Below are 143,634 nucleotides of genomic sequence, written 5' to 3'. Positions count from 1 at the left end.
GGCCACCCATGTTTCCTGACCTCACTTTCTTGCAACTCCTACCACCAAGGGGTCTTTTTCTCTCTGTTTTGCATAAAACATTCCAAGTAAGAATTCTGATGAAACTAGTGTGGGTCAGATGCCCACCTCTGGACCAATTAGCAGTGATCCAGAGTTACCATCAGGTAAGAACATGAGGGCTTCTCTGTAGCTATGTGGATGGGGAGCAGGAGGTCCCCAGAGAAAGAAGGGGCTAGGCAGGCAGTCATCACTCCACTTTGCTTAACCAGACACAAACAACTGGTGGCCTGAAGGCCAAATTCAGCCCACAGCATTGTCTTGAATAGGTTTAAAATTGTTTTTTGAACTATTTGTCAACATTTCCAAACCTGGATATTTCTCATAAAAGCCTGGATTTCTGTTTTCACTTGAAAATTTTGAAATGTGGGGTCACTGGGCCTTTGCATTCCCGCATGGCACCAACTGGCTGGAGCTGAATGGAGGCTGCTCACTTCAGTGGGGTCTTTGGTCAGTGCTGTCCTCCGCCCTCTTGCTACTTCCCTGTTGTAGTTCTCTACTGCTGCAGAAGCAACCACGCAGAACTGCGAGGTGGAAACAACCCAAGTCGCTGTGATTGTTACCTGTCATGTTTCTGGGGCTCTGCTGGGTTCAGCCAGCTGGGTTGCACCCAGGGTCCCAGGTGGTTTCGGTCAAAGGGGGCTGGAGTCAACTCAAAGACATCCTTTCGTGGCTGCAGCTGGCTCTTGGCTGAGCTGTTAGCTGAAACACCTCCACGTGGCCTCTCCACGGGGCCTGGGCTCCCACACAGCATGACAGAGGTCCTCTCCTCCCCTCTCCTCCCAGGGCAGACACAATCTCTGTGCTCTGTATTTATTTTTTTAAAGTTATATTCTTTCTAGGAGCTGTTTTTATTTTCAGATAAGAAAATGGAGATGTGGAGAGATGAATGGACGTGCCCAAGGTCACCCAGTGTTAAAAGCAGGATGAGAACTCAGCCTCTGCCATTTCCCTCTCAGTTTACAGAGCCTCCTATTAAGCCACTGTCTCCATCCTTTTCTTTGTGCTGAAAGCTTGCTCTCTCCTAGGCCCTTCCTGGTTCTGTGGCCAGAGCTGGTCCCCTGACTAGGTTTCAGCTCTTCCTTGGCAGAAATTCTATTTGCTGAACTTTTTCTCTCTATGCCAGCTTGAGGCCTTACATTTAGTTGGCTCTTAGAAAATGTTTATTTAATCAAATCCCTGTTTTTCAGGCATGCTCAATTTTCTCTGAAATTTGTAGATATTTATTGCTTTCAGTTGTCTGTCCAGCTCCAAAGGAATCCTAGTTTCTTGTGTGTGTGTGGGAGGGTGGGGAATGGGTGACTGAACAGGAGCAGAGAAATGTGTCTCCACCTGCTCACCATCTCTCAGGACCTCCAGAGTTGCCTGAGGACACCCTGAGCCTGAGCGTCAGGGATTTATTGTGGTTTCCCTTTGATAAAACTAAACAACAAAACCAAACAAGCAACAAATCAAATAACACAGGCATAAATAGAATAAACAGTAACAGCCTTTCTACTGCCCAACCCCTCCTGGTTCCCACACCTCCTAGGTCGTCACTCATCACTGTTTATAGTTCAGCCTATATCCTGCCAGATTCTTTCCCTACACACACACACACACACGTGCACACGCACACGCACATGCACACTCATACACAGTATGAGATCATATTATGTCCATATTGTACCCTACATTTTTTAATATCCTACAGATACCATTCCTTTCCATGGCTGCATGCAAATTTATAATATAGAGGAACCATAACTTTTGTTGGTTTGTTTGGAGAGATGATAATGTTATTTATATTTATTTTATCTATACTGAGTTTTCATATTTCACACAAGATATACAAACACATCCTTTCTGTAAAATATTTAGACCTCTGTCCTTCAATACAGCAGTCACTAGTCACATATGACTGCTGAGCTCCTGAAATGTGGCAAGTTTGAACTGAGATGTACTGTAAGTGTAAATGCGCTTTGGATTTCAAAGACATAGTATGAAAAAAATGAAGTAAAATATCATGTTAGCAATTTGTTTGTATTGATTCCATGTTGAAATGATAACATTCTGGAATATTGGGTTAAATAAAATAAATGATTAAAATTAATTTTGTTTCTTTTTTAACATGTGGCTAATAGAAAATTAAAATTACATATGTGTGTTGCATTGTATTTGTTTTGGGCAGAGCTGATTTAGAGAATACAAACATGTACAGAGCAAAAGATAAAAGTTCTACTTCATCATGTAACCTCACTTCCCTCCCTGAGTTGTCACTTTTTATTTATTTTTTATCATCGACAGATAATTGGATAAAGAAGTGGTATATAAACACAATACACACACAACACTGTATGATTCTGGTAATAGAAACCAAAACAGTAATTGTAGCAGGAATGGGTGGGTATTGAATGGAAGGGGCACACTGAATGGAAGGGGCAACTTTCTGAAGGGATGGAAATATTTTGTATCTTGTTTCGGATTTTGATACTTGGGGATTACAATTGCTGAAACTCACCAAATTGAACGCTTAAAATCTGTGTATTTTATTCTGTGTAAATTATACCCAGATTTTTAAAATGGTAATTGTTTTTAAAAAGATTAATTTAAAAAAAATTAGAAGGCCCAGAACTGAACATTAGTGAAATTATTTTGTGTCAAAATTGTGGAATACAGCAAGATTGGCCCTTAAGGGCAATTTATAGACTTAAATACTTCTATTAGAGAAGAAGAAAGCCTCAAAATGAGTGAACTACTGTCCATATTTAAGAAGTGATAATAAACAACAAGGATTTACTGTATAGCACAAGGAACTATATTCAATATCTTGTAATAACCTATAATGGAAAAGAATTTTTAAATATACATATGTATATCTGAATCACTTTGCTGTACACCTGAAACTAACACAATATTATAAATCAACTATACTTCAATTAAAAAATAGTTTAAAAAAGGAAGTGATAAAAAAATAGAATAAACTCAAAGTATAAAGACAGAGGTAAAATAAATAAGAGCAGAAATTAGCTTTGGCTATTTGCTTTGCTCTGTTTTTCGGAAATATCCTCATAATTTCATAAGTCTTTGTTTATTTCCTTAACTTTTTGCAGATGATGAGAGACTTTCTCAACTCAGTTTCCCAGCTCACTAATGAACGCTTCAGCTGTGTCCACTGCGCTCCTCACTCCACCTTTTATTGGCTTTTTAATTTTAGCCATTATATGTTTTACTTTCCAGTATCTCCCACTGACAGTTTTATGGATATACTCTAGCATTTATTGCTCTTTTAATAATGTTTCTTTAGGTGTTAGTTCTTCTGCTGTGTTTAGTACTGTTAGACCCTACCGTAGTATAGTAAGGGTCCCCTAAAACACAAATGGTAAAATATTGGGCTTGTGTAATCGTGCCACGTGTCAAGTGTTCAGCCATCTCGTACTATTTAGGGCAGGAGACCCCTCCCTCCTTCACCAGTGGGGTAATCAGGAGGTGATCAGAACACACTGATGGCACGATGTCTTGTTTTCCTGTGCTATTATGAGTTTATTAATTACTTTAAAATATTTCTTCTCTGGGATTTGGGGTGGGATGGATATTAGATGACTCAGTCTGTCTCCCCTTCATTTACTTGACTTTTCAAAAATCTAGTTTTTTTTTTTTGGTTTTTAAAAAACATAATGCTGCCACTTTCACCCTTACATGTTTGTCTTTATACACCTGTGCTGTTATTTCTGAGACGGAGTCCTAGAATTGGGATGGCCGATGAGGTGTGTACATAAACAAGTTCCAGAGAATCTGGCAAATTGCCCTTTGAAGAGGCCCTACCAATTTATGTTTCCGGAGTAGCACTTGAGACTAACAATATCCACTGCTGTGAAAGTGTGGGGAAAGGCACCCTTAAATTTTGAGAACCTAATGGTTTCCTGATTTTATTTGTAATGATGTTGTTGAAGAACAACATACACACAGTAAAGTGCACAGAGTGCACCTGAGTGAACAGTTTGATGAATTTTTACCGAGGGAATCCACCCGCATGACCACCACCCAGTTCAGGTTATAGAACATTTCCAGCTCCTCACAAGCATCCCTCATGCCCGCTCCCCGATATTACCTTTCACCAAACACTTCTTGGCATCTATCTTTATTGTCTTGCTTGCGTTTGAGCTTCATACAAATGGAACCACATCCTGTGTTCTTTTGTGCTTGACTTCTTTTGCTCAACATTATGTCTGTAAGATTCACCCCATTGTTGTATGTGTTTGCAGTTTGTTCATCTGAGTGCTGTATACTAGTCCATTGGGTGACCATACCTCCCTGTACTTCTGTTCTTCTATTGATGGACATTTAGGCTGTTTCCATGTTTTTGGCTAGTTCAAGTCTCCTTACTATCCACTAGAATGTACACCTTTGGTGTTCCTTTGTACCAATTTCTGTTAGATATTTACCTAGGAATGGGATTGCCAAATCATAGGGTTTACACATGTTTAACTTGAGTGGATTCTGCCAAACAGTTTTCCAAAATGGTTGTCCCAATTTACACCCCCAAAACAGTGTCAGAGAGTTCCATTAGCTCCATGTCTTTACCAACACTTAGTATGGTCAGTTTGTAATGTTATTTTTGTTTATACAGTTTTTGATTGCCAATAATGGCTGAATATCTTTTTAATATTTCATTGGCTATTTCAATTTCTCTATGAATTTCTTATTCTACATTTTGCCCATTAAAAAAGAATCCCAGTAGGGGAGGGATAAATTAAGAATTTGGGATTAGCAGATACAAACTACTATATATAAAATAGATAAACAACAAGGTCCTACTGTGTATAGCACAGGGAACCACATTCAGCATCTTGTAATAACCTATAATGAAAAAGAATATGTATATATGTATAACTGAATCACTACACCGTACACCAGAAACTAACACAACATTGTAAATCAACTAAACTGCAATTAAAAAAAATTCCCCACATTGTTTACTGTAAGGGTCACAGTTCTTTGTAAATGATGTAAATATTCCCCTGTTTGTTCTTAACTTCCAAATGCTCTTTACCATACATTATGTTGCCTGGTTTATTAACAGAGTGAGGCTAAAGAAAAACAATGCTCTTGCAGGATGAAGGAAGAAAGAAATGATCATGGGAGACTGGGGTGGGCGGTTGAAGCCGGGGTCTGTGCAGAGTGAGAGGCAGAGAAGGGCTGTTTCCATGGCCGCCTCCACCACACATGGCCTCACCCTCCTTGCCTCGTCCTCCTTTTTAAAAGCCACTATAGAAACTGCCTCGTTGTTTTTCCTGATTATACAAGTAATACAGGCAGCCTGTAGGAACAAAAGAAAGCCATGTTACTTCGGGGATGAGGAAGGATGAAAGACTTCTGCTCTGCTCATAAAGCCATGCTGCTTGGTGGCCACCCCAGAAGGTGGGCAGCTCTTGTTCACAGCTGTGTCCCTGGTGCCTGGAGCAGTGCCTGGCATGAATGTGGAGCCACAGGTGACTACAAGGCTCCCCCTCACTTCGAGTACCGCCTTCTGAGCCTTGTGCAAGAGGAGGAAATGTAGTTTGAGCTGAAGGAGCTCCATGAGCACGGAGCCCTTCTGGGGCCCCCTATGGGGGACAGAGAATGTCTGTGAGGGTCCAGCTGTTTAGTTCAAAATGCAGGCCACAGTCGTGCTGTAACCAGCACGCTCCTCCACGGTCTGAGCCCTGGCATCTTTGGGGTCCTTGTGGCCACTTGTTGCCCGTGGACCTCAGATGGAACTGTTCTAGTCGGTCGGGGAAGTTTTGGTGAGTAAGTGGAGAAGTTGGGGTCTGCCTTTTCCTCCCAAGAGTTTTCTTGGCCCCCTGCAGTTTTGTTTTCTCCCACCCACTAATACTCTTGAAGGCTGTGCCTCCAAAAGGGGTAATGGGGGGGCTGGAATTTTTGAATGATTGGCAACACTTGAACATAGATTATTCCAAAGGGACACTGGGGACAGCCAATTTAGAAAAAGCATCTTCTCTCAAAATGAATGAATTGAATGAATGAATGAAAGGCAGCCCCCTACAATGACCTTTATCATGACCCTTAGCATTTCCTACTGAACCTGTAAATTTTTTTGAGGACTGGCCCTTATTACTTGAGAGTCTTATTCATATTATACCTCTAGTGCCCTATGAATGAATGAATGGATGAATGGAAGAATGGGTGACTAACACAGCTCTCCTACTTGGTAATATAGATAAGTTTTAACACATGAATTCTTTTGTATTCTTAACCCTTAGCCTAGCATCTAGCACTTGGTAAATGTTTGTTGAATGAATGAATGATTGAATACACATATAAATATGTAAAAAAAATTTCTTTGACTTGCCTTTAAAGAAGTTGGGGGCAAATCCAACAGGGCCTGGTGAAGAGAGGAACCCTGTAGTGGTGGGCTGAGTCCAGCAGGCAGGTTGAGCCCCTGCCAGTGCCCAGTGCTCTGCCGGAGCCGCTACCCACCTCTCTGCCCATGGAGGCCAGCTTCTCCTGAGTGTATTTCTCACACAGCAGTAAGCCTAGTTATTTTGAAACATGAGGCTGACATAAAGAAACTCACAATTGCCTCAGAAAATTATGTTCCCTTTCAAGCCCACGTAATTGTCCTGGACGCTAATTTTCTGCAAAAATGAGGCTTGATTGTGATGGACTGAGATGTTCTAGAAAGAGCTGCAGGAGGATCACAGCTTGGTCTGTAGGTCTGGGGCCGATGCAGGGACTTAAGTGCTGGCAGCAAGCTCGTTTCTCGAGTGAGAGCAAAGCCATGTGTTATGGACATTTTTATCCCCTCGCTTCTAGTTTAAAGATCTTTGTCCCTGTTCTCTCAGTGACTGAGCCAATCTTATTTTACTCCTTTGTTCTTTTAAAAAACATATAATGAAAGAAAGGGAAGAAAATAAAGCTACAGGTAGCTCACCAATTTGAGGGGGAAATAGATTCACCAAGCCACAGCTACATTACAATACAGTCGGGAATCTCTGTGTTTAGGAAACAGAGCTGCTTTGGAAATCATTACATAATTCTAGTCAGAGTGCAGAGTTCCTAACCGAATTCACACACAGGCACTTTTCAACTGTTATGATTTATTGTTCAATAATTATTCTTTTTAAAAAAAAATTGCATCAAAATCAGTGATTCTCCTTTTTGTACAATTTCAGAGGGCGGAAAATTTAGTTAGAACTAAATACACACAAATAATTTAATGTTTTAAGATTTGATGTTTTGAATTACAGTAGAACTCTACTCTGGTGTGATTTGTTATTTGACTTAAGAGAAGTAACTGAGTTGAATCTAATTCCCTGGAAGACAATAATAGCAACCCAGCACCCCCATTCTCCACCCCCAAGACATTTTAAACAGGGAGGGATCTTGGAGCTGTGTCTGGTCTCCTGGATTTATAGCTGAAGCCAGAGGTAATGTGATTTCCCAAAGTTCAGCCAGCTAGCGAAGGCAGAGTGGGAGAGCACAGACATTCCATCCCATGTCTTCCCCACTCTGCCCCAACAGGAACACGATTCATTCATGAGTCGAGGGCTAGTCTACTGGAAAGAAGCATTCTCTTATTGTGAGATGAACATGTGGGCAGGGGGATAAGGAAGTGGCAGTGGGTACCAGTGATGATTCAGACTCAGGAAGCCAGGTCAACCCTGGATTACACTGCGGATGGGGCATGGAGGACAAGTCCCCTCTCTAGACCCAGGGACTGTGTCCTGGGGACACAACCAAAGAGGCCTTCTTCTCTTAAAGCTGCACAGAGCCTAGCTAAACTCATGGACTCTCTTCAACCGTATGCTACATCCTGTTTTTTAATAATCCGCTCACATCACTGGCTTTCTCATTTATGCTGTGAATTCTTGAGGACAAAGAGTATCTGGCTCATTTTTGAAACTCTACCTAGCACAGTAACAGACACAAAAAGAACTTAATAAATGTTTGCAAAATAAATGAACAATGGCAAGGAAAATTATATCCAAACAAACACTGAAGTTAGTTTTGAGGGAACACAAAAAGGGAGGAAATTTGCAAACTGCAGTGAAAGAGGCGAGGAAACGACTGACTGGTAGCTTGACGTTGCCCGTTGTCTGGGTGTCCCAGAGGCTCCCCCATAAATGGCACCCTTTTCTCTACCCTGGGCTTTAGAGACACTGAGAAATAACACAAAAGAGGAAAGAAAAATATCCCCTTTACTACAGATAGGGGCCAGCTTGAAGGACAAGACTTTGAGTCAGTGGTCTTGCTAATACTGAACCCCAGAATGAGGTGGACCTTGAAGGCATGTCTGGACCTGCCTTGTGGGTGTGGGGACAAAGGTACCAATTAGGTACATCTATCTCCTATGGGCGGGAGAGGAAAGGAGAAAAGAAAGGCCAGGACTATACTTAAAAAACCTTTCCTATTGGGAGTGAGGAAGAGTCCTTTCTTCTTAACAGTGATGGTGGTGGGTTTGGGGGTTCTCGTGGGGTCATTGCACTTTTAGGAACCCCAGTCTCTCATTAATAAATATTAGGCAAAGCCATCTCTTATTCCTTCCTTCTTTCTTTGTGATACATTCCTATATGATACCATGAAAACGTCCCCAAACCCCAGTGTAGTAGACTCTGTTGGTGCCCCCACTATGTTCCCTTGTCTCCTCCACCCAGCATGCCCCCCCCCCCCAATTCCAGCAGCCGGGATCTGCTCTGGTTAATGATGTATAAGTACCCAGATCCCTTGCCCCAGGGGTGGGATCATCGTGAAGCTCCCAGGGTTTCCCATCTGGATTAAACTTCAGTTGCCCCCAGAAGGAACTGGCTTGATTAAGTGGCCTAACTAGGTGATACTTTCTCCCCTGTCTCATTTCTTCCCCACTTCCCTCCTACTCCAAAATAAACCACCACCCAAATCCTTCTACCAGATCTGCTTCTGAGGGAACCCAAACCAAGGCACTCCAGATAGATGGACTTTCTCCCTTTCCAATCTATCCTTGAGTCAAGCGTGGAAAGCGTTATCCTCATCCTGTGAGTGACGTTTCCGAAGAGCTGCCTCTTTATAGGTGGACAGCCATTTGTCTTGGTTTGCCTCGGATGGTCCACTTTACAGCCATTTGTCTTGGTTTGCCTCGGATGGTCTGATTTAGCATTTCTCTTAGAAGAAAAGTGTCCTGGCTTGGATGATAAATTATACAGTCGTCCCATTTCCAGGAAAGCTATGGTTGGCAGGGGGAGTGTGATTTAATACAATCACATAGGCTGTTAGAACTGGAAGGGGTTTTGGATTCATCTAGTATAAGCTACGTGTTTACAGATGAGGCAACGGAAGCCTTGGGCACTGGGAGAACTGCTCCTGATCAGGCATTTGGCGCCAGAGCTGGCCCTTGAGGCCAGGTCACCCTTTTGTGGAACAACCCTAATCTTCCCTTCCTTGAGTGCATTGTCAGGGCGGCTGCGTGGACGCAGGCTGTAAGTTGCCTTTGCCACACTGACCTTATTGTGAAGTCAAGAGCAATCTCTGCCTTTAAAATCTGGCTATGTAGTAAATCTTTGCTATTAGGAAGCTTGACTAGGGCTTGGGGAGTTCATTCTGTAGGTTGGAAATAAGTTGCCCTACTGTCCACTAGATGGTGTCCAATACACACACACATCCTGCATACACATCACTGGAAACGCACAAGTAAGCATGGTGTTGATGAAAGAAACCCACAAGATCTAATCCATCCCAGTTTGGTTATGTTTTGTTTGCTGGCAGCTTGCTCTAGAAGAGATGTGGGAACTGACAGGAGCGGAGGAATATGTGCCTTTTAGACACTCTGGTTGTGCTGTTGGAGGCAGAGAAAAACAGGGGCTGTCGGAGTCATTCTGGTAAGAGGTGACGGTGGCCTGGACCATGGCTGTGGGCAGTGGGGATGGAGAGACATGGATGGATCTGGAGGCAGGAAAGATAGGCCTTGATGGAAGGTTGGATATAGCACTCTTTGAATTTACTAGTTTCAATCTATCCTTCTATAAGATGGCAGAGGTGTTGGCTTATCAGTGTTGACATTTCCAGTGCAGAACGGAGTAGATACCCAATATCTGTCGACATTTTGGATAATAATGAATAAAGTAGTTGACTTGCTGAGTGCTTAATGTGAGCCCTTCTAAGCACTTTCCATGTGTTAATTTCCTTTATTCCCTCCAAAATACATGTCTTGGGCCCCTGCCCAGATCAAAATCTCTGAGACTGTCTGGGCTGAGCCAGTATGTTTTGAAAAAATCTCCCCAGGTGGTCCTTAGACACTCTGGCCCTGGTGGGAGCAGCAGCTGAGGCCTAGGCAGGCTTGTCCTGTGCAGGGGACCTGGGGGTCCCGCCTGGCAGAGCTGCGGGTCGAGGTCTCCCGGTGGCCTCAGTCCATGTGCCTCGTCCACGTGGCCCTTCTTCTCACTTGGGTCTGTCGCACAACACACCTTCCGTCTGCCCTCCCTCCTTCTCCCTCTCCTTCACAGAGCACCGCCAGGCCCTGCTCAGCCTCTTTGTCCCTCACCCGAGCCCAGGAACGCTTCTGTGGGGTCGGCCCTGGTCCCCTCATTCAAGAAGCCCTGTCCACTTGGTGCCCTCCAGAGGGGCCGTCCTCAGCAGCCTGGCTCCTGCCCTCTTTGCAGGGACGGTGCCTGGGCTCCACCTTGGCCCTAGACACAAGCCTCAGGCCCACAGCCGCGGACCACAGCCCTCCTCACCCTGCCTTGCTGCTGGCCTTCTTCAGGGCCCTGGCAGCCCCAGCTCCAGTAACCTCCACTGAACACACCCTCCCAGCCTCTTCTCGGCTGCTACGCCTTCTCCTCACCCGTGCTTGGAGCACACAGAGTCGTGGGGGGCCTGGGCCAGAGCCCTAAGGATGTGGCCACGGGAAAGCCTTCGCTTTGCTGCTCCCTTCTCAGGAAAAGTAAGAAACATAACTGTATTTAGTTCAACAACCGTTCATCGGATACCTAGTGCTGAGCTAAGCCCCACGGTGACCAAAGGGAGTAAGACACCCTCCTTCCATCCAAGGGCCTCACGTCCGTTCACAGATGCAGCCGAGAAACATCTGTTACATGACACCTGGTGGAGAAAAGGTGTCGAGTGCACTGGTCACAGGGAAAGGCGGATGTTAATTAAGGGTATGAAAGTCTGAGAAAGCTTCCAGGGAACACTATTGCCCCTTAAATCTTGGCTCAAGTGTCACGTCTGCCCCAGAAAACCTCAAGCCCTGTTGGGCAGACCCCCAGGTTGATTTAGGAGCCCTGCCTCTGGGCTCCCGCAGCTGTATGGCACTGACTGCACTGCATGGAGAGCCCTGATTCCCAGGTCCCTGCGCTTGAGCAGCTTCAGGCAGGAACCATGTCTCCACTTCCCACCCCAGGAATCAGGGCCTGGGGCACAGTAGCTGTTGTGTACTTGCTAATGAAAAGGAGGTGCCACTTGAGCTGGGCCTTTGTGGACTGGGAGGAGTTAGTGCGTGAGGGGTGGGGGTGGGGGCACAGGGAGGTGAGATGCGATCAGGAAGAAAGAAAGCAGATCTACTTCTGTACCTCCTCCTCCGGTTTACTCTCTGGGGCATCTGAGCAGCAGGGACCCCTACTCTGCCTCCAGGCAAGCTTTGCCAAGCCAGCCTTCTTCCTTAAAGCCCAGGGCACTCACCCAGGGTCTATACCCCTGTCTTGTTCTCTGGCTTAAAGGGGTATATGGCTGGCCAACAGCCCTTCAGGGGGTGGGTGGCCCATCTTTTCTCTCCCTCCCCAGCAGCCGTGGCTGAACCTGATGATCTCATCTCTGGTGAACTTTAGAATCACCAGGGAAGCTTCTCAAAAATACAAATGCTTTATTTAATTGGTCTGTGGTGAGGCTTGGGGACCATCGTTTTAAAATTTCCTCCAGTGATTCTAAGGCACAGCCAGCTCGGAGGAGCACTGAGCTAGCCCCCAGCCGGGGCGGGGTGCTTTCCCCCTGCAGAGCCTCTCCCCAGCCTGCTTTGATCTGCTCCAAGCCTCCTTCCCAGCAGTTTTATCTCAAGCAGCACATCCCAGAGCCTCCTCTGCACTGAATTATACCCATCCCAGCAGACTGCTAAGGTGTGAATTACTGGGGCCAGAGCTGTAAAGACATCTCCTGGCAAATAAATTAAAGTGTTCAATCATTTGGCCAAGATCCAAGGCCAGAGAGATGCTCAGCCCCTGGAGGGAGTGACAGGGGGACGAGGGAGCATGGGTTGGGAGAGCTGGCAAGGGCTGTCTCTCTGAGAGAAGGAAGCCTCTGAGGAAGAGGGGAACAGAAGGAAGTGCATGTGTCACAGCCAGAGAAGAGGGCCCCCTCCCATGAGTCCCCTCTTTGGAAGGCTGGGACAGAAGACCCCTGTCTGGGGTGTGGAGGTCACAGGCAGCAGGGGCTACTGCTTGGGGGTTGGGAGGGCTGAGCATGGAGGTCTGTCTGGGTGGGCAGTGTGCCATTAGCCAGATAAAAATGGAGTGTTTAAAATGCCACCACACAACTGCCCTTCAGGGACTGACCAGACACAGACATTTTCTTCAACAACTGCCCTTCAGGGACTGACCAGACACAGACATTTTCTTCCTGAGAAACAAGGATCTGGCCTCCCAGCCCCCAGGCCACAGATAACTGGGGCTTCCACAGGCAGGGCTCCTGGGAGCCTGCAGTCACTATTTACACCTGTGAGTGATACCCCCAACAGCAGCTTGTGCTCAGTGCTGCTGTCTTGGCTCTTGTAGAATCACAGGCTCGTGACACAGGTGTGAGGGTCTCTGGGGCAAAGGGGGAGCAGGGAGGGTGATGCTGGCACATCTGCTCTTGCTGGGACACATCTTTAAAGATGGCTCTCTTTCTCCTTCAGCGAGTATCTGGGCTTTTGTCCAGGAACTGCCAGTGGGGACATCAGCTATGGACCACAGATCCCTCCCACATGGCCGTCCTGTCTGTGGGATCTCACAGGCGTGTGGTGAGAGAGCTGGTTAGGCACAGTGGTGGTGAGCTAGGCTGAGGATTGGTGCCCAGCCATGCTTGGTCTATTCCTTGACCACGAATGGTGTCTTGGCAGCAGTTCATCTCTGCCCTGGCCTGGAGGCCTCAGGTAGGCCTTTCCTTTCCACTTGCCAGACAGTCAGATGTCCAAACATAGGGCCAAAGGCCAGGAGCATCGTCCTAACACCCCAAGGGCAGCCCTTCTTGGGGTCCCCAGTTATGGTTCTGCACGGCCCCAAGAAGACAGTGGTAATCTCAGCACAAACCAGAGCTGAGCCTCAGTGGGGGGGGGGGGGGGGGGTTCCTGTGGCACCGATAACTGAACAACCATTTGGTTAGATAGCCCTTGCTTGGCACTCTTAAAATTCGATAGCACACATTCCAAAATTTGGATTGGCTAATTGTTCAATTGAGTCACTATTCTAATTGGACCATATTTAAGACTTTTTTTTACATAAGTGAAAGTGAAAATTATACATCCACCTATATAAATGAGGAAGTAGGCTGTTCACATCCTCTGATTAAGAATTAATGTTGCCCTGCCTGTCCTGGAATTGTACAGAGGGCAGCGGGGGCCTGGAGGTATAGTTGGGTTATTCTGCATTCAGGCACCTGACACCCTGAGGAAGGGTGCCTATCAGCGTTTTCAGCGCTGTGCCAGCAGAAGGGAGGCTGGAATGATGTCTACCGCCACGTCTACCACAGGAGGGCGCAGGGCCAGGGGAACACAGCCTAGGGTGAGGACTCGGGCTGCTGGCAGAACCTGTTTATCCCTCACCCAGAGGCCGTCATCAATTTCCAATTAGCGGGCGGCTTGGCGAGCAGCTGAGGGCTCCAGACTCCACCAGATTAATGAAGGCACCGTCCCTGCTGGAGACAGCGCTGCACAAGGATGAAAGTCAAATTAGGTTATCCCTATGGAGGGACATCCCAGGCTTTGGTTTGGGACTGTCGGCTTACCTCTGGCAGGACCAGGCATGTCCTTCGGCTCGAGGGTGAACTCTGCCCATGTTCCTCTGGGCTAGGGTGCTGGAGAGTGGGAAATTTTTACCCCTGGAGCTGAGCCTCACGGCTCAGGGTCTTCCTTCTAGAGGGGAAGCAGGAACTTAGAACAGAGCTGTGGGGTTTTCTGTCATCTTGAGCTTGTAGCACGGAGGAATGCTGGGGTCCCAGGGCTGGGAGGGATTTGGGCAGAGGGGCTGCATTGTCGTGCGTATATAGATGAGGCAGGGGGACTCAGGGATGGCTGGCCCCTCGAAGTGATGGAGGCGACTCAGACTCCATGATGGTAAGTCTGATCAAGCCTCAGGCCCCTGCTCTGTTGACAAAAGCAAGCCTATTTGCAATAACAGGAAAGAAGAGGCCAGGAACTCCCACCTCTTCAGTCAGAACACCGAATGGTGGCAACACTCTCCAGAGCAGTTGCTGGGGGTCTGTGGGGAGTGGCCCACACTCCCTTCTGCAGAGGCAGACCCCTGGGGAGTATCAGCTTCCCTTACTGACTTGCCATAGTGTACCAGATACAAACAAGTTTTCATAAAACTCAAGGAGACATCTGCTAAGAAAAGCAATTCAATGGGCAGTGAAGTGTTCCTCTGGGGAGTCTCCATGCTTGTTCTATTCTCTCCCTCTCCCCCGGCTGCTCAGAGGGGTCTAAGGTGTGGATGGGAGCCCAGTCTGAGAGTCCTGGTGGCCAAAGGCTCAGGTAGCCCAAGATTCAGGACCGGCCCTTTGTCTTCCTGCCTGGGTCCTCAGGAAGGAGGGAACAACTGGGTGCTTTGACAGATTGGGAACCTACCAGAGCAGGTGGGCATGCGGCTCATCCTGACCCACTCTCAACACCTGTGTCACTACCTTCACGACCACCATAAACTCTCCCATTCCCATTGCTCAGTGTGTCCAGCATCAGATAAGGAGACGTGAGAGGAAGGGGGAGAAATGGGTGACAGAACTGAATTAACACGTTTTCAGTGAAGCCTTGAGGCTGAAGTGCCAAGGACTTGGGCTGCGTTCACAGGCTGCGGACCCGGATCCTCGGCTTGGGCTGGAAGGTCCTGAGAGGGGCTAGGCCTGTCCGCAGACACACAGGGGGCGGTCTTCACAGGAGCCCCGCTTGATAAGCTGGTCAGACATCTTCTCCATCTATAGATGGAAGACAAAGTAGAAGGGTCCCAGGCAAGTGAAGTCCAGGCAGAACAGAGACATAGAGAGAGGGTTCCGTCATCAGACCCCATGCCTTCTGCCCTCACTGGTTCTCAATATTTAGATCCTAGAAGAACTTTGAGGAGGAGGTGTACAAGTGAAGATTTCCAGCCCCTACTCCCGTAATTCTGATTAAGGAGGTCTGGGGTGGGGCCCAGGGATCTGCATGTTAACCTGAGGGGCCAGGGGGACCACACTTGGAGAAGCATTGCCTCAGTCCAGCAAAACAAATAAGTTTCTACAAAGATTTCCAGTTGCTTTAAATTCTCCCAGAGGCTCAAATTAATTGACAAGTATTTTCTAAGAGCCTACAATCATAGTCCCAAATCAGTGCCCGACTCATGGATGAGCATGTGGGTTGTACAGGGCCCCACAGGCAGAAGGGCCGCCACATTTGAAGTTTAATGCTTTGTAGTGGCTGTTTTAAATTCTTAGTAATTTTATGAACTTGTGCTTCCATAAGTGATGGTATAATGGATCACGGCAAGGGCTTGGAGCCTAGGTTCACACTGCTGTCTCTGAAGGATGGGTTCTTAGCCTCATAGACCCTGTACTGCCCCATGACCACTGCTGCCAACTTTCCTAGGGTGGGTCTGGGCAGAGATGGGGACAGTCAGGGTCTGGCTCCTGGGCCCCTCCATATGGGGGGCCCTGCATGGTAGCAGCTTGTCCCACATCACAATGGTTTGCAGTGCCCCCTTGTGTCTGGAGGCCCCAGGATGGCAAGGGCCCAGCCTCCCATTCACCCCTACCCCCAGGTCCAGGTGCAGTGGGTGGGCTGTGGGTTGGGACAGTGGGTCCATAGAACCAGGAGATGCCTGGCTTGACTTTCCCAGACCTGGCTTCCTGACCTCCAAGAGGCTATGGCTCCCCGACTTCAATGAAAAAGAAGGAAGCCACATTTATTGAACACATTTTACCCCAAATTTCATTTCATTTTCACATTATATCCTGGTGCCTAGGACACTGGCATGTGGTCAGTGCTCAAAAAAGATGAGGGAGCAAATGAATGGCTGAGTAAACTCTTTGAGGTAGATATTATATTCTCTCCCTTTTACAGGTGAGACGTTGACATTTAAGGAGGGCAAACAATTTGCTGGAGGTGGAGAACCAGCACGTGGCAGAAATGAGATTTGAGTGCATGTTAGAACTCCAAAGCCTCTGCCCTTTCACCATCTCCCAAGTGTGAAGTCATGGTCCAATACTCACCCACTGCCATATGCCTGTGAGCTAGAGTTGCTCCTGGTATGGTCTCCTGGTTGTCCAAGAAAGGAAGGAGGGGTTGTGAGCCCAGCGTGAGATTTTGTCATTGGATTTTCACTAGTACTGCTCTCCGTAGGGAGAGCAGACGAAAGAGCTATACTCACTAAAATTATGATTCATTGGACTCAATTAGGATTCTTCCAATTGCTTAAAACAGAAACTTTAACTCAAAATGACCTAGACAGTACTATTATCTCATGAAACAGAAAAGTTTACAGCTAATTAGACCTGAGGGTTGGTTGATCCCAGGACTCTTTCCATCTCTTACTGTGCCATCCTCAGTGTTGGCAGCTCCAGATGTGACATGTGGATACAGTCACTGAGACTAGATTAGAGCATTCATCTCATCTAGGGTGGAATGAGTGTGTCGGGGCATCAGCTATAAGGTCCCCACGTCATTAATGCACAGGCAGCCCTGCTTCAGGATCTCTCTGGAAAACATTCCAGAAAGAAACCATCTTTCCTGCACTGCCAGAGACCACTGCCCAGCCTGGGGAGCCCGAGGGGTCCAGCATATCAGCTACATCAGTGGTGGCAGCTCGGGCGGTAGCAGCAGAGTTAGTGGGGCTGATGATGGTACGTGGCCCGAGAAGCAGCAGCAACACACGTCCAGTGTGCTTGGTAGTCAGCCAAGGCGCTGACAGCAGCCATCACTGGAGGGGCCTGCACCTGAAGAGCAGGAGCAGGAGGAAGACTGGCAGCTGGCACGGGACAGCCAGGACTTGTTTGTTAGCACACCTGAGATGTGCCTGGGGAACAGCAGAAACAACTGAGGTTTCTGCAGGTGGCTGACATCCAAGCCTAACAGACGGTGTTGCAGGACAATGGGGCACGAGAAGATCCCAGGTCTCGGTTGAGTCCCCGAGACATGCCCCATCAAGCGAGGGTCCTTGGCTTCATGCAGGAGAGAATTCAAGAGTAAAGTGAAAGCAGATTTATTCAGGGAGATACACGCTCCGTGGACAGAGTGCAGTCTGTCTCTCTTAGAAGGGAGAGCGGCCGTGAGGTGAGCAGGTGGTTAGTTTTTATGGGCCAGGTAATTTCATATGCTAACGAGTAAGAGGATTATTCCAACTATATTGGGGAAAGGATGGGAATTTCCAGGAATTGGGCCTCCTGTCCACTTTTTGGCCTTTTCCCGTCAGCCTGGGACCTGTCATGGCACCTGTGAGTGTGCCGTGAGGCTCAAGATCTACTGAAAGTCGAATCTTCTGCCATCTTGGTTCTAATCAGTTTTTGTCGTATCCTCAACAGCTGTCATTCTTTCAGTGGTTGTGCCCTGCCCTCTTCCTTCCTGTCTCAGTGGGTTGGGGCGAGTTAGCAGAGCTCAGCTCTTCTAGCCAAAGTGATCCTCTGGTGCCCAGACAGTGGTTACATGTGCAATGCCTGTGGGAGCCCCCACTGCGCAGGGTCTCTCCCAGCTCTGCCTGGGGAGGAGTTATCACAGCTGGGACATACAGCCAGGAGACACCTTGACCAAACTCTTGTCTTTGTGCGTGCCAGTGATCACTTAATGCTACCTCTGGCTGTGATGCAATGAGATTGGGAGATTTTCTTCTCTCCTCCCCTCCTTTTTCCTCCTCCCTGTTTTTTTTTTTTTGCACTTTTCCGTACTGCTAAATTTAAAAAATATTTCATAGGATTTTCTGAAGAGATATATCTCATGGTCCAAAACTAAAAAATACATTTACAAAGTAATTAGTAGAGTCTTCATTAATTTATTATATCTCCATCTGCCCAGGTTCCCTTCAGACCCTCTCTTTTCCATTATAATATCTTTTGGTTTATCTTATCTTATATCACCTTGTGTATACCCCTAGAGTTTCTTTATGTATATGCAAGAAAATAAAAAAAATGTTAAAATTTCTCCCTTTTTTTATACATACATACTGCTCTGTACCTTACCTTTTCATCCTACAATATGTCTCGGAGGTCTTCATCAGTACACAGAACATCCTCAGTGTTTGTAGCATAGCCCTTTGTGATAGAACATGATAATACCATGATTTTTAAAACCAGTCTCCTAGTGATAGGCCTTTGGGTTATGCCCAGACTCCTGCTATTCCAAATGATGTTGCAATAAAAAGTCTGGCACATACATTATTTTGCATATGCACAAGTATTTCCGGAGGCTACATCTCTAGACGCATAATTGCTAGGTCAAATGGTACCTGGAGTTGTAATTTTGATTAATTCAGCAAATTGCCCTCTGTAAGTGTTGTACTAATTTATGCTATCAAGAGTGATTTTTTTTCCCCACAGTTTTGCCCACAGAATTTATTACCAAATTTTTGGAATTTTGTCAATCTGACAGGTGAAATGTATCTCAGTATGGTTTTAAAATCTTCTTTATTAAACTAAGTTTTCATACAATAAAATGGACTGATTTTAATTGTACACTTCAAAGAGTTTTGACAAATGTATATACCTGTGGAACCAACACCCTCAATTAAGATATAGAACATCTTTGTCACTCCAAAAGCATTACTCATGCTTCTTTCTAATCAACACCCTCCCAATTCTGTCCTGGGAAACAATTGCTCTGATAGCTATCACTATAAATTAGTGATAATAAGTAAATTCATTAATTAGTTTTAAATAAATAGATGAATAAAGATAATCAATAAATTAGTTTTGCCTGTTGTAGAATTTCATAGAAATGAAATCATACAATGTGTGCTCTTTTATGACTGGTTTCTTTTGCTTACCATGATTTTGAGATTCATCCATGATATCGCACGTATCAATAGTTCATTCCTTTTTCTTGTGAAGTATTATTCCATTGAATGAATATGCAACATTTTTTGGATTGTTTAGTTTTTTACTCAGATATTGATGAACACTTGAGTTGTGTACAGTTTGGGACTCTTATGGACAAAGCAGCTATGAACATTCATGTACAAATGAATCTCTTTGTGTTCATATGTTTTTATTTCTTTTCAATGATTACTAAAAAGTGGAATTTCTGAGTAATATAAAACATGTATGTGTAACTTGTTAAGAAACTAGTCAACTGCTTTCCAAAGTAGTAGTATCGTTTTCTGTTCCCATCAGTGAAGTATAAGAGTTCCAGGGGGTGGGTGTAGCTCAGGGGTAGAATGCATGCCTAGAACACACAAGGTCTTGTGTTCAATTCCCAGTACTTTCATTTAGAAAATAAAAAAGTAAATAAATCTAATTACCTCCCGCCCATAAAAAAAAAGCACATTAAAAAAAAAGAGTTCTAATAGCTTCCCATTTTCATCAACATTTTGTAGTCTTTTCAATTTTAGCCATTTTTGTGGGTACATAGTGGTGTGTAATCATAGATTTAATTTGCTTTTCCCTGATGGTTAATGACGTTGAGCCTCTTTTCATGTGCTCGTTGGCCATTTCTATCTTTTGTGAAGTGTCTTTTCAAATTTCTTTCTCACTTTTTGTTGAGTTGTCTCCTTAATATTGAGTTGTGACAGTTCTTTATGCATTTCTCAGTAAGGATTTAACTTGCATTCCCTTGTTACATATGAAGTTGAGCATCCTTTCACATGCTTAGGAGCCATTTGCAGTTCCTTTTCTGTGAACTGTCTATTAATACCCTTTGCCCACCTTTCTATTGAGTCATGAGTCTTTGTCTTGGTGATTTCTATGGGGTCTGTGCGCATCAGGAGGAGTAACCTTTTATCTGAGATAGGAATGGCAATGACTTCCCCTGGTGGGTTGTTTGCCTTTACTTTAGCTCACGGTGTTCTTTGCCTTGCAGAAGATTTTGATGGATTTGAATCTGTCAATCCTTTTTCCTATGGCTGCTAGATCTTAAGTCATAGTTAGAGGGGCCTTTCTTATTCCAAGATTACCAAGGAAATTTACCCTGCTTCTTCTCTCTCATGTCTTAGCCCAAGTTATTTAGAGGACAGAGCATGAAGCAAAACTATAAAAATGCTTTATTAGGAGATGCAATCACAGGGCATCAAGAGAGAAGGTAAAAGAGGTTTGAGGAAGGGGAGGAGGGGAGGCAGGAAGGCACGTACAAGGTAGCATGTTATCAAGCTGGCCATGGCTTCACAAGAAACACAGCAGGTTTCCCCCAACCAGATCTTTGGCTGTCATGCTTCAGAAAAACCCCTTAGTGGTAGAAGGGAAAGGAATTATCCATTGACTCCTTCGTTTTGTGTCTCATTGGTCCAAGTTGGCCCCAGTGGTGCCATGGCTCTGGACTTCCAGGCTGTGGCCTCTTGGAGCAGTCAAATCTCACACTTCACAGCCCAGAGCTTCATCTAAATCTGGAAGAGGCAGGAGGTGTCAGAGGCTCCGTGGGATGGCCCTGTTCATCACGGTGCTGTATTTCCTGCCATTGTGTCCCTGTGGAGCTGTGCCAGAGCTGGACCCCTACTGTAAGCAGATAGGGTAGAGGGTCCCCAGAGAAAAAGAACCAGTCATGGCTTTATTGACAAAAGAGAAGCCATTTTTGGCCTAAGCCATTCTGTGAGCTAAACCTGACCACAAAGCTTGCCCTTGAACAGGTCTCAGTAAGTAATGACCTTCAGGGAAGTGAGGGAATGCAGGAACAAAGGAAAAGCAGTCAAGAAACTGTAGTTCAGTGAAAAAAAACAGAGTTCTGGTTCCTCCTCAAGGGATGTACATAACAATCTGAAACATACATATCTTTGAGTTCTGCAGGAACTGAGGCCCCCACCCAGGTGGAGGATGGAATGATGCTGACTTTTCCTGATCCTTGCAACTTCAGTCAACTAAAGCTTGGATTCTGTCAAGCTTTACCCTAGACTCCTTCCCCTTGGTGGTGGGAAGGCACAGGCAGGGGCTCACACCAGACTTTGCCCTGGAATCCACTTTCACTATCTGTGAATCACGGTGTGAACCGATAACTGCCTGCTGTGCACCAACCACAAAGCCAGCTTTGTCTTATCTTGCCCATTCTTCATTAGAGTATTCTAAATAATTTTTATTTATAAAAATATGTATATACTCAATTGTATTTAAAGGTATTTTGGTGACTATTCATATCCTATGATTTTGTGCTCCAAAGAAAGGTTGAAGCAATCTTGTCTGGGAAGGAATGAAGAAGATGGAGAGCTTAGGCTCTGGGTGCCTCAGGGCTGTCTCTGGTCCAGTTTTTAGGATAATGTAACTCTTGTTTCCTCTCTCCCCTCCTCTCATCCCATCCCACAGCAAGCAGCAGAGCCCCAGCCCAGGTCTGCAGAAGACCCACTACCCCATATGCTCTCTGAACCTTTCATTGATAAGCTGCTTGTGGGCAGGAATGACAGTCTGACCCAATGGCCAAGCTGTCCTTTGTAGAACTCTCAAATTCTCCCCTGCACAGTCATGTGATCTCACCTTTTCCTCTTTTTCTCTTTCTCTTGGCTTTGGAGAGGCTTTATAAATGGGAAGAAATCAAGTGTATGAGCTAACTAACTAGGGATTTGGTTGTGAGGGTCTTTGTTCCTCCGTCAATGGCTGAGTCTAATCAAGTAACTGTTCAAGGAGTTGAGTTTATTATGCTGTGCCTCAGGATACCAAACAAACTCGCTTGTCTCTCCAAATAATCCTCAAATGAAGGAATGTCTCAGCCAGGTTGCCTGTGGCTGCAGGTAATAAAAAAACATAGCTCAACTCACTTAAACAATAAGGATAGCTATTGTTCTGCATACTCCAGTCCTGGCGTGGGTAAGTGTCAGGGTGGACACCATCCAGAGCCTCTGGCGTTGTTTCTCTGTGAGCCTCTCACTCAGCCCTCCTCTGTGTGCTGGCTTTATCTTCAGGCTGCTACAAGATGGCAGCTCAAATTCAGCCTCATAGTCGAATAGGACAATGTTCACAGGAGGAAAGTGAAGCTAACTTCCCAGAAAACACCTCATTGGCTTAAATGAGGTCACATGCCCTTTCTGGAACCAATTATTTTAGGGGAGATGCGAGTACCTACTCCTAGAGCTGGTGATAATTAAACTTTCCCTGAAGCACAGGGGCTGCATGGGGTGAGCATTATACTGGAACTCAGTTGGAGTTCTGTCAGGAGGGAAGGGAAATAGGTAGGCAACCAGCAGTGTCCCCCAGAGATGGTTCTAGATCCTTCTCATTCTTGGTTAACTTCTTCTGAGTCTTTTGTGGAAATTGGCCTTGAATGATGAGAACAGCTTAAATACACAGAGAAGAATGTGGAGAAGGAAAGAGTTATGTGAATATGTAAGGACTTCCTAGGAAGTCTGTGGCTCTGTCTGTTGGAGAGGGTGCTCTGACCTGCGGAAATGACCATTTGACAACGGGACAAGCACGAGTCATCTGGTTATTCCAGCCTGAGGAACATATACAAATTGACTATTCAAGACCATTAGTTTTACTTAATTTTTACCCTGTGACCTCCTTAATTCAATTTCTCAAGTAGATTTTCTTACCAAGAAGACAGTGTTGACAGTGGACAATATAAGTTCCCTGATCTTGTCAATTAAATGTTAAATGTCATATTTCTCATTCTAAATGAAAAAATAGTCATTCTGATTCCTAATAATTAGTAATTCCTAGTAATTTCTTTGGAATTTCATTTAAATCAGCTTGCCAAGGCCTGGTCATCCCTGGTGAACTGAGGACATTTGGACCTCCTGAACTGAATGATCAGACCATGTGTTAAAATACCTAGATAAGTGTAGATGTATAATATCCTCATGAGGGTGATTGTGACTGTTGGTGTAAGGTTCTGGATGATCATAAAAGAGTGACAAGAAGATGGGTGGACCCGTCCTGAAAATAATTTGCTGTTTTTAATCTGACTACACAGACTTGGTTGGCCAAGGTGGCAAATGATAAGGTTACAGGTAATGAGACCATCCAGGAGACATTTGGACATTTTCTAGGTACATGTTTCAAAAGAGTGGGGTGGCAGCTGCTGTAACCTATAGTCCATGGAACTCTGTCCTGCCTGCCTGCCCCTATAAGAATTAGCTTAGCGCATTGTTAGGGCAACTGTGGTTGTGGAAAAACTTTAGCTACTGTATATACCCTTAATTAATCAGTCAGTGAACACTTATAAATCACTGCCTATGTGAACACAATGAGGGGGTATGAAAATCATAGCGTGAATAGATAACCATCACAGTATCCGAAAGACTGGGTTTGACAGAAAAAAAACCTGCCTTGTAGATAGAAATTCTATTTGCTTATATAACAGGGTTGCTGTCACTTTAGGCACAGCTAGATCCAGTTGCTCAAATTCCCAGGGTCTCTCTCCTTTTCCATCTGGCCATGCTTGTGTTACATCATTGCAGGCACCGTGGCTGCTGGTTGTCTTGGACTCACATCCTCCTGGCTTGGCCACTCCAGATGAAGGAGAGGCTCTCTGTGTTCATAAATTAATCTTAGGGAAGCCTATGTTTGGCTCTAATTAGGTCACATGCCCCTTTCAAAACCAATTACTATGGCTGGAGGATAAGGTACAGTGACTGGCACATTCTGGGTCAGCTCTACCAGTCCATATGGGATTCTGGTAGGGAATATGTTTTACCATTATCTATCTTTTAAATTTATATTTGATTTTTTATTGAAGTATAGTCACTTTACAATATTGTGTCAGTTTCTGGTGTGGAGCATGTTTCATTCATACAGGTACATACATACATTCTTTTTCATATTTTTTCATTATAGGTTGCTACAAGATATTGAATATAGTTCCCTGTGCTATACACTAGACTTGTTGTTTGTTTTGCCATTATCATCCAAAATCATTTTGCAGCCCTATGCAGTTGTTTGCAGAGGATGTCGCAATAGGGGTGTAGGAAGCTTGAGTGACATAGTTCCTGCACCCCAGTTGTAAAGCTTCATCTTTGACTGGGGGAAGAGGGAATTGATTAGCATCTGGTTTCATTCCCTGCTCATTGAGAAGCTTGCTAGAAAGGGGCAGTTTGAAAAGAACTAAGAGAAATGGGACTCCCTTAGAATAAGGGAGACTGAAGCACATTTGTGTGGAGTGTATGAATTATGACTCAATACCAACCCATGAGGGCTGCCAGCATCCAAATATGCAGGCCATCTTATCCTATTTACATTAATATATTTGGTTACCTAATTTGCATGTACATGAAACCTACAACCAGTTGGGAAGGGGTGACAGAGCCAGCACATACAGCTATGGAATCTAGGACCATTGTGTAACTGAGTTTGCTATTTTGCATATAATCCATAGTCTCTGATAAAAGTCTTTATATTGGATCCAATCCACCGGTTGACCCAGGCAGCTGCTGGGGGGTAGAATTTCCATTTTACAAGGTGACCATGGAACTGTTCCAGACACCCAGAAGTTAAGTATGTGTGGACTTTTACCCTGACTTCAAAGAAATGTGTGTGTTTTACATAAAAAGAGTGAGTTTAGATAACTTTACACTGGACAAGTTTTGTTAGGTTGAACAATCCAGTAACAAATATAAGTAATTTGAAAGGCTGCCTCTGGTTATTTTCTACTGGTTACAGCAAAGCCAGTGAGCGTAACAGGGTTCTTGTAGGCTGACCTGCACCAGGCTCACCTCGCTTTGCCTCAGTCAGGGCCCTGGGAGGGAGTGAAGAGGGGGACCTCAGAGCTTCATCCGCTCTCCTGCCAGAACGACGGCCCGCTCAGCTGTGGCCGGCTCGTCCCTGGCACTGCTGTGCCCACACTCCCCTCCCAGGAGGCCCAGCCACACAAGGGCCACGCTCATCTCTCCTGGTTTTCCTGGAGGCTGAGGGCAAAGCTCTGACTCCCACACCTGCTTCCACACAACTGGCTAAGTATGGCCTGTCACTCCATCAGCTTTTATTATTCTGCAGATGTTGCTCAGAAGAGGGGGAGGCATTTGGAACACAGGTCCTGTTTGTCTTCCAGGCAGGCCTTTGAGGAGGGTGGAAAGGCTGTCATTTCAGATCTGAGGCACGGTGGGTGGGGGTCCCACAGTCTGGCCTGTGGCAGTGGCTGAACTGGATCACTGAGCCACCCCAGGATCATTACCTCCCAACCACCAGAAAAACTCCACTTGCAGCAGACAGCCTTCTGCAGAAGGAGCTTAGGAGCTCAGGGACATTTCCGAGAAGCAGAAAATAGCCTCCTTGTCTCGGCCCCGCCCCCCACTCAGCATAGGGGCGCAGGCGGGGAGTCTCCTTGTGTCCATTAGCTGTACCTCCCTGCACTGGACTCCCTTAGTTGGTCCTTCCAGAGGGCACACTGCAGAAGTGAATTGCAGAGGGAAAGAAGCGTGTACATTTCAGCTCTGAGAATCCATTTCTCTGTTTTCAATAGTATTAGGACTTCAAGAAGAGGGCAGCACACTTTAGGGCTTGTTGGATCAGCTATTTTTACTTCTCTTTTGCTAGCTCTTAGGCCTGCAGAGCATTTACCTTGACAATAGTCATAATGATCCGAATGCCGGCAGCCTGCCTGTGCGAGGGGCCTTTTCTTTTCCAGCAGCCTCACGTAGATCATCTCATTTGAACAATCCTGGTAATCCTCTCTGAAGGCTCTCCAGGGCATCTGAAGCCAGCTCTTCTGGGGCACTTTGAGGCCCAGGAATCAGAGGGTGAGTTGCATGTTGCAGGGTAAGAGTGTGTAATTTGACAGGGGTAGAATCTTCCCTGGAACTCTCAACTCCAGCCCCCAGCGCAGAGCCTTCTGGCTGACTGATGGCTGCTTAATAAGCCAAGATGTATGAAATCCTTCAGGCAAAGGGTTGTGCAGTTTCTGCTTCACATTTTGTTAGATGATGTATCTATTTCCGGGGCTGGGTGCTATTAGCACGCAGGGCTGGCTGTGCAGTGCCCACTGGGACAGCGTCGGCAAGGGGCCAGGGCAGGGCTGCCCACCTGCCTGCCTACCGCCACTCTGCACTGCAGACTGGGCAACACTGGAGGCAGGTGGGCAGAGAAGCACCAGGTTGCTGACACTGGCTCTGGGCCCAACAGACTTTTTGTGTCTGTAGTGGGAGAGGGTGGTGAGGGGGAGGTAATTAGGTTTTTATTCATTTATTTATTTATTTTAATGGAGGTACTGGGGATTGAACCCAAGACCTCATGCATGCTAAGCATGCACTCTACGACTGAGCTACACCTCTCCCCCACCCCCTAATCAGACTCTTAAAGACCAGTCAAATAAACAAGTTCAATGAGAAGGACTAGAGGAAATCGATGGGGAAGTTCTTTAAATGCATTTTTAAAAGCAGGTAAGTGTAGGTGGCTAGGGAGGCAAGTGAACAGGAAACACTGACAGGTTCAAATAAGGTCTAAGTACATCTCCCCTCACCCCACCCCCGACCCCGTTGACAGTTGGAATTCATGCTCAGGAATCACAGAAGAGGCTGTCAGGCATGTGGGGACAAAGACACGCTTTTCCTGGAGAGGTGGAAGGGCGAGATTGGAGGGTGAGTGGGAAAGAAATAGAAGTGATTCTCAAAGCCTGTGCAGAAATACTTCCCTCAAATGCATCAGGTGCAAATGAACTCGAGACCTCGTTTTGCACCTGTATTGGACCCTGGGGCATGTCCTACATGTGATCAGGAGCTTCTCTGGAGAAGAGCCTGGCTGGGAGTGGGAGGGCAGTTAAAGGAATTGGGTGGGTATCCCCGTGTGTGTCCGGAGGCAGTAGCAGTTCCTGCAACCTGTCAGCATAAACCAGACAGTCAGTTGGGCTAAGTTTTCCCAGAAAATTTCTCTCCTGGGTCAGCTAGGGCCCCATCCAGGTTCTGTTCTGGTTTCCCTTCTGACAGAGCAGCCGCTGCAGGTGGAGAGGCAGACTTGACCAAAGACTCCTTTTAGTGATAGCAACATCCTGATATCTACAGCTCTGGTGCCTCGCTCACCAGCTCATCTGGCCACGCTGAATGGCGCCAGGAGCACTCACTTAGGAGTCCAGACAGGTGGGCTAAGCCCCAACGCCACCACTTCTGAGTCTGGCCCCTCCTCTCTGAGCCTTGGCGGTTCAGGTAGAGGTAGAGAGCAGTGAGTCACCCCTTCCTCTCCCTGCCAGCACCTTTAAGGGAGAGGGACTAAAAATGCCTCCCTGCCCACCTCCCTTTCCCAGAATTAGATTTGAGAAAGGTATAAAATACCTGAAGTTTCTTGGACAAGCTGTTATTAATATTTCCTTTGTCAACGTCATGTCTGCAAGGCATGTGAAATTAATGATAAAGGCAATAGTAACAACTTGCCCTTATAGAGGCTTTTTGCTTTCTGAGCCCCGCTACCTGGATTATCTCATTAGAAACAGTCACATGACTCCAGGAGAATTTATGGGGGAGGGGTCGGCAGCTCTGGAGCTGTACTTGGTTCCAGGCATTGTGCTGGCGCTGCACTTGTATTCTCATTTAATCTTCGCAGCCTCCCACCTAGTCACGTGGCCACCTGGACACTTGGCATCAGGAGCCTGATTTGTGAGATGAAGAAAATGAGATTCAGGGAGATTAAATGTACTTGTCTGCCTCACCTCTGGTCCTTTCCTTTTTTCTTTTTTCTTTTTTTGAAGAGGCAGATATAAATTAATCAATGCTAAATAAAAGCCACTTGCCCATGGCAGCCCTGTAGACTCTTCGACCCCCTAGAGTTCTGACCTGGAGCTGGGAGAGTCACTTACAAAAACAGGCAGTAAATAATTGAAGAGTAATTGCACCCTGTAATCGAATCTCTTGGAGGGCACAGAGGAGGATCCAATTTATACTTCCCAGCTGTACCTCTAGTCACTCCTTTCTCACCTCCCTGATTCCATTCCAGATTCTCCTGCGCTCCACATTTATCACCCTCTCCCAGACCGCACCTCTCACCCAGCCCAGCTGCCTTTTGCTTCCCTCCCTTCTCTTCTGTGTTTTGTATTCATCTTGTCATTTAGATTTTAAATTTCATATTTGGTGAAAGAGGTAGTTCAGACTTGGATTTACGGCATTCATAACTCTGTGCATCCATCAAAAGGAAAATATAAATTTAAAAAATTCATTACGATATGTTTCATTCAACAACTGTCATCAATGCTGCCTGCTGTCGACAATCATAAGCCATTCCAATGTCAGAGTTAAACACCTGTGACCCACCTTGCTGAAGAAACAGAACCATTTCCACCACCGTTAGAGGCCTCTGTGTCCATCTCTGTGACCACGTCTCTGCCCTTTTCACACAAGGGGCAGGCATTCTCCTGAACGTTGTGTTTATCATCCCCTTGTTTTCCCTACAGTTTTGCCAAACATGTAACCTATGTAGTACGTTGTTTGGTCTTGCTTTTGATCTGCTTCATAAATGGAATGATATCATATATATTCTTTCTTTTTAAATTTCATTCTAAGACAGCCTTATTGAGATGTAATTCACATACTGTACACAAGGCACCCATTTAAAGTAGACATGTGCATCCATCACCACAGTCGATTTTAGAGCATTTTCACCACCTCAAAAATAAACTCTAATTATCACTCTCCTTTCTTCTCAGCCCCAGCCTCAGCCCTAGGAAACCACTGATCTACTTCTTGTCTCTGGGACAGAAAAAATAGGATTTGCCTATTCTGGCCTTTTCTATGAATGGAGTCGTACAATACGTAATCTTTTGTGACCAGCTTCTTTCACTCTGAGCGATGTCTTCAAGATATACCCATGTGGTAGCTCGTATCAGTATTTCATTCCTTTTTATCATAAAACAATATTTCATAGAATGGATGTGGCACATTTTGTTTACTTGTCCATGGATGGAGACTGGATTTTTAAATTTGAACACTATGTGAGATTCAACCACACAAATGTGTGTAGCAGCTATTAATTTCCACGGTAGCTTATGGACTCTGAGCATGAGATGAACATTGAAGCTGTTTCTGGTGTTTTGCTCTGACAAATTATTTTGCTATAAAGATTCTTATAGTTTCTCCTGGAGCACATGTGTGAAGGTTTCTCTAGGTATAAACCTAGGAGTGGAATTGCTGGCTGATGGAACTTTCTATGATGGTGGAAATGTTTGATTCTGAGTTCTTCACTGTCCATCACGGTGGCTAGGAGCTACAATGTGGCTCTTAGCACTTGAAATGTGGCTCGTGTGACTGAGAGGCTGAATTTTAAATTTTATCTATTTTAATTCATCTAGATTTAAATAGCCGTTTATGGCTCGTGACTGCCGTATTGGAAGTCCAGCTGTCTAGATAGACTTTCTTATTCTATTGCCAGCAAAGGCTGCTGGTCCCTCCTTCTGCCCTGAATATTCTGAGTGAACGTGAGTTCTGTTCTTGCTTAATCTGTCCTTGCTTAATGGACTGAACTGATATCTAGGTTCAGAGACTTTCAGGGGGAGGGAAAGGAAGAGGAGGAAGAGGAAGAGGGGAGCGGTGGTGGTCCTGCAGTGGTGGTCAGACTGTGACTTTCAGCCCTAGCCCTGGGGAGCCAAAGGTGGAAAGGAGTTGAGGCTAGGGGGACACTCAAGTGGTCCTGTTGAGCAGGGGTGTGAGGTGGGCTCCACTTAACTGGACTTTGGGGTTTCAGGCATGGGTGACATCACAAAATCCACTCTGACGTCTAGGCTGCAGAGCATGGGATTTCAAACAGGAGACAGCATCCCACTCTGAGACTTCATGCTTCTCTTGTTATTTAGTTAAGCTGGGATCAAGAGAGCTGGGAGGGTTTTTAGGGACACTTGCTTAAGCCCTGGTCCCTTCTGCAGCTTCCTGCTCTGGCATCAGAGGTCACTGTGTCCTTGGTCTCAGATGTCACAGGATCTCCAGCTCTCACATCTGTCTGTGTCTCCCCGGTGGCCTTGGCCTCTGGGCTGCTCTTTCCACCCTCTTAAACATGACGTCACCTCTGTATCATGTGCTGGGGACACTGTTTGGCTTTGAAGTTCCTAAAAAAGAGCCAGCTTTGATGGATCGCTTTCTCGCAGAACTTGAGCGAGCTGTAGATGGGCTCCTCGTGACTGTGAGATGTCCCAGACGCCTCTGTGGAGGGACTGCGTGGCTGCTTTTGTGAGGGGGTGGCTGTGTTCTCTGTCTCCTGGGCTGCTCCAGCCTTTTTTCTTTTTGCACCTCGAGTGGGTCTCCAGCTGGCTAAGGACTGGAGGGAGGACGATTTAGGGGTTGACTTGTCCCTCTCCTACACCCTCTCATGTCACCCGCCCTGTCCCGGGGGTGACAGATGCTCCTCCTCCTGAGAGTTCTGTCCTTTCCACTACTTTCTCTTCTTTCTTCCCAAGCCTGTGGCTGTCACCATCCAGAGTGGCCTGTGGTCACCATCCAGACACAGCTATCCACATGTCACTGATGTGGATAAAGTCGCCCTCAAACACAGGTGTCCTTGATAATCTCCCCCATACAGTGTGGCCACAGCTTCTCCCCAGATGTGTGGGTCATGCCCCCTGCATGGCCACATTATCCTCTGTGGCCCTCAGGGACCTGCTATGATACACATCCCTTCTTCCTCCCCCTGCAGCAGCCCACCAGGCTGATGTGGACCCCCCCACACAAGGCCTCCACCGCAGGGAACAGGCTGACCCTTGGGGATCAAGTGGATATTTTTCCTTCTCTTTCTGCAGATCAACTTACCTCTCTCGCTGTCTCCCCCCATCTCCCAGGGCCTCTCAGGCCAGTCTTTCTGGCTCCTTCTCAGATTCCTTCTGCAGCCCTGAAAGCCTAGGAGTCAGTCTTGAGTCAGACCCTTCGTAGAAGATGCTGCTTTTGATTAGCAATCCCAGGGCTCTCTCGGGGGCTTGGGGAGGGGGCTCTGTGAGGACTCCTAGCAATTTTAGTGGGAATGTATTCAAACCCGTTGCCTTTGACCTAAAACGTAAGGTCTCCTCATAGTCCTCATTGCCCCTGTACTTCCTGTGGTGCTCTCAGCATGGGCCGAGGGGGAAGAAAAGGACAGGGAGCTTGAGGGAAAAAAGATTATTTTTGACCTTGAGAACTCCCCATCTAGCTGGGGACCCTAGACTAACACACAATAAAAGAATGCAAATAAGAATAACTTCCTCTGATCGTTTAGCATTTAATAGTTTGCCACGTGGTTCAGCTGGTCTCAACCATCCCCCTGGAGTGCCCCTACGGCCCAAGTGCAGGACGGCAGAGGGCGGTGAGTTGTTCTCGGGGGTCTGTGGTGTAGCCCAATGTGGCTCGTGTGCAGCTTTAAAGTCTTCCAAGTCCAGTGTCATCTTAAATCATCACGGGGATTTCTCATTCTACTCCATGCTAAGCCTGTGTTGACCTAAATATAAAAACAATGTGCCGAATTATTTTCCTTGAAGTAAAACAAAGGCACCTGTTGATCCTGCAGTTGGAGAGATGGGGGTATCCCCCACAATTAACCTCAGCCTCAGGGGATGCTTACTGTCATTGGAGATGCAGGGGAGTTAGTGCCTTGGGGCTCCCAGGACGAAGGTTGACCCCTCTCTTGTAGACTAATGCCCAGAAAACTAATGCTCAGAGGGGAGGGACCAGCCCAGGCTCACAAGTGTGGGGCTAGGTCTTCATTCCAGCTCTCTGGACTCTCCTGATCAAAGGCTCTTTGCATGTGCAACTGGCCTGACCAGCAGGGAGCCGAGTGTACAAAACAGGAACACACACTTTCTCTCTCTGCCTGGCAGTGGGAGTGGGTCAGGGGAGGTTTTTTTTTGCTGAGAGATGGGCAGTAAGTGACTTTTTCTTCCAAGGTAAGAACAAGATTGCAAAGATAAAGAACAAGCCCTCGGTCATTTCATTTTGATCATCTTGGGAGTCACCAGTGGACTTTTGGAGGACTGAGTGACAGAAGGGCACCTTGCCTCATTTCCCCCCCACTAGCTCTGATCACCTGATTTGATTTGTTCTAGTTAACCCCCAGCCCACGAAACACAGTACAGCCCCGGGAGGGCCTTCTGCGGGGCCCACAGCCTGCAAGCCCCGATGCCCCTGCTGTACTGGCTTGCTCCCATGACTGGCAGGCTTTCAAGGCAAGTGTCTGTAGAGGCTCTCACCCATCCTCCACTCCGCCCACACACCTAACTGACCTCCACTCCCCACGCCCTCTGTAAAATGTAACCACCCACAAACCACCAGCACCCTAATTGACATGCATTTTTTTTCTTTTTAATAGATTTTATTCTTTTAGAGCAGTTTCAGGGTCACAGCAGGATTGAGCAGAAAATAGAGAGTTTGCACATAGCCCTCCCCACCCACATGTATATACTCCCCTAACCTCAACATCCCTCATCAGTGTGGCATATTTGGTACAATCGATGAACCAACATGGGCACATCATTATCAACCAAAGTCCATAGTTTACATTAGGGTTTACTCTTGATTTTGTACATTCGGTGGGTTTTGACAAATGCATAATGACATGTAGCCATCATTATAGCATCATACAGAATAATTTCATTGCCCTAAAAATCCCTTGTGCTCCATCTATTCATTCCTCCCTCCCTCCCTCTCCCCAAACCCCTGGAAACCACGATCTTTATATTGTTTATGTAGCTGTACCTTTTCCAGAATGTCATTTGGTTGGAACTGTACAGTTTGTAGCCTTTTCAGACTGGCTTCTTTCACTTAGTAATATTGACATGCATTTTTGCTTCCATAGTTGACAAGTATTTTGACCCAGACTCAGTTGTTCCCAAACCTGGTTGTGATTTGTTACTGCACTCACATAATTTAATTAATATTATGTAAACTGATAAAACCTGCATGCAAAAGGTTTTCTTGGGAAATTAACCTAAATGTTTTGGAAGAATTTAATGAAGGCAAATAATACAAAAAATTTTAGATATAGGTGAGAAGTAGAGGGAGAGATATTGAAAAACCAGGATTCTGATTGCCTCACAAGCATCTTTACCACTTCCCCCCACTTTAAAGAAGTGGAGACTGGAAATCCTGTGAGAAAGAGGACTCATAACTCCAATGGCAGATCTCCAAGCAAAGCCTTGACTCCATATTAAAAGAATGGAGGAATATTTATGTGATTTACATAAAAAGAAAGTGTTTAAGGGACACTTCATTTTAAGTGATTTCATTCTTTGACTGTTTTGGTTAACATACTGACTTCCAGGTATGAACATATTGGACAAGAGGTCTCTGACTCACTGCAGTTCTAGCGGGATGAGGGGCTGCTGACTTGCCAACTCACTGGAATTCAGAGAGTGTGAGTGAGGCCCATGGGAGCCTGGGGATTCAGTGGTACTTGGACTAAGTCTTAAAAGAAGGTCAGATCTGGGGTTGTGACGTTCCACAGCCCTAGGGGCCACCATTCTCAGGACCATCATTTTCTTCCTGGTGCTCATTGTGCAGAGTCTCCTCCCACTTGGGCTTAAGCAGCCTAAAAGCAGGGACTAGGTGTGGTTTTGCTCCCCATTGTACCTTCATAGTGCCTGGCACACAGTAGGCTCTCAACTAACATTGGCCCATGAATAAATAAATAAAAGGGTCTCATGAACACCAGAGAGGTTCCTAGGTTACCTGTTTGTGTATGTGTTTAATTTTTTTTAGAGCAATTTTAGGTTCACAGCAAAATTGAGAGAAAGGTACAGAGAGTTCCTATAAACCTCCACTGTCACAGATGCACAGCCTCCCCGTTATCAACATCTCCAGTAGAGTGGTACCTTTTTGACAGCTGATGAACCTACATGGACATATCATCATCCCCTAAAGTCCGCAGTTTACACTGGGGTCCACTCTTGGTGTTGTATATTCTTTGGATTTGGACAAATGTATAACGACATGTATCTATCAGTATAGTATCATACAGAGTGTTTTCACTGCCTTAAAAATCCTCTGTGCTCTGCCTGTTTACTCCTCCCTCCCCCTAACCCCTGGCCACCACTGATCTTTTTACCAGCTCCATAGTTTTGCCTTTCCCAGAATGTTATAGAGTTGGAATCATACAGTATGCAGCCTATTCAGACTGGCTCTTTCACTTGGTAATATACAGTTAAGAGTCCTCCAGGTCCTTTCATGACTTGGTAGCTCATTTTTTTTCAAATTGAATAATATTCCATTGTCTAGATGTGCTTCAGTTTATTTATCCATTCACCTACTGTGGGGCATCTTTGTTGCTTCCCAGCTTTGACAATTATAAATAAAACTGCTATAAACAGCTTTACAGTGCTATAAACAGTGCACAGGTTTTTGTGTGGACATAAGTTTTCAACTCATTTGGGTAAATACCAAGGAGCACGATTGCTGGATCATATGGTGAGAGTATGTTTAGTTTTGTAAGAAACCGCCAAGCTGTCCTCCAAAGAGGCTGGACCACTTTGCATTCCCACCAGCGATGAATGAGAGTTCCTATTGTTTTACATTCTCACCAGCATTTGATTTTGTCGGGGTTCCAGATACTGGCCATTCTTATAGATGTGGGCTGCTCTCTCATTGTTTTAATTTACATTTCCCCGATGACGTATGGTATAGAGCATCTTTTTATATGCTCATCTGCCATCTGTATACCTTCTTTGGTGGTTTAATGAGTTCAGATTTACATCTCCCAAAGGTAGAACAAGAAGGAATGTTCTGAAAACTTTCCCTTGGAGCTACGTGGGGACTGCCTGATGAAGTGGCATGGCCACTGCTATTTACTTTACCTGTTCTGTTTCACTTACCACATCAGGCCCCCACTTTGCCCCCAATTTAGTATATAGAGCATAGAAGCTAAAGTAGATCAAAGACCTTTGGTCAATATGAAGTGTTAAACAAAAAGATAGAACAAAAATTAGGTATTAGTATATTAAAGTACCAGTGGAATTTGCAATAGCCAAGACATGGAAATCGCCTAAATGTCCACTGACAGATGGTTGGATGAAGAATTTGTGGTATATGTATACAATGGAATACTACTCAGCCATAAAAAAGAATAAAATAATGCCATTTGCAGCAACACGGATGGAACTGAGATGATCATACCATATGATATCACTCATACATGGAAACTAAAAAAACAGACATAAATTAACTTATTTAAAAAACAGAAACAGACTCACAGACATTGCAACATGTTCCCCAGGGAGAAAAATTGCCCTGGTTGAGAGCCACTGGTATAGAGCCTGGCTCATAGAAAGTGCTCAAGAGATAGTAACTATCATTATTTGCTGAATAAGTGGATTGTTTAGAAGGGAAGTAGAACATGGTGCTTAAGAGTGTGGACTCTAATGGGAGTTCGAGATTTGCAGATACTAACTACCACATATAAATAGATAAAAAAGTTTCTTCTGTATAGCACAGGGAACTATATTCAACATCTAGAAGTAACCTGTAATAGAAAAAGAACATGAAAAGGAATATATGTATGTACATGTATGACTGAAACATTATGCTGTACCCGAGAAATTGACACAACATTGTAAACTGACTATACTTCAATTGAAAAAAAAAAAAGGAGTATGGGCTCTAATCTCAGACTGCCCACTTTCTGATCTCGAATCTGCTCTGTGACCTCAGGCACATCACTTACCATCTCTGTGCCTCAATTTATCATTTGTAAAAAAGGGAAAATAGTATCTACTTCTTAGGGCTGCTGTAAGAATTAGATTAGATGATCCAGATACAGCATTTAGAATAGAGTCTGTCATACTGTAATCCTCAATAATAATAATAATTATTGCTGGGGGAGAGTATATAGCTCAGCAGTAGAGCACATGCTTAGCATGCACGAGATCCTGGGTTCAATCCCCAGGACCTCCATCTAAATAAATAAGTAAACTTAATTACCTCGCCTCATCAAAAACAAAACGAAACAAACAAACAAACAAAAAACCTAAACCTAATCTTAACTGACTTGATCCTATCCTAATCTTAACCCTAATCCTAACCCTTATCTTCCTCTAGTCTTAACCAGAATCTCAACCCTGACTATAACCCTGCCCTAACCTTAACCCTAACCCTAACCCTAAATTTAACCCCAAACTCAATTACAACTCCAACCTTGTATCAGTCAGTTTCTCCAGAGAAACAGAACCAATTGGGTGTGTGTGTATATATACATAAAGAAAGATGTATTCTCAGGAATAGAACTATATGATTGTGGAGGCTGGGAAGTCCAACATCTGCAGGGTGGGCCTGCAGGCTGGAAACTTGGGAAGAGCCAATGTTGTAGCTCAAGTCCAAGGACTGTCTGTTGGCAGAATTCCCTCATGCTCAGGGGAAGTCAGTCTTGTTCTATGCAGACTGTCATCCAATTAGATGAGGCCCACCCACTCTATGGAGGGCAATCTGCTTTATTCAAAGTCACTGATTTAAACATTAATCTCGTGCAAAAAATACCCTCACAGACACATTCAGAGCAAAGTTGGACCATATATCTGGGTACCATGGCCCAGCCAAGTTGACACATAACATTAACCATCACAAACCTCAACACAAATTCCAGCCCTAAATCTAATTTCCCAAAAGAGTCCATTGTCCCTACCAAGCTGATCACCTCTGCAGATGGGCTGGTTGACAGGACACTAGGGGCCCACTTGGTGAGTGGAGTGAGTGTGGACACCATGGATCTCTTGAAGTCGCCTGCTTTGGCACAATGGGGTTAACAGCTTGGGGGAAGGGGATGTGGGCAGAACCACAGCAGAAACAGTATCTTCTCAGACCAGGCCCACCAGGCAGCGTGAATACTGGTGGTATTTGTTCTATAAGGTAGTGTAACTTCAGAATGCAATTTTACCAATTTGGCCTGCACACTGAGTTTAAGTACAATTGTAGCAAATTGTGCTGATTTCTATTTCATAGGCTTGGATTTAGTGGCTTTTGAATTCATCTTCTCAATCTATGTAAATTATCCACTTTGGCCCCAAATCCAGTCATTTTTATAAGAGGACTGTAGTGTTTTAAAAAAATTTTTTGGAGGACTGTAATTTTTGTAGGAGGATTTTATACCAGCTTCTGCTAGCACTGGTTCACTGGGCATGGACCCAACAGAAGATTCAAGTGAAGAATGAAAGAGCACTAGTGAAATTCATAGGAACAAAGAATACTTTTTAGAGAACAGAGGAAAAGCAATAGATGGTTCTGACTCTGTACAATTCAATAAATGCTTTTTGGATACATGCAAAGAACTGGGATTGGCACTACGGGAAATCAAATATGAGAGAGAGAGATGATTACCAGGCCTGGGGATGGGGAAACTGGAGAGGGGGCAGCAGGACCAATCCATAAATCACTTCCCACTCCCTCGTCCAGTGCTTCAGTGCTACGGTATCAGAAGGGCCTTCCCTGTGCACTCTAGAGAGAAGGGCAGCCCTCCTGTATGAGTCTAGGTCCCATGGAGAACAGGAGGTATATTCCATAGGGATTTTGAAGAGCATTAAGGAAGAGTTAGGAGCAAGGAAAGAAACCTAACTAAGGAGAGTGAGGTGCCCAGGGACCAGCACCACTGAGAAGACACTCCCAGTCCCAGGCCTGAAGAGGCAGGAGGAGGGAACGGGAGTGTCAGCATCTGGTTAGAGCTGGAGCGGCCTGAGGGGCGGAGCTGCAGTCCTTGAGGGAGGCAGCCCCTGCCAGGACTGAGGATGGGAGGAAGCTAAGCAGACATTCCCAGACTTCCTTCTCCTCCTGCCAGTGGTGCATTGAAACTGGCCTACACTGGCTCAGGAGAGCCCACTGTATGTATCTCTTCCCATCAAGCTGGCAGTTTGATATCTCTCAAGGTGGATTATTTACAACACAGAAATGGGTAAATGCTACAAATCAGGATGTTTTTCCTTGGAGAACTGGCTAGTAAATATTTATTAGCACACAACTGACCCCACCCCCCACCCCCACTCTCTCATCTCTCCTTTCTGCCTAAATTAATAGGAAGGCAGAAGGCAAGGGAGCTTGGGTGAAAGAATCATTGTGCGTCTGCCCCTGTGGGCACAGAATGGGATTCAGAGGGAGGACAATGGATGAATTGTGTGGGAGGGAGGGTCAGCACCAGAGAATAACCAGCACATCCTACTGTTACTCTTTTTGGGGGGGTGGATTAGGTTTGTTTGTTTATTTAATGGAGGTACTGGGGATTGAACCCAGGACCTTGTGCATGCTAAACATGAGCTCTACCACTTGAGCTATACCCCCCACCCCCTGCACTGTCACTCTTGACCCCTTGTTTATCCTGCTCTAATTATTTTAAGGAATATATCAGGACCTTCCATACTGCAGGGTTCATTGTTTACCATCTGGCTCTCTCACTGGAAGGGAAGCTCTTTGAGAGAAGGGACTCTGTTTTCTTTTCTAAGATGTCTTTAGTACTTGGGACAGCTAGCAGATTTTCAATAACTTTTATTGAACGAAAGATTACAAGAGTAAAGTGGCTTAAGAAAAGTGCTGGGTTATGCAGAGGAGAGAGCCCATCTAGTGTGGAGTGCGGAACACCCAGAAAGAAATGTCTAGCAGACAGTCAGAAATATAGAGGTCAGAGCTGAAGATACAACCTGATCATGTCTTACCAGATTGAGGGCCTGATCGTGGATGATGCCAGTCTGCTGGATATCACTGGAAGAATGCCAGAAGAGAGGACAAATGCCGAAGACAAGCTTTGGAGGGAAGGAAGGAGGGAGGAGGGGAAAAGAACCAAGGAAGCAGACAGAGAAGTCCTGGACAGGGGAACAGGAGAATAAGCACGAAGTGTGGAATTTAACAAAGGCAAATGTCAGGGGGTAGGAGATGAGTGATGCCAGTGAAAACTGGAGTTTAGTTAACACTCAGCCCATGTATGTGTTGAATGAGGTCGAAACAAAGCTTGAGAAATGGCTACTAAACTGTATAATGAGGAAATTACTTATGACCAACATGAGGCATTTTAATAAAGTGATGGACTCAGAAGCCAGATTCTGGTGAGTCAAGGAGTGAATGGACTATGTTAAAAATTGAGTAAAATGCTACAACATGGATGAAACTTGTAAACATTCTAAGTGAAAAAAGCCAATCACGAAAGATTGTGTGATTGTGTGATTGCTCAACTCTGTGAATATACTAAGAACCATTGAACTGTACACTTTAAATGGGTGAATTTTATGTGAATTATATGTCAGTAGAGCTGTTACTAAAAATTTATTATGGAATATTTTTCTTACAAATACATACCCTGTATTTCACCTACTCTAAGGCACCATCAGTTATTAGTGCATCACTGTTTTATGTACCACAGAGAAAGATAACAGACTACCACGTAAACCATGGCACAAAGCTATTTTTTCTTGTCATATTGATTGTGAGATGCACCCCAATTTCAGAGAGATTAAATTTTTTAAAAGTGTGCCTTAGAATCCATGAAATAAGGTACATAGCATACATATGTGGTTACAGAGGAGGCGGGTGTAGCTGGATATAGGCAAGGTAGTAGACAAGTATTATAGACTGAGTACCCGGCTACTCACCCCAGCACAGTTGTAGCCCTTTTCTCTATCCCCCTCCCTTCCCTTGTTCTGGCCACCATCTTGCTTTTTGTTTTTTTAAATGTGGTACAGTATACATAACATAAAACTTACCATTCGAATCATTTTTAAGTGTGCAGTTCAGTGGCATTAAGTGCATTCACATTATTGTGCGACTATCACCAGTATCCATCTCCAGAACTTTTCCATCATCCCAAACTGAAGTTAAATAAGCTGAGTTAAACAATCCCTCCTCATGCCTCCCTTCCCCGGCCTGGTAACCACTATTTTACTTGCTGGCTCTGTGAATTTGGCTACCCTATGTACCTCACAGAAGTGGATTCATACAATATCTGTCCTTTGATGACTAGCTAATTTTACCCTCCATAGCATCTTCCAGGTTCATTCATGTTGTAGTCTGTGTCAGAATCTTCTTCTTTTAAAGACTAAATAATATTCTATGGTATGTATATATCACATTTTATGTATCCCTTCATCTGCTGGTGGACATTTAAGTTGTTTCCACCTTTTGGCTGTTGTGAATAATGCTACTATGAACTCTGGTGCACAAATGGCTGAGTCTCTGCTTTCAATTCTTTTGTGTATATACCCAGAAATGAGAATTGCTAGATCAAATGTAATTCTGTGTTTAACGTTTTGAGGAACTGCCATGTGGTTTTCCACAGTGGCTGCACCATTTTACATTTTCACCAGCAAGCATGAGGGTCCTAATTTCTCCACAGCTAACATTTGTGTGTGTGTGTGTGTGTATGTGTGTGAGTGTGTGTGTGTGTGTGTGTGTGTGTGTGTGTGTGTTTAAACAGCCACCTTAACGGCGATGACCTCCATCCTGATTTTGAGTGTGTAATCTTTTGCTTTTCTTTATAGATTTACAAAATTTACGTACCTCTAAATAATACATTGTTCAATTAGGCAAGGATTAAACCTTTATTTCGAGAAATCAGTTATTCACTGTTGGGTGCCAGCACCCTGCTAGATGGTGGAGGCCTGCCCTGTGGTGCTGCCAGCCTACTGGGCAGGATGCTTTTCCAACGTGGGGTTACAGGTAGGATGCACGCCCTCAAGGGGACTCAAGGAAGAGGATTGTTTAACCTAGTTTAACCTAGTCCCAGGGGGTGGGGAGGGCTCCTGAGGAAATAACTTTGGACATTTGGTAATAAAGAAAAAGCCACGTGAAGGGGAGGCAGAATCAAGAGAAGGATTTTGATTCGGGAAAAGGAAATCTGCCCCAAAAAAGGAGGAAGGAGAGAGGGACAGATTGAAGATGCCATTGCGCGGTGATGCCAAGTTCCAGAAGAGGCAGGTGAAGTGGGATGTAAATCACTGAACGACGGGCCTCTGCGACAGTGATTTCTGCCTTTCTGCAGGGCATGTGGGGAGGTGGTCTCCGGAGACATGAGACAGGCGCCTGCTCTCGGGATTCGCAGGTGGGGGCCTGAGGCCGGAAGGGACAAGCTCCTGGTGCTCACTGGTCCTGCAGTCCCGCTTCCAGAGGCCTTTGCGGGATCTCCGCGAACACGGGAAAGGCGGACTGTGAATGAAGCAGCTCGGCTGCAGTGGGCCGAGGGGATGGAGGGGAAGGGAAGTGCCGGTGCCTGCAGCCAGGAGTCTCTCGCCACCAGCACAACACGACACGACGAAGACGACGGAGGAGCCGCTCCACCCACCCGTGCCATCTGCCGCGTGGTCACCCTTCCGCTTCGTTCTATTGATAGGCTCGGGGAACTGTTCCACCTCAGCACAAAACAAGTTGACTTGAATTAAAAAAAAAAAAAAATCTGCAAACAGCAAGTGGGCTGTGGGACAAAAAGGGGTTCAAGCCCCTGGTGCTCCTGCCCCTTTCCTTTGACCTCCCCACTTCCATGGCCAGTGTGTGCAGAGTTTCCCGGTTAGGGGTAGGGGTGGGGCCAAGGTGGCTAGCCCTTCCATTGTGTTCCAGAGCCTGTGGGGTGGAGCTGGAAGGAAAGGTCAAAGGCATCTTGCTGCTGAGCAGCCCGGGACACCTAGGACGGCCATGAGCTCGGAGGGGAAACTGCACAGGCAGTATAGCTCAGTGGAGGGAGACAAGTTCAAATTCTGGCTCTTCCATTTACCTGCTGTGTGACCCGTGGAAAGTTACTTAACTTCTCTGAGCCTTGCTTGCGTCAACTGTAAAGTGGAGATTACTGTTCTTATTTGCAGATCAGTTTGAGGACTAAAAGAGATAATGTATGAGAACTAACTGTTAGAGTGCCTTTCCTATAGGAAGCACTTAATAGAAAGTAATTATATACTTATAAGGGAATGCCACTCAGTAACAAAAAAGAATGAACTACTGATACAAGAAGCAATGTGGATGGATCTCAAAATAATCATGCTGAGTGAAAGAAGCCAGATGGAAAAAAAATACATACTGTAATATTCCATTTATATAAAACTCCAGAGGATGCAAACTAATCTCTGAAAGAAAGATCAGTGGTTGCCTGCGGATGGGGGAGAGGAGGGGAGGGATTACAAAGGGTCCCAAGGAAACTTTTGGGGGTGATGATATGTTCACTATCTTGACTGTGTTGATGGTTTCATGGGTGTGTACATGTGTCAAAACTTATCAAATTAAATACTTTAAATATGTATATCATTTATAACTCAATAAAGCTGTTAAAAGCAACAAAAGTGTAATTATGATGATGATGAAGATGGTATTGAGTTGTTTCAAGACCCCACCCTCCCCATTCCTAGATGATCATCTTTCTCAAAAAACAGGAGAAATTCTGCAAAGAGAGGCTGACAGGATATTCCCTTACATAAAAGCTGTAATAGAACTCCTCCAGGGTCATAGCAGAGAAGAGCTGTGGAGATAAAGTGAGGTGGGAAGCCCCATAAAAAAGACAGGCAGGACCCCCAGGCAGCACCACTTCTCTCCTGCCAGCATCATCCGGTTCCCTGGCCCAGCAGCTTTATCTCACTTTTCGCCTCTGAAACGGCTTACTTCTAGGAAAGTGGAACTTACTCCTAAAATTCTATTGGTTCCCTGAGCTAACTCCTGATTGGTCCATTTGTAGTGCTTCATTTGCATGGAGCTCACTCCTGATTGGTTATTTCTCTCCCTCCTGATTGGTCCATTTCTACAAAGCTTATTCCTAATTAGCCAACTTTTGTCATACCTTATTTGCATATGATGTTGCAAAGTGTAAACTGGCAGCCTATAAAAGCCTGTGTAAACATACAGACTGGGTCCAGAGCTTGGAATGTTAACTCCTCTGGGCCTGCTGGAGTAATAAACCTGAGTTCTCCAACTCTCTGAGTGCTGGTTAGTCTCTCTCCCAGATCCAGGTTGCTGTCAAAACTGAGCTATAACATCGAGCTGTAACACGCACCCCGGGGAAGGTTCTAGAGGCTGCTGGGATGTACCCCCTCTCGTTGAGAACTATGGGCTAAGGGAGCTGAAGGGAAGGACGAGTGTTCCTCCTGGAAGCCATTCCCTCCCAGCCCACCCACGGTTCAGGGACAGGCTGCTGGCAGCTGAGGGGCTACCCTTCTAGCCCTTGGATTTGGCAGTTACAGGCAGACTACAGCTACAGGAGTCCCATGGGCCTCTTCACAGCTATGTTTCTCATCCTCTGTTTATGCTTTGACATGTCTGTTGGTTTTTTTTAAACTTTTTTTTTTTATTGAGTTATAGTTATTTTACAATGTTGTGTCAAATTCCAGTGTAGAGCACAATTTTTCAGTTATACATGAATATACATTCATTCATTTTTCATTGTGACATGTCTGTTGTGAACACAGCCACCCCCCATTCATAGTGGAAGTCACTGCAGTCACGATGCTAAGGCAGGAGGGCATCAGAGAAGGTGAGAGGCAGAAGGGATGTCATCTGACTCAATTCTAGTTTTTGCTCAGGGGAGACAGAGGCCAAGGAAGCCCAGAGACTCTCATAGTTGGTGGCCACTCCTGCTCCCTCCGCCAAGCAGAGGCTGAGCTATGCTGTGCGCTGCACATGGACCCTGGGCTTCTTCCTTGAAGACATCTGCGTGAGCCCTTCACCCTCAGCCGCCGTTCTCCCTTTGCTCTTCTCCTCGCCAGGCTGCAAGGGCAGCCAGACCTTTGTCAGTCTTAAGGGCTCAGCTGGGGATGCACCACCCCGGGAGTGTTCCAGAGTCTTTGTGTGTGTGTGTGGAGGGGTACGAGGAGGTTTGGAAGACTGACTGTCACAGCCATGCTCCTGATCCCTGGAGATCATGGGATCCCAGTCACAGAGCTTCTGCCGCGGGCCCCAGGGTAGAGCGTGTAGGCCTGAGGGTAGCCCACAGGCGGATTTCATCTGGTCCATACAGACATTGGTTTTTACTCTAATTGCATTAGTTGCCAATAGGGAAAAATTGAGAGACTGTAAATAAAAATCCAGATTCCCAGCTTCTTTGACAAATTGGGAAATCTGGCATCATCATGTCCACCTTCCTGAAGGACAATAGTTGTCTGGGGCTGAGTCACAGCTGCTCCTCTGATAATAGTAATAATAATAATGATGATGATCATACTAGTAATATTAATATCTAACACTTAGGGAGCTCTGACGGTGTGCCAGGCACACTTCACATGCAATTCACTTATCACCGCCCCCCCAGGACCAACTTCTATTATTTAGGGTCTTGCTCTGACACCTGCAGGCTTCAGTTTGTAAGTCCTGCTCCAGAGGAGGAGGAAGGGCCTGTAGGGAAGAGCCGGGGACCCCAGTACATCTTTCAGGCTGCCTTGGGCTGATAGAAGAGCACATCTCCTCAATGCTGTGCCAGCCACTTTCCAGATCCACTTTAATCTCACTTCTGCCGCTTGGCAGCAGCCATCACACTTCACCCTCTGCCACCTCCCATTGCCCACAGTCACTTCCAAACACCAACAGCCTTTTTGGTCTAGCTTTAGGAGGGTGGAAGAGCTTCCTGATCAGGGCCAGGGCCATCTGCCAGATATAACAGCACGGAAGATCCGAGGAGGGTTGGGGGAGCTTGCTGGTGTTGGTTTATTACCTTGGGGAACCTTGGGAGGCAAGTCTTGATGAAATTTCATATTGGAATGCAGCCTTAATTTCACCAAAGTGTTTAATGAAATGTCTCAAGTCCATGCAGCCGAGCTGAAGCAATGTGGGCCAGCTGATGGTGAATTAAATGGATTTCTAACTAATGGAAAACTTCACCCAGACAGTTGTGATTGTTGGATTGATGTCAATGTGGGTCATTGATGAGGCCAATGCTCACTAGAAAGAAAACAGAAAATATGTTTGCCACATGTTTAGAGGATGAAGCCCACAACGCTGAGATTAAGAGCCTGGTCCTGGGAACAAGCAGATTCACATTTAAACGCTGGCTCTGCTGCTTATTAGCTGTGTGACTGCAGGCATCTCCCAGAGGTTTGGTTCTCTCATTTATAAAGTAGGGATAATAGCAATGCCATTTTGTGGAGCTGCTGTGGTCTGACTGAGTGGTCTGATGCCCTGGGGAGTTCTCAGTAACTGTCACTCTGATGGAGACCAAGTTCATCATGACGCATTGCTGTGGGAAAGCTAAGCAGAAAACTAAGCACAAAGGCCTACTGCTTCCCCAGTTAAAGCAAGTGTGTGCCCACCTTGCTTCCACAAAGCTCAACTCTGTCATCCGCTGGGTCAAAGGGAGATGGCAGATGGAGGGTCACAGGGTGTCAGCTCCCCTTGGACTCTAAGGACAATGCCGAAGCCAAGATAATCGCTGGGTGAGAAGAAAAGGAGAAGCAGCTGTAACGAAGGAACGCAAATTGGAGTTAGAAGAGGAAGAGGGCAGAGGAAGGTGGGGGGCAGGTGAGGGAGGGAGACACAGAGGGCCTCTCTGGTCTTGTCCTTTCACGGTGGAGAGTCTCACAGTGTGACAGATGGGGACCTCGAGGGGGCTGGCAGTGTCCCAGAAGTGCCTGCGGGGGGTGCAGAGTGGGTGATTGCGATAAGGGAAGTCAGATCCGCTCAGACCCACTGGAAAGTAGAACAAATTCTCAAGCCCCAGCTCGGAGGTGGTCGCTGCTGGTTCATTTCCTGCGCTCTGGAGGTGGCTCTGGCTCCAGCTGAGGAGCTGGAAGCCCCTTTCTCTTCTGAGAGCTCAGGAGAACTGTGTTCAGGTTTGCTCTCATATATTAAGAGGGACATGTGGAATATTTTGCCTGAAGTGAGAGGTGAAATTTCCTCTGAAGCTCCAGTCTCCTAGTTCCTGGCCCATAGCGGATGCTCACTCAAAGCTGAGAAAGGAAAGGAATGAAGCTGCAGTGGGAGTGGGCGCTAGCAGCTCAGAGGGGCTTGGAAGCCTGTTCTGATGGGGGTAAGGACAGGAGGGCTTCCCGGCGTAGCCAGCCTCACTCCCTGAACAGACCACACAGCCCTTTTGCAGTTATCAAAGTAATACGTGCACATAGTTTAAAAAAATCAAGTGGTGCACGAGGCTTATAATGAAAACGCTATATCCCTGCCCTTCCCTTTCCCACTCCCCACAGGCAACATTATTAGTAAAATGATCTTCCCTTGGAGATATTTATTGCAGCATTGGAAATGTCTAATTTTGCAATAAAAAAGGCTTGAAAATGACCTATCAAATGGTCAATGAATGCTATACAACAGCAGAAAAACAAGGAAGAACTCTTCATGTACCAATATAAAATGATCTCAGTATTAAGTGCAACAAGTGAGACGTAGATGAATTTGCATAAATTGCTGCCAGTTATGCAAAAAAAGGAGAAATGTAGGAATGATCTATTGATGTCCTGGTATCACAGAGAAGGATTTCTCCTCTTCTCATCCCCCCCCCTCCCCAGGATAATAGCTTCACTACTTTTAGTTAATATCAGTAGTCAGTGTATAATTAGTATAACTGTGTAAATATTGTTTATGGCAGAGCAAGTAATATGCACTGATTCTATTTCCTTCTTTCCTTTGTTTATCCTGGGATTAATTATTAACTCATTTAAAAATTTACCCAGTTATCTATGTACCTTGTCTTATTTCTCCCCCATTTGCTCCTTCAGTTCTGGCAAATGCCTAACGGTATGATTTCTGAGTGGTGAGACCTATCACTTGATGTATTGATCCCATTTCTGCCCTGGCGATCTCCCTCCTGGAGCAGCTCTCCCTCCTTCTCCAAACCCTCGGCTTGCTCTCCTCTCCAGGCCCACTGTACAGCTGTCATCCAGGGACTTGCACTCACTGCTCTGCTCAATCCTAGCTCTGCTATTTCCTCCAGCCCGTATCTTCTTTCTTGGTTTACAGCCTAGTTTTGGTGGAGCACATCCTGCAGCAGCTTCTTAAGACAGGGTACATGGGAAGTCAATTTGAGTCTGTTTACACCTGAAAAATATCTTTTTTCTACCATCACACTTACTGATAACAGCTGAATATAGAATCCTGGTTGAAAGTATCCTTTCCGCCCTGAGAGTGCTGAAAGCATTGTTCCCCCATCTCCTGGCTTCTAGTGTGCTGCTGAGAAATTGGTGCCATTTTGATTCCTGCTTCTCTTATTGTGTCCTGTTTCAGTTCTCTGCAAGCTTTATGGATCTTCTCTTTATCTTTGGTGTTCTGACATTTCAAAATTGGTGTAGGTCTTTTTTCATGTATAATGATAAGCTCTCAACTGGCTCTTTCAATATAGAAATACATGCCCTTCTGTTCCAGGAATATTTGTATAAATATTTTAAAATTATTTCCTTCCACTTTAAAATTAAGCTTTAACTCTCTAAATTAAGAAAAAAAATCTCATCTATCCTGCTTTTCCTCTTTAAGGTCTTTTTTTCTGGCAGGTTTCCTTTTATTGAATTTTTTAACTTAAATTCAACTAAATTTTAAACTATTATATATATTTTTAATCTCCAAGAATTATTTCTTATTTTCTTTTTTCCCCCTCTTTTTTAATGGGGGTACTGGGGATTGAACCCAGGACCTCATTCATGCTAAGCATCTGCTCTACCACTGAGCTATTACCTTCCCCCTCTTTCTTATTTCCTAATTATTTCCTTTTCCAAAAAGGGCACAGTCTGCCCTTGCTTCTCAGAGTTTTCACTAGAATTCTCTTTGAAATTGTCTTCTGCTCCTTGTACCGTCTCTGGGATGCTCTTGACACCCACCCTAACCCTGCCTTTGTTTGATCTCTTTTTCATGTTGAAGACCTTTCTCAAATATCTTTTAATCCTTGACTATCTCTTTGTGTTTCCAAGAGGCTCTGTAAAGCAGATGAGAAGTTCTGAATGCTTTGGTGAAGTGTGAGGACAGATGGGGCTGCTTACATTGGAAATTGCCAAAAGTCAGTATTTAGAGATCTTTTTCTCTGGAGTAGTCAGCTCCTCAAGAGGAGAATCCTCTAATCTCTTGCGTGGGGGCGGGATGAGTGAAGCAGGACCAGAAAATGGGACCCAGAAACCCACTGTGCAGTGTTAGGACTGCAGTCCTGAACCTCATTCCCACCCCTCACTTTGCCTGGTACTCCCAGATTTGGAGCTCTCTCTCTCTCTGCTTCGCCAGAGGACAAGCCTTGGGCTTCTTGCCTGGGTGGGGGTGAAGGGGCTGCTCAGTTGTGCAGGGCAAAGGAGGGAATCTGGAGTAGGGGTTCTCAATCAGCATAGATGTCCACACAAACCTCCTCTTCCCAGCCCCACTCTTGCTCACAACTTTCTGTACCTGTTGCCTCCATGTCTGGGGCATCCCAGGTTTTCTGCAGGGTAAACTGTTTGGCCTCTCATCTGGACCGGCCTTTGCAGACTTTTCTGCTTCTCTTCATCTGCTAATTTTCCTCCTCCACCTGCTTTCTATCTTCTAAACTTTGCCAAAATTTCCTATCTATAATTGCCTCCTCTCATATTCTCCTAGTCTTTAGGTTTATACTTTCAAAAACCACATTTGTTTTCATTTCAGTGGGGTTTTTGGAGAAAGACAGGATTAACACCTGGAGTCATGTTTGGGAGGATGCACATTTCTTGTTCTGGATTCCAGCCTGGATTCCAGGGCTTCTCCCCGCTCTCCTGATGGTTCTGAGCAGTGGCCAAGCTCTCGGGGGTTAGGAGAGCTTCTGGCCCAGTACCAGAGCCCCTCTTGCACTCTGGATGGTCTCCTGTGTTTGGAGTCTTATGTTGGAAAGTTAGAACCAGTAAGAAATAAAATGCCACCTCTGCTCCCACTCTGGGGACATCGTGACTTTGGTTAGCAGAAGCCAGAAGCTTTTCCCTTTCAGGGCCACTTCTAGGCAATCTTTTACCCACAGGCATGACGAAGTTGATCAGGAATGTCTCAGACTGGGCTTGGGCTGGCTGGGTGGAGCTGGACGACAGAAGCTAGCCCCAGTGCAGGTGATGTGAGGGAGCCTGGCAGCGAGTGATAGCGAGGCTGGGGAGGCAGGGAGCTGGCGGCCCTCAAACTCCCAGCTGTCACGGGGAGGTGGAGGTCCCAGACAGCAGGCGCTTGGCAATCAGAGGCAGGGACATATGGCAGCAGGCGGAGCCAGCAGGCTAGGCTGACAGGCGCTTGTCTCTGGGGAGGTCCAGCCTCTGGGAGCCGGAATATTCTGGTTAGACTTCAGGGGAAGGTGGGATAACTATTCACAGGGGCATGGTGACTGAGGCAGATTGTGGTTATATAGGGGACAGTTCTTGAGACTGAAGTATAGGAGTCGGGAGGGACAAGGGGACAAGGCAAAGGTCCTGGAATCTGAACTGAAATAACAGAAAGTCAGACAATCAGGCCTCCTGTAACAGGCTTGGGACAGATGATTCTCAAGCATAAGTCAGCCATGGCCCTGGGGGTGGCGTCAGGTGGACCCAAGACCATGGATGCTAGAAATTAGAGAAGCAGGACCTGGACTCAACTTGCTCCACACAGAGGACCTTTCCCCAGGTGGGAACTGACTTTGACCTCTCAATGGCTCCGCAGCAGAGTGAGCAGGAGGGAGACACACCATCCTCTGCTGGGAACTCATACATTGGCTGGCACCTCTCCCAGGCTTGATGATCTGGACAGGGGGAGAGAATGAGCTTCTGTTGAACAGACACTTTACAGGCATTATCTCATTTAATCTTCCCATTGGCCCTCAGAGACCGTCTCGTCACCTCATTAAGCAGACAAGGAACCAAGGCTCAGAGAGGTTGAGCTGGTTGACCAGGATCACACAGCTAGTAAGTGGCAGACCCAGGATTCAACCCAGGTCTGCATGAAGCCAAACACAACCTCTCCCTACTCCACTTTGCTGCCTCCCAAGAGGAATTCCTTCAAGGCTTGAGCAGGGTCACAAGCCTCGACTACAGGACCTCCTGTGGACAGACCCAAGGCTGCTGTTGAAGTTGATCAAGGCCTGGAATCAGCCGGTGGGGCTACTTCTCTTGTAATACAGCAGCCCTGAAACCCTGGGGTGCCCAAGGCAGCTAAGCAGAAGCCCGAGTCTGCGTCTCCCCAGCACACAGGGGAGTGTGTGGAGGGGCAGTGCCCTTTGTAGCCAGTAACAGGATTTAATTTGCAAGCCTATCCTGATCCCTCCTAAGTCTGCCAAGTTAATTGGGTCTGGGGCATCTGTGGGCTGTGATGAAGCATCTATACAAACCAGGAAGAGTTGGTCCTGCTGGTTTTGTTGATATGTGTCCAAAGTCCCAACCCCCAAACCACCTCCAGCTGCTGCTGGAGTGTCACAGCTCAGAGCTCGGTCCCTGAGGGAGATTTCAAGAGGAGGAAACAATATGGAGATAGACAGATTAGGATATAGAGGTAGAAATAGGAATAGAGGCATACCTTTAGTAGAAAAAAGCTACCACTTACTCAGGTTCATTTAATCCTCATAGCAACCTGTGAAGTAGGAACTTTTATCCCCATTTTACAGAGGAGAAACCAGGGCTCCCAGAGGTTGAGTGACTGCCCAGGTGTCAGTGATGGAGATCCAGACCACGTCTTGTTCCTGGGGCCTGATTCCCACTACAGTGAGCAGCCCAGGCTGGGCGTGGTCCCTGAATTTAGTCCTTCCTTGCTCCTGGCAGACTCCACACCCGTGGGACTGGAGATCTGCTGCCCCCTGGAAGCCCTCCCGGCCCCAGCCTCTGTCCCTTATCTGCTCTGCCTTTTATTGGAACCTTCCCAACACCGATAATAAAGGTCTGACTCAATTCCTTTAATTTTTAATGTTGTTGAGCCATTTCCATAGGCCAGACACTTCAGTAGGCACTGGGAGAAAGTGGAAAATAAAATGAGATGAACATGGACCTCCTGTAGAGCACAGGGAACTGTATTCAGTATCTTGTAATAACCTATAATGGAAAAGAATCTGAAAAAGAATATGTAAACATATAACTTAATCACTTTGCTGCACATCTGAAGCTAACACAACATTGGGTCAGGGAAGGCTTCCCTGAGGCAGCGATGTCGCCACTGAGGCCTGAGGAGGCCTGTTAGCCAGGTGGAAGAGGAGAGTGTTCTCAGCAGAGGACGTGGCACGTGTGAGGCAGGAGGATGCATGGGAAACCTATGATTTTTTTTTTTTTTTTTGGTGGGATGGGGTGTGGTAATTAGGTGTATTTGTTTATTTAATGGAGGTACTGGGAATCGAACCCAGGATCTTGTGCATGCTAGGCATGCACTCTACCACTGAGCTATACCACCCAAGCCGCCCTCCTCACTGGGAACCTATGAGTTTTCAGCACAGTGGATGATGGGGGAAGGTGCACAGAGAGACCAGCAATGCGGGCAGGGGCTTTCTAAACCTGCGGCTGTCTGTCAGCCAGAACATGCTCGATTGAGCCTCCCCTGGGGTGGGCCTGAGCCTTGCCCCTCCCCACTGCATCCCCAGGGAGGTCAGGTCCAGGTCCTCCCACCCGCCACAGTTACAGGGCCATGCCCAGCCAGGTTCCAAAGTCTCACACTTGGTCTCCCCCTCCTCATAAACCCTTTCCTCTTGCCACAGGAGTCCTGGCAACATCCAAGACCACAGGACCCCAAGCCATATTTTATAATCCTTTCTAGCAGGGTTTGCTGCCCTTAGCAGCTTGGGGCAAGAGAAAAAGAAAAGGACAATCTCCTTCAGTGATTTTTGCTGGTACAGATGATGGAGACCCTGGGCTGGATTTTCCTGAGCTCAGGGGTGGCCCTGAGAGCCTGGCTCCGGCCCACTGCCTCTCCTACCTGTTGGGGGTGAGTCACCCCTGTGCCCCCTCAGGGGCACAAGCTGGGGGAGTGCCCAGAGTCTCCCTCAAAGGGACAGTACGAGAGGGACGTCATCACAGGCTTTGCTGGGCGCTTCAGTACATCCTGCAATTCTAGAACCAGACTGACTCTCTCATTTCCTTTGATTAAACTTTTGTTTTCCCTCAGCCTACTGGATCCATCTTTCTGTTATTTAATTCCAACTGTAATAAAAAAATCTATTGAACTGCACACTAACACAATATGAGGCTGTGAAGCAAACAGCAGGCCTGGGAGGGTGGAATTGAGTAGAGAGGAATCCGCAGGGCTTTGCCATTTTCATGTTCTCCAGGACTTACAGTTTGATCACATTTTGATTCAGCATGTGGGGATGGGAGACGGGAGACGGAAGACGCACTCAGTACAAGCTGGGGGCTGGATGGGGGGCAGGAGGCAGGCCCTGTGCTGTCCTTGTGGATAACAATGTGTTGTCCTTTCCCTCAGCCACAGCTCCCTTCCTTATAGCTTCCCATGCGTCCAGGTCCTGGGCCTCCACCCACCCACTCTTAGGGAACCCTATGAAACAAGCCTCAGGCCCCCTTATTATAGTCATATCTTTAGACTGAAATCAAATGCTCTGACCCACCTCCTAAGCCTCTAACCAAATTATCCTTACTCTTTCAGCTTCTGTCTTTCTGTTTCTGGCCTTGCCCCACCCCCACAGACTATACTCGGAGCTGAATCTCTAGCTTTGACTCCCTGAGCTTTTGGTCCCTTCTGGGCCACCGTCAACCTCTTCCCTGGACCATTCTTCCAGCCCTCCTGGTTAACCTGGATCCCACAGTTGGTTCAGGCAGGCTTGGGTGTTGCCCATCCTGGTTATTGGGGTCTCTGAAAGAGAGATGGCTGCTCTGGCTAACTTCCTGCCTTGGGGACCACCCCTCTGTGCTGGCAGAGACTGACCCCTCCATATGCAGCTTCCCTGTGGGGTCTGGGGAAGGAGGACTGGTTCATCCCAGGGGCCCAGGAGCTGCTGGAGATGCCCTTTCAGACCAGCAGTTCCTATGAGAGGGGGGAACCCAGAAGAGAATTTCAAAATAATGAAAAAGGTGGTATGCACAAGAATGGGCCCAGCACTGCCCAGGTCCCAGCCCTCCCCTGGAATGGGGTCCCCAAGGCCCACACAGGGCCAGGCGTTAACCCTCAAGCTGTGGGACCAAGGGAAGCTCCTGGGTTCCTTTGGGGGCTCCTGAGAGAAGATATCAAGGCAGCAGCTATTTGCCAACGTGTGTGAGTGTATTTCAACGTTTTATCAACAGGTACAGCTGTACCGGTGCACACCAGCTGGCTTGCAGTCTTGCTTGGTTCTGCTGAATGACAGTTGGGTAGAAAAACAGACTTCAATTATAGTGCTCCTTTATGAAGGCAGCTGCTTTGTCTGAAGGCCCCAATGGAGCCACATTCCCTCAGGCTTCCCCAGAGAGTGGTCAGGTTGCTGACCTCAGGTTTCTTGTCCTGCCCTTGTCTGCTGTTTCTGAGAGGAGGGGAGGGGACTGAAGGAAAGTACATAGAGGTCAAGAACTCAGGCTCTGGGATCAGACTTTCCTGGAAACCCAGTCATAAGCTGTGTGACCTTACGAAAGTTGCTTAACCCCTCTGAGCCTTGGTTTCCTCATCTGAAACATGAGGCTAATAACACCTCTCTCCCTGGGGGCCTGTAAATGCTCATTATGTTAAAAGTCAGTAAAGTACCTGGCGTAGAATAAGTGCTTAATTAATGGTAACTAATATTATTATAATTAATTTGACTCTGATGTATCAAGTGCTATGTGGCGCTTAAATAAATGAACGAGGTACCTCCCTCCTCCATCTTGTGTGGAGACAACCCTGCCTATAATGGTCTATGGTCCTATATTCCCATAGAAAGGCCAAGAGGGTGGAGGACCCCTGCCACATAGGGCCAGTTCCCATACAAAGACAAGGGGCTGTTGGCAGAGGGGTCTTTGACCCTCCTCAAAGGTGGTCTGTCCTTGGGGATGGGGCTCTTCATGACTGAGGCAGAAGGTGGAACAGGAGGGTTCCTGAGCACAGGCCAAGGATAGGCCTCTAGTGCTCAGGGCAGGGTAGAGGCCAGCCTGGGGACAGGGCAGGCTCTCTCTGCCCTGAAGGCAGGATGCTTGCTTGTGTTTCTTTCTGGAGGAGAGCCAGACATTTACTGCACAGAACACTGCCTGTTTCAAATGGGCACTTACATTAGAGTTGATATGTTTCTTTAAGAGGTTTTCCAATGTATGCACCTAAATAGACTATGGAATCTGTCTCTCCATCTACCTACCTATCTAGGGTTCAATTAGAGATCACGGCTCAAATCTGGTCTCTCTGCTACAACTGGCAGTATAAAATCTGCCACACCTAGACGAATAGAAACTGTATTCCTGGCAGCATTGTTTGCATGTATAAACCCAGTGCTGCTGGTAATAGCAAAAAAAAAGGGTTCTCACACCTTTGCAATGGAGATAATTGCTTGACTTTCTAATACTGATAATTTGTAAAACAATATTTATACCCATTGCCTGAGGCTAATGCCACAAGACTACCACATCCTTTCAGAGACACCTGTGACCTATGTATACGCTGTGTCCTTGGTGTGAAGCACCTGCAGGAAGGCCAGTGAGATGGCCCAGATGAACAGGAGCCCATGCGATTCTCACATTAGCAATGGAAAGAGGTGAGGCTGCATTTTCTACTCATCAGGCACTAAAGCTTAATTGGGCCAGAAATACTCCCTGGTTCCTGCTTCTGGAAGACAGATCTCAGCTGTCACTAAGCATCTGTGGTACCCGGAAGGGACAAGTGGAGTTCTGTGGGCTGGAGGCTTTGAGAAGGAGATATTTTTCCTCAGTGCCAATTATGTGCATGGCATTTGGTTTTCTTTGTCTGAACATTCACGTCCAAATCTCTAGCCCTGGGGCTCACGTTCTGAGCATGCCTGAGTCCCCAGCACTGCTAATGCCGTGACCCTCAGGGGAGCCTCTTGGTTGAACCCCGGAACTACAGGCATTGTAGCAAAGGGGGACTCTGAGCAGGGGAGGCTTCCAGAGGCAGGTGAGGGGAGACTTGAAGAAGTGATGGTCTTGGATCTTGGAGGGGGAAGGGAGGGCAGTGGGGGAGCTGTGGGCTCTAAAGTACGGTGATCCTGCTCTCTGGGAGGGGGAGACAGGCAACTAGCAAACTCATAGATTTGATTATATCTGGTGGTGAAGTGGGCTTTGAAGAAAAATAAAACAAGATAAGGGGAGATAGGGAGTAGGTTTGGAGGGAGCAGTTGGAGCAGCGTAGGGCAGAAAGCAGCACGGCAGAAGGGTGCTGCTGGACCAGCAAGGCATTCGGAGAACAGAGGTGGGTATGGCTAGGGAGATGCAGTGCTGGGGACGTGATGTAGCTGGAGAGTTTTGGGATCAGCGGGGGTCATTACTGATGTAACTAACAGGGTCTGCGAGGGGGACTGCCAGATGTTTGTGCTGAGCCCTCCGCTCTGTGAAAGAACCGTCGCCTTATTCCACCCTAACCCTCCCAGCCAGCCCAGAGGTGAGCAACAAGTGAGCCCACCACCTATCAAGGGAGGAGGCAACTGAGCCCAGAGAAGGGAAGTGACTCATCCAAGGCCACTCGCCCCGAGAGCTGTCTCTGCCCAGGGAGTGGGAGGAAAGGCAGTGCTGGGCTGGCTCACCTTCTGAAGAAAGGGAAGGGTGAGGGGAACAGCTCCGTGGAGGCGAGGCTTGGCTTTGCCGGGTGAGCCTCCCCCATCTGACACGAGGACCTTCCCCTGTTCCCTGCCCTCTTCCCTTTGCCTTCCTCAGTTCCTGCCCTTTCCTCTTCTCTCTAAAGCCCCTTCCTACATTTCCCACCCAGGGCCTATGGGTGTGGTGTGGTGGGTCCAAAAATGGGACTGGATTCTCCTAGCACCTCCTTGTGGAAACTCCCAGATTCTGTGACTTCCCTGATGGAGAGCTGCCAGGAAACCCCAGCCACACCCCGGGCCAAAGAGGAGCCTTTCCCTGGCGAGTCTGCAGACCCTGCACGCGTAGTGCAGAGTTCCAGGGGTGCGCGTATTCCAGGCAGGTCAGGATCTGACTTCTCTGCTTATTAACTCCCATGGGGGCTGTTGAGCAAAGGATCGGCTCTGGTAGAAATTGCCTGTGTTTTGAAGAGCCTATTAATGCAGTCACAGGCCAAAGGCAGGCCATCACTGGCATTTTAGCTGCCCACTGTAATGATCCTTCAATCGACTTGAAAGTCTGAAAGCCGCTCCTTTGAGACATTAATTAGCCTCCAATTAATGTAAGACAGAAGCTCACCCTGGAGAGCAGGATGAGCTCCAGCTCTGGAGTCTGTCCCTTACTTGTCTGCAAATGGGCCAGCACAGCACGATGAGGCTTTCATCCTTTCTTAGCAAAACAGCAAAATAGCTAAATGTAAAAACTGAAGGGTCTTTGGAGGTTCATTTATTTCCTGGGCCTGTCGTGGAAGAGACCCCCCCGGACAGGCCCAGCCGCACCTCCAGCTTTATCTCCAGCTTTATCTCCAGCTCCTCACCGTGGTCTAATCCCAGTACACCAAGAACCTGCGTGTGCGGCAGCTTGGGTCTTTAATTAGCAGCTTTGGAACTAATTAAAGTGTCTCCATGAAGGGAGATGCCAAGGTTTCTCCAAGAATTATCTTTAGCAGGTTGAACACGGGTTTCTGAGGGGAGTGGTGCTGTCATGGTGACCCCTCTGTCCCCAAGAGGAGGATCTCACTGGTCAGGGCAGGCAGCGGGGGCGTGAGTGGGGATGAGAAACCAGGTTCCTAAGTGGGCTTCCGTTTACACCTCAGGCAGTTCTCAGACATCTGCACTATTGCCTGAGAGCTTACGGGACAAAACGAATAAACCCCCAGCTGAGGAGGGCACTCAGCCCTGCACACAGGTGACAGAAGAGGCAGCAGAGGCCAATGGCAGCACCTCACACCACGTCCACTCCAGGAGGGAAGTTTGAAGTTGGCCAGCTCACTCAGTCCTTCTTTTTCTTTATCTCATCCCCAGGAGTGTATTCTCAGGACCCCAGCTCCCCAGGATGCGAGGAAGAGGGAGCAGGAGCCCAAAAGGATGTCTCCACCATGGGCAGGAATGCAGCTGATGCTCTATTTTCCTAACCACTCCTGCCCTAAGCAACCCCAGGCAGGAAGAGTCTTGGAGGCAGGGACAGGGGCAGGGTCACAGAAGTGGGGATGGGAAAAAAGAAAAGATCAGGACAATGAAAGGAAAAGGTGTGTGTGAGACAGATGCATTTCCTCTCCTGTCACCGGCATTCCACCACGCACACGCATGTGCGCGCCTGGGCACGCACCTGCACACATGCGTGTGCACACACGCAAATACTTCGAAGCAGAGGTGGGTAAGGAAGGAGTGAGAAAAAACAGAGGGAGAAAGGAGGAGGATGGAAGGCTGTATGATGGGATAAACATTCATTCCTTAACTATCGCTTGAACTCTAAGGACAAAGCAAATTGTGGCTTTATCACTGCTTTTGAAATACGGCTGTAATTAGCAAATATCAAGAGTCTTCCACGCTGGCTGTTCTGCTAAGTGCTGGGCAAGAGAGAGCTGCCCTGAGGACATTTGCAGTCTCTTTTCGGGGAGGACTGTCCTTGGAGAACTATAGTTAAGCTAGCCCATGGTGGGTGCTGAACAAATGATGAGGTATCCGGCTAAGAACATGACTTGGAGAAACAGCTTGTCTATTTGTATTTTCATATTTTGGCACTTATTTGTGAAATAGAGGCTTAATTTCCAATTGAATTCTGAAGAAAGGTTTAGGTTTAGGTAGCTTCCTTGGGCTGGACAGGCCTGGGTCATTTCCCTAGTCATCATGACAATACGGGTGCCCCAAGCCAGAGACCTGAGGGGGCTGGGCTGGTGGTTCCCTGCTACCACCTTTAGGGTTTAAGTCATTGGTGGCCCCAGGATTTGAATCGGGAAGGGGAGCCACTTCACTTAGAATAAGCTACACTTTAATTTTGCAGCTGGGCAATCTAAGTCCCCCAATTTGTTCATCCTTAGAATATTGTCAGCACGGGAGGCAAGCCCCAAATAGCTTTTCATCTTACAGATCCAGGTCCTCCAAAACTTAGGTGACCAGCCTTGTTGCTCGGATGAGGGGTGCTAAGCCTCTTTTTGTGGCTGGCTGGAGGGCATTTCTACTCAAAAAAACTGGGAGTATATAATGATGCTACCTGTGTAAGGAGTTATGCGAACAAATTCTAAGAGAGTGTAGACTGTTACTGTAATAAAAACTGCGGAATTAAACCTCAGCTAAAATTGAAGTCTGGACAGGCCTATAGGGGAAGCTCTCAGGCCCCACCATGCATCCTTAATTACTTCAAACCGGAAGAGATGTACACCCACATCTCAGACACTAAGGTGTTGCCTACTTACTTAGCAGAAACAAGAAAACTCTTCACTGGAGGATAGCCCAGCCAATCAAAGACGGTAGCAGCCCAACCAATAGGAAGCCTCCATACTTTGGACTCCCAGTTCCTCCAATGGACTCTTTGGTTATTACAGCCCTTTTTAAACCGCTCTCCCTTTTCCGTATAAAAGCAAGTTCCTCTTCCTTGTTTGAATTTGTCTATGGTCCGCTATGGTTCGTGTATCCCGAATTGCAGTTCTGGCTCTTCCTGAATAAGCTCGCTTTTGCTGGTAAGATAACTGGCTATTTTATTATTAAAGTGGATGAAAGCAATACGACAAAGTTATTCTGATACATATTCAATGATATAAGAAATCTGTGTGTGTGCGTGTGTGTCTGTCTGTCTGTCTGTCTAAGTGTGTAATAGAAAAGTTCATGTAAGTGACTAGTTCAGTTCTTTAACCCTCACCCTAGGGGTCACTTAAGCCCTGCTCTCAGGAGTTGGTCCCTTTTGTCCCGGGTTGGGGCAAGTCCAGAGGATAGCCCCACCCTTGGACACCAGTGCAGGGAACACCTCCAACCTCCCTCATAACTTGAGTTAGTGATGAATTTCTTTATGGCCTGTTGTGTAGCAGTCCTAGGGAGCTAGCCTTTTCTCACTGTTGCCAGCCCCTTGTTTTGTCCCTAACCACCCCTCCCACCCACCTCCTCAGGCCTGGAGACCCTGTGGCCAGTGGAGGACAGATTCCCTTCACTAAGGATGTCTGAATCTTACCTTCTGGAGCCAACTCCATGCCTGAATATTTGCAGTGACATTGCCATCAGCTTCTTGGGATCTACCTGCTTGACTTGGGATCTACCAGCTGAGCTGGGTCTCCTTTCTCTGCCTGTGCTCTGACCACTGGACCTAGCCGATCCTCTTGGCCAGCACATGACTTGACTTTTGCCAATCCCTCCTTCCCAGAGAATTAGATGCCACCTGCCTCATGCCTGAGTCCCCACCTGGAGTCTGATGATGGTGGTGGTGGTGGTGGGGATGATGACAATGGTAGCTACCACTGTGCATAAACGTTGCCTCTTTTTAAAATTTTTCTTATGAAGAAATTTTAAAAAGAGAGAGAGAATAGTAAGGAACCTCCATGTATCCATCTCCCAACTTCAACAATTATCAACTTGTGGCCAATCTTGTTTTCTCTATTCTACCCACTTTGGTTACCTGTTCATTTGTTTACTGGCATCTTTGAAAACAAATCCTAGATTTTATGACATTTCAATCATAAATAATTTCAGTCATTTTGAACAGACTTCATTTATACATATATAAAATATATCCATCATGTCATTATCACACCTAGCTTAATTAATTACCTTTCTATAATTACCTTTAACCAGTTGGTTTGTCCAAATCAGGAGTCACACAAGGTATGAATATTGATTCATTTAGTTGAGTCTCTTTAGATTCCTCCACTTCTTTGTCTGTAACAGCCCTCTTCCTTCCCTTTCATGCCTTTGATTTGCTAGAGAAACTCGGTGATTTGTCGAGTAGAATGTTCCGTATTCTGGACTGGGATGAATGCTTCCATGTGATGTCATATAACTTGTTCTCCTATGTTTTTTATATTTTCAGTAATCTGTTATTTATGTTTAGAAACTTGATTAAATTCAGGCAGTGGTGTGTTAAGGCTGAGAACCATTAGGAACAGACATCCTGGAGGGTACTTTACCACTGACATTGTTTAGAATTGCTAGTGCCTGGTGATGACAAAAAAACAGTTGGTTTTATATTGGTTTAAAATTCTTTACAAAGTAACCTGTTGTGTACAGGCTGTCCCTTGCCTCTCCCAATCCCCTCTTTTGCAGGCAACTAGATTCCATTTTTTAGGCAAGAATATTTCAAAGGTGGTGCTGTACACTGATAATTGCATCACAACATGAGGCAAAGGGGTCTAGTTTGTCTCTTTCTGTCATCAGGTGGTTCAAGTTGTGTCAGCCTGATGGTTTTAACAGCTCAGATTCATTTATTTAATAGGGATTGTGAAATAGTGATTTTTCAATACTGTCATTTCATCTGATTTATTATATGATTATACTTTCTATAAAGAAGAATTTCTCTCCTTTTGTCAGGTATATGAGTAAGGAGTTGGTGCCCTAGTAACCTTGAATATTGACTGATGAGTTTTATTGTTTTTTTAGTATCATTTGGGCACATAGGTTTTTATATGTGTGATGCCTCCAATCAACTGCAGTTATTATTCTTTTGTGTTGCTCAGATTGTCTTGTCTTAGACCTGTGGATACACCTTGTGATTGGCTTTTTTGTCCTTTGACATGACCTCAGTGTTTCAGTGGGACGGTTTGTTATGCAGTGGTAGATAACCCAAACATCTTTTTTGTACAGAAGGAAGCATTCTGGATATGTCACGCTGCACCTTGATTTAATCACTCAGTGAATGCTGGAGATCCCTGTGCATCACATACATTGATTCTTATCTTTGTGATGACCCAGATTGTAGATGGAGATCTGAGGTTCAGAAAGGTTTAGTGACTTGCCCAGAGCTGCACAGCTATTGTATTCATTTGCTAGGGCTGCCATAACAAGGTACCACAGATTGGGTAGCTTAAATAACAGCAGTTAATTTTCTCACAGTTCCAGAGGCTAGAAGTCCAAGGCCAAGGTGTGAGCAGGTTTGCTTTCTCCTGAGGACTCTCCCCTTGCCTTGAAAGTGGCTGCCTTCCCACATGGTCTTTCCTCTGTGTGGGCACATCCTTGGTGTCTCTGTGTGTGTCCAAATCTCCTCTTCATACAAGTTCACCAGTCATACTAGATTAGGGCTGACCTAATGACCTCACTTTAACATAATCACCTCTTTAAAGGCCCTATTTCCAGAGTAGTTACCTTCTGAGGTACTGGGGGTTAAGACTTCAACCTATGAATTTTGGGAGACATAAAAATGTGTCCAAGAGTTTGTAACCATCTTTGATCTGCCACATTGGGTTTAGACTTGTACATATACATAAGATCTTCTCTTTGTGAGGCTGTGGGAGATACTGGAGAATAAATTTGTACTCTCTCAAAGTAATAGGAATGTGATGGGTAAGAATTCAAGTAAAAATAAAGAACTGGTTTGGAAAACATGAGAGGAGAGGGTAAGAGACTCCCATCCCCACCCCCACCCCCACCACATTGTAAGTCTAGTTCAAGAGAATGATTTTTAGGGAAAGCTTGGCTAGGAGGTTAAGGAGCACAGCTCTTTTGCAGAGAGTGCCTCTGTGTTGTGATTATTGCCACTTGCTTAACACCTAATTACCTCTATCTTATTACACTGGAAAAATGTAAAAGGTGTTAAGTGGGGCATAAGTGTTCCCCAAAATATTAATGTCAGGTGTCTCTGAGTCGTGGCACTATTGGTAAATTCTTTCTTTTTAAAACTTTGCTATACTTTTTCCTGCTTTCTCTGAGAATTTCTTTCTTTTATAATGGAAAAAATAAATAGTACAGACATGTTTTGAGACAGACTGGGCCATTCTCTTTCCCACTCTTTTGTCCTGATGAAGGATGGTTAGATACTAGCAAATAGCACCTGGAAGGAAACAGAAGCCCATGGGGCATAATAAAACCCCAGGGCATGGGGTGGCTGGGGCTCTGGGGAAGTACCAGTCAGAGCCTAGTTGGGAAACCAGGGCGCGTGGCAGATACTTTCCTGGAGGAGCCAGTCCAGCTCCTCAAGCACAAAACAGCCCTGAGGCTGTGCAGTTGGCCATTCCAGGAAAGGTGTATAGGGCCTGTCGCTTTGCAGCAGCCGGTGTGGCCCTCGGGTCTGGGCCTGGAGCGCCCACGGAGCTGCCGGAGACTATTGGCTTCAACCCACAAGGCCAGCCTGTCCTCCGCCCCTCGGAGCTGCCTCAGTTTCCCCACAATACCCTGACCAACTGCTGAATCTACTTCTTGTTTTCATAGAAATGTGAAGATGTGGGGGGTTATTTGCTTGAAGTTCTTTCTCTCTCTCTCTCTCTCCCTCCCTTCTTCCCTCCCTCTGTTCCTACTTTCCTTCCAGTGGGGAAGAGGGGAAAGGGGAAGAGAAAATGAGCAAGAAGACAAAGCACAAACCCTTTCTCTTTAGGCCACCAGCTGCTTCATCTTATGATCCCTCTGACCCAGCGCTCAGGAGGCCCTCCGGCCTTGGAGAGAGAGAGTCATGTGTTTAGTCCAGAGTGGAGCCTGGCTTGGCTTGGCCAGCAGAAGGGGCCGGAGTGGCTTTCCCCAAGGAAGCCGGGAGGGGCCCCGTGTGGTGATGAGGCAGCCTGTCTGGCTCAGGCATGTGCAGCCAGAACATGAAAGGAGCAAAGGCAGGGATGCTGTGCTGGGAGGCACCGGGTGCAGGTGTTTTCATGTTTTTGAACTTCATAGCTAGACCTAGCTCTGCCCTGAGGGGTTCCTGGAGCCCACCTGCTTGCCAGGGGAGGGCTGGGCTGGGAGGATGAGCAGAGCATACTGAGGGAGGCAAGGCCCTGCTGAAGCGGAAAGCTGGCCACAAGGCGCGCCTGCCAGCCAGGACAGTGATGTCTTGCTCCTGAGTCGCACTGCCTGGCCACAAAGTGCTCTCATTTTGGGCTGCCGGTTTGGAAGCAAATCTGGAAAATTCTGTTTGAAGGATAACAATAGTGCACTTGTCAGGAGTCCACAACTTACGATGGCTTGGATATAAAATGACTTTCTTCTAAGAAACTTGGGAGCCTCCTCTGCTGTGCACAAAGCACAGGTCACACACTGGCTGGCTCTTGGGTTTCTCAGAAGCCACGGCCAGGTTGTGAGGTGCTGTCAGGGGCGCACAGGTGTGCTGGAGGCACCATTGTAGGTCAACTCTGAGGAATTACTGCAAATAGAAAAGGTGCTGGAGGATTGGAGCCAGGCAAACTTAGGCAGGTTTTTTAAAAGGGTATAAGACAGGTTTTAACATCTACATTTTGGTGAATACAATGTCAATCCATAAGAAAATGCTACAAAAATTGTAGTTAGTTGATTTTTTTAGGTACCTAGGGAAAAAAGCAGTCCTCATTAGATACCATTGATTATTTAAAATGAGCTTTCAAGGATTAAAGCTGGATTACAGCATCTTCCTCTCCCAATACTGATACCAAAACCAGAGATTTTATCAGGAAGGAAAATCATGGGCCCATGTCACTCATGAATATCAATACAAAAACACTAAATGAAATATTAGCAAATATTTCCAACATGGCATTAAAAAAATACATCACATTGAATTGAGTGTATCCTGAGTGCTTGGGATGGCTTAATACTAGAAAACTGCAAATATAGCTTGCCATATTAACAGATTAAAAGAGAAAAACCATCTAATCATCTCAATAGGTGCAATAGATTTACTTCCTTGAACTTGAACCCTGCATGCTAAAAACTTTTTCTAAATTAATTTTTTGAAAACAAGTATCCATTAAAAAAACTAAACAAATAAAATCTTTTTTTTTTTTTTTTTTTTAGCAAATAAAATCTTACTAGAGAAAGTGAAAGAAGGATTTCCTTTAAAATTAAGAATGAGACCAGGAGACACCCTATCATACGTTCTATTGTATTGGAGGGTTTGGACAGTTCATTAAGATTAAAAAAAGAGATTAGAGAGCTGAAGATGGGAAGGCTGGTAATAAAACTCAGTATTTCCTATGATTGCTACATAGGAGAAAGCCCAAAAAACTGACATGAAATTATTGACATGTTTCATACCAGAGTTTAGCAAAATTGCTGGATATAAGATTAATGTATATTTCTGCATTCCAGCAGCAAACAATTAGAAATGTAATTACTATTGAAGATGGTAGGGAATATCAAATGTCTACTAAGAGCATCAGAGAATGTCAAGAACCTACCAGAATGTGTGCAGGACCTCTATGGGGAATATTATACAATTTTGTTAGATATGATATTAAAGACCCAAATAAGTGGATATGCCAAACTCATGGATAAAAAAACTCATGGATCATGAAGATGCCAATTCTCCCCAACTTGATCTATAGACTCAGTGCAGTTCCTATCAAAATCTGAACAATGTTTTTCATGGAACTTGATAAAATCATTTAAAAATGTATATGGCAGAAATAAAAGGGCAAGAATAGCAGGGTACCTCTGAACAGGAAGAGCGGGAAGGTGGGGTATGCCTCCACCCATCAGGACTTAACATGAACCACAGTAATTAAGACAATGTGGTATTAGCGTAAAAGACGATATGTCTATGTCATAGTCAGCTCGAGCTGCCTAACAAAGTACCTTTTGACTACGTGGCTTAAACACAGACATTTATTTCTCACAATCCTGCAGGCTGGGAAGCCCTAGGTCAAGGTGCAGTGTCAGTTCCTGACCTGTAGGCAGCTTTCTTCTGGCCGTGTCCTTACATGGCTTGGTAAGCCGTGTTCTTCTCCCCACACCATGCTGCCTCCCGCAATCATCTGTCACCTTCTACTCAGCCCACTTCTTAAATATCTCTCAGGGCTGTCCTCCCCAGCTTCTCCCCATCGCCCCCTCCTATTCAGGGCCTTATCATCTTTTGCCTGAGTTATTGTGTAATCCCTTACCAGGCTTCCTGGCTTCTAGTTTCTGCCTTTACAATCTCTTCCTTACATTGCCACCAGAGCTTCTTTTAAAAAACAAACAACTGCTTTAAGACTAGCTGGGTCGATGGAGTGGGGAAGCAGTTTCCCAAAGGGGACAGGAAAACATGCTGGGAAGCACTAAGCTCACAACAAGGGAAGGGTCCTATGTGTGGGGGAGAGGCGCCATATACGTGAGTGTGTAATACGTATGAGTGTAATACATCTAAGTGTATTCAGGTAGTTGTCACTGGGATCACGATTCCAAAAGTACATACATTAATAAATTTTTAAAACCCTGCCATTTATTGATCACATACTTTGTACCTGGCACTTTGCCTACACTGTTCTGTTGCAGTCTCCCAATAATTCTTTGAGGCAGGCAGTTCTGGTTCCTTTTTAGGGATGAGCACATTAAGGCTCAGAGAGGTTAGGGAGGTTCCTGAGGTCACACAGTGGTTGAACAGTGGAATTAGGGTTCCCCACTCCCGCCTCGCCATTGATCTTTCTGGCTCCAAAGCCTCCTACCCACAAATGAGTGCATCATGTTCATGACACATGAGAATACATTGGAGGAAATAGGCCTGCTGGACCTGAAAAAGAAAGACAGGCAGAGACCTTCAGTAGCAAGCTACTGGACACTGGGACACCCACGTGGAGGCGGGAAAGCCAAGGAGAAGGCTCCTGCCTTGCGTAAGAAGTTTGGTGAGTGACCTATGATTTTATAGCCCTTTCTTTCCCACCTCCCTCTTTGCTGTGTATTTCTGAGCTCCTCAATTCTAGTTAGGCTTTCCACTGAGTGGAGGGAAGGTGGGAAAAGGGTCGAAGATTAAAAAAACTTAATTAAGACCAGTTAACTAGCATATCTGTCATTAGAAGGGCAGATCACTGAAGTGGCTGTGGCTGGGACTGGGGAGTTGGAGGGCTCCGTCCCTGCTTTGCTGTGGACTCTGTGGTCTCAGGATGGCGCTCATCCACTCCCAAGTCACCTGTGGGATGTGGGGTCCAAGTCAGATACTTGTCCTTCCCTGCATCATCATTTATGAGAGATGAGCATGGATGGTTGTTACAGTTTTTCTATATGAATGTCCTCGAAGCTTTCTTTTCAAGAGCAAAGTGATTGGGGAAAAAACAGTTTGATTCTTATATTTTTCAGTAAAAATGACTTTAAAGCTCCTAGGGCTAGGAATAGGAATAGAGAGTGACTGCAAATGTGCACCAGGATCTTTTCTGGGTGATGGAAATGTTCTAAAATTTGATTGGGATGATGTAAATTTACTTAAATTTACCATTGAATGGTATGTAAATTATACTCTAATAAAGGAGTTAAAAATGATGACAAAATTCTGGAAAACTCTAGACCAAATAACCACGGTTGCCTCCCAGAGAAGTCGCTTTGTGGCAGGCAGCGGTGAACGGGCTGTGCTGGAGCGGGAGAGCTGTCAGATTGGCCCAGGGAGGAGGGGGGCATGAATACAAATTGCTCTATCACACAAAAGTATGTGGTTAAATGGTACCAAAGAGGCAAAAAAACAGAAGCAGGAGGAGGGCCTTTAGGAGGTTTTGATGGGATTCAAATGCAGATGAGAATCCCAGGCAGACTCTGTGAGGGGCTGGAGACCAAGAAAGGAAGACCACGCAGGTCACACACGGTCCCATGGAGAATTAGGAGAGGCAGGGCTGGGGGACAGAGGCCTGGGTGAGACACTCCCTCTTCCTAAGCACCAGGTGACCTAGCTGGACCAGACAGGCCCAGAGTGGCCATGGTGGGGCTCGGGAGAGCATGCAGTCATTTGCCTGCAAGGCTTTAAAACTGGGGACAATGATGTCACCAGCTAGTAAGTGGCAAAGCCAGGATTTGGACTCTAGAAGTAGGATTCTGGTCCTTGGCCCTCAACCATAACCCCATGTTGTCTGTCTTATTAGAAAGGAAACCAAAGCTCAGAGAGGCTGACTGAGCTACCCAAGGTCACACAGCAGAAAGTGATAGGGTTGGGACTCAAATCCAAGTCTTCTGCTGCCAAGGCTGAGGCCGACGCCACTAGTCTCATCTTTCTGATGCAAAGGAAGGCATGAGGACCTAGCTAGTCCTACTTTTTTCTTTGCAGGACACCGGCTGCTTGAAGGAGGCCGTGGCACTGAGGGAGAGTTGGAGGAGTGGCATCTTTCCAGGTGCAGTCAGAGGTTGGGGAAGGGATGGCTCTCTATAAGGGGAAACCTTGAATCTCCTTTAAATACTCTTTTTAGGGTTCTTGTCATTTATCCCAGCAGGAAATGACTTGACAGGTGCCTGCTCAGCATCTAAAAAGGCTGCCAGCCCCTCATGACCAAAGAAATCACTAGGCTGTTCCCCCCACCCCCACCCCGGGAAAAGCCTTCAACTCACCTCCTTCAGGCTGTGCTTTTCTCTCTTATTATTCACTTTAAGAGTTCTCATTCTTTTATTCAATGTGATAACACACATTGAATACATACTAGAACCAACGTTCATTCATAGCTCAATGTGCACACTTGGCCCGGAGCTGGCGAGGGTTCCGAGGCCAGTGTATCCACTCTCCTGAGTGATCTGGGGAGTAAACAGGGCAGTGTGGGAGAAAGGAAGGGCACACTACGTCCCCTGCCCTGGATGCCCCAACAGGGACCCTGAGAGCAGTGTTATCACCCCTGCTTTGTATGAGGGAACCTGGGAGAGAGAGGGATCCAATTCCCTGTGAGTCCACCCAGCCGCCTCCGTTCCCCTAGAGGTTGGGATGTGGCATGCCATCTTCCCCATCCCACTCCCTCCCTAATCCCTGTGGCAGTGTCTGTGGACACAACCTGTTGACAACAGGACGAAATGCCTGTACCTCTGTACTCCCGTGACTATTGCCTCCTGGGAGCCCCCACCGCTAGGGCCCACCCTGGACCTTGCTTTATTCCCAGAGCTGCTCCTCTGCCTCAATCTTTACTTCCAACCAGCGCTTCACCCTCTGACTGCAGCCTCCACAACACACCTTCTTAGCTAAGCCCTGCGGGAGAAAATCACATTGCCTACGCATTGGCCTGTAATCCAACCATCCATCGTCACTTGACTTGGTCCCCTGATTCCCCTAATGACCGTGCAAATCTTCATCACTTTCTTCCAGTCCTCCATCCTCCCATTGACACCCCCCACAACTTTATTGAGCAAATCGCTCTGGGTTGGGTGCCCAGAGCATGTTCCTGATGGGTTTATAATGATTAGTTTGTGTATTTGTTTCCCCAACTCAGCTGTGCCCTTCCTGGGGTCAAGATTTGTCCCTTACTCATCTTTGTGTCCCTGGTACCTGACACAACACCTGGAACCTCTGTGAGTAAAGCAGGGTGACCAATGGCAGAGGCTGGCTCAGCACATCACCCACACAGCACATCACCAGAGCAGCTCAAAGGTTGCATCCTGGTACATGCTGCTTAGCTGGCATTGAAACAAGAGAAAACCTGTCCCTGCTCTCTGCTTTTCTGCATTCTAAAATCCTATGTCGGGAGATGAAACTCAAACTGCAGCCATTCGGTCCTTTACAGGGAGGTTTCCATGGTGACTGTGGCCCATGCCCGGTGAGGGGCAGCCTGCCTCACTGGAGCAGGCTGAGTCCCACCTGTGTGTCCTTCCCTCTCCACTGGGCAGGTCGATGTGTTTCCAAGTCTCTTCTCTCCTACTTCCCACACTGAATAGGAGTTTAGACCATGAGCTTCCCTGCAGAGGTGAGAGCGGGAGAAAGGGCAGCAGCAGAGCACTGACCCTGAAGGGCAGGGCTGCGCCCAGACACCCGGGACTCCTGGGACCTCCACCAAGTGCCACCATCCAAAGTCACCTGATCCAGGTGGAGCCAGGGATCTTTCAGCCTCTCTCTCAGAGGGTGGGGAGGGATCTCAGGGAGATGTGTCAACATAATTTTCGCATATTTCTCACCTCTGTCCTACCCGTCTGGGGTACAACTCAGCTTTGTGGACAAGAACTGGCCCTTTGGGGTCTCAGTTTTCTCATCTGAACAATGAAAGTGTCAGGTGCAATGTTAGTAAGTTCTAATTATACTGCGTTTCTGGGTCTGTTGGCCCCCACTCCCACACACTCCACCACCTTCTCTCTCCCCTCCTTTCCCACCTCACCCTCCTCACTCCTCTCTGCTCTCCTCCCTGCCCCTTCCGCAACGTCCCTTCCCATCCCCCTTCCCTGTTCCACTGGCTCTACTGGCCAAGACCTTCCAGGTCTGCCCACTGACCTCCTGGTCTCTCAGGAGTGAGGTCCTGGGAGTCCCTTTGTCTTTCTCTTGGGTGTTTGGACCTCTGTCCATCCTTGAACAAAAAAGAGGGTAAAGGATGAAAGTGCATAGACCAGGCTGGTACATGGCCAGGTTGCCCACCAAATTATGAAGACATCTCTCAAGGCGCCCAACCCCAACTCAACTATGCCTCTTTCTCTTGCCTTTCCCCATTATTTCCTGTCCCCATCTGCCCTGCCTGCAGCCTCTCATGCTGGTCATTAACTCTGTAGGAGCTAGCCCAGCGCCCCTCTCTCAAGAACATTTGGTCTGTGAGTCTGGTTGCTTTCAGTCCCTGCCTCATGGATGAGCTGAGAAGATCAAATGAGATGATGCTTATTGGCTGCCAGCCCAGGGCTAAGAAATTGAGCCCGGCACTCAGCAGACAATCTGGTATCCTCTACTCGGGTAGGTTTAAAGCTTCAGTAGAAGAGCAGGCCTTGGGTCACCCTACCACCTATCAAGGGGCCAGGAAGCCCGCCTTGCAAAGGCCATTTTGGAGATGGAGGCTGATGAAGGAGTGATGGGCTGTGGATGTGGGGGCTAAGGCAGGCGCTGCCAGGACCACTGTGTTCTTGCTGTTTCTCTGTGTGACCTCTGACCACTTTATTTTCTTAATCTGTGAAAAAGTTGATCATATCTACTTCATTTTGTTGTCTAGACAGGGACTTAACCAGGTGACAGTGAGAAAGCACCTGGCATAAGACCTACATCTGTAGTGCAGCTTTTTTTTTTTTTTTAAGTGGAGGTACTGGGAATTGAACCCAGGACCTCGTGCACGCTAAGCACATGCTCTACCACTGAGCTGTGCCCTCCCCACTTAAAGCCCAGCTTTTAAGCTTATTCTCTGGAGAAGATTTCAGAGCAAGAGGACACCTTCAGGCACTCAGCAATTCCTCCAGCCCCAGAGGGCCCCCAGCCCCCCGGGAGACCCCGCAGAGGAGAGTGTGGCAAAGCAAAGGCCTGTGGCCTGGAGTGAGGACAAGAGGAGCTACCAACTTGGAAATTTAGGGCCTCACTCTCATGTCACGGCTCTTCAGCAGTCCTCTTGTTCATGGCGTGTTCACTCCATAATGCTTGGCTGCTCCAGCCTCTCCCATGCTTATAGCCCCTTTTACAGCCAAGGAAACTAAGGCACAGAGAAATTAAGTAACTCGCCCAAGGTAATGCAGCTAGGGATTGGCAGAGGTGAGATTCAGCCAAAGCTGTCTGATTCCAGAAATGATGATCTTACCCACCACAGTATTTTGCCTCTGTTTTTTTTTTTTAAAAAAAAAAAAAAAGTCTAAAAGGAGCTCCCTTGTCTCTGCTTCATCCTCAGGTCAACTTTCCTTCTGTCTTTCTCTCCCACTGGGCCTCTCAGCAGCGGCTGGCTGGCCTTTCCTTCCTCAAGGCTCTGCAGTTTGGGGACAACCCATGGGTTTCCTGAATCAACTCCCTCAAAGGATATTCAAAGTCTGCAAACTGCCAACCTCGATGGCTTTGCTCAGTTCTTGTCCTTCCCATGAGGACATGTCTTCTTTATATCATCCATCATTGTGTAAAAGAGCTTGTTGGACTCTGGGAAAATGCCCACACGCTTTCAGGGATATTCATGCTGCTATCCCATCCCAAGTGCACCCCACTCCTTTTGGTGGGACGTTTTCTCTGGAGGGCCATATCCCAGTAAGGCCTGCCTGCTCCAGCCCACTGAGACCCCCTGCTGACCAGCAGGGCCCAGAGCAAGTTCTGTTCCCCAGGGCCCCAGAGAAAAGCTGCTGCTTTTCCTGTTTCCATGACTTCAGCATCATTGTAGGCTGAACTCCTCCTCCTCTTTAACATCTTGGGATATATTTACTCAGAACAGAATGGTATCTTTCTATCCTTGTCTCTTGCTTGAGTTTTTCCTATTATTTGTCAGTTTTAAAGTAATGAATTTGGTTACTAGCATCCTCAACTGATAACCAATTTGTTTTTTTTTTTTTAACTCATTCAGACTGAAATAGATTGACCTGTTTCTTTGATCTATTGGAGTTACTGTCCTCACTGATACATAGTGTCACATCTGGCCAGGGAGATCCTCTTCAGCCAGGCTCCTGAGTCCTTCCACCCTGGTTCTAGTTGTCTGATCACTTCCTCCTCGCTGCCTGGTGTGTTGAGTTGCTCAAGGTGACGTCATTTTCAGGGACCTCTTCTGTCACTAATGGTGGGAGAGGCCTAATTGAGTTTTCAAAGGAGTTCCTTACAACATCCATTTCCCCAGGGCAGGGAGAAGGGATAGGAAGGTGGGAGGTAAATCTCTTTTTGTTTCAGGCTCATTCAGGAGGTTTGAGCCAAATTCCTTTGGGTTGGGGGAGAGACCAGGGCTGGTCCTGGGAGGGGCCCATCCAGAAGGAGTGAGGAAGTTTCCCCAAGAAAGGTGAAGGGCTATGTTTGGGGATTTCTGAGGGTGGCAGGGGGCAAGCCCTGCTCCCTTTGGAGCCGGGGGATCTGTCAGATCTCTGCAGGGGTGGTCCGTGGATGCAGGAGGCAGTTTACGATGAGCTGTGGACTTGGATTCCTCTAAGGGGATCCCTGCTCCCAGGCTTAGCTGGGTAGAAACAAAGCTGCCCATGGACCATGCCAGCCTGGCAGTCGGCAGCTTAGATACAATCTTGGGAAGGAAGGCTGGAGTCCTTTCCTGGTTTGCAGCAAGTTCTGCTCTCTAATCTCACACAGCTCTTTGGAGGAGGAGGCAGAATTTGACACCACTCTGGAAAGGGGCTCAGAGCCACATTTAATTTAGTATAAGAGAAGTCATCTGTGACCAGGTCTCCAACTTTGAGACACATTCTTTGACTTAGGACATTGTTTTCCCTAGTCCTAAGTCTCTGAGGGAACAGGAGGTTGTCCTTTCTCCAGATGTGAAGGAGAGGAAGGGGAGAACCAGTTCTTTAAAATCCTTCATCAAGGCCAGCAATTAAGCTTCCTCTTTGTGCCCCATCATCCCAAGAACTCCAGTCTCACCCAGTGAGGCCCTCCCACCACCCTCTCCTCTATCACGCAACTTTATTGAACTCCAGCTGCTTGAAATCACTTGCAATGAGGAATATGCCAAGTGCTCGGTCACCTCTGGACCTTGGTGCAGCACATGCAGTTGTATCTGTTAGGACTACGTACAGCTGCAACAACAACAAAACCAATACGTAGTTTGAATATGGCCTTTGAATATGGCGTGTGAAAGAAGCTAGGCGGGAGGCTCTCCGGGGCTGGTACAGCTGCTCCTTAGTTGTCAGGGACCCAGGCTCCTTTTAACTTTCTACTCCACCATTCTCAGCTGTTGGTTTTCATCCTCAAGTTTACTGTATGATACAACGTAGCTGCTGGAATTCCAGCCATCAGGTCCCTGTTCTAGGCAGGAAAATGGAGGAACGAGGCTGCATCTCCTGGGTGAGACAGAATTCCTTTCAGGAAACCCTATAAACTTCTATTAAATTTCACTATTCGTAACTAGCAACAAGGGAGTCTTTTAGCTGGGCACCTTGCCCACCAGGATAAGATGATATTCTTCTCATAAGAAAGAGATTGTCAGATATTGGGCAGGAACTAGTAGTCTCTGCCACTCAATGTCCTTTCTCTTTGTTCAGCTGCTCAGCTTTGCTACAGCTTCTTTAGGAGTGAGCCTTCTTCTAGGTGCTTCTCTAACCCCAGACTCACCCGTTATCACACCATATTGCACCTGCTAGTTCACCTTCAGTCTTTCCTCTTGAACAGTGAGCTCCAGGAAGGCATTATTTGAAGCTGCTCAAATAATGCTCCTGGCTCATTGACGCTCAGATTGGCCATGTGACTTGCTTTGGCTATTAAGATATTTGCAGCCTGAGGCTTGATAAGCAACTGCAAATTGGGGCTTGCCTTCTTACAAAGTTCCCTCTTAGAAGCCACCTACCATGGAGGCCAGGACAGCATTCATTCTAGAACATTTCACACTAATTCTCCCTGTTCAGGATGCTGTTATAATCCCCAGCTGATCTTGCTGTTTTTTCCACTTCTAAGTCATTACCACAACATGTACCCAAATTGCTTTTTTTTTTTTTTTTGAAAGAAAAGGCATCTCTTCCCAAACCACTGGGGATGGCATGTGACTTGCACCTTCACAGCTTTGGAAAGCAACTGGCATATCCAATACAGCATTCAAGCCTGTCTGGATGGCAGTTTGTAGGGTAATAAAATGAAAAGTAATTTATAAGTGGCAAAGAATTTGAACCGAAGCATAACTCCATTTTGTGCAGAAAGCCAAGCTGTTCTGCATAGTTTGTCATCCAGCCAGGGCTCTCCAACTTGCTCAAGCCAAAGGCTTCTACCTCCTCTCCATCTCTGACTGGCTCCTTCTAATTGAATTCTAAGTGGCAGGGCTCCCAGTATCCCCAGTTAAGATGTTTGCAATCTCTCAGCTGAGCCAGCTGGTCTATGCTCTTTGCAAATGGCTGACCTGGGATGAAAAATTTTGGCTACACTGTTCCAGAAGCTTGCTCCCAGAAAAAGCGTATCGTAACAACCACTCCAAACTGTAGTGGCATTTTAAATGACAGTTGATTATTTCTCACGATCCTGTGGGCTGCCTGAGCTCAGCTGGGCAGTTCTGCTCTCCACGTATATCATTTAGGTCACTGATGTCACACTCAGCTGGGAGCCCACCTGTTGTTGGAACATCCGAGATGGCCTCTCCATCTTCAGACCTTCTCCCACCCGGCCTTGCATCATTCAGTAGCCTGACTTGTGCTCCCTTCAGCATGGTAGCTGGCTTCTCAGAGGGAACTTTGTAAGAGGGCTAGCCCCAGTTTGCAGGTGCTTATCAAGCCTCAGGCTGCTGATATCGCAGTCGGCCAAAGTGAGTCGCATGGCCAATCCGAGTGTCAATGAGACAGGAAGATATTCAGCCACACATACGGGAGGCATGGTTCCTTGGGCCACTGATGTACCAGTCTACAGAGGAGGCCTCTGAGGAGAGTGACACAGGGGAGGGGCAGACTAGCCTGGAGTGAGCTGAGTTCATTTTAGTATACTTTAGTTATATAACTTACTCTTTGAGCCCTAGAAACAGAGCCAGTGGGTGAATGTTACAGGTGGACAGATTAGAGTTTTAATAGGAGCTCCCCAACAGGGAGACACCTGCTTTGTGAGATAATGTGTTCCCCATCATGGGAGGTGTCCAAAGAGAGCCTAGTGGGGTTGTATAGGGAATTCTTGCCTGAGTTGGGAGCTGGATTAAGTCATCGTAAGCTTCCTTTCAATCCTGTCTATTTATTTATTTATTTTTAATTTAAAAACATTTTTATTTTGTTTTTTTGGGGGGGGTAATTAGGTTTATTAATTATTATTATTATTAATTTAATGAAGGTACTGGGGATTAAACCCATGACCATGTGCATGCTAAGCATGCACTCTACCATGGAGCTATATCCCACCCCCAGTCCTGAGTCTAAAGCTCTCCTTGACAGGCCAGGAACAACATTTGTCTCACAGGTAGCAAGTTCACATGTCAGGCCACGTGTTGGGGGCGGGGCAGGGATCATAATCTTCCAGGTGGAAAATATCTTAGTGGCTGTCTGTATGTTTAGGAACTCAGTCTCTGGGGACTGGGAACATTCTTTGTGCTCTCGTTGATTGACAGCTGTGTTGGGGATGAGCGGGTGGAACTTCCTGTGCTGGCCAGCCCTGAGGAAGACAAACAGGAAGTCCTGACTAAACCTTCCAAGAAGCACTTCAACTGAAGTCAGGGAGAGGGCAGGCAGGGCTCTGCAGGGTAGAGGCCACTGTCCTCCCTCCACTCAATCACTCCACTTTTGTGTCCTCATTTCCTTGTATGATTTTTGTATGAAGAAAGTGTTCTCAGGTTAAGGAAGTAAAAGCTTAAAAATCATTCAGAGAGATTCATTTGTAAGAAACATGAGGTCAGCTCAAGGGCCCTCCTGCATGTGGGGGCATGGGGTGGGGGCGTCACACACAGGGTCAGGGAAGGGAAGGGTTCCCCGAAGGCCTTTGCCATGGAGGAGGGAGGCAGCTGAGGGGAGCAGGGGCAGCTGCCCCTCCTGGGGTTGTGGGCAGGGTCTAAAGTCAGCTCCAGGACCATGGCTGAAGGTATAGTCTCTGTGTGCTTGGCCTATTTACCCAGGGGTGGCCCCGTGTCTACTTGAAGATGGTGTGAGGTCTCAGATGACAGAGCCAGGGCCAGGGATGCTAAGGTGACCACCCTCTGGGAGCACTGAGGGAGAGACTGGTCTGACTGGAAAATCTGTAGCTTCCCCTCAGCTCCAGCAGCCCCGCCCCTGGGTGAGCCTGGGAGCCCGGGAGCTTTGGCTACAGAGCACGTGGCTTTCCCTTAGGGGGAGGCATCTTGGCTCTGTGACTTAGGGAGGCCCCTCTCCTCACAGCAGCTTCAGGCAAGGGGTCTTAGGGGAGCAGGCCCCTCAGACATGGCCCCTTTCCACCCCAGACAAAAACAGAGAGGCGGACCAGCAAGGCGTTCAGAGTTGAGTATTTTGGCCCCAGCTGGTCCTTCTGAAGGGAGAAGCAGGCTAGTGCGTCGCAGCTGGCGCTCTCTTCAACGCCTCCCACCTCCTGCTCCAGGACGTTTCCCTCTGTGGTACTAGTTTTCTCTTGCTGCCACAGGTCACACAAGTTTAGCCACGTGAAACCACACACATTATTCCATCACAGTGTTTGTGGGTCAGGACTCTGGATGTGGACTAACCGGGTTCTTTGCTCAGGGGGGCACGGGGCTGCAATCCCGGGGTTAGCTGGCCTGATTCTCCTATGGTGGCTCAGCTGGGAAAGAACTCACTTCCAGGTTCGCTTGAGTGGTTGGCAGGGTGTATTTCCTTGCACTAATATGGCTGAGGCTTCCTGCTTTTTTCTGGCTTTGGACTGGAAGCTGCCTTCACGTGCTAGGCTGCCAGCTCCTGCCTAGGTTGTGGGCCTCCCCAACATGGCCTGACTTCATCAAGGCTGCAAGGAGGGCTTCTCACCTTAGTGGGGGGCCCAGTCCCACTTTAAGGGCTTTTCACCTGATTGAGTCAGGCCCACCCAGGACAATCTCCCTTTAAATTAACTGACTATCAACTGAGCTGAAACCTTAGTTATATCTGCAAAATCCCTTCACCTTTGCCATATGTCATTGGTTAGAATAAATCACAGTTCCCACTCAGGCTCAAAGGGTGTGAGCAGCAGGGAGTGGGAATCATAGAGCTGGGGTGTGTCCAGGTTCCAGGACGCTAAGCCCGCCCCTTGCTTGCTGGGACCCATACCCTCCCCACCCCCGCTCCCCTCCACGCCCATCTCCAGACCTGCTCTTCTCAGCTAGTCATCAAAGAGTCAGCTTTCCATCTTACCTCAAGATGAGTTTTTGCCCAGCTGTCTGACAAGGTAGTTATGATCAGATCAAAGAAGCAAGTCCCCCAAAGAGAATTCAATGCATTTTCTTTGTCTGGGGCCTCTGCCTTATCCCCAGAAAGTGACCAGTGGTGGAGATTTTAAGGATCCATGATTAGGGAGTGGTAAAGATGATTTATTGAAATGCTGGGAAGGTCACTCTTAAATACACTGCTTAGATGACCACGTAGTTTGCTACTTTGTAGGATCATGCCATACAGGGTTCTAGGGTCCTGCCTGCCTCCTCCCATCTCCCCAGTGGACAACTGGCCTGATAAATCACCTGAATTTTGTGTGCTGTATTTTGCAAGTAGGATGACTAGAGCTACCTAGCAGTAAGGGAATTGTCCCAGTCTCTATAAAGTGTCAATAATGATAATGGTAATACATACCACTTTTATTGAGCACTTCCTGTGTGCCAGGCTTGTGCTAAGCACTCTCTATGCAGCCCTCAGGGCAACTTTATGAGGTGGGTACTATTATTAGCTCCATTTTACAAATGGGGAAACAGAGTCTCTGAGAATCTGTCTCCTGTCCCAGGCTATGAGGTTGTTGAGTGGCAGAAACAGGATTGTCCCTCCCTGGAATGTCTGAGTCCGGAGCCTATGTGACAGCCTTTCGTGGGCACATCCTGTCCTCAGTATCGAGTGTGCATGTGCACACATCCCCGGACGTGGTCACACCAGGGGTCTCCGAGTTTCCCCTGGGACCCTGGGAGAGTGGGGGTGGGGATGGGGCGCAGGCCTGAGAGCCTCCTGGGGGGCCCTTTGCAGCACGGATGCTCCAGGAACCCCCTGAGAGCCTTGGAAGTAGTGACATACGTGCTGGGTGGTTCAGGGAGAAACAAACCAACCTACGCCCAGGAACTAAGTGCCGAGAGAGACCAGCCTGCGGTGCCTGCCAGAACAACAGAGCTCCGTGTCCCCATGTGTCATCACAGGAAGCGTGAGACCAGGCAACTGTGTAAAAGCAGCCTGGGGCCTGGTGGGCGGTGCCAAGAAGTGGGAAGAAGGGGCTGGGGAGCAGGGAGCCAGCTGGCCAGGTTACTCGTGAGGGGCCGCCCGGCGAGGCCTTCCAGTTTTAGGGCCGGAGGGAGTTCAGTAGACAGGCTTGGAACCAGGTGGGTAAGAAGACACTGAGTCTATGCTGTGACCCATCTTTGGTGATCTGAGGGTGCCCAGGACTGACAGCGCCTGCCTTCTAGGTTGTCTGGGCTTTGTGGTTGCTGTCTTCTGTTTTGTTTTCTAGCATGTTAATTTCTTAGTTAGATGCCAGGGCTGTGAGTATGATGGTGCATGGTCCACCCTTGTGCCCGGGTTCACATTATCTTTAAGGTAAAAGGCAAGCTCTCTGTCTGTGTCTTGCCTTTCCTCTCCCAAACCCTCCTCTCTCTTTCCCTCTCTCTCTTCCCTGTTTCTTTTTTGATTCCTCCAGGCTTCTCTCATCCTCTAGCAAGTTATCAAGCTCTAGGACTCCCACTGCTTCCGAAAAGACATCAGTGAATTGGGGGATGTCTGGGACAGCCGAATAATAAAAGTTGCATGTGGAGATACATGAATTGATTGGTGCCTGAATGAGTAGGCGAATTCAATTCACATTGATCGAACACCCAGGATATGCCAGCCTCTGTGCTCAGCCTGGTGTGGGAGGGGATTGCAGGGAAGAGGGGCTGGGGGTGGGGGGTGAAGACTACAGATGGTAGGAGCCTCATAGGAGGGCGGGAGGGAAGGTTGGCCTCTTTGCCTCAACCAAGTCTCCTTGCTCCAACTCCACTTGGGTCCCTAGAGAGAAAGGACAGGGAGATTGATTTCCAGTTTCCACAGCATCTATGCCATCTGTCCTTCTTAGCGCCCCTCCCCACCTTGGTCCCCACTGTCATGCCCACTGCTGACTGCAGTCCCCTTCTGTTTGTGTCAGAAACAGCCAAAATCTAATGCAGAGTTTCCAGGCTAGTTAGGGGACTGATACCCATCAGAAAGTCCCGCTCCTTTCCACTTCTGTACCCAAGTGGAGGAAGAGAAACCCCAGGAAACCAGAAGAGGGAGAATTATTACCCAAGAACCAGAAGAGGAAGGGTTTTCGTGAGTGAGAGGATGAGAACTCTGAAAGATTCCTGCCTATCTTGGAGACCCCCTTTTTCTGTGACCCCCAGGATCCTAACCTCCAGACCCAGGTCAGAGGTCTGGTCCGGCCCCCACACCCTCAGCCTTGAGGACAGGCTGGGAGAAGCACAGCAGTGAGCCAGATCATCTGTGGTCAGTGCCTGGCTCGACGGACCACAGGAGAGGAGAGGTAAGGTCTTCTGAGGTAACCCCATTTTTTCTGTCCATTGGTTTGATTTATTGTTCAGGTCTTCAGCTGTAATTACAGGGAAACGCAAACCTAATCCCCACCATGTTTAATCAGGAGAGCTGATTTATAGATAGATTACAACTTAATCAATTTATTAGGAACTGAGTGGAACCTGTGAGTAATAGGCTGGGTGAGGCCAGCCTGTTACTTGGGACACAGAAAAGGAGAATGAAAGCCAAAAATGCGGGGGGAAAGGAGAAGGGCTAGGATGTGAGGAGAGAGACAGGCCATGGGGAGAATCCAAGGAGAGGGAGAGATGGCTTGGGCTGGGGAGAAAGCTTTTGGGACCAGTCTAGTCCAATTCATTACTGACTTTTCTGAGTCACAATGTCTTCATCTGTAAAACAGCCATCATTGATCCCTCCCTCACAGGGTGGCTGTGATGGTAAAACATAGAAGAGAGGTGCAGTGGGGAGCAGGGTAGAAGGAAGAGGTAGGAAATGGGGAGGTAGGAGGATAGAGAACAGAGAGAAAACGTACAAGAAAGAGAACAGTGACAGAAACAGATTCCAGCGCTACATGAGTAATTGCCATGGAAGTTTGCTTCATGCCCCAAACATCCTGGCTCCCCTTCTTCCATAGTAATAAACTTCAAATTTTTGACCAGAATATAGTTTTCCAGTTTCCCTTGTAGTTAGGCAAGGCCATGTGACAAAATCTAGCCAATGATTAAGTGGAAGTAATCGATGCAGGTCTAGGTGATGCCTTTAAAAGGAGCAGGGATGCTCCCCCCACCCCCAACCCCAGCTTCTACACCATCCTGGACCTTGTGGACAAGGAAACACCCTTGGAACAGCAGAAAGTCCAGATGGAAAGAACTGGGGTCCCCGACTCTGGACACCATATGAGCATAACCAGTCTTGATGACTTTGGGGGAACTGAGCTACTTTACTGACTTAGAATGTTATAAAAATGAGAAATAAATGAATATCTTGGTTAAGCCACTCAGTGTTGCATCTCTCTAATATGCAGCTCAATCATATTCTAACTCGGTGCTGTCCAGTCAAACTTCCTGAGATGAGGAGCATGTTCTCGAGCTGCACTGTCCAGTATGGCAGCCACTAGCCACAGGTGGCCACTGAGCCCTTGAAATGTGGCCAATGCCTCTGAGGAACTGAATTTTAAGTTTTGCTGAATTTAATTAACTTTCAGCAGCCACAGGTAGCTACGGCTACCACATTGAGCAGCACGATTGCTGCTACTTGTCCCAGACGGGCTCCAGGCTGCTCAGGCCTCTCTAAAGACAATACTTTTGCCCTTTCAACTGCTTCCCCATATAGAGAAGAAGTCCCTGGGGTAGAGTCCTCTCTGCTTCTGGTGTTTCAGAATTTAGCCCAGACTTCAGCGGGCAGGGGTCTACGAGTGCTTGGTTCTTAAGAGAGTACAAATCTGCCTGCTTTTAGATCAGAAAGACCTTTGCTAGCTCTCCTGTTCTCTCTCTTAACAGCATCCCACATTTTCCCTAGTAACCTGGTCTGCAGCTGCAGCCTGACCAACTTCAGAAAACTATAAAACTGTTTGCACAGGATGTAGGACTTGCCGAGGTAAAGCTCTGGCTCTGAGTGTCTGCTGCAGGTCTCTTAAAGAGACAGCAGTCTCCCTCCACCCCCAGGACTTGCTTGAGCTCATCCTAACATAGTTTTCTTAGATTATCAAGACTGTAAATTCAGTGTGATAATTCTTCCCTTGGTCCTTAAAGGCTGTGTAGGACAAGGAGCAAGATTGTTTAACAGTAATGCTGGTGCTTACTCTGGGTTCCAGGCCCTTCTTCCCACATGTGGAGATGCTATGCCCAAGCTCACCTTCCCTCTTGGGGGATAGGTTGCTTCTGCCACACTTCACTCTTCCCTGTGAGGGGTGACTTCATATGAGCACTAGGTTTCCAAATACTTCTGTAAACAGCTAGTGTCCAAATCTAGACCTCCTGGTCTGATTAGTCCTCCACAGCCAAGGTTGCTACCATGTTTAGCCTATTAAATAAAAAAAAAAAAAGACTCATAAAGGGGAGTGCCCCCCGACTATAACAGGGACCCACACTGGGTCCAACAGAGCACCCTGGCTTCAAAATGGGAAGACAGGAGAGGGGGGCCATGCCTCCATTTCTCTGTTTGACCTTGGCCTTATAATTGTTCCTTTTCTCTCATCATTTTCCTCAACAAACATTACACCTGCAGTTTCAGGGGAGGAGTAGGGAGGACACATGTCACTTTGGGAAGGAGGGTAAGAAGTTCCATTCACAGAGGGAGCAGGCAAATGATCTACCTGATCCAAAGATCTGAAATATTACTACTGTTCTAATTTATGATCTAAATCCACATGCCTGGTCTTTTAGAGTCAGAAGGGTAGGCAGGAAAACACCTATTCAACAAATGGATAAATGGAGGCACAGAGAGATGACTTGCTCTGACCAAGATCACACACAGTTGGATAGAAGTGAAGATGTGAGAAGAAGCCAGGCTGAGCTCTACCTTTAAGACCACATTTCACATGAGTGTTGTGTCTGGGAAAGGCAACCAGAAGATGTGTCTGCGGAAGTCAGCCTGTGGATGGAAGTCCAAATGCATGACTCACGTAGATCAAGATCAATGACTTTAGAAGTTCATCACCAAGAAGCCCACTGTCTTTGTAGTCACTACAGGGGTGATTGTCTAGCATGCATCCCCAGACCCCTGTTCTGCTTAGAGTAACCCTGCTTTTTGAGGGGCCCTTCTACCCACTCCTTGACGTTTGATGGGTGCTGCCAATCACAGAATCCCACTCATTACAAGCCTGGTCAAACTTCATATCCAACCACAGTATCCTGGCAACAGTGACTGATCCAAGAGGTGGGCCAATCAAAACTCCTTCCCTGTGGAAAAGGAAGAAATGTCTTTCTGCTTGGCTTGCTTGAGACGATATGAATCTAGAGTGTTCAGAGGCCATCTTCCTCATTACCTGGGGAGAACCACTCTGCAGAATGAACAGAATGAAGCCACCCCACACAGGGAATCAGAGCTGAGAGAAGGAGAGAGAGAGAGATTAATTGATTATATGACCCATTGTTATAGTTGGACCCCTTCTCTGGACTCCCCAGCCATGTGAGCCCATTGTATCAGTTAGGGTTCAACCAGAGAAGCAGAACTAGCAGAATGATAGATATGGATCTCAGTATAGACGTGGATTTATTACAAGGAATTGGCTTGTACAACTGTGAGGGCTAGTTAAGCAAATCTGAGGTCCACAGGGAGAGAAAGTCACGAGCAGGGTGGAACCCCACCCCTCCCCACAAGAGCTGAAACTTGATGTTCACAGGTCACAAAGGGAGATCTAGAATGGAAAGAGCAATTGTTGACCTAAAAGCCACTTGGAGTCACCCCCTCAGAGAAGGCCTAAGCCTCCTTTAAAAGCACACCTAACTGATTAAGTCAGGCCCACTCAGGGCAGTCTCTCATAGATTAATTTAAAGTTGACTGATTAGGGACTTTAATCACATATGCAGAATTCCTTCACCACAGCACCTGGATTAGTATTTGGTTAAATACCCTAGAGAAGATGCATAGATGCTATCAAATGGCACTGCCTCCATTTATTCTCCGACTCTTGAGAGAGATTATCACCTGCAGCCCACTCTAAATGGAAGCAAATTAGAAAGGGAGTTCTGGGAACTGTAATTCAGCCTTGCTAAGTTCATACAGCAAAAAGCCATCTCATCCATAAGTTCCTTTTTTATTCCCCCATAAGCTAAATTTGAGTTGGGTTTTTTAACACTTGGGATGAAAAGGCTCCTGACTCAGCTGCCACTGACTATCTTGCACATATTTTCTCCCTTAATCTGACACGGAGATAAGTATTATTTATAATTTTGGAGACTCAGGCCCAGAGAGGTTAAGAAATTGTTCAAAGACACAGAGCTCCAAAGAAAGCCTGTCTTTCTACTGCCAAAGCTACAATGTAATCTTTGCCAAAAGGAACCATCCTGGTTGATATATGAATTTCTTGTACAGTTTGGAAACGGACTTAAGCAAAAAAAAAAGTTTTTTTAGCTAAAAAGAGGTCCAAAGCTGAGGTACTTTATTCAGCTGATGACAGAACAAGGCCAAACAACAGATTTTATCTTCATAAACCAATGCCTAGCCTAGATGTATTTGGCTGATGCAATCAACTGTTTGATTTGTTTCCCCTGTTGTGTTTATGAGTCTGATTTTGGGGGGAGATTATTTTTCTAAAGTTTCAACTTTTTTGGAGGCCTCTTCTTACCTGAAATAGCTTAGATCTTAAACTCTCCTTCAAACATCAGCCATGGTCACAATGTCAAATAGACATAAACCCCTTGCAAGAGGGATTAAGAAAAAAGAGAAAGCCTACATGAGTAGTATCAGGACTGAAAGAGGAGACATCGTTACAGATGTCACAGATGTCAAAAAGATACTAAAAGGATATTATGAATAATTTTATGCCAACAAATTCAGCAATTGAGATGAAATGGACAAATTTCTTGAAAATGGACACAGTGGGTGAGACTTTTGAGCAGGGACTCTAGTGAGCTGAACCTCCTAACTTCCTAATCCAGTGGGCAATTTTGGGGTCTTGATCCTTCTGTGGCATTTGACACTGCTGACTGATCCTCCTTAAAAATCTTTCTCTTTTGGTTTCCATGAAACACAGTGTTTCTCCTTTTAAACCTCCTTCTCCCTCCTTCTCCTTTTCTGCTAATTTCAGTAGCCTCTGGTGAATCTCCTGGGCCCTCTACTCTTCTTATTCCACAGGGTTTTAACTATTATTTGTATGCTGATGGCTCCCAAATCTGCAGCCCAAATTGCTTTACTGCCTCACATTACTTCATTGCCTCACTTTGACTGACTGATAGTCAAGACAACTGGTTACTTAATCAGCAAGTGCCCACCACCCCTTGGATGTCCTCAGTCCCTCAAACTCACCTTTTTCTCCTTGTTTGCTAATAATATCCAGTGTTCACTTGGGAACTGTCCCTCCCCCATTCCCCATCCATGTAGGCCAGAGAGAGTCCCCCTCTCATGAGACCTAATTTTACCCCTTCAACTGAAAAAAAGAAAAAAACCAACCAGCACAGCCTAAAAGTTGAGAGTTATGTTATAGTCAGGGAACTTACTGAGGACTATAGCCCAGGAAATAGCTCCAAGGAATTGTTCCAAAGAGATAAAGGAGGAGCTAGGATATATAGGAGTTTTTGCTGAAAAAAAGAAACAAACATGCAGTCGAATATCAAAAGATTACTGCTAATCACAAAACCTCCTGAACATCTCCAGTTAAGTATTTAGTGCTTTTCTATGGGAAGTTGCAAGAGTCTGGGTTCATTGAAATTATTTCTTTGAGAATGCACCTTAACTATCTAAGGCCAGTATCCCATTTTTTCCTCCATCCTGAATCCCCTCAGGGCATACAATCATGGTGGCTGCAGTGGCTGATGGCTTGATGGAGAGCAACAGTTGTTGTTTATTGAAATGACAGGCAACATTTTTTCTGTCCATAACCCCCTCAAATCCATCCTCCACACTGTTGACTGAGTGGTCCTCCCCTAAACTGTATCTCATTATGGTGGTTTTAAAGCCAGGGCCCAAATTCTTTGATGTTACTCCACTGAGAGATGGGGTGTCCTCCATTTGACGCTAAGCAGGTTTATGACTGCTTCGACCAATGGAGCCCACAGAATGGATGCTGTGTGACTTCCGAGGTTAGGGCAGAAAGTCTGTGCAGCTTCCACTGGTCCTGGGAGGCTCATCGTCCAGAGGCCCCCTCTGAGAAATTTCCTCTCAGAACCCTGCCACCACATTGTGAAAACTTCAAGTCACGTGGAAAGGCCATGTGGAGGTACTCTCCTAACAGTCCCAGCTGAGCCAGCCATCAAGTTATCCCCATCAAGATCAAGGTACCAGAGATAAGAATTGTTTTGGAAGTGGATCCTCTAGCCATAGCTGTTCCAGCCAGTACCACTGGTGTCTTCTCAGGTGAGCTTCTAGACATAATGGAGCAAAGAAGACCTATGGGAGCTGTGCTCTGCCCAATTTCCTGCCTCACAGACTGGGATTGTAACAAAATAATTGTGTTGAGCCACTTAATTTGGGGGCAGTTTGTTACACAGTAATAGTGACTGGAGCATTCCTGCCATGCCACATACTTGTTTAAAATGTTGCCGCGATTCCACACAATCCAACTTCCTTTGCCTTTCATTACTGGGTTCCTGCCCACCCCACCAGAGTCATCTCTAATCCCTGCCCATACCAGCCCTAGTCCCACCCATACTTCAAGTCCTAGAAGGCTCCTACTTCTCTGGGCTTCCATGCCTTTGTAATGCTGGGGCTCTACCTAGATGTTTTTCTGACATCCAGATATTAAGCGAATCATCTAGAAAATTGGGGGATGTAAACCCACTTCCTTCCTTGAGATCCTTTTAGTGGCCCTTAAACTACTCAGGTGTTCTGTGAAAGAATATTAAAAGCATATGGGTTATTTTCAAGGTCTTTGAATAAAATAACAGGAACACATATTGGTTCCGAAGCCAGATTTCCTGCATTCAAATTCCAGATCTGTCACTTGCTAACAGATGTCTTTGTGGAATTTACTTAACCTCTCTGTGCTCCAATTTGTTTTCTCCATTGGTAAAATGAGATAATACATCCTTACTTCATAGAGTACAGTAAGGATTAAATGAGTTAAAATATGTAAAGTGCTTTGTGCCATGCAGAGTGCTTGGATAAATAAGTGTTTGTTTAAAATAAATCCCCTGCAAGTAGTTAACTCGAGTCATTGCTCAAGTCTTCTTCACCATCACCTTCTATAGGAGACCTCCCGATGTCCCCTCTTGGCTGGTTTTACAGATGGGTCCCTGTTTTCTCAGCACCTTCAGCTCACCGCAGCTACAGCATTTGTCACTGTCTGCAATTATATCATTGTAGTTGTTAGTATCTGTCAATTCATCTATTAGACCCTTGAAGTCAGGTGCTGGGTTTTATTCCTCTTTCTCTCCCCAGAATCCAAGCCATATTAGGCCTTCAATAAATGCATATTAAATTGAATCTTGCTTTGATTTTACAATCACAGCAACTCAAGGTCATTAAGAGGCTAAATAAGTTCTTTTAAGTCATACAGACTAAAACCTTCAGTCCTGTTCACTTCTGACTGCCAAGCCCAGGCTAGTTACTGTGTGTGTTCACCAGTCTCACCACTAACCCCTTCTGACCATTTACTTTTAAAATCATTTTATTCAAATACGCAAAAAATAATGCAATGTCTTTTGGCATCCTTTTCGGAGTCCCTGGGCCATTTCAGGATTATTCAATCACTATTACTCCCGGAGAAAGAGCGTTCATTGGAAGAAGTGGATTTGAATCCTTCCAATTATTCAGACGATTTGCTGACTATCCGGATAATTCCGATGCCTTGAATTCCTCCCTAATCTAAGAGGCGGTTGCTTTCATCCGTTTACTTTTTCCAGGTGTGGAGGTGAGGGCGCCGTTATTCAGAAAATCTAATTAAATATGGGGCCTCCTCCTGCCGGCTTGGACCTGCTGGCCAAATCCTTCGCTTTTACCACCTGCTGCATTATCAACACCAGACGGCGCTGTGGCTTCGCTGGCTTTTAAACCACAACTTCCAGCTCACAAAAGCTCCAGGTTTCCCCCAGAACTGTTGAGGAGATGGTTCCCAACATACCCCCTTCCGAGCAACAGGCTCATGTCCTTCAGCGTTTCGCGTCAGCGTCTGTGTGCTTATGTGTGTGTAAGGGAGGATCCCATTTTAACTAGTCTCATGGAGACCTGTTTGAGAAGCTGTCTCCCGCTTTCAGCTCTATTATCGATCCTAAAATCGCCCCCCGCCGCCCCGTGACTTAAAACAAATTCATCTAAATTAGAATGAATTTAAGGCATACTAGGCACCAGGCGCGGCTCGTTTCTTACCTCCATCTCCCTAGCGTTACATGCATCCTCCAGATTAAAGGACTTAACCTCGAAGCCTTTCCCGACCGAGCCTGGTGAGTGCACACACCCAATTTGCGGTGTCCTTGGCCGAGGCTCCAGCCCCATTCACCTGTCTAGGGAGGGAAAGGTGTGTCCATTCCTCCCAGTATCTGGACAACCAGCTCCCTCTACGTTCCTCTTCTACTTTCTCCCTTCTGCCCTGATTTGTAAGCGGTATTGGGGGGGGGGGGGGGGGGGGGGGGAAGGGGCCCGGCGGGGGGGGGCGCCGGAGCTCTGTCACCGAGTGTCACGCCGCCCTCCCCGCCCCTCTGCCGGGGGTGTGGGAGCGCAGCGGAGCGCGCGGCAGAGAGCCGGGCGCGTGGGGACGCGGGAGTGCGGGGTTCTGGGCGAGCCGCGCGGCGCACGGAGGGAGCCGGCCGCCACCCGCCGCCTGTGTACTGGGCGGCATCCCGGGCCGCGGTAGCCCGGCTCCAGGGGAGCGCGCCCCGCCATGGAGCCTTCGCACAAAGACGCCGAGACGGCGGCGGCGGTGGCGGCGGCGGACCGGGGGGCGTCCTCGTCCAGTGGGGTGGTGGTGCAGGTCCGCGAGAAGAAGGGCCCCCTGCGCGCCGCCATCCCCTACATGCCCTTCCCCGTGGCCGTCATCTGCCTCTTCCTCAACACTTTCGTGCCAGGACTGGGTAAGACGCCGCGGCTCCGACCCCTGCTCCCCGGGCCCCAGCGCGGGAGGACGGCAGGGGAGGGTCAGGGAGGGACCCTCGGGCGGCGCCCACGGGAGGCAAGTGCCTCGCCCGTGCTCCCAGCGCCCTCTGGCAGGTGGCAGAAGCGCGAGGAATGGGCGCCTGGAGGGAGACGCGGCGCGGGGCTCCCTGACACGCCTTTCACCTTCTCTGACCCGGGAGTCAGGTGATCTGGCCCTGAAGAGCCGGAAACTTTGCCAGGAATGTAGGACCCCGCCGGTGGCGACCTGGACAGTTCTCTCGGGCCCTGCTGGGCTCCCCTCCATGCGCCCCAAATCCTGCCTCTTGCCTCCGCCGCGCGCGCCCTCCCACGAGCTCCTTTCTTCGAGGGACGCGGGGCTGGAGCAGGAGGAGCGCTGGGCTGCGGGTGGGGGCGACTAAGCTTCCGGGCATTCGAGAAGCCGGCCGAGCTGGGAAAAAAGGGGGAAGAACGAGGTTAGGAGACACCCCGCAGCCTCGCCTGCGCTCGCGCTCGGTGCGAGGCGTGTGGGGGCGAGAACTCTTTAGCCATAGTCTCCACCTTCTTCCAGAATGCCCGCGATTCCTCCAGCACCCCTGCCAGGAGCCAAGGAGAAGTAGGATAATTTTATTAGTTTGGATGCCTGTGGGTTTGAACCGTACATGGCCAGTGGTGACCCCATAACTCCCTCCCATCACTTCCGTTCCTGACAAAGTGGAGAGCGCACGGATATAATTCTGTGTTGGACTCTGGCTGCCTGGAGGGTCCCTAATGGCGCCAGTATCCCCCCTAATGGCGCCAGTATCCCAAATTTTAATCAGAGGCCTATCATAGAGGGGTTCCCAAGACTGCATGAAGGGCGGGAATGAGAAGTTTTCTTGACCCTCCCTCTCCTAACTCCCCCAAATCTCTGTACGCTCTCCCCTCACTGTCAGCTTGCCAGCTTGGCACCCGATGTTCTTGAGTGCTAAAAGCACCCCGCAATTCTGTGTGGGGCTGGAGAGGCAAGCACCTCTGCCCTCTCCAGGAGAAAGCCTGCCGCTGTGCGCTGTGCGCGAGCTAGTTGCCAGCGTAGGGCTCCAAGTTAAGAACAGAGGTCAGCTAGAAGTGGTTTTCTGTTTTACTTTGGCCTTTCTCACGGCCCTGCTCTTAGCTAGCTTTGCAGGGTCCTCTCTGGCGCTGATGGCGAAAGTCACACCCATCCACGCAGGTCGTGTTCACTTTTCTCTTCGTGCTCATCTTTCTGCCCCACCCCCCGAGGGTGGGGGTTGAGTGGGGCTGTGGCCAGAGCAGCATGTCTGTCTGAGCAAGAAGGTGGTCTTTATTTAGGCTTTCCCTTTGTTGGTGCCTCCAGCAGCCTGCTTCCCTGGTTGGTGTCATCAGGCCAGCCCTCTCTGCACATTTAAACACCGTGAGGAGGCAAGCCGACCTTCATTTAGTTGTGTCGGAAATTCCCACCTGCTGGAGTGAAAACACACTCCCTGCCCATCTCTCTGGGGATGTGAAGATTATGAGCAGGGATGTGTCTTGATTCCATTTTTTTTTTTTTAAGTGGTGAAGCTAATGCCATCTTATGGTCTTTGAGGAAAGAAACACATTGGTGCCAGGTGGGAGGGGCTTCACCAAGTCTCTGTCCAGTCAGGCAGTCCCCCTGTGCACCTCCACGTGCCCTCGTGGGTCCACCTCAGGAAGCCTCTTTTCCACCCTTAGCCCTGCTGCCACTCCCTCTGGCCCCCTGCCCTCCTGCCCCTCTGCCCTGGACATCAGTTTTTACCTTTTTACACTTCCCTTTGTTAGATCAGAATCCTATGGGATTTTGGTAAGAAACCTTTCTAAGAAGCCAGAAGAAAATAAAGAGGGAAAAAAGCAAACTACAAAAGTAATAAAACAGGGTGAGGTGAACCGTGGGTATACAGACTTCTGAATTTTCAGTGACTAAATCCAGGCATTTTATTGTTTTGGTTGTCACTGAACAGTTGATTGGGTGCAAAGGCCCCGCCACTCTCCACACTGAAGGGGGTTCTTGATCCTCGGTGGTGTTTTTTGTGTGTGTCAGCGATGCATGTCTCTCCGGGTTGCTGGCAGGATGAAATAAGATTACGTAGAACTTGGGGTCTGGCCAACAGAGAGTGCTCCAGAGACCCTGGGTCTCTCTTGCTCTTTGCCCTTCTGCAAAGCTGAGCACTGGTCCCATCGCTGGTGTGTGTGGGTGCCCTCTGGGACCTTTCTTCTGAGTACCTATTGACCTCTGCTCCTCTGGACCTGCAGTGGAGTCCTGGATGACAAAGCAGCACAGGCAAACTTGCAGGCTCCCCACCGTCCTACCCCCACTCACCCCCAATGGTTTGAATGGCTCTTGGAAATTTTTCCCTCAGCCCAGACCCACTTCTCCAGGTCCTCCTGGCTTATCTGACACTCCTGTGATAACTGAATATTCATGTCTGGCTCTGCCCTTTAAGGAAATGAAGCTTCTTTTCATCCATTCACTCATTCATTCGACAAACACAGCATCCACCACGTGCCTGGCACTGGGGATGTGAAGATGAATAAATCAGTCAAGATGTCATAGATTTTAGGGGAAAATTGATGCAAACTTTGTTTAAATCTGGTAAGTGCTATGATGGCAGAAGGAACAGCATTTTAGCAGTGATTGATTCTTCCTAGATTGGGGTGGGGGTTCAGAGAAAGCCTCCCAGAGGGAGTAGTATTAGGTTAGACCTTGCTGAGAGTATCCATCATGGGGCCCCAAGCATAACTATCCTCACTTCCTTCTCACTCTCTGGAAATTGGTCATAGCACTGGTCCTAAGAGCCCTTCTTTTTTTTCCTGGAAACTTCCTTACCTGCAAATCCTCTCCTCATTTGCAAACTGGACGAGAGTGCAAGCATTGGGCTGAATGAAAGCACGGTTTTTCTCTGATATAGTGTCTCACGTCCATCCAGTCGGCAGGACCTGCCATGGAGAAGCCCAGTCCTTACAATTCACTGGTGCCTTCTAGATCCAAGCAACAATGCTGTCAGGATAACATACCATAAGAGGGATGTGTCCTCTCCCTGGAAGTGGATGGGAAGGAGAAATGATTTGTGATCACTCTGACTCCTCGTTGAAACATTACAAAATAACTTTGAAAAATGGATGATGGTAAAGAGAGTTTCCCCCAGTCGTATTCAGGATCATATGGAATACCTACTAGTAAAGACTATAGCCAGTACCTTCACAGTCCAACAAGGATGGCATTTATAAGTATGTACAATACTCATGGAATGAAAGTTCACCATTATACCCCAAAATGGCCAGAGAATTTATCTATGGCTTGGGAGCAAAATTATACTTTCTTATTTAAAAACTGTATCTATCTTGATTGACGTGGTGAAATGAAAATATTGATAACTCAGATAATGGCAGGGAAAGTGGGAGAGAGGAGAGTTTCCATTGACCGTTAACCATTCCATCAGATTAGTGTTAGCTATTAATCTACTGTTGAATATTCATAAATATTTCATCTATCCATAATATACTGCCTACTCTTTGACACTCACCTAATGTCTTGCTTCCCTGGTTAGAGTTCCACAGGCTGACTGGGCTTCTTCTCTCTTTCCTGTCAGCCTGAACCTCTAATTGATGATTCCCTATCTTGTGGCATCTTTTGTATCATTGATTTTTTTATTACTGTTTCAAGGGTTTATTCTTTGTCTGTCTAAATAGATTGTAAGTTCCTTGAGCGCAAGAACCATTTCAAGTTTCTCTTTGATATAGTATGCTACTTATGAATGCACATTGACCAGAATTATACTCCTGAAATAAGCATTAAAGATCATCTGGTTCAATGACTTTATTTTATATATAAGTGAGGCAGGCCTGAGGATGAAAGGACCAAGGAAATTTACATCCTATTCAACCTTTATAAAGAAGTAATTTAAGGATGTATTTCATCAAAGCAAGAGAGTAAGCCAAGAAAGAAGATATGAGGTCTAGGGAATAATGGATCCAATTCAGAGCAGCCATGAAAAGCAACCTAGGATAAAACTGTTCAGCAGGCCTGGAGAGCAGTCAGTCTTCATTAGAGTGGGAGGATGGAAGGCTCCAGGAAAGAGGTTTCTGAGGATGGTATAAGAAGGGGACATTCCACAGAGTAGAGAGTATTATTGGTATACTGCAAGAGATTAAAGTTATGATGAAAAAAAAAAAAAAACCCCAGAAAACAAGCAAGAAAAACAGAAGGCAATTAATAACTGTAGTAAAGACAAAAAGCTATGCAAAATCATTAAGATCCCCAAATGAAGCAACCTACCCAATTATATCAGGAGGTCAGCAGGCCTCAAGAAGAATAATAGAAGATTCCAAACAATAAATGAGAAAGAATTTGAGGATATTAGGATTATGATGTAGAAGGCACATGTTTCTTCTACTGATAATAAAAAAGAGAGATAATAACAATTTCAGGAAAAACAAACAAACAATTTTTTTCTAAAGGGATAACTCAGATAGAAAGCAAATCAGTATGTAGCCTGATTTTGAGCAAGTGGTAGAATGTAAGAAAGGCTCTTTTAAGTGTGTAGGGTCTGCCATTGGAACAGTGGTGCACAATATGGGCTCTTAGCTTCTCTTTGATTCTGTAGTGAAGAATATTTGCTTAGTCATAATGATATAAGTGCTCCTCACTAGTTTTTAACTTCTAAGATCAACCACAGGCAAAGAACTGAAGATTACTTAATAGCAGTTATAAAGGAGGATGTATGATTTTTTACCTTGGCAATATAAAATAAAATAAACAGCTTGTAGAAGTTGGCAAGGAGATTGTGATAAATTAAATTATTGTCCCCACTTATCCACTGTCTTCCCTGAAGGATGAGGGCACATCCCAACTTAATGCCATATAGGGCTTACCATTATTCATACGGAGGGGGCTATTTCCTTCCCTGCCCATTGATAAATCAGGGTTGGTCATGTGACTTGCTTTGGCCAACTGAATGAGTGGAAGTGACATATGTCACACAGAGATTTTAAGAGGTATTGTGAGGTTCTGCCATTGTTCTTTTCCCTCTCTCATGAGAATGGCAGGTCTTGGATGAGGGCTGCTTTTCAACATGGTTCCCAGAATAAAGAGGATTTCAGAAGCAGGGCATGACATGTCATGTGAGTGGCTGTGATTTTTCTGCTGTGTGAGTGTTGTTATTGTCCCAACACAACCTACCAAAGCTGACTTAACTTAGGGTACAGGTGTGAACACCCTCCTCAGCTAAAGTAGGTGATCAAGACATGCTGTCTATAGTTGATAGACCCAGAAAAAAGGGCTACCAAGGAAGTCAACAGATGAACTGAAATAGTGAGGTACTGGGAAAATGGGATAATGTTGGAACAAGAGTAGAAGGGAGATGAAGGCGGTGTAAGTAAGCTAACTCTTATGTATCATAGCAGAAAATCAATAAATGATGCCTAAAGTTGATAAAACATGAAAAAGCAATATAAGCATACTCTGGAGATTAGGAAAACACCAGAAGAATTCCTACACCTTCTGGCATCGTCAATTTTCCTTTGTCTAATGGCTCATTCTTAGCACACATACATACTGAAATTGTCTCCCGTCTCTTTGAAATAGCCTCTCTCGATCCTACACCCACTTCTGCCTATTGCCTGTATCTCTATTCCCCTTTACAGTGCAATCTCTGAAAGAGTTGTCTAGACTTGTCATCAGTCCCTCTTCTCTCTTTCTCTTGAACCCACTCTATGCATGTTTTTGCCTCCATCACTCACCAAAACTGCACTTATCAGGATCACCAGTCTCCTCCAGGTGGCTGAATTCTGTGCTCAATTCTGTCTTCATCTTCCCAGACCTCTCAGGAGCACTGGATACAATTGCTCACTCCCTCCTCAAAACACAGCCTTTACTTGGCTTCTGGAACACCACCGTCTCCTAGTTTTCTTCATATCTTATGAATCTTTCTCTGTTTCCTTTGCTCATCAACTTCTAAACTTGAGAGTTCCCCAGGGCACTTAATCATCTTAATCTTGATCTTCTCTTTGATCTCCATCTCTTTTCTGCCTACATTCATCCCCCCTGATGTTCGTGCTCATGGCTCTAAATTGCATCCTTGTGATAGTGACTCCCAGATCCAAATCTCTAGCTCAAACTTTCCCCTGACTTCCAGAGCCTTATATCCAACTGACTTCTCAACATCTCCCCTTGGAAACCAAAAGCCATTGTAGACTTAACTTATCCAAAAACCAAACTTTTGATTTTCTTCCCCAAACTTATTTCTCCCTTGTATTTCCCCATCTCAGCAAATGGCATCCTTCCAGTAGCTCAGACAAAAACTGGGACTCATCCTCAACTCCTCTTTTTCTCACACCCCACGCCCAATCTGTCAGAAAATACTTGGCTCTGCTTTCAAAGTCTAGTTGGTATCTGACCACTTCTAACCACTTTGTGTCTACCTCACTGGTCCAAGCCCTCACCTTCTCCAGAGTGCAGTGGCCTCTTAATGGGATGCTTGCCTTTACTGACAGTCTGTCCTCAACAAGGCAATAGGAGTGATTCTTTTAAAGCATGAGTGAGTCAGATCATGTCCCTTTTGAGCTGGAAACCCTCCAGTGGCTCTCATATCACTCAAGTAAAAGCTCAAGTCCTTATTATGACCTACCAGGCCCTAAGCCAGAACTTTTCAAAAGAAATACAACATGAACCACAAATATAATCTAAAATGTTCTAGTGCCTATATTATAAAGAAGTAAAAAGGAACAAGTGAAATTAACTTTATTAGTGTATTGTACTTAACCCAGCATATCTAAAATATTGCCATTCAATGCTTATCAATATAAAAATTACTAATGAGATTTTTATATTCCTTTTGGTATGTACTAGGTTTTCAAAATCTGTTGTGAATTTTATACTTACAGTACATCTCAGTTTGGACCAGCTCCATTCAAGTGACCACTAGCTACAGTGGCTGCCATATTGGACAGCACAGCACCTGCCATAGCATCTCCACCCCTGACAGCTATCTTTCTGATTTCCTCTTCTACTCTACCTCTTGCTCACTCTGCTCCAGCCCCACTGGCCTCTTTGCTGTTTCTGGAATATGTCAGAGGCACCTTCTCACCTCAAGGCTTTTGCAGTTGCTCTTCCTTCTGCCTGAGTACTTATCCTACAGCTGTCTATGGGACTGGCTCCTTCACATCCTCTGTCTTTCTCAAACGTCACCAGCTCAGTGAGGCCTTTTGTATTAGTTTGCTAGGGCTGCCCATAACACATACCATGGACTGGGTGGCTTAATCAAGAATAATTTATTTTCTCACAGTTCTGGAGGCTGGAAGTCCAGGATCAAGATGTTAGCAGGGTTGGTTTCTCCTGAGTCCTCTCTCCTTGGCTTGTAGATGACCACATTTCCCCTGGATCTTCACGTGGTCTTCTCTCTCTGTGTCTCTGTCCGAGTCTCTTCTTCTTTTAAGGACACCAGTCATATTGGATTAGGGCACATCCTAAAGACCTCATTTTAAGTTATTTAACCTCTTTTAAGACCTTATCTCCAAATATAGCCACATGATGAGGCAGGGGGAGTTAAGACTTCAACACATGAGTTTTGAGGGGACACAGTTCAGTGCGTAACACCTTCCAGATGGTCTCCCCCTCCTCCTCAGACTTCATATCTTATCCTACTTCATTTTCCTTAAGGGCACCCTCACTATCAAACATACTGTATCTTTTACTTATTTTTCCTGCTTTCTGTCTCCCTGCATTTGAATGTATCTTCCATGAGGGCAGGGTGTTATTTTGGTTTTTTTATTTTTTGTTTTTTGATCTGTTTTGTTCATTGCAGTATCCCTGCACCCTAGAACAGTGCCTGGTTCATAATAGATACTCAATAAACGTAAGTTGAATAAATGAATATGCTTAAACCAGAAATAGAAGTGATCGACTTTGGGAAGCTGGACTCAGAGCAGGGACAGCTAGGATAAGGGACTGTAGCCTTTCATTAAAAACTTTTCTCCTCTATTTGATTTTTTAAAAACTGTGCATTTGTATTATTTGCTGTTGCTTTTTTTTCTTCCTAAGGATAAGAGTCAATGTTACAGAAGGAAAAGGGACTTTTATACACTCCTGACAGGAATGTAAATTGGGGCATCTTTTCTGGAAAACAGTTTAGCACTTATATATCAAGAGTCTTAAAATGTTCACATCCATTAATTCAGTAATTTCACTTGCAGGAAATCTTCTTAAGGAAGCAATTAAAAACATGGACAAATTTTTACACGTAAAGATGTGCCATGAAGCTTTATACTATTTATAATTTCTAATATTTATATATATAAATTTATTATAAATTTATAAATGTATTGAAAGTTATAAACAAACCCAAATAACAACAATATAAAAATAGTTAAATAAAAGCTATTTATGGTAGAATATTATATGCTGATTCAAATGATGTTTACACAGAGTTTCTGATGCTGTGGAAAGTTTAGGGTGTAAAGGAAAGAAGTATGTTGAAAACTGGGCTGTCAGTGTAATCTCAAATATTTTTGTTTGCTTGATTTTATTTGCTTGATTCTAAGGCACCTCCTTTCCCCACTTTTTGGGTATTTCTGAATTTCAGGTGTGTATTACTATTGATATTGAAATGCATAATTTTTTTCTTTCTTTCATTTTTTCTTAAAAAGTTATTGCTAAATTAATGATGTATTTTTATTTTCAATGGCATCTTAAAATCAAGAAAATATAAGGTAGCTGATAGATAAAGACAGGAAGAAAATACATTAACATGGTAACAGGTGGTGGGAGCGTGGGTGATTATTTTCTTTATACTTTTCTATATTTTCTAAAATGAGCATAAAATGTATTACTTTTATAATTAGAAAACTTAAGTAAGCATTGTTTTGAAAAACAGCCTCACAGGGTTATGGCGCTCTAATGCAAACGCAGCATTGTTTTGACAATGGTGAAATGCTAAATGTCTGGGACGACCATGTCTACACTCCACTCTATTTACCCTCCCTGTCTATGTATCCATTGCAGGATCATTTACAAGCCAATGTCACTTTGAGGGGTGACTGGGTCAGGTTCAATGACATAAAGAGCATCCCCATTTCTTCTGAGATGTTGCAAGGAACGATGCTGCTGTGGGGAGTGAATGTAGTTAGTCAGCAAATGAGACAGAGGAAGTTTGTGTTTCAGTCCAGTGTAGATTGAGGAGCATGCTGAGCAGAGGACAGAGCTGACTCTGAGTGCCTTCTATGGCACACCACTCCCCAGAAGCTCTCTGCACTCCTGCTGTGGTCCAAGTCTGTACCCAAACTGAGATGCACAGTCAAAGGAGACGCGTTCCCTGCGCTCCAGGTGCTGATGGTCTACTGGGAGGATATAATGTAATACAGCAGATAGTGGATGTGTGCTTTCATGGAGGGGAGGGAGGGGTGGCTGCTGGCCAGTCTAATCCAGGCCCCAGGGGTGAGGGAGTGCTTTCCCGGCAAAGTTGGCCACAGGGGAAATGAGCAGCAGGCTGAACAGATGACCTGGAGGGCACTAGACTAAGTCACATCTCCAGCTGTGCATCAGATTCATGAGGCTCAAGGTGGTGTGGAAAGGGGGTGAACTAGAAGTCAGGAGGCCTGACAGCTGGTTCTAGTTCTCCAGGAGCTTGCAGCCTCCAGCCACTTCACCTCCCTGAGCCCCAGTTTCTCCATCCCTAAAATGGAAGTAGTCCCTGCTCTGCCACCTCACAAGGTCATGATGTTCTGCTAACCATGAAGCACTCCATGGTCAGAAAGGGGGTTATCACTACCAGTTCACATTGGCAAAGTTTCCTTTGTTCCCAAGGTGGTTCCTGGGATTTTCTTCACAGCTACCCCAAGGGCAGCAGGGGAGCCTTAAGCACTGCAGCCTTTTCCAGCATCTGGTCCCTGGTGGCACAGAGCCGAGCACACGCCTGGCATGCTGGGGGGGAGGAGGGAGCAGGGTGCTTTCTCTAGGGCTTGGTTCTCCATGTAGGAGAAGCTTTTGCCAGTGTATCCTCCCAGACCCTGGGCCTCAGTGAGACATGGGAAGTCTCTAGGGCCAACTCTACCGTCTGGTAAGAGGCTGTAGGCACATCAGACTGGTGAGTGAATGTGTGTGTTCACACATGCACACACACACAAATGCCCCTGCAGATGTGCATTCAGCATGGGAACTTCCCAGTGAGAACTGGGTGCTGGGGTCAGTGGTCCCAGCTGAGTACAATTTCTCCAAGCCATGTTAATGAAGAATGGCATTTCTAGGGAAAAGTCGAGGCAATGGTGAGGGGACAGTATTTTCTTATTCGAAAGATTAATTATGCTTTTATTTTATTTATTTTTAAATTGAATTAATTTTTATTGAAGTGTAGTTGATTTACAATATTATATTAGTTTCAAGTGTACAAAGTAGTGATTCAATATTTTTATAGATTGTACTTCATTTAAAGTTATTACAAAATGATGGCTGTATTCCCTGTGCTGCACAATAAGTCTATCCTTGTTGCTTATTTATTTTATACCTAGTAGTTTGATCTCTTAATCCTCTACCCCTATCTTGTCCCTCCCACTTCCCTCTCCACTAATTTGTTCTGTGAGTCTGCTTTGTTATATTCATTTGTTTTCTTTTTTAGATTCTACATGTAAGTGAGAGCATACAGTATTTGTCTTTCTCTGTCTGACTTACGTCACTAAGCATGGTACCCTCTAAGTCCATCTACATTGTTGAAAATGGCAGAATTTCATTCTTTCTTATAGCTGAGTATATGTCTATGTACCACATCTTTATCCATTGGTCTGCTGATGGTTACTTAGTGTGTGTTTATTTTATGAAAAGTCTTAAATTCATTGAAGAAGCCATTTTTCTTGAAAGGAATAAAATGACACGAGACCAGGGCTGTCCTGGAACGTGGACTGTATATGGTCCATCGCCAGGTCTTCTGTAAGCTTTGGTCTTCATTGATGGAGAAGTTTGACCCCAAGGCCAAGAATAATGTGTTTGTGGAGAAGACTCTGTCCTAAAACCTCAACAAAGAAAATGTTGCATCTTTCCCAGGGTCAGGCAGCTTTAGGGCCATCCAACCCCTTCACTTTACAGAGAAGAGGCCTCTTCCTGGACCCAAGGCTCTTACCCACAACCTCACATCACTTACCCCAGCCCGAGGCCCTTCTGCTCACCTCAGTGCCTGGCTTGTAGTGGAGGGTTAATTACTATTTGTCCAATTAAATGAGTGCACGGGTGTTACAAAGATCTGGTGAGGGCTCAGGGGACAACACGTGACCTGTCGGTGACCACATCCGATTCCACTGCCTGGACCTTCCTCTGCTTGCTGCCCCGGCCTTTTTTCCCCTCATGACAGCTTTATTGAGACATAGTTGCATACCATAGAAAAGTCACTCTTTCAAAGTGTACAGTTCAGAGGTTTTTAGCAAATTCAGAGCCTTCCACTCCTTCCCCAGCCCTGCCTTCCAATCTCACCATTTGGCCACTTTGCTTTCAGAACCCTGGAAACTTAACGTGCCAAGAACACCTTCAGGCAGGTGCTTTTGGGACGAGTGATTGTTTGGGCATCTTTTGGTGGTGGCTGTGTTGGAGTTCTGCCAGTCAGGAACTCACGGCTCAGAAGGCGAGGCCCACCCTGGTGCCACAGATGGGCGAGACGCAGGCCTCCTGGAGGCTTCGGGGACAGACATTGTTTGGGAGGTTGTCATATTTTATTTTCTGTTTTGTTTTAAAAAGAAGCATCTCACCAAAGAGGGAAAATGTAATAGCATGGCACCAGTGGCCTAAGCTGAAACATGAGCCACTTCCGAGAAGAAGTGAGCCCCTCCCTCTGGGGATAGAGGGACATTGCCCCCGGCTGTGGGGTCATCCTTAGGCCACTCAGCAGAAGGGAGGGCCGACAGCACCTTCCTGGGCCACAGCTCTCTGTGGCTTTAGTATTATATCACTGTTTTATTTTATTTTTGGGAGGGGAGGTAATTAGGTTTATTTATTTAGTTTTAGAGGAGGTACTGGGGATTGAACCCAGGACCTCATGCATGCTAAGCATGCACTCTACCATTTGAGCTATACCCTCCCCCTTACATCACTGTTTTAACAGAATTTCTATGTTAGCAGATTAAGCCATCTCCGCCTTTGTCTTGGCTCTGACCATTTCATTCTTCTGCTCTGAAATCTTCAGTAGCTCCCTGTTGTCCGCAGACTAAGTTCATATTCCACATTGGACCCACAAGGATTCAGTGAACTTCACTTTTTCTTTCCCTCCGTTTATTTAGTCAAACTGGACAACTTGCTTTTATGGTGCTGCTTGTGTGATTTGGCTCCTCTGTACTCCTGCCTGGAACACCCTCCCCCATCATGTCTAAATCCTGCCCACCTTCAAGGCCCATCTCTGACAGCCCTCCCTCCTAAGCCTTTTTTGCCCATTCCTGGGACTGTCAGGCCACTTAGGACAGTTCTCTTGCTCCCTTTAAATTCTGTTCTTCTGCTGTTGTCTTAATCCTCTTACTCGAATCACCTCCTGGAGGGTAGGGGCTATGCTTTGTCATCGTCTGCCTGTGACAGCTCCTAGCTCAGTCTGGTAGGTATTTGTTGAAGGAGAGATGTGTGTGGATACTGACTTCTGGTTGTGAAGGCGGAGTCAAGAGCACGTCCTTGCTCCCTCAGCCTAGTGAGTGTGTCCCTTACCCAAGGGACACAGGCTTTAACGTCACTTCTCAGACTTCCTGGCTCAGAGGGAAGTCAGGGATCTAATCTTGCGGCTGAGGCAGGATGGGAAGAGTGCTGTGTGTCTCTGGGGTGTCCTTGGTGGTCCAGCCACTCAGGGGAGGGACATGGGAAGAGGAGGGGTGTTGGCTCCCCCATTGCTGGGACAGAAGGCTTGCTCTGCAGGGGATTCATTGGGAACAGTCACCGTGTGACTGGGAAGAGCCAGATCACCTTCCATCCTTTCAAGCTGTATAGCTAATAGCTGATAAGTGCGGGCAGGGATGGGGAGGAGGGAGCAGTGGACGTGATCAATCTTAGTAAACCATTTTAATAAAGATTGGTTTGGGCACTAGCCACCAAATTAAATCTACGGGAAATTTCGATGAGAAACAGGATATTCGCATGATCTTAAAGTGTCTCTCCACAGAATGCTTATAACTTGCAAGGGGAAAAAATTATACAGTGGAGAAACCAGACAGCATCTTGACTGGGTGAACAAAATCACGTTACCTGGACCTTGAAACCATTATTCTAGGTGAAAGAAGTCAGTCACAAAAGACCATATATTGCATGATTCCATTTACATGCAATGTCCAGAATGGGCGAGTCTGTAGAGACAGAAAGTAGTTGTCTGGGGAGGAGTGGTATCTTTGGGAGGCTGTGGGGAATGATTGTTAATGAGTAGGGGGTTTCTTTTTGGGGAGACAAAAATGTTCTAAAATTGATTGTGGTGATGGTTGCACAATCCTGAATATTCTAAAAGCCACTGAATGATTAAATGGGTGACTATTACAGTATGTGAGTACATCTCATTAAAGCTGTTTAAAAAGTTAGCATCACCAAGGAGAAACAGACAGACATCGCATGCCTCCTGGCGTGATATCCTGAGAGGGAAACAACATCGTTTGTGTGGTACTCCAGCTCGGGGCACATGATCTGAATCTGCTTATGAGAAAATATCAGAAAAGCCCAAATTGAGGGCATTCTACAAAATACCTGCCCGGTATTCTTCAAACGCGTCATTGTTATGAAAAAGGAGAGGAAAAAATGTGACAACTAAATGCAAAGTGTAATCTTGGGGGGATTGGATTCTGTAGTGGAGGGAAAAAGAACACCAGTGAGGACATTATTGAGACAGCTGACAAAACTGGAATATGGACTGTATGTTAGATAAAATATTGTATCCGTATTAGGGTTCCTAAAGTCAGTAACTGTGCTATGAATACGTGAGAGAATACCTCTGTCTTTGGAAACACACTGAAATATTAAGGGATAAAGAGCCATGATCTATGCAGCCTGCTTACAAATGGTTCAGAGGAAATAAAATATGAAGACTGAAAGAGAAAGAAGGACAAAACAAAAGTAGTGAAGTGTTAAAAATTGGTAATCTGGGCAAAGGGTAGACAGAAATTTTCTGTCTTATTCTTGAAACTTTTCTGTCAGTTGGAAAGGATTTTAAAGTAAAAAGTTAGAAAGTATGTGGTTAAAAGCCAAACATTCTGACCTCATATAGTTCATACTTAGGAACTGCACCTAAATCCAAACCACTATACCCTAAGTAAGTGCTTTCCTATCATTTAAGGTCTGCCAGCTCTAACTAACTCAGGCACCGTCTGGGGCCAGAGGAGGAAAGTCACGGTGCAAGATGGCACTGGCTTGCAGACCCCCAGGGGAATTTTCCTGGGGATGTCTACCATTAATACCCCGAGGTGGCATAGAAGTTTACCACAGTCATTTGGGAATGAAAGCCATTCCTCTGCTCCAGCAGCACCACAGGCTTGATTATAAGTGAAATGAGTTTCTCATGCACAGTGCATGCAACTGGCCTGCCTTGCAGTGTCTGGTTGGGATTGACCCGGCTGCATCATTTCCAGCCTTCTTTGGGGGCTGGTCAGGCATGTGACTGCTTCAGCCAGAGCTGGAGCAGGTACCAATGCTGCAGATCTATTTTTGGAGAAGTTCCTTGTCTTGGTGATTCCTCTCTTTGATATCTCAGTATAGAGTCCAAGAATCATTTGTGGACCTCAAAGAAACCATCCTCAAGCCAGTGACCACTGACCACACCATGCTGGGAGGGCTTGGGAGAGCCACCCCTTGGCCTTGCCCATTCTGAGGGGTCATGTGGATTGAACATACAAGTGGAATCTTTGCAGGGATCACCATATGGCTTAACTTAGGGAGGAAAGAAAGAAACATAACTATCTTAGGACCTGAAACTGGGGTTCTGAGGCTCAAGGCAGAAAGGCAGGCAGTGGCTGATGCACCCAAGCTCACAGGTCGGGTGTGGCCAGGCTTTGGAGGTCTTGTACCTCAGTGCCTGTGCCTGGACTCTGAGCCTGAGACATCCTAAGGAATAGGGCCTCACTCCAGTGCTTGAGAATTGATTTGAGGTGTATTCTCCTCATCACTCTCTCCCTGACCGCTAGTTGGGATAGAATCAAGTGGAATATGGGCTAAAGGAAAGTAGAGAAAAGCCATGGCCTTGGCAAGATACCCCATTGCTTGGGCCCACGCTTGGGTGGGACGGCTGTGGGCTTTATTTTTCCTGCTAGCTCCTCCTCTGAGCCCAGTGCACGGAACATGCCACAGGACGTTGTAGATGTTCCTGTGTGGGTTCCCCTGAGGATTCGAGAGCTGGGTCTGCCTTGTGTCAGGATGTAGGTACTTGGAAATCCACCTGAGCACTCCTTAAAGGTAGACCCAGAGAACAAACAGGGACCTGCTGTATAGCATGGGGAACTATATTCAATATCTTGTAATAACCTATAATGGAAAAGAATCTGAAAAATAAAATACATAGGTATAACTGAATCACTATGCTGTACACCTGAGACTAACACAACATTGTAAATCAACTATACTTAAGTTAAAAAAAAAAAAGGTAGACCCAAGGAAGGAAGGAGTGAGCAGCAAGCAGTATGTCTCCCCAGTGCTGTTTGCATCCCATCGCTCCACATTCTGCATGGGGTTTCCCCACCCACCACCCCCAGGCATCAGGGGATCAGCACTACCGCCAGTCATGAGGGGAAATGCACGTGATTCTTAACATCAGTCTGAAGACAGTGCACACTGACTAGCGGTAGGAGAAAGGGTGATGGGTAGAATATGCCTTAAAATCAAGCATTTAATTACTGTTTTGGATTATCTACCTGCTGCTCTAACTTTGGGTTTTCTAATCTAGCCTGTGGGTTAGTCTTGTCTCTTTCATGTCACCCCCTAGAGTGTGGTCCAGTGCAGAGTACGGAGCAGGACCCCAGCCCCACTTGACGACTGATAATGAGCTGGGAAGGAGTGTGGCCCCTGCCAGGCTGAGATCCAGAATCCTGGCTTCTGGTTCCAGGACTGTCACAACGGCACCCTTGGCCCCACAGTGCCCACTTCCCTGATGGGCCCCACTTTGTACCCATCTGAAGCAGGAGTGATGATTATTCTTGATTCCTTGTTTGCACTGAGAGAGTTAATGAGATAAGATCAAGGTCATTGCACCGTGTCCCTTTAAGTCAGGAAGTGAACAGGGGCTCGGTGCCTGCAGCTTGTCCTGCTGAGCCCACCCACGTGGCCCGGCTGATCTCACGCTTTCCTGTTCTGAGGGAGCGAGTCTTGCCCTTGCAGAGGCGGGCAGGAGACAAGGCTTTCACCCCCTTCCCTCCCTCCCCCATCCATTCTCCACCCATCCCTGGCCAGGAGCTGACCTGTGTGACGTCACCTGCTCCAGGTGTGTTGGCCAGTGGGAGGCATTCAGAGGGGATGGAGGAAAGGAAGAGAGAGGTTGGATGTTGGCCCCTCCAGCTCCCTTCCCCTTCTTGTGTGTGACCTGTGTGACCGTGGCTTCTGTCCTGCAGCCACCCTTTCCTCCAGGCAACCTCTCCAGACTCAGACAACAACCCCCTTTCTGCACCTTCTGTTGCTAATCATCAGTGTTTCACTCTCTTTGTGGGTTCTTCTGGTCTGGCCCAGGCCTCAGTCAACGGTTGCTGCATTAAGACCCTGACCCCCACTGGCACAGAGACCTTTCTTTTTAGCATCCCCAGCTGGGCTGTAGGATCGAAAACCATCAGCTTGGCATCACTCCTCCCCACCCCCACCCCGCTCCCCAGCCCGGTTTTCCTAAAGAAGCTGGTTTCTAACAGTCTTCCTCCTGGAAGCTCTGGAACAGCCAGTACACGGAGCCAGAAAAGCGTGGGCGTCCAGCTTCCAAATGGCTCTCGTGCTCGTGAGATGCCACATTCCCAAGAATGCCTGGGGTGGGGGCGAGGCGGGGAGGGGAGGGGGGCTTGACATGGTACAGAGCGGGTGCCCCTGGGGTCCCAGAATCTTCTTTCTGTGTTTTCCTGTATGGTTTTTCATCTTCTCGCCTAACGACAGGCATCAGTCCCAGCTCCTCCCTGGGCAGCGCTGGCCCCTGGCGCTTCGCTCAGAGATCTCTGGGCTGCACCTCCCTCCCCAGAGGCAGAAGCCAGGGTTCTGCCCCCTGCCCCCCAGGAGACTCAGGTGCTGGAGCCACTGCCCTCCTTCACCCTGGAGCCCTGTCTTTATTTGCCTGTTGGCCACTCAGCCCACTCTCCCCTTCTCTCCGTGATGTGAGTCCACACACTGTCTACCTTTTAAGAACTAGCTCACCATTCACAGGTGACTTTTTGATATTTGTCCATCTTTGTGATCATTTGGCAGATGCAGCATCGGCCCAGGCTGTTTGTACTTGTAACAGCTATTCCTCCTTATGCTTCCTGCTATAAATGGAAGACACTGAAAGCAAATCACCACCTCAATCCAGTGTGCATTCTGCTCCGGAGGACCAATCATTTTACTTTCTGACCCCCATTTCCTTCGGCTGCCCCACCCACACCCACCCCCCTTGGAGATTGAGAGCAGCTAAAGAATGAAGCCATCAGGTGCATGGTTTGATTTTTCTTCCTCTCCTCTCAAAAAAAACCTGCACTGTTTGAGTTGTTAAAACCTCCGAAGATTCCTTGTTATGAGAAGAGTCATCAAAATACGCCTATTACGTTTCAAGTCTTTACAAAAGACACCAAAAATTAGTGCATCATCTACTTAAAAGGATCCCCTTTGATAGCCATACCAATTTACATTTTTAAAGAGCAAAAAGGTTCTGGTTGGGTACTTCTGAATCTGTTTTTTTTTTTTTTTCTCCCCTCCTGTGTGATTTGTGTTCAGACTTCTGAGAAGCAGGTTTTATAATAGAGATTCAGCCAGGCTAAGTCACAGCGGCAGAAGCTTATGCAACTTGAAAACCTATAAGTTAAAAATGGAATAGTCTTGCAGAGTGGGGAAGGTAATAATATCAGTGATGTGAAAATAGAAAGTAAGAAATTAGTATTTCGGCAGTTCAGGTCTCTTATCCACATTTTTCTGCACCAGAAGATCTTAGTGTCATTTTCCAGAATAAATCCAAGATGCAGCCTCTTATTAGAAAAATCTAACTTGACTTTCACAAATTCAACCCTCTGTCCCCAGTAAATTCAGGGCGAGGAGCCCTTTTTACTGACTTTTGGCTATCATGTTACAAAACGAATTTTGTCTTTGTTAGAGTCTGTGTGTTCGCTAATGCCCATCAAGGAACAGTTTTTAGATTTTTTATAAGTGGGCTTTGTTAATTTGCTATTTTAAAAATACTTTGTGAGACCTTTACGGTTGCCATGGCGATAAAATTTCCATAAACATGATTTTTGTGGAGATTTTTGCACATTGAAGGCTGAGGTTGATATGGTTGGGGGAAAGTAGGTGGTGAATTTGGCAGCTACCCATTGCTGCTCCCTCAAATGCTACAAATCTGATTCCAAGAATCCATGTTATAGCAGAGACCTGGATATCTGAACAACGCGATCAACACGAGGGGCTTCTGGGAAGTGGACCTGGTCAGGGGAGCGCGAGGCCAGCCTGCTGGCTGGATGAAGCCAGTGAGGTCATGGGTCGTGGGAGCCTTCTCTGCTAATCAATGGTCCCGTCCAGGTCAGAATGACCTGCAGTCTGTCTAAACCCTGGATTCATTAAACCTTTGAAGACCAGACACCCCGGAGCTGCCCAAGAGTTGGTGAAGAGCCTGAGAGCTCTATTTTTCCTTTTAACCAGATTTGTAAAATTTAAAAATCCCATTTAATGCACAGTATTCCTAAAATGCTGAACATCTACAATGGAAAAGAATAGGAAACAAAAATGTAACAATACTAACTGTTAAACAAAGAAAGAAGACATTGGATAAGAAAGTTTTGTAGTCCTCTTGAATGCCAGCAGTTAAGGAAAAGCAGATTTAATTAGAAGAAGAGGTAAACGGTTCCAATGGCACCAAACTTCATCAATGATGCTAGCCAGATATTTGTTTGGCTCACAAACAGAGGGGCTTCACAGTTCAACTTTATTTTCCAGAAAATGGAATATACAAAGCCATCAAGGGAGAAGCAGAGCAAATAAGACAGAGGGTTTTCTAATAACTAAAAATGTTTCAGAAAAGAGATGACCGGTAAAAGGGGTTAAAAGTGGAACTGTATCAGCATGAGGTAAATTCCACTGAGGGCTCTTTAGTGAGCCGGCCGGGCACTCAGTGCCAGGAGCTGCCTAAGTGAGCACCTGGGCACAGGCAAGGGGTTTGAATCATACAGAATTATGAATCATAAGGAATTATGAATTACTGGAAAGCCGTTGTGTTGACTGTTATTATTTATGTAGCGCAGGAAATTCGAACAGGACCATCCAGAGGATGTGTCAGACTCTCTGTCTGGCAGTTGCTGATCTCCGTTTCCTGAAGCCAAACTTGGATGCCCGGGAGAGGTTGTGTGCACACCCGATGTGTGCGCGGGTGAGCCTGCACACTGGTGCCCTGCGTGTGCACAGGACAAGGGCACGTTCAGAGTCCACACAAGTTAGAAAGGCACAGACCACCAGCTCCACAATCCACAGTCTCACCCTCACACAATGGGGAAAGGCCAGTGGCCTGTCTAGTCTACAAACACCGGAGACAGTAGCCACCACCGACTTATTATTTGTCAAAGTGTGTTTTTTGAAAAAAGAAAAGAGTGTGAAGAGGCATGAGGCCTTTTGTGCTTTTAGAGTAGTGGGGCTTGAAGCAAGGCTCATCCTGAGGAGGATGTGGGCTGTGCCCCACAGTGGAGGCATGTGGAAAGCTGGCATCTTTGCTGCTGGGGCTTCCCTGCCTGGGGCATGACACGTGCCTGGCTGGCAACCCTGGGTGGAGTGACTTGTTTACGACCAGATGACCGGCCTGCAGTGATGGCTTCCAGGGCTGCTCAGAGGGCTTCCCAGGCATTTTTATTTGCCCTAAAATAGCCGGAGGAATTTGGCATGGAGAGCTGCTGGAAAGTGCCTCACTGCCCTGTCCAGAGTGGGAATCAGAATCAGAATGGTGCCTGGAGAGCTGCTCCAGCCTCTTCCCTTAACACATACTTAATTTAGAGGTTTTTTTTTTTTTTCTTTTAATAATACATCAGTAGCAGGCAGCTTGGCTGGGGCTGGTGGGCGGCTAGGAAAGGGAAGGAGCCTGCGGAGCCAAGAACACAGCAGCCCCAGGACTGCAGCCTTTCTGCCTGTTGCCCCCTCTGGTGGCCACTGCCCTGCTGTGGGGAGGAGCGGACCTCCCCTGTCTTAGGGCTCTGAGCGGAGGGAGGCCCAGGTGTGCACTGCAGTGGGGAGCTTTGCCCTGGGGCGTTGCCTTCTGAGATGCTCTAAAATGCTCAGGGTACAGAAAGACCAGGACTGGCCCTTGCTCCCCCTGCCAGGAACAGGAAGATTTCATTCTCTGGGAGAGAAAAGTAAGCAGAAGCAGAACTACCTGTCACATTGCACAGAGGTGAGGGTGTGGAAGGGAGAGGCCCCTGGGGGTTCCCAGGCAAAAGGGCTTTTGATGATGGGGAGTCAGGGATCTTCAGTTGTTTTGTGTGTGCTTCTCTGAATCCTGGTGACCCTTGCCTCGGTATAACTTCTTTATTTTCTTGAGGACCTAGATCTCACGCTGCCCTGTGATAGTTGTGTGACCTTGGGCAAGTTACTTAACCTCTTGTGCCTCAGTTTCTTGATCTGCAAAATGGGGATAATGATAGCATCTGCTTCATGGGACTCTTTTGAAGATGGAGGGAGTATTACAGACAAAAGGCTTAGAATAGTTGCTTGGAACATAATGAGAATTACATTCCCCCCCAAGCTCTAAAGGAATTTATTCTTTTACCTCTCCTTTTCCCTACACCCCAGCCTCTGGTAACCACAATTTTACTGTCTGTTACTAGGAGTTTGGCTCTTTTTTTAGATTCCACCTGTAAATGAGATCATGCAACATTTGTCTTTCTGTGTCTGGCTAATTTCACTTAGTATAATGCCCTCAAGTTTCATCCATGTTTTTGCAAATGGCAGGATTTCCTTCTTTTTCTAAGACTGAATAGCAATCCATTATATATATATATATATACACACATATATATGTACATATATGTATATAAATGTGTATGTACATAAAAATAATAGCCATTCTAACAGGTGTGAGGTGATACCTCATTGATTTGCGTTTCCCTGATGATTAGGGATGTTGAGTACTTTTTCCTGTATCTGTTGGCCATTTGTCTTCTTTGGAGAAATGTTTATTCAGGTTCTTTGCCTATTTTAAAATTGTTTTATTTTAATTTAAATATTATTATCATCCTTAGAGTTTATATTGAGGTGAAGCCAACCCTCCCACTGCAGTGCTGAGAGAACGGTGCTGTGTGAACCAGCAGGGCCGCTAGACCACGGGCCTGTCGAGTTAGGAGCGGTCCTCACTCAGCTCTGCCCTCCAAGGGTGGTACAATGCACAGGTCCTAACAGGTGCTTGGTAATTTGGGAACAGAATAGCGAGTCAGGGACATGGCTGACGTGTGGTCCTAGGCTGTGGTATTTTGGCCTCAGGGTGCATCAGAATCCCCTGAGAAGCTTGTTAAATGTCAAATCCCAGCTTTCATTCTCAGAGAGCCTGGTTTAGTATTAGTAGGAGTAGGATGGGACTGGGAAACCTGCATCTTTAAAAAAGAACAACATCATTTGAGAAACTCCCGGAGAGCCTCAGTCTGTGGTGTTCTGTGGTGTCCCCATAGGCAGGGCTGGGGGAGAAGAAGGGAACCAGGAGCGACTGCTACCAGCAGGGCCTGCCCATGTGGCCACTCTGCCTTTGGGGCTGGGAGGGGGAGGTGGTATCCACACCGGAGCCCTTGCTCTGTGCTGGCTGGTGGACACGCCGGGAAGAATGGAGCCTTCCAGGGAGAGAAGCTGTGGCTGGATTTGGTCTAAAGCATGTTTAACTTGGAACTGCTCTGCAGGGAATGGTGAGGTCAGCGGTTCCTAGAAATCCTAAAAGGAGCCCCCAGGACAAGGCTGCAGCTTGTGGGTTCCTTGAGGTGTCTCTGCCCATCAGGTCCCTGTAGCCTGAGCTGGCCCCTCCTAGGGCCCTCCTTCACCAGTCCCCTGCTCAGAGCCTGCAAGCAGCTTTGACTGGGGCAGTGCCCTCCTTTCTGTCCAAGGCCAACACCCTGAGCTCTGAAAGTGGCTCCTCCGTTTGGGTCATTGAAGCAGTTCTTTGGATTTTCCTTGAGGCTCAAAGTGAGGCCTTTGGAAAACAGCTGTTAATTTAACCTAAGCGGCCCAAGAAAAGACACACTGGAGTTGAGTGAGGAGGAATGTGCTTTTATGGAGCTGTATGTTTAAAGATACCTCTAGGATTTGTTTCTTAGCAACAGGGCTCATCCAAAGCACGTTGGCAGTGTCAGAACATCCAACGATGCCCGCAAGCACCATATAAAATACAATAAAAAGCTGTAGAGTAGGAGAGAAGAGTCTGAGCATAGCGCCTCCAACAGGTAGAAAGCCTCAGAACCCTGAACAGAGGCAGCAGCCATTGGTTTAAGGCAGAGACTCTGTGGGAGAGAAGTTCCTACCCAGGGTCGCCAAGCCACCTCCCTCCTTGGTTTCCTTCTGGCATCACTTAGCGGGCTTTCCTCTCCTCCTGCCTCCCTCCTTCCCTGGCACAGGAGACCCGGAGTCCAATCAAATGGCCTTCCGTACTTTGTAATTGAAGAGTGGCAGGGTTGAGCCCTGGAGGAGATATTAGAGAGACCCAAATCCAGGGGTTCTGAACTTTGTTTTGGTGCCATTGGACCCACGAGCAGTCTGGTAAAGCCTTGTATCCCTTCTCAGAATGATTTTTAATTCATTTTTTGAAGCATTTAACACACAGACCTACAAAGAAAACTGATGATATTAAAAAACTGTTATCAAAATACTAAAAACAAATTTGTATATAGAAACACCATGCTTCTGAATTAATGCACTGAAATAAGAAAATTCAGCAGTGGGTCTAATAAGTACCATAACTTTGAAATATTAATAAGTGTCATTGATATTCTGAGACATCTACTTCTCAGCTTCAGTGTGATATGGAAGTATCTGTGATTTTTATCCGTGGTGAAGACCAGGTTCTGCTAATATTATGTTAGGGCTGCCGTGAGAACCTGTGATGTGTATCATCAAGGAGGCCTGTGCCCTCACCTCTCTCCACAGAGAGGCATTCACAGCACAGGTGTTCCAGGTCAAGGCCACTGAGATGTAATTTGACCTTGGAAAGATGAGAGCTTTTTTGACTATGAGATTCTCGGGGAACAGGTATGGGGCTTGCTTTCCTTCCTTCCTTCCTTCCTACCTTCCTTCCTTTCTTTCTTTTTCTTTCTTCCTTCCTTTCTTTTTCTTTCTTTCTTTCTTTCTTTCTTTCTTTCTTTCTTTCTTTCTTTCTTTCTTTCTTTCTTTCTTTCTTTCTTTCTTTCTTTCTTCCTTTCTTCCTTTCTTCTTTTAAAATAGCTCTGACGTGCATTTAACAGCTTTCAACAAGTGTGTATGAAGTGCCTGAAATTTAGTCACTCAACTAAATCCTGGGTCTGCCATGCTGTTCTCATGAAGCTGGGCTATAGCGAAAACTGGGAAACCCAAGGTGTGGAGGCTGATGGTCCTGTGCCGCCAGGTGCCACAGGGAGGCAGAAAGCAGAGCTCGTCCCGTGGCACCAAGGGCAGACCCCGCCTCAGCACAGAGCACCCAAGACCTCTGGGTCAGAGGAGCTCTGCACAAGCTGCCCCAGTGGGCAGACCTGCAGGAGGGTTAGGTGGGCAAGGCAACCTCCCCGCGTTCCCAGAGTCCCTGAGTCAGCCACTGGCCAGTGTTCCTAGGGCCCAGGCATCCTCTCTGCCTGTCACAGGGAAAGCCCACATGTAGGTGGTTCCTCCAGCCTCTGAGCAAATGCTCAAATCCTCCCCCGACCTGGCCCCACCCCTGGTGGCTCTGCCCTGCCACTGAGCAGGAAGGCTGTGGGCCCCGTGGTGCTGGTTCTGCCGGTGTGGCTTTCTTCTTTTTCACAGGCCCAGGGCCACAAAAAGTTAGAGCTGGAAAGGTTCTTGGGGAACATGCCATCCAAGCGTCTCAATTTACAGGTGCAAACACCAAGGCTCAGAGGCGAGGACTCGCCTGGGTCACAGGGCAGTCACGGAGCCAGGGTGAGAGCCCAGGTCCCCTGACCGTGAGCCCTAGTCTGTGGGATGTGGCCACACCTTCCTTCTCTTGCCCACAGGGGAGGCAGGATGGAGGTCCTGCCCGAGTCCTGGGCCTGTTGCAGGTTGTGGAGTTTGGCTTATTTGGTTTTGTTTTGTTTTGTTTTGGGGGTAGGTGCAAGGTAATTAGGTTTATTTATTTACTTATTTTAATAGAGGTCCTGGGGATTGAACCTCGTGAATGCTAAGCCCGTGCTCTACTGCTGAGCTGTATTTTCTCCCCTGGCTTGTTTTAATACAACCATCTGAAAGTTGGTTCAACACCCACAGCAGTGCTACCTGGGCAGTTCTGATACGGCGATCTGAATCCCCACCTTGGTCAGTTACTGCACACTGAGGTTTTCCAAAGTGTTGCATCAGCCTTGCCATCCCTGGCTCTACTCTTTCTAGCCTTTCACCTGGCAATTCCAGTGAAAAAAGGGCTTTTTCTTCCAATTGGTCCAGTAAAACTCCTGGAACTGAATCTCACTGGCCTGTCTTGAATCATGTGCCCATCTCTGAGCCAATCATGTGACCTGGGGAGTGGAATGTCTGGATTGGCCAGATCTGTATCATGCATCCGCCTTGGGAGTTGGGGGCCAAGGTCAGTCCCACCCAAAATTCATGGCTTGAGCATGGGGGAGAGGAAGGTCCCAAGGGAAGCTCTAGGCCCTGTTTCCAGAGGAAGGGGAAGTGATGTGATGTAAGTAGAAATTACAGATGACTATACAGGTGAGGGATGTGGTGACCTCACCAAAACACGTACGCCTAGGGGAGCTGAGGGTGGGGATGTTATCATTGCCAATTCTCAGGATGGAGAGAGTTGAGTGGCGGAAGGGGCTATGGGGACTACAACTGACTTGCAGGCCAAGCAAATGGAAAAACTATCAGAGAAACTGTCCCTGATGCAAACCTGAAGCAGGATTGAGGGGTTTCCTTGGGGGAGTTACTCATACTGATTAATAGATTTGGGTCCATCAGTCTGGTTCCTCTCTACCAAGTCTTTGCCCTGTGTGAACAGGAAGCACCTTTCTGAAGGAGATATGGGGCACAGTGTGGGTAGGTGGGTGAACTTCAGAAATCTGTTATAGAGTGAGAGAATCAAAACATCCCCAGGGCTGCACCTGAGCTGGGGCTGTGACAGGACTCCTGAAGCCCAGAAGTGGTGGTGGGGAGGCACGCTGTGGCGGTGAATGAGCCAGAGTGATGGAAGGCGGCACCAAGCTGGGTATCAGGGGACTCCAGGGCTGCAGACCTCATAACCCTCCAGGGAAAGGCCTGCCCCGCACTCTCAGGGGACAAGCAAACAGAGCAGATATGGACTGTCACCCCATGCTAGGGTGGAGAGCATCGGCCTGGGTCACACACCTGGACTCTCACTGCAGGTGTGAGACATGTGCCGTTGCAGGAGCTCTGTGTGTATTAACTCACTTACTCATCACACCAGGCCTGTTGGGCTGAACTGGGTCTGCCTTCCCTGCCTCCCACCTTCATATGTTGAAGCCTTAATCCTCAATGTGTCTGTATTTGGAGATGGGGTCTTTAGGAGGAAACTAAGGTTAAATGAGGTCATAAGGGTGGGGCCGTCTTGATGGAGTTAGTATCTTTATATGAGGAGACACCAGAGGCTCACTCTTTCTCCCTGCACCTCATGAGAACACAGTGAAATGGCAGCCCCCTGAAAGCCGGAAGAGAGCTCTCACCAGAAACCAAAATCCACCAGCACCTTGGTCTCGGACTTCCCAGCTTCTAAAACCATGAGAAATCAATTTCTGTTAAGCCACTCGGTGTGTGGCACTTTGTTATGGCAGCCCGAGCTGCCTAAGTCACCTGTGAAGCAGGTACTGTTAACATCACCCTGACTGGGCAGGAGGAGGACCGGAGGCACAGAGAGCCTAGCTGACCTGCCCGAGGTTGGAAGTGGGCAGAGCTGGGTTGACGTGGACACCCTGGCCCAGGCCCGCTGCCTCACCACCTCCCTTGCAAGGAGCACTCACCTCAAGAGGTTTTGTGAGGGCTGAAGGAGACTTCGCAGGTGGAGCACTTGAACAGGCCTGGCCCAGAGTGAGCCTCAAGTGAAGGGGAGCATTGTCACTCTGCCCCATCACACACAGAGGATGGGGAGATGCAGGAAAAGTAGCAGAAAGTTTGAAACCACCCCAGCTGGGAGCTGAAGGGTTCCCAGAGAGAGAGATTGCTGGCTGGTTCTCTGGCAGGCCACTCTGGCCCCCGAGCTAACAAAGTCCCCAGGGTGGTAGCCTGGGAGAGGCAGGATGGAAGTGAGCCGGCCCTGAACTCAGCAGCTAGGCCAGCTGGTCCCTGGGTCATGGGGAGCAGAGTAGGGGTGGCTAAGTGGCTATGGAGAAGTCTGGGGGCAGAGTGGGTGAGAGGGTAGAGGCAGTGGGCCAGCCTCCGCCTACACTGTCCCTGCTGGGGAGAACGGGACAGGAATTTCTTGGAGTTCATCAGAGGACAAGATTTCCTAACGTGCCATTTCCAAGAAGAAAAAAAAAAAAAAAAAAACCCAAATGTTCCTACAGAACTGCATGCCTTACTCACTCACCCATTTTCCAGCCCTCTTTTAGGTGATGGGGACCTAGAGTGGCTAGTCTGAACTTCCAGAATATCAAAGGGAACCACACTCCAAGCACGACTTCAGCCTTTCACATCTGCAGTCTTCTTGCCCTAATAGGCAATGTCTGGTGGTAGCTGCTCCCCAGAGCTGGGCTGGGGCCAAGCCCCGCCCTCCCAGCTCCTAGGCTGCTTGTTTCCACCGCTGGAAAGAGAATGTTCTGTCGAGGCTGCAAAGCCCCAGCTGAGTCTCCCTTCACCTAATGAGTTCTGCTCTGAGTGCTGTATCGGCTGCGGAAGCAGCTCTGTCTGACCCGGTGCTTCTCTCCTTGGCTCAGTAGTCAGACGGGGATCACCAGAAAGGAACACAGCTCTTCTCCCAGCCGCTCCCTGGCAGGTGGATTGATGGTCTGCCTGACTCCACATCTCAGAAGCAACCTCATTAAAGGGGGTGACACACAATCTCCGGGAGCTTCTGGCTGCAGGGGCAGAGTTAGAGGGATGGCGCTGTACTGGGGCAGGGGATGGGCAGGCTGTGTGTTCCGGGGTCCCCAGCTGTGAGTGCCCCTCGCGGGGCCAGCAGCCCTGACTTTGGAAAGTTCATGTTTTTCATGTTACTGAATGCAAGTTCAGCGTACCTGACGCAAAGTGAGGCCAAACAAACCAAAACATCGGAGTTTGGAGCAGAGAAAGGTTTATTGCAGGGACGAGCAAGGAGAACGAATGGGTGGCTGGTAACCAAAAAACCCCCAAACTCCTCGTAGTGCTTCAGTAAGGCATTTGAACAAAAATTTTAAAACATTTTTAAACACCTTTATTATAGTGTGATTCCTGTACAGTAAACTACACATATTTCAGATGTGCAATTTGATGGAATTTTGATAGATGTATACACCGTTGAAATCACCACCACAATCAAGATAGCTAACACTTCCAACACTCCCCAAGAGGTCCGCAAGACATTTTTAAAGGCAAGGTGAGGGAGGGGTGTCCCTGGGTCTGTGATCAGCTGGTGTACATTCTCTAACTGGTTGATGGTGATCAGTCCTCAGGTGACAGAGGGTCTGGGGGCCATGTGCTCCTGATCATCAGACAGTTAATTTCTTCCATTCCCTGTTGGTTTTAGCATCTGAAAAATTCAGGAATTCTTATCTGGGTACTTCAGAGAGAAGTTATAGCAGAGGATATGGGGGCAGGCCCCCTGTGGTCTTGCTCAGTTATATTAACACAACGCCTCCCTGTAGGTTGGACCTCTTTAATCAGCATGGTATTCAAGTCAGAGAAGAAAAAAGGATTCTTCCTGTATGCTAAAAGCCACGATGAAATTAAATTCAGTCATGGAGAGATTCCACAGAGTCTAGGCCCCCAAGTGGCTGCTGTGTAGGGTGTGTGCGTCCCTGGTAAAGGCTCGCCTCTCACTTAGGCTGCCAATGACTAGTGAGTTAGCAGATGTCCAAAGGTCACTTTTCGTATTGTGGTAAAATATACATAACATAAAGTTTACCATTTAACTATTTTTAAGCGTACAACTCTGTGACATTAAGTATATTCACAATGTGTGTGACTATTGCCACGCCACCATCTATCTCCAGAACTTTCTTATCATCCCAAACTGAAACTCTGTATCCATTAAACAGTAACTCCCCATTCCCATAGCCCCTAGTAACCTCTCTTTTAATTTCTGTATCTGTGTGGAATCATACCATACTTGTCCTTTTATGATTGGCTTATTCAACTTAGCATAATGTCTTCAAGATTTACTCAGGTTGAATCATGTGTCAGATTTCCTTCCTTTATAAGACAGGATAGTATTTCATTGTATACATATTCCATATTTTCTTTCTTTGTTCTTTTTTTTTTTGGTAGGGGGATGTAATTTGATTTATTTATTTATTTATTCTTAGAGGAGGTACTGGGGATTGAACCCAGGACCTTATGCATGCTAAGCATTCACTCTACCACTTGAGCTATACCCTCCCCTGCATATTTCATATTTTCTATATCCATTCATCTGTGAGGGACACTGGGGTAGGGCATTTTTAAAATGCAAAGATTATTCAGAGGGACTCTCTGGATGTCTAGCTGTGACATCTCACCTTAGTGGTCTTTGGGATTGATTTGGAGATCTGGTTGCCTAGGAGGGCATGTGCCCAGAGGTGAAGAGGAGAGAGGGCCACTACGCTCAGGTAAAGGTCATGTGTGGTGGGCATGGACATTGACTCCCAGCATCCTTTCCACCAAGAGGACCAGTCCAAGCCAGTCTTGTAACTCCAACCCTCTTATGGGTGACTGGTTCAGAAATGATCAGGTGACCCAGTTAGCACTGATCAGGGAAATGTTTCTTCATGCCTGAAAGAGGACCAGAGGAGGGGCTGTCCTTATGCTTGCAGACATTGTCATGTCTGGATTGAGATTCCTGGAATAGCTGCAGCCATCTGGTTACAGCCTGAGGTTGAAACCAACTCGAAGAGTGGCTGGGCAGAGATGGAAAGAGCCCAGGCCCTTGGGCTCATGATTGAGCTACTTAATTAGCCAACTTCTGATCTACCTTTGGACTTTCTGTCATTTGAGATGATACATGCTTCATGTCACTCAAACTAGTTTGAGTTGGCTTTATGTCACGTTCAGCCTAAAGCATCCCGAGAAATAACATCTCTGAGTAGTTGTGTTCCTTGACTGGACCCTCCAAGTGGTTATCTTTGGAAACAGAGCATAAAGACAGGGCAATTTACCAGACTCAGGAATGACAGGAGCCTGCCATTAATTGTAAATATAGATATAATGTAACAAATAACCACTTATTTGCACCCTCCATATACCATGATGTCCCCAGACCTTGCTTGGTGTGCCTGCCATTCCACCAGGGTGTCTGCATAAATGCCAGTGCCTCTCTCCATTTGTACCTGCCTCTTTAAGCCCTGGAGAAGTGGGCTGGGCCACTCCAGCCAGTGATGTGCTGAGTCTAGAAGTGCAGGCTAGGCCTGCCTCTGAGCTGATCTCACCTTTAGAGATGAGGTTGGTGTTGCTGAAGGTGACAACTGCCCTCTGGCATCCAAACCTCCTGGTACCCATCCCCACTGGTGAAGCACAGGAAAGGGAAAAGGGCTGCAGTTTTAACCAACACCTATGTGCTCTACCTTTGGACACCATCGCCTGTGAGGGGGTGACTGGGAAATGAATAAGTTCTCATTTCAGAACAAGATTACCCTGCCTTCACCCCGCAAATCTGCTCTCAGGATCAGCAGCACATTTTTTTGAAAATTCTAAATCATTCTCCAAAAGCACAGCACCCAAGGAGGGTGAAATTCATTTCTGGAAAGAGCCAATCTGCAGCCAAGCGAGGAGAATAAAGCGGATGATTGAGCCGAGCATTCGAACTTCTGTCAGGGTGAACTGTGACCAAAACCCCTGAGCCTGAATCCTGATGTGGGTGCTGGGGGCGCCACTGCTGCAGGGGCCACATCCTGACCGCGCGAGTGCAAAATAGTCACAGCATTTCAGGGCGTGAACGCATGTACTTTGGGGCTACTATCTTTGTAGAATGATGGTTCACATAATCTTGAAATGTTTCTAACATTTCATTCAGGGAAGGGGGCTGTGGTCCCCCAGGCCCTCTAAGGACGTTCTGCCTGATGTGGGCTTGGGTATGTTGGTGTCCGCTTTGGGGCATGGGACAGTCTGGGACATAAAGTTCTTATGCGGCCTATGTAGCTCCTTCTCGACAGGGCTTTTCTTGTTGTCAGGCTGTCCCCCAGGGGCTTCTGTCCCCTTCCTAGACCCTGCCAGGCCTGCGGGAGGGGTAGAAAGCTACTTCTTGGGCTGCACAGCCTGCAAGGAGCTGGGTCATTTCCATTTTAAAAGACAAAGTGGTGCCCAGATCAAGCATCCTGGGGACTGAATCCTGCCAGATGCCAATAATAACAACATCAATAATAATAACCATCCCGGGAGGTGGGAGGATGCTCAGAGAGGGGAAGTGATGGTGGAGGTCCTACAGGGGTAAGTGCCCAAGTAGGGCTTGAGGCCAGGATGTGACTCTGCTCTCCTTTACCACATGGGCTTTTCTAAGCAGCCCAGGAGTTTGGAGCACGTGCAGGCAGCCTGTTGGTCCCTCAGCCCCTCCCACATCCACAGGGACCAGAAAGAATAGAGCCAGCTCCTTGGCCAGCATAGCCATCAGCTTCTCAGCTGAGATGGTCCCTTGAGGGCACTGCTTTAAGGTGATCTGCTGTCCAGTCCTGTGCGTGCGGACCGCAGGAGCTGGTCAGGGTGTGCGATGGGAGCCAGGGGAGATGTATTAAGAAGCACCTGTAAGCTAACCACCTGGGCTTGCCCTCAAGCAGCACACGGTCCACTCAAGGTCAACCATATGACACGCCTGAGAAAAGATAGGAGGACAGCAGAAACAGCAGAAACCTGCAAACACAGCTTGCCTAGTTCTGTAGACACAGATCTTTGGGCCTTCGCTGATGCCTCTGTGGAGATCTGTTCTTTCAATAAACCCTTACTAAAGGCCTGCCACATGCCAGGCGTTGCGCTGGTGCCTGGAAGATAAAGGGGTGTAAAATGCAAACCCTATTTCTAGTGTAGTAATAGTTAAAGCACACAATTCCATGGCCCTTACTGCATACCCTGTACTGTTCTAAGCACCAAACACCTCCTATAATATTGATGACAACACAGAGAAGTAGAGACATTGCTCTTATTCTTAGATGAGGAAACTGAGATGCAGAGAGGTTAAGTGACTTGTCCAAGGCCGCACAGATAATAAGGAGCAGGGCCAGGTCTCAAATCCAAGCAGGCTGTGTTTGGAGTCAGCATTCCTACCTTCAAGTTGCACCCCTCGAAGTGCTCATAGCTTGTGCAGGGGGCAGAGTGTACCTTCTTGGGACCACTCTCCACCCAGGAGTTGTCCTCACTGTGCTACACGGAGATTCCTTAGACACTTGAGTGCCTTCCATGTGCCAATTATGCTTCTAGGCAATGTAGGGGCCTCAGAGCTGGACCAGGCAAGGTCAGGGCCCTAGAAGGCCTTGCACTACAGTGAGAGAGATCTATGTGCAAATAATACAAGGTGGTGATCAGAGTTCTGTGGGCGCCCAGGTGGAGTGTAGGCTGCTTATGGGACTGCCTGGGCTCCGAGCTGGAGTGCTCAGGGCGGGTTGTGCAGTGAGAGGGAGTGTAAGTAGAGAAGATGGTGGGGGAGGACAGACGGTCAGCAAGCGGGTTGGGAGAGAAAAAGGAAACTAGCAAAATCAGCTGAGAAGAGGTGGCTGGTGGGTAGGAACTGGGCACTTGGGGAGGAGCTAGTGCTGAGGGACTCGCCGCCCATCAGTGAGTTCCCTCCTGAGCCCAGCCTGGCCTGGTTCCCTCGGGTCACCCAGAAGCTACGCTGGCTCAGGCAGAGCCACTACCTGGACTTACCACGGCCAGTCTCCTGAGTAGTATTGTAAATGTCCCCTCTGCAGCTGCCGAGGTTTCTCTGGGATTCCACTGAAGTCTTCCTTTTGTCCATTTCTAACTGCAGCCCACCCAGGTCCTGCCCACCCCTCCCTCCCTACTCGTGTGTCTGCCCCTTTGGGCATCATAGCTTCTGCGTGCCCTCCCCTGGGGCCCCCTTGGCTGAGTCATCCTGCAGCCACATTGGAAAGTCTCAGCCTCCTGGAAGCTCCAGTCCCAGGAGTGCTCCCCAGTTCCACCAGTACTGTGGCTGGAGCTGGGATGGCTGTGCGGCCCCTCCCCTGATAGAGGTCAGGGCCAAGCCCCTCCTGGACCTGCGGGAAGGCCTCCATCAGAACAGCTGGTTTTAATTCTTGGTCCTTTCCTGAAATAAGTAGGTTTATCAAATCCATCCTGCTCTTTGCTCCTTTAAGAAATCAGCACGTGAGTGCCAAGTGCTGCCCCAGAGGTCCCCTCTGGAGATCAATCCCTGGGGAGCCAGACCAATTTTGCTTTTGGCTCCTGTTTTCTGAAAAGGCTTTCTCAGGTCCCAGGGTAGGCTCTGTGGCCGAAGCCCAAGTCCAACCCCGCCTCCCCCGTGCTCTTGCTGGAGCCAAGGGCTTCACATTCCCCTTTCCTGGGGGTCACTAGGTTCCTGAAAACAGGCACGGTTGGTGTTTAGTTAGCTTTTGCTGCATAGCAAACCCCCCTAAGACGTAATGGCTTAAAACAGCTGCCATTACTTAGTTGTGAGTTGGACTTAATTGTTTTCAGCCAGGAAAGCTGGATGACTGGAGCCTCCTCCATGTGGCCTCATCCTCCAATAGGCTGGACAGAGCTCTGCCAGAGTAAGCAAAGGCGCGCAAGGCCCTTGTGGCCTCGGCTCAGGACCAGCACAATGCTACTTCTGCCACACATACTGGCCCATGAAAATCCCAAGGCCAGTCTGGATTCAAAGTGTAGGGAAACAGAGTCTACCTTTTAACGGGAGGAGTTGCAAAGTCACATTGCGAAGGGCATGAGTACAGGGAGTGGAGAATTGGGGCCACTTCTGCAATTGACTACAGTTGGTTAATGCACTTTTATTCTAGGTCTTGTCTGCTAATGGAGGATGAAGACATGGATTGTTGTGGGGATCGGGTGAGGTCATCTAGTAAAATGTTAATCTCTAATGAATGCTCAATACATTCATAAATCCATAATCAGAGTCATAATAATGGTTATCCCTGTGGCTGCTGGAAGATTGGGAAGGGCCTTTCTGCAGACATCAAGCACACATGTCTGGCTGGAAGGACAGTAGAAGTGGTTCTCTTTTATTCCTCCTCAATGGCTTGTTAGTCCGTCCCTGTCCGCCTGGAGAGGTCCTCGAGGAGCCCCTCATCACTGGCCCCTTCCTCTTTCTTTCCCCATAGCCTCGTGGTCCACCATAGCCCTATTTCTACCTCTGCCTCAGGCTGTCATCCCTTGATGGAGTCAAGGATTGGAGGGGGAGGCAAGAGGCATCAGTTCTGTGTCCAGGAGGCACAGAAGTCAGAGTGGCCCAGCGACAGGGCAGATGAGCCTCTCTTGTCCTAGGCTGCTGCCTGGGTGAAAGGTCGTATTAGGTCATATCATACATGGCCCAGCAGCCCCATATTTTGATAATATTGAGTACTTCCAGTTGCATTGCTCCAGTGTGGTGGTGTCCTAACAGAATCCCTGACTCTGGTCGGTTGTCTTATCTTGACATGGAGGATGGGAGTGGGTGGCCAGTGCCCAGAAGCCAAGCAGAACAGGCTCTGTAGGATTGCAGTCAGTGGTAAATGACTGCTATAAGACCCAAACAACCTGCTCACTTCCTGCCCCACCACTGACATGTTGCTCAGTCACATCCCTGTTCCAGTTATCTATTGCTGTCCAGCAAACCATCCCAAAGTTTAGTGGTGTGAAAAAACATTTTGGTATGCTCATCAATTCTGTAGGGCAGGAATTTGGACAGGGCACACTGGTGATATTTTATCTTTGCTCTGTGATGTCTGGGGTCTCAGGTGGAAAGACTCAAAGACCAGGGTGACTTGATGGCTGGGGCCTGGAGTCATCTGGAAGCATCTTCCCTCACAAATCAGGTGGCTGATACTGGCCATCGGTTGGGACGTCACCTGGGCTGTTGGCTAGAACACCTAAAGATGGTCCAATTGTCATTTCTCTGCTGGATTTTATAACACATTTCTCCTCTGTTCGTGAACATCACTGACCACTTACCAGCTTCCTTTTACCCTCCTCTTGTTTCCCCCGCAAACTAAGATTCTCACTCAGGAATCCACACCTTCACACAACCTGGGCATTGTAAAGAAAGTTGACCCCTCTTCTAACTTCAGGGATGGGCCCAGTTGCTTAATCCAGTAAGTACCTTACACTTCCTTTGCCAAATTGTTGGTTCAAGGGTGGCATATGACCTACACAGTTCGCTCCAGGTTAATCTCGGACTCCTCCTTGGAACACTGGAACAGAAATGTTCTTTTCGACAAGTGGTATGTGGATGTAAAATCTGGAACTGCTGCAATCATTTTGTCACCATGAAGGAAGTTGGTCTTGCGATAAAGCTGATATCATGGAAGATAAAGCAGAGAGATGGAAGATGTTGGGTCCCTGTTGAATCACTGAGTGGTCAAACCAATCTTGAATTTTTATTAATAATTAGGCAGCAAATAGTGGTTAAGGACTTAGTAATTCCTTGATAACTCCTACCTTACAGATAAGGAACTAAACTTTTTTGATAAGGAGACAGGCTCCAGAGGCAGAGTAATTTGCCCAAGTTCCCACAGGCAGGAAATAATAGCCGGGCATCACGTTCAGCAGCCTGACCCTCAAGCCCACACTCCTAACCACTGCCCCACCCTGTCTTTCTGGACTTTTCCAATTATATGAACCAATAAATCCCTTTGTCATCTGAGCCTGTTTGAGTTACTTACTTCTAAAATAAAGACCACAACGGACAACCCTTCTCTGCAAGGGTGGCATGAGCTGCAATGTCAGCCCTGCTTGGAGAGAGTCATCCTGAGCTCAGTCCCAAGAGCTCTGGCAGGAAGTCGTCCCTGGCACAGGAGCACACACAGGCCACACTGCAGGGCACAGCTCCAGGAAGGAGCAGGTGTGTCTGCTGGACCTGTGCGGAGTCCCCAGCCAGACAGGGAGCACCTGTGCATGAGCCCCACACTGGCCTCCTGCCGCCTTCCCTCCTTCCTCCCTGGTCCTCCAGGAGGCTGTAGCCCCAGCTCAGCCAAGCCATCGCCTTTTCCACTGTTGTCATCACGTGGCCACCTTAAGGAATCCATGATGGCTCCTTGAGGTCTCTTGGGACTGGAGTCCTTTCTTGGCATCCAAACAAGGACTCTCAGCATCCTCCCTCTCATCCTCCCTCCAGCAGATGAACCCAAGCTTCCCATTTAGCTGAGAGCCCTGCTTTGCCTGCTTCACTGGGAAAGACACTCTAGGATTGGGGGCTGCATTCCAGAGATGTTCTTGGACGTTCATGGGCTTTTGTTACAGCCCTGGCATAATCACAGGGCATCATATGTTTTCTGTGTCAGGTGTCTGCATGCCACCTGTCCCCTAGTTTGCTTGACTGCCACATGGCCTTCTGTCACAAGTAAGATACTGTTTTGGTGGACTGCAGAGTTGGATCTTGACAGGTGCCTGAAACTTTTTTATCTGAAAAGAGAATTTAGTTTTGAAAAAAAGTGGAGAAGCTGCCTATAATTCTGCCATGGCAAAACAATTATCATTTTGCGTAATACACTCCAGTCCTTACCCAATACGTAAATATTTTTAAATAGTTCCCGGCACAGTATACATACTATTTTTGTAATTTCACTTAAAACATTTGCCTGGCTTGCTGCATAGTCATCATAATTATAATTTTTACTGGCTGCATAACACCGTGGCATATGGATGAGTACTGAGCCTCCAGCTTCATGAGGCTGACATAGTGAACTTAGTAATTACAATACATTTTGTTTTAGGTGGAGTGAAGAGTAGACCATTGGCTACAAGCCACTATGAGAGCAGGATTCATTGAGATCTTCAGTTTCACTCATGTTCACACAGAGTAACTCCTTATTCGCCAGGGTTCTGCTCCAGCATTGCCTCCTGTGGAAGACTTTACAGATCCCCCTGGTTGGGGTGAGGGCCCTCCCTGTGCTCCTGGACGTCCCAGTTGAGGGCATATTGTGTTCTACGTACTCTGCATGCATGAGTTCAGTCCTCACATCCACCCTATAAGGCAGGCTACCATCATTACCTTAACTTCACGGATGGGGAAACTGAGGTCTAGAGAGGTTAGGTCACTTGTCAGGGTCTCATGGCTTCTGGGGGTGCAGCTGGAATTCGGGTTCTGGCATTCTGATGCCAGAGCCAACCTTTGTAACATGGTGTCAGCCTGCCTCTGCCCCATCCCGCAGGGCTGACCGCTTAGGCTGTGTTCCGTGGCGTCTGTGTCTCTCTCAACACCCTGTGAGATCCTTGAGGGCCAGGACACTCCTCTTTGTTGGTGTACATGGATTTAGCTCAGTTCTTGGCACCCAGCAGATGTTGCATAAATGCTGCATGAAAACATGGAAAAATGAGTAGGTGAAACGAATTGGGTATGACTGTCAGGAAGAGGCAACTTTGTGCCCAGAAATGCGAGCCTCCAGGCTGGGTGGTCTGATGGGGAATATTCCTCTACCACCTGTGACACACAGGTCAGAGGGCCATGAGGCCTGCCATAAGGCCTCCTCCGAGGGCTCCAGGCAGGATGCAGGGCCTGCTGTCCTCCCACACACCCAGTGTGTGTGGCCACAGCTTGGGGCACCTGGGACAGCTCCCCCAGCACGCCTAGTGATGGGGCTCCCAGGGGCCTGGGGCACCTGGCCTGCCACTCACTTGGGGGCTGCAGGCCCAGGGCAGCCTTGTCCCCACACTTGACTCAGTAAGGAGAGAGTAACTCAGATTCAACAAGCTCAATGATGGCTGCTTCATAAATGTTATTTGTTATTTGGGTGAACCCAGAGGTCTTGCCCAGGTGGACAAAACACACCCACTGAGGCTGCATGTGGACAAAACACACCCACTGAGGCTGTAGTGTATGCAGGACCCCGGTTCCCACTCTCAGTTGCTGGAGCAGCCATTCCCAGAACAGTGCACTTGGGTTTCACTGTGTTGCAGATTCTCACCGCCATGATCTCAGAAAGGCTCCCTGGCAGCTGTGACCTTGGGCAGAGCCCCTCTCTGTTTTTAATCTCAGTGTCTACCCATCCATGGAAATTTCATCTGGTCAGCTTGCAAATTCTAAGGAGATGGAAGCTCTGTTGTCTCCTCCAACAAATGTCACCGCTGTTGCCCTTGGCTTTCTCTCCACCTGACTGACCACCCTTCACACTGGTCCTGCTGGAAGGCGGGAAGGACGAAGCCTGGTCCTCCGGGGCCTCAGCACTGGCCCAGGCTCCCTGCCCTGGTCATTACACAGCTGCCCTCCTGGTCCCAACCCCATTTCCTCAGTTCACCCTTGGGCATTTGAGCCAGACTCTGTTGTGACAAGGCTGAGGACTGGGGAACTGAGCAATTCCATGTGGTTAAATTTCTGCTCAGGCTCAAGATCCTTGGGAGATCCCAAGAGAGACCTACGGTGTCCGATTCTGTCCTGCAGCTCGTGCAGGGCTGGGAGCACGTCTTGGAGCCCGTCACGGAGCCCGTCACGGATCTGGCAGGGTAGTCTGAGGGCAGAGGATATTTGCTAACAAGCACAGGGAGGCTGACACAACGCCCAGCACCATTAAAATGAGTTATCGGCTGCAGTCAACCCTGCCACGGCATGGTTAATCAGCCTGAGGTCAAGGTGGAGCACTAAGAGGGGCAGAGGAGGGAGCTGGTCTCATTTTCTCTGTTCTCAAAGGAAAGATGACGGATTTATTTGTGGCAGCCAGGGGGGCTCCCTGTCCTCGTTCCTTTATGCCATGGAGTCTTTTCAGTTGGAGAATCCAAGGCCCCCTCCGTGGCTGTGGTGGTGACCCGGGACTATTACTAACTGAGGTCTCACTTGTAAGCCCCTTTATCCGTCTGAAGTCTCCTTCCCAGCTGCCCTTCCACGAGCTCCTCCATCCTCGTTTGCCTGAGGCCCTGGAGGGATACAGAGTGGGTGCCCCGAGCTGGTACTTTCTGACTGGAGAGAGGAGAGAGGAAGGGGGCCCCGGGTGTGGAGTAGCAGCTGGGACTAAGGGTCAAGTGGTCCTGGACCTTCTCTTTACTGGGGGGCAGAAGACCTACCTGTCCACCCTTCATTTTTCCCTTCCATGAAATTGATGTTTAGAAAGATTTACATTGTAGTAAATTCACTTTCCCATCTCTAATTGTTCAGAGGTGGGTGGAATGGCCACTAGGATTTGCCGATAGCAGGAGAGAACCCCCAGTTACTGCACTGGGACAATGAGCTTCCAACCTAATGCACATAAGCCGGGTTCTGATGGGCTGCTCTGACTTTATCAGGGGTCTGCATGCTGTTTGGAATGGTGAGAATAGTTCACAAACCCTTCTACTACTGGTCCAGGATCTATGGTGTAAAGATAGTGACAGATTTATGTTTTTTAAAAAAATGTATTGTTCTTCCCATTTTATTGAGATATAATTGACATGAAAAGTCCTGTATAAGTTTAAGGTATATAGCATAATGATTTGACATATACATCATGAAATGATTACCTCAGTAGGTCTAGTGAACATCCATCTTCTCATATAGATACAAAATTAAAGAAATTTTTTAAAAGTTTCCTGGAGGAGGGCATAGCTCAGCGTAGAGTGCATGCTTAGCCTGCAAGAGGTCCTGGGTTCAGTCCCCAGTACCACCATTTAAATCAATCAATCAATCAATCAATCAATCAACTAATTAATTAAAAAGTTTCCCTTGTGATGAGAACTCTTAGGATTTACTCTCTTAACAACTTTCATATGTAACATAGAGCAGTGTTAATTTCATTTCTTATGTTGTACATTACATCCCTATTTGTTATTTATCTTCTAACCACAAGTTAGTACCTTTCACCTGCCTTCATCCAGTTCCCCACTACCTTCATCCGGTTCCCACTCCCCACAGCCCACACCTCTGGTAACTACAAATCTGATCTCTTTTTCCGAGAATGTGTTTGTTTATTTGTTTTTGAAGTATAATTGACCTATAACACTATGTTAGTTCCTGTTACACAATATAGTGTTTTGATATTTCTGTGCATTTCAAAATGGTCATCCTGATAAATGTAGTTACCATCTGTCACCATACAAAGATATTACATAATTACTGACTATATTACCCACACTGTACATTTCATACCCATGACTCATTTTGTAACTGGAAGTTTGTACCTCTTAATCTCCCTCACCTATTTCTCTCCTCCCCCTCCCCATCTTTCTCTCTGGCAACCACCAGTTTGTTTTCTCTATTTGTGACTCTGTTTCTATTTTGTTATGTTTGTTCATTTGTTTTGTATTTTAGATTCCACATATACATCATACAGTATTTGTGTTTGTCTGACTTATTTCACTTAGCATCTTAGCATAATACCCTCTAGGTTCATCCATGTTGTAGCAAATGGCAAGATTTCGTTTTATTTATGGCTAACATTCCATTGTATGTATATACCACATCGTCTTTATCCATTCATCTGTCAATGGACACTTAGGTTGCTTCTCTATCTTGGCTATTATAAATGATAACTATTCTAATTCTGTCTTCCAAGGACTTTTTTTCCAGAATCATTTGTGAACCTGTAGTCACTTCTCTTTCCTTTCCTTTCCCATTTCTGGTTAAAATGATTGCACAGTGATGAAAAGATAATGACCAGATCTACTGAATTAGAAATCTCTGGGTGGTGTAGCCCAGGAAAGTATATTTTTAGCACAATCCCCATTGCGTCTCATGCCCTGCAAGGTTTGAGAATTGAAATTTCATAGGGCTTGAGTTTGCCCCTGAATGTGATCACCCATTTATCTCATTCTGGCTCTGAACTGGACTGTCAGCAGCAGGACCTGTTTTGTAGGGTGTGGCTTGTCCTTCAAAATCAGATGTGAAGTCCAGGCCAAGCCTTCCCTTACATTTCCTTCCTGTCCCCCAAAGCTCACATTCAAGGTTGTGCTGGTAAGAGATTTGTGCTCAACCAGCCCTCCCTGGAGGAGTGACAGAGGCTGTCCAGGTATAAGCCAGGGCCTCTGACAAGCAGCACATCTTATTGACTGCAGAGCCAGGGTAAGACTCATTTAAAGTAATAAACACCTCTTCATATGGAACTGTGCTAAAATCATTTACAAATTTTCCCATTGAATAGATTAAAACAATGTTTTTACATTATAAATCCATTCACTTCACTCTTACCTTTGATGGCATATGTTGCCTTATAAGGTCAAAGGGACCGATCAGCATTGTTTCCTAATTAGGGAAATTATTTATCCAAACTAATAATTAATTAATAATTAATTTCTCCAAATGAATGCAATTGCCGGTAATATATGTACTTATTGTACACATCAGTACGTGAACAATGTGCTTATATTTTCATATACGTCTTAGAGTTATCACAATGTAAGCATCAATGTGAGTACAAAAATAGTGACCAAAAGTCCCTCCCACGCCACACCCGAGCTGAGGTTGTCTCCTCTTTTAAATAAAATGTGGGTCAGCCCAGCTTTCCCAGCAGATGAACCTTCCTCTTTGCTGACGTTTCCTGTGCCCGGGCGCCCCGGTCTCCATGGCAAGCAGGCAGATGCACGAAGAGGCTTGTTGGCCTCTAATCAGTTGGGCAGTTCTGGTGAGATTCTATCTTTTGACAGGAGATGGACTAGATGACCTTCTAACTTTAACACTGAGTTCAGAGTTTCCTTATGCTCAAGGTTTCCATATACATAGTAGGCTGAGCCATATGAAATTGCTGTTATTCAGCTAGTCTTGACCTATAAAAATGGCACTTTCATATGATTCAGTCTAATAAAAACATGTTCCCGTTTCTTAGGCAGGAAGGCTGATGCAAGGCCATGGCTACAAAGAAACAGGATCACTGGAGCCCAGCCAGATCCCACGGAGTCAGGACACTGTTGGCCACAGTCGAGGCACCATCTGCTTCAGGGCTTCTGTGAAGGACACTGGCTGGGGCACAGGGAGACATTCAAGGATATTTTGAGAATCATAAATGATGAAGTTTCTTTCCTTTTTCCCCCAGTTCTTTTTATTGTAACATACATAACATAAAATTTACCATCTTAACCATTCTTCAGCGTTCAGTTCAATGGCATCTTAATGCCATGCACACTGTCATGTATCCATCACCACCACCCAGCTCCAGAACTCTTTTCATCTTGCAGCACTGAAGCTCTGGATCCATTAAACAATAACGCCTCATTTGCCCTCCCCCCTGTCCCCAGCCCCTGGCAACCACCATTCTATTTTATGTTCCTATGACTTTGACTACCCTAGTTGCCTCATATAACTGAAGTCACGCAGTATTTGTCCTTTCGTAACTGGCTTAGTTCACTTAGCATAATGTCTTCAAAGTTCATCCATGTTGTAGATGTGTCAGAATTTCCTTCCTTTCTAAGGCTGAATAACATTCCATTGCATGTATAGAGCACATTTTGCTTATCCATTCATCCATCTATAGACGCTTGTGTTGCCCCCGTGCTTCAGCCGTTGTGAACACTGCTGCTATGAACACGGGAGTACAAATATCTCTTTCAGGCTCTGCTTTCAGTTCTTCTGAGTATATACTCAGAAGTGGAAATGCTGGGTTAGATGGCAAGTCTATTTTTAATTTTTTGAGGAAGGGCCATCCTGTTTTATGTAACTTTCCTTAATTTTTAACGTAAGGATGCAACATCTCAGATGGAAAAGAGCTCTGGCCTCCACTTTAGGCAGATCTGGGTTTAAATCTGGGCTCTGCTATGTGCGCAGGTCATTCAGCCTCTCAGAGCTTTGGTTTCTCCATCTGGTGAGATGGTAAGAATGAGAGACAGTGTTGGTAGAGGAGGGCACGAGCTGCAGCACACTGTAGGTGTGTAGTTGATGGTATTCGTGTTAATTTTACTTAATATCTTCCTCTTGTTCATCTTCTACCAGCTTTCTTCTTCAGTAATGTTCTCTTTTTTAATAGTGTCAGCTCGTGTTTGTCTCATATCCCACAGCATGATACACGAGCAGAGGCAAAGGATGGTGACACACACTTTCTAATGGGCCCTATGTCCCCTGTTTCCTCCTGTGTCCACTACCAAACCCTGAGTCTGTATCCCCATCGTGTCTCAGCTCTGCCTTCTCCAAGTTTGTCTTTCTCATCTCAGACACTTTTAGTCCACCCAACCCCCTGCTGACAAAATGGACTGCCCATTTGGTGAGAGGGGAAGACCAGCCTTGGCTTCTCTGAGTCTCCCGTAGGGCCACCCCGGGCTCTGTGCCAGAAACGCGAAGGGGCCATTTAGTCTTGAATCTTGATCTTGAATCCGTGTGACTGATCATGAATCCGTGTGACTGATCATGAATCCATGGTTCTCACACATTAATGAGCATTATCATTATCTGAGTGGAGGGAGAAACTTGCTTGGAAATGTAGATTCCTGGGCCCCCCTAGACGTCCAGCTCTCAGATGGAGACCCAGACACCTGCATTTTAAACAGATCCTGCAGGTGAGGATGCAGGTGGTCTGAGGCTGCACTTCACACTGGTTGCGTATCTTTGGATCCCACATCCCTGCTCCTGTACACCAGGCACTGTGCTGCTGGGGGCAGAGGTGGATGGGATGCCACCGGGCCCTCAGAGGAGCTGTCGGCCACTCAGGAGGCAGGAACACACCCAAGTGGTGGCAGTTGTTCAGCTGAGGAGGAGGATGGGGAAGGGTTGGGATTAGAAACCAGCACGTGGTCTCAGGGGTTAGCCTTCAATTGAGTCACAAAGGTGTGGGCAGAGGGAAAGGCCACATCGGGAAGCCAGTGGGAGCCACCAAGTTTGGGCAGGGATGGGCCAGAACCAGGATGCAGGGAGGGAGGGAAATCGATGCTCCCCTCTCGCTGTCCCCAAAACTGCCGGGCAGTTTCCTCCCGGAGCAGGAAGTGTGAGAAGCGGGGTTGATTTCCCAAGTGGCCTGCTCTCTTGTCTGGACCTGCTTTCCCAGGTCTCTCTACCTGTGAGGCCAAGCAGGGCGTGGCCATTGGCATCAGACAGCGGTGGGGTCAATGCCCACCGTGAGTATGACCTTGGACAAGAAACTTAATTCTTGGCTCTGTGTGTGTGTGTGCTTTAAAATGAGTTATTTATTATTTAGATACGATGAGGTGAACAGATCAGGAAACGCTGGCCACTGAGAAGATAATTCACTCACATTTCCTGAGAGGAGGGGGCACATTGCCCTTTGGGGTGACACATGAGGATGCATCCAGGGACAGGTGGGAAGCAGAGGGAGTGAGGGGAAGATATGGGCAGGAGCCTTTCCTGTGGTTCCTGTGGGAAGGAACGGCAAGACAGGCAAGCAGACTTACGATTGGCTAGTTTGAATCACTTCAGTGGTCTCTGGGGTGTAGGGGCTGCCCCAATTGTCTGTACCTGGCTCTGGGTGATCAGGGTGGGGGTTATGACCCAGAGAGTGAGAGCCCATAAAGGAGGAGGCCAGGTGTGGACTCTGGGCTGGCTGGCTTGCATAGGAAAGCCTTTCACTATCTCTAGGAATTGACTAGCCCTGGGAGGGGGGTCTCTCCAGGGCCAGCAAGGCCCCAGATAGCAAAGCGTCAGAAACACCTGCTCAGTAGGGGAGGGTTCCGGGAGATGTCCCCTGGCCTGCACTGTCCCCTCTCTGCAGGCAGCTGCAGTTGGTATGTGTGCTGGGGGCCCTTTCCTGAATTTACCATGTGGGTGGCTTCCACCTCTGAACTCTGAGGCCCTTAGAATCTTTGCCACACAAGGTATCCTTTCTACTGCCGTCTGTTGTCCTTGCAGGTGGCTGCAACGTTGCTCTACTTGTCATGTGACATCTGTGTCCCCCAGAGGCCTCAGGACTTATTCTAGGTCCTTGGCAGCCCCAGGTCATGCCTCCTTCAGGCCAGGGCATCGGCCTGTCTAGTTTGGGGGCGAGAGGTGGTCTGAGCAGGAAGGTGCCGACACTGGCCGCTCCTCTCAGAGCTCCCAGAGGGCGAGCCGCTGGGCCTCAGGCTAGTGATGAGCACGTGTGCTGTGGTGTCTCCCAGTGCCCTCAGAAGACTGTCCCCTCCGCCTCTCACAGGGACGTTCGTCTCGGCTTTCACCGTGCTGTGCGGTGCCCGCACTGACCTCCCAGACAGGCATGTGTGCTGCGTCTTCTGGCTGAACATCGCTGCTGCCCTCATCCAGATCCTCACGGCCATCGTCATGGTGGGCTGGATCATGAGCATCTTCTGGGGCATGGACATGGTCATCCTCGCCAGTGAGTAGCCGCGGGCACCACACCTCTCTGGGGGGCTGGGGCTGGGCCGGGATGTGGGGAACAGGGCCCGAGGAGGGGTAGGGGCCAAAATGGTCTGGGCGTTTAGATCCTGTGGGGTGTGGGTGCTCACAGGGAGATCTGCGTGGCTGGGCCTGCTTCTCCCCTGCGGCTTACCTGTGTCCTCCTCACTAGCGCCTGTGGCCTCCTGGCATAAGGAATCCTCCCCGCATGCCCCACCCTGATGCCTGCAGAGAACCATGAGGGCACCGGGCAGAGAGCTGAGCTGGGGACCGCGAATAAGGGAGGAAGAGGGGGAGCCCTGTTCAGCTCAGACACCCCAGGCATCACATTTGTCAAGGAAATAGTCCAGTTGACGACACTGGCTAGCAAGGTTGTGGCCCATGTGAGTTCACATCCCCTCTGCCTCCATCATGCCCTTTCCAGAAAGAAGGAAATGGCCTCGAGGCGTATTTGCCCTCGGGAAACCTTGTAACTTTGTTAGAGCTAGAACAGTATCATTTCAACTGCTTTTAAACTAAGCTCTCTGGTCCTTGATGCCAAAGCCTTCTTCCTAACTTGTGCTGAGAGGACCTCCACCAACTGTTTAACACAAACTCGATCCCGACACAAAACTACCAAAGACGACTTAATTAGCATTTTTAAAATAACCTAGCGAGGTCTTACAAGAGACACCTATTTTAAGCAGCCGTGCTCCTCACCCTGTGCCCCTATGCGTGTCCCTGTATTGTCACATGTTCCGTCTACCTCATTATTCCTCACCAGCAAGACCCACGTCCCCTCAGGCCCTTCTCCCCACACCCCAGGCTCCTCAATGTGTCCTACGCCCGACAGAACCATTCACAGGTAGAGTGTCGGTGTCAGAGGTGAGCTGTGCCAGGTAAGGACAGCAGAGGCGGGAGAGGAAGCCCGGGGTCAGGGAGCTCTAGAATAGTCTAGAATGATCCCTAGTTAGCTCAGCCTGAGTTCAGGATCCTGTGAGGATCCGAGACCCGGGGCACACACAGATGCCAGGGCCTGGCGAGGCCTCGGATCAGTGACCAATCAAGCCACCAGGCCAGAGAAAATGCAGGTCCCCGAGCCTGAGCCAGATCAGCAGAGCCAGTCGATTGGTCAGACAGGCTGCCTGGAAGCAGTGTCTCCAGCCACAGAGGACAGGAGAGGAAGTGGGTGGGCTGGGCTGCCAGGGCACTCCAACGTTGAGCGAACCAGGCAGACACTGGGGGATCAGGACAGCCAGAGGGCAGGGCGGGGACACTGGAGAGGGAGAGGCTGAGGAGCAGTCAGGAGACTGCCCGGCCCTGCTGGGGAAAGTTGTTCTCAGGGCGGGGGCTGCCCATCAGTGAGGGTGTTGGGAGGTGAGGGGGCAGAGCAGGCAGAGACCGAGGCAGGCCTGTCCCACTCCCATCGCCCAGTGGCAAGGCCTGGGATCACTTCCATCTGTGGGGAGGGGTATGGAACACTGCTGGGCGGACAGAATGCTACCAGCCAGCCTGTAAGTCCTGACATTTCCCTGGGGACTATGGTCCTTTCCAAGGGGCCTGCGGGACAGCCTGCAGGCCCCACTCCCAGCTGGAATCTGGGAGGTGCCTCTGCTTTCCTCAGCGGTGAACAGAAAGCCTGCTGAAGGCTGCAAGGCCACCCCGACCCCTCTTCTGGCGCCATCTCCTCGACACACCAAGCGTCTGGCTAGCCGCCGGGGCACCTGAGCAGGGAAACTTTCCATTATAGTGGAGCATACCTGTGCCACAGAGTGAGTCTCCAAAAATGTGCATCGATGCCTAATCTGACCCCAGAGCTCTCTGGTATCCTTTCTTTGGTCACACTCGATACCAGGACCCACGGGGTCTGGATCTTAGAGATGGCTTAAAGAGCTCCCCTTATCATCTCCTCAGCGAGGAAGCAGAGACCCAGGAAGGGTGGATGGGGACCTGCCACTTCCTCACCTTCTACCACTCTAGCAGCTGACTCAGCAGAAACTCCTCTCATGTGGCTGGTGTGGCAGCCATAGCTGGACTGCAGGATAATCAAGTTCCAGAACCCACTTCCCCACCCTCCTTACCCCCTCCCCACTCCCCCGAGCCTTCACTGGGGGTCTCCTCCTTGGATGTCTGCACACTGGTCCCAGGGGTGCTGTCTTTGCCTCAAACTCTTTAGAAGACTGCCTGGGGGATGGACTTGAGGGCTGCATGAGAAAACCCATCATACCTACTGCTACCCACTTACCCTGCCGGGCCACCAGACTCACTCACCCACCTCAGCAAGGGGTACCTTTGCTCTTTCTCCAAGCCACCCTCCAAGGATGAATCATCACCACTGTTGAGATGGTGCTGTGGGCTGGGGTTGCTCTGAGCAACAGTGGGGTGTGCATGTCCCAGGATGACTACATTCAAAGGAATAATCACAATGAACTTGTCTGTCCTAGTAGATAGTTGGATACAGGTCTGTTCTTTCTGGTGTCACTCCAGCCCCTTCCTGTAAAAATGAAGGAAACTTTTCAGTTGCAAGAATACAGGGTAATTTTTTTACCTAGCATTACCTAGGGTGTCATAAGACATGTACCATCAAGGAAAAACTCCTAAGAGGAGAAACAGAGAAATACAGATCAAAGTAGAAGTTAAAATCAGGAACTTACAAGGCTGCAGCTCTATTTATATTAATAATAACAAATAACAGTCAGCAACAGCCTGTGTTGGTTGTGGGTCAATAAGTACCTGGTAGTTGTATGATAGCCTCTTTCTACTGCCATGCTCATGGCAGACATTGCTAATCAATCATGACACATTCTGCTGAATAATCTTACTTGTTCTCAACACAGGGCTTCAGGCAGTCACTACCAATTGATCCATGATGTTTGCAAGATAAAATCTGTTTGCCATCCTTAGCCTGAGTCTTTCCCAAAGATGAGGTTTTTTGTTTTTGTTTTTGTTTTTTTAATGGAAGTACTGGGGATTGAACCCAGGACCTTGTACATGCTAAGCATGTGATCTACCATGAGCTATTACCCTCCCCACAGTGTTAGGTTTTATATATGTGGCTCCTATCCACATAAAAGGCAAACCACATGGCTCAGACAGAGCTGGGCTGGGGCCAGGATGGGTCACTTCAACATCTTTAGGTTGTTGTAGTCAAATCTGTCCTGTAGCCATCCTTCCTTGGGTCCATCCAGATTCCATCTCAAGGTGAACATAGTTTGGGGCAGAAAAAGAGTGAGAGGCAGAAGGTGAGCAGAGGAGTGGGCTTGGCTGAGATATGGAGGGAAGGGAGAAGGGGAGACATTGGCACGAGCTTCCTGGCAGTGTCTTACTGAGTGATCCCCAGGGAGGGACGCCCCTGCCGCCAAGCCCACACTCCCACTGAGGGTGACTGCCAGCTGCAGTAGCTGACCACTGTGAACCTGACCATGGTCCTGTCCATCTCCCAATCCCCATCATGCATCCTCCCTCTCTTTATATTTCAGGCAGTCCCTCTGGCCTCTGTTTTCAGACTGTTTTCTCTTTTTCTTTCTCTCCTCTCCTTCATGCTCCTCCTACCCCTGTGTCGCTCCGAAGTTTCTCAAGGTGAGTCTGTGGGTGGATTTACAGGCCTCACGCCTGGGCTGCCTGAGGCCCTTCACTTAATTGCCCTGCCCCACTGCACACAAACATCCCTTCTCCCCGATGGTCAACGGGCTTCTGTTTTTTAACTTTTTATTTTGGAAAATGTTTAAATAGACACAAGTAGAAGGCCTAGTATAACGAGTCCCTCAACGCCCATACCACCTCCAACCGGTGTCAACTCAGGGCCACTCTGGTTCCATCCGTCACTCCCCGCACCTTCCTGCCCTCCCAACACCTAAGCCTGATGAAGAATCTGGTAAATAAAGAGAAAAAACCCAAGTAAGTCTACTGAAGCTCTTCTGTGGGCTGAGTTACCAGCTAATTGGGGTAACAACTCAGCAAATTCCAGACTTCTAATTTCACCCTTAGATATTTCAGTAGGTATCTTAAAAACAAAAAAACAAAAACCACAATACCCTTTCATGCCCAAATAAACTAACATCAATTCACTAATATCAATAGTGATCAATTTTTCCAATGTCCCCATAATTATCACCAATGTTTTAAAGGCTCGAAGCCATCAATCGCCCTTGCCTGTGTCACAGAGATGCAGCTGATGGAACACACATGCTTGGTTCCTCCCTGCCGTGTGCTGTCTTCCTTTTTTCCTTCCTTCCTCCTCTCCAACCACACATACCAGATGCCCATCACTTGGAGAAGCCTGCCTGGTACCTTCCCCCAAGGTTCTGCATTGGGAAATCACAGCAGGCCAGTCTGCGGAGGCCACTTTTGTGCAGTGTGGATTCAGGGGCACGTTGATAACCTTCCAACCCCCACCAGATACAGCAGCAGAAACTCTCGTCCCATATATCCCCATCTAAACCCAAAGATCCCCAGTTCTCCACTCATTCCCCTGGTTTCTTATTAAAAAGCCAATGTCCTTGGGAAAAGCAAGCCCTTGACTGTCATTTACACCTCTGTGTGAATAAGGTTCTAGCATATTCTAGTCTGGGGGCACCGCCTGGAGAAATGCTGAGGGAAATGGGTGTCTGACCAGCTCTCCTCTGCTTCTTCTTCACAGGCTACAAGGAGCAGGGCATCCCACAGCAGCTGTGAGCCCAGGCAAGCCGCTCAGAAGCCTGGTGCCCCGAGGGCCACGCCAGGCAGCGGCAGACACGGGGTCTTCACACGTTCTCTTCTGCCGTTTCCTGGGTTTGGAGTGGAAAGAGGGGATTTAAAACTATTATTTATTTTGAAAATGCATCTGCTTTTCTCAGCAGGTTCTGAGGGCTGCCAGCTTCTCCCTCTGCTTCAGAAAGCCTGGTTTCGGTGGGTGGTGTGGCAGACCCCCAGAGCATCTGGGAGGGGTGGGGAAGAAGGTGGAGACGGGAGTGCTGACAGGGAGGCTGGAGCACCCAGCTCCCTTGGCCTGCTTCGCATTGCCCACTGCCCACCAGGAGGGCAAGAGGTGCTGCATGACCAGACAGCAGTGGCCTGGTCCAGGTGTGCAGGACAGTCCTGCCCATCAAGGGGCCGGACTGCAGTGGACACTTCCTCCAGGTCCCCATCCCCTGCCAGAGCGGTCTCGTGGGGGCAGCAACAGGGCGGAAGTGAGGATGGACAGACTCCCATCCTGAAAAGAATGTGCCCTCAGCTGTCGGGGGTACAGATCCCCACAGGTGTCTCCTGGCCCTGCCCTCTCTCATCACAGCCCCCACCTCCTTGCCACGGAAACCTCGGGGCCTTTGTTTCTCTGGGAAGGAGAGCAGTGGCTCCATGCCTGGGGTGAAACTGCTGGACTTGCCAGATGTTCAGACATAAACGTACCAACCTGGGTCTGAGTGGGCAGCCTTTCACATTACACTCAACACCATTTTGGCTTCATAGTCCTTTCTCTGAAATCCTTAGGGCCAGACGGGTCTCTGAATTCAGAACTTTTGGATCTGAGGAAGAGAGTAAGAGACATTTACCAATTCATTTCCTAACAGCCCAGCAGAGTCTGGAACAGCGCTCTGCCATCAAACACGTGACCATTTCTGCAGAGAAATATGTGAATAGTCAGACTAATTAGGATCAATAACACTGTAAATAGTGTCACCTCAGTACAGGTCAGATTTTGCCACTAAATAAGTTATGGGAGAAAACTCACCATTTGAGAGCTTTTGGGGTTTTAGAATTGCCAAAAAAAAAAAAAAAAGAATGGCTTGTGGACCTGTCTTTGAAAATCCTTCTTGCATAGATGCCTTCGGGTGACATTGTTGGCGTTACAGAATTTTCTCCCATTGCAAAGGGGTGGTTGGGTCCTTTAAGAAACCTCTGTGAGTGATTGTTACAGAGCTGGCGCCAACAGAAGCTGTCCAAGCTACTTCAGGTCAAGATCGGTCAGAAATTAAGAGAAAGCAGATCTAAATGGCAGTAACAAGGTGGACATCTACACGTCTGTTTCATTTTCATTTTCATTCTAATGAAATGTAGGATGAAATGTAGGAATCGCTAAAATGGGACTGGCCCAAAGCCAAGTTTCCAGGCTAACCGGACTTTGTGCCATTGGATGGGTTTCTTTCTGAGGGGCTCTTCCTGTCCATCAGGGACTCAGTCAGAATCCGGCCAGGGCTGGAGAAGTGGCCGGTCTGGCCATTTGCCCCCAGCTGGATGGGAAGTCCTGGGGAGCCTGCAGCTAGACAGGCCCCCTGGCTCCACTGTGAGCCCATTCTGGGGCCACTGCTTGCATGGTCTGTGTTGTTAGACCCTCCATTCTGGGACAGTGGCCCACCCGCTCCATCCGCTGGGCTTTATAGTCCTACTGGGAAGTGGGTGTCGGGCTCGCTATGGCTTGGACAGCAAACTGGCATCCTTGGAGAAACAGAATTCCCTCCAGCCGCTCACCAACCCCTGGGCCCTGACTCAGAGGTGGGTTCTCTGCTCCTGGACCCGATCCTGCCCGGCAGTCCGCCCCTTCATTCTGATGAGCATCTGGTCCCTCTCGCGTTGCTGCCTGGGGCTGCGTTGCACTTTCTGAACACCTGGCTGTGTCTATCTCTTCCCTCCTCCTTTCTTCCTGGCCCTGACCCAGGCCTTTGATGCTGCTTTCATGTTGGGAAGCCTCTGTGTTTTCAAGGTATGGGCTCACGTTTGGTTTCATCCAGAAAGTCAGGACCTGCCGTTGTGTGAAGATGGTATCCTCCAGGCCAAGAGAGAGCAGGCTGCTCTCGAGGAAGCGGCGTCACAGCATGGAGCCTCCCCTAGAATCAGATAAAAACAGCTTCAGTCGAGGGAAGTAAAGGCCACCAGCCTGCAGCCCGTCACCCCGAACAGCTCCCCTGAGTTTGCCTGGAGTGATGACAGGTGTCAGGTGGGGCTGCCCCCACAGGGACCGAGGTGGATCTGATTTTCCTGGTTTGGCTGGGAGTGGCTGCTGAGGGGGCAGAGAAGAGATAGCAATTTGTGTCTTATGTTTAGTGACACAGTGCAGACATGAGTGGAGTTTTCTTGAGTGACAGTTGTCACCATGAGTCCCAGTATGGGATGGCTTCATGCAGGGGTTTATGTGCTTGGAAGGACAGCTCCTGTCTGCACATCCCCTCCCTCAGGTCCTCCCTTTACCTGCAGCTGCTTCTTCAAACTTGAGAAGACAGCAGTCTCAGGAGGCAGCCCCTTTGCAGGTAACTGATGTGTGGAAGAGACCAAGAGGACCCCCACCTGTCTTCTGAACCATGGGTCTGTGACAACTGCCAGGCGGGCGGATCAGCTCAAAATAACTTCTCGCTAAGTGAGGCCATGGTCTCAGTATTTTCATCTTTAGATAAGGAACAGTGGCTTGTGTACTCCGAGCAGTCTGAGCTGGCAGCTCAGGCTGTTAGATGGCCAGCATTAATTTATAAAACACCAGCCAGCTGAAAAGTAGTGTTCTCAGGCCAGCAAGTGCTTGATTGATACACAGCCCTTGGGTGACAGATTGGGCTCACCTTAGTGGCACAGCAAAAGGGTGATGGTCCAGAAGTCCAAGGGCGCGTTTCAGGTCCAGCCATTTATCTATCAGTCAGAGTTCTGTGGGACATTCCTATGTCACAGGTGTTTGGGGTGGGGATCACAGTGACACAGAGAACTTCACAGTGAACGAGATGCTCTCGGGACCTAATTTTGACACTTGAATCAGAGTGGCAATTCCCTTGAGCCAGAGCAGGATCCTGGAGCAAGAATGAGCTACCTGGCAGCCTGGGAGTGTCCTGTGGGCAGTGGAGACATTGACTTGGATCTTAAGATCTCAGTCTGAGCCAAGACTTCAGGTCTGGAAGGCCAGGGCCCCTGTGGGAGTAACAGGGAGCGATGGCTCCGGCTCCGCTCAGGCACCCCTCCTGCCTGCCATGGTGCTGGGGCTGCGGTCAGGGGCTACCCTGCTGTGACCTTCCCCCAACCCTGGCCTGTCTAGCAGGCAGCCTGGCCTTGGAGCCAGCCTCTGGCTGCACTCGAGGAAAGAGAAGGAAGGGACACGATGCCCTCCCTCTGCTGCCCCCGACACTCCATGTGTCAGCCCCAGTGACAAGGACAGCATCCAAAGGTTGGGCCCTTGCAGGCACTGTGGGGTGCATTTTATCTCCTATGACCCTTACCAGCAGCGGGGGGCTATCAGCTGGGTTTTCAGACAGATCCGACCATGGGAGAAGAGCTGGACCTGGGCTCCGGGCCCACCTCAGGACTTAACCAGGATTTAACGACACTGGCTGTTTTTACCACGTTAGTGATGCTGGCAAAGAAAGCCTCATGCTCTGTGTAAACTGCTTGGGGATGTATCTTTTAAATGTAAATTCTCCGGTTGGTGGCTGCAGGCATTGTTGACTTACTACTCCCTCTTGTCGGCTTGTTTAGAGGGCTTTCAACAGGGGAATTGGAGGTGGATGAGCACTTTTAAAGCACCAGCCCCTCCCCAGCCTCGCTGACCCTCCCCAGAGACCATGACCTTACCTGTGGGATGAGTGGTTTGAAGCAGTTGCTGACCACCGCTGACACACACTCCCCAACGGAACCCAGCCTTTGTCTCCGTGGGCTCCCTGTGTTGGCCTCCGGCAGTCCTACAAGTGCAGGCCGCCTGTTTGCATTTCTACCTTTAGCAATTTCTACATTCAGTGGGCACCAAAGTGGACCAAGTAGGTCGTGGGCATGGCCTTGGAGAAACAGATCAAAGATGCCTTTTTCCTGGAGAGCAGCATCTCTCCATCCCCGCCTCCACAGGTGGAGTAGCAAGATGAACACAGGTTAGAGGTGGGAGATGTGCTCTCCGAGGTCTGGGGCTGGACCCTCATCCTCCAGAGAGCCCTGTGTGTGCTGGACAAGACAGGAGGCCAAGCTGTGAGGGGAAGGGAGGCTGAGGTCAACCTGAGCAGGTGGCAATACTGGGGGTCCTGTGTTTTCCATCACTTTTCTTCCCGTTAGATTCTTAGAGCTTCAGTAAGTTCGTGGGCTCACACAGGTGTGGCAGCTCCTGCTCAGACGCTCCTGGATCCACCCCAAATCCCACATGGAGACAGGATGAGAGCCTCTGGTGACAGGTTGGGGAAATCCCAACTAGAGGGATCCTGAATGCCTCCCAAGCCCCGGGGCTGAGTTCCAGGCTCAGCGCTGTTCGTCTCTCCCACTGTCTTAATGGGTCAGTTTATCCATCTACAGATTGGGAACAAGGAGGAGCCTGGGCAACTGTCATTCTTCCCATTTCTCTCTGGGTGAAAGGCTTGGGGGATGAGCCTCATGGCTGGGGAGGGGGACAGGGACAAGGAGTAGCAGAGGCTGTTCTCTCTGTTCTCTCCTGTGCAAGCCCCATGGACTCAGAGGCCAGGACTCCTTCCAGTAAAACATAAACACTGGCCTCTCAATTTCACTCTCACTTCCTGACCCCGTCACAGATGGGGCAGGATATAACAGGGTCCCACTTATGTGTGTCCTGATTTCTGGTACAAGTTGTCTCTCTCTTTGGATTTAGCTGTGGGATTTCTGTTCCCAACCACTCCCCATCCCTGCCTGGATCTGCTAAAATTCCAGCCACTCAGGCCGGTCCAGACTCCACAGTTCACCTGGCTGCCACCCTCTCAACCATGCACACACACCTGCCCGAACACACACTCACACCTATACACAGGTGCACATACACACTCACAGCCCCTTTGATGCTGGGTGAAGGCAGGCCAGGGTCTGCCTGGAGACTCAGAACTGGGGACTTAATGTCTCCAAAGGAGCCCCGTGCCTCGCCCAGGAGCTGTCTCCCTCCATCACGGGCTCATTACCCCCATTCTGGGCCCAGGTGCGCACACTGTTTCCTCTCTCTCCAGGGCCCCTGGTCTTGGACCTCTTCCTCCCAGAGTCTACAAGCTCAGCATCCCCATCCTGCAAACCTGGCTGGGCCCATCTCCATGCCCTAACTTGGCCTTCTATAGAAGGAGCGAGGGGGGTCTGCCCAGAGAAGAGGGAACAATGGTCTCTTTTGGGCTGCAGGCAATCCTCTCTTTGGAGGTCCTTTTCTGTTCCCACAACTCCCCCCACCCCTCACCCCACCAGCCCCCATATAGGAACTAGTGAGGAGAGAAGGGGGACAGAGGTCACGTCCACCCTGCCTGGGTTAGCGCTTGATCCATGTTCCAAGCAGGGAGAGGGCGATGGTGATGGTGGCTGTACCTGGTCTGGGCACCCTGGCCCTGTTCACAGGCTAAGTTCCATGCTGTTGTATGTGGTGCCATCAAAAAAACAACAACAACATACATAGAAACAAGCCTGGTTCTGTGTATTAGCTGAATTTATATATGGACGAGTGTTGTGTTGTGATTTACAGGTTTTGGCGCCATGGTTGGCAGTGCTTGGGTCCCTCTCCTTTCTGTTACATCAGTCGCTGTGCATTTCTATTGTTCTCTGACAAGACCCGACCCACTCTCTGATCTCCCCGGGGTTTCTGGTTTCACGTCTACCCAGACCACTGGGAGCCCACCCCACTTCCATGGACTTTCCCTGGAATCCAATCCAGCTGAGGGGATTTTCCAGTTCATTTCAATGACTGGAGCCTTCCTCAGTTCTAAGAGAAGAAATTTTTAATGTCAGGGACCTAGGGAAGCTTCCAGACTTGCCCTGGCCCAAATCTTGCAGCCTGGGGCCCAGGCCTGCCTGCAGCTTAGCTCTCCCAGACCCTCAGAACCCAGCCCCACCCCCCAATCCCATACCCCATCCCAACCCAGGACCTGCCCACTGCTGCTGTGTCTCCACACCGCCCTCTAGGGGCTGACCAGGGTTCCAATTTCTCCAGCATTCTGCCAGCTTTAAAATGCGTAATTCAAGCACCATTACTGTACATGTGATGAAAAATACCATGTATGACAATAAAAACCTGTGTACATATCTCCATGTACATATTTATATATTCATATTATAAATATATAAAGCATGGCCTCTCTTTGACATTCCAAGTTTGCGTTTTTTTAAATCTCAGAACTATGGCTTTGGAAACCTTTTCTTCCTCTCCCTCTTTTCTATGTAATAAACATTCATGTGGCCTTTCTGGTGGCTTCTCAGAGCCCTGTGTCCTCTTGTTTTCGTCACTGGACAGATCTCTGATGGGGTCTTGAGTGCCCCCCTCCTCTCTCTGCACATGCACTGTTAATGGTCTTCCTATTACAAAGGTTGCCCTTCTCCAAGGTAGGCCTTGCCCTCCTTCAGACCTTTCCCTCGCACCCCTCTTCTCCTGGGAGGCTCATACAAGTCACTCCTCAAAGGGCCA

General features: G+C 47.5%; 1 protein-coding gene and 1 long non-coding RNA gene across 3 annotated transcripts; one reads left to right on the top strand and one right to left on the bottom strand.

The window, feature by feature from the left end:
• The first annotated feature begins 87,204 nt into the window (after positions 1 to 87,204).
• On the top strand, positions 87,205 to 143,315 carry STUM (stum, mechanosensory transduction mediator homolog). Of its 2 annotated transcripts, XM_032466582.1 has the most exons (4): positions 87,205 to 87,593; positions 132,145 to 132,324; positions 135,894 to 135,902; positions 136,963 to 143,315. In XM_032466582.1, the coding sequence occupies exons 1-4, from the start codon at positions 87,404 to 87,406 to the stop codon at positions 136,995 to 136,997; spliced, it is 414 nt and encodes a 137-aa protein (XP_032322473.1). In that variant the 5' UTR covers positions 87,205 to 87,403; the 3' UTR covers positions 136,998 to 143,315. The 2 variants fall into 2 exon arrangements, with proteins under 2 accessions (XP_032322473.1, XP_032322475.1); XM_032466584.1 differs by lacking the exon at positions 135,894 to 135,902 and having other exon boundaries at positions 87,208 to 87,593.
• On the bottom strand, positions 89,526 to 114,520 carry LOC116659265. The gene is made up of 3 exons (XR_004314509.1): positions 113,875 to 114,520; positions 90,455 to 90,665; positions 89,526 to 89,887 (listed from the first exon to the last, which is right to left on the bottom strand). It is a non-coding gene; the product is annotated as an uncharacterized LOC116659265 (long non-coding RNA).
• Positions 143,316 to 143,634: the final 319 nt, after the last annotated feature.

The sequence above is a fragment of the Camelus ferus genome, chromosome 23 (genome assembly GCF_009834535.1).
Source record: "Camelus ferus isolate YT-003-E chromosome 23, BCGSAC_Cfer_1.0, whole genome shotgun sequence".
NCBI lineage: Eukaryota > Metazoa > Chordata > Mammalia > Artiodactyla > Camelidae > Camelus > Camelus ferus.
Note: the sequence above shows the minus strand (reverse complement) of the source record. Positions and strands in the feature narration are given on the sequence as shown.

Bases quoted from the DNA above. Each gene is read 5' to 3' on its own strand.
- STUM (XM_032466582.1), top strand. From the start codon at position 87,404: ATGGAGCCTTCGCACAAAGACGCCGAGACGGCGGCGGCGGTGGCGGCG. The intron at 87,594-132,144 runs GTAAGACGCCGC...CGCCTCTCACAG, and splicing joins CACTTTCGTGCCAGGACTGG to GGACGTTCGTCTCGGCTTTC.